We start from the raw sequence: 144,179 nt of genomic DNA on the forward strand, positions 1-144,179 counted from the left end.
GTAGGTTATGTGACAGCTGATTTAGTTACCTTTCTCTTATTCCCTTCTGCCACAGAAAAGGAGTCGGGCACAGTGGTGTAGGGAATTTTCCATGGATACGCAGAAAGCCATTGTCTAATCAGGAGTGTTAAAGGCTTTCCTGCCTCCCAGGTCTGTCTGCTCCCAAGGAAAGTCTGTAGCTCCCCAAGCCTAGACTTTTGCAAACGGCGCAGGACACACAGATTAGAGGAGAAGCTTGTGTTTTGGTCATAAACAATTTATTTTATTTCAAATATGTGCCCTTGTTGATGCAACAATGATGTCTGGAGAATCATGTCCTCCACCAACCAAAGAGAGAACTGATTTGGAAATCTTCCACCTGACTTATTTGCTGATGATACCTTGACACCTCCTCCCTCTTCCTCCTCGGCAGCTGAAAGTATGGCTCAGAGTGAGCATAAACTCGCACCTTATTCTGAAATGGCTAAAAATACAGTGAACAAAGAATTAGTAAATCAACCATTCAGGGAGGCAGAGGGCTATGAATATATAGACAAATATGAAATATCTTATTGGGATTTTTAGCGATTTTTTTTTTTCCTGCAAGTAAGATTAAAAACCACTTTAGTGTCCTGCTGTTCCTTCCTCCTCATTCCCTCCTCATCCCCTGACAGAAATAAACAATTTAAAAAATGCTTGATGTTCCTGATGTTTTTTATAAACATTTAAAATCCTGTCCCTCTCCTTCCAAAAAAGCAGATAATGTGGTATGGAGTGAACAAGACTGGACAAAGCATGAGTTTCAGATGGATGAATTGCTGATTATCTCTTCTTACTATTTGGTACGGGTCTGTGCTTTGCATTTCCATTGACTTAGATCATAAGACATGAAGCAAGTTATTTTGGATGCTGATGCCAATCTGAGCATTAAGGAAAAACTAACAGTGCCTGGGTCCTGGTACAGGTGGTCATGGACTCATGGAAGTTTCTTGGTTTAATATTTACACGGATGTTTTAAAATTATGGTCTGTGAAATATTTTCTCCAAAGATGCTCCTATATTTGAGGAAAAAAAAAATAATAAAAGAACCCTTGATCCAAATCCCACCTCTTTTTAAAAGTCTTGTTAAAAATTTTGATTCATCAATTTATCTTAGCACACTTAAAAGCAGAATAGAGAATAATGACATTTTTAAAAAAAGAAAAAGATGCTGATCTCTACGGAGACCGTCGCTCTTTTTTCATAAGTAAATGACACTGAATGGTGCGGATTCGATTCTTTGCTGGGGCAAACTCTGGCTGAAGTTTTAGTGTTGACTCATACCATTTCATTGCCTTTTCAAACTCTTCCTATAAAGAAAGAAAGAAGATTGCAAAGAGTCAGATTCTAAAAAACAGTAAACATTTGTATTTTCTATGCCTTTCCCGCCCTAAGTAGTTGAGTAGTATGGTACGCACAAAAGTAACTGAACCAATCCTTGTGGTTTAAGATTCCACCCCCCTCCCCAATAACTCTGTTATTTTCTTGGGCTAATGACCCAATTCTGCATACTCCATGGAAGGGAGTCAAAATCACTGCTGAGCATTACTGACCAATGCTCTTGCCTTCTCCTATTAATAGCAGATCTTAGCATTCTTCCTGTAAAAGTAACTTTTAAAAACAGATTTCAGTCAGAATTTACATACATCAAAGCTTTATAATCTTGGACAATGCAAAAACATCAACTCTGCCAAGAAGCTAACATTTTTAGGAAGAACTTGAAATTATTTTTAAAAGATTACTCAAAGTAAAGAAAGTAAAAAAAACCCCCAAAACCCTGAACAAACAAAAAAGCCCCAAACTTCAAGAGCATACAGTAGCTACACAATTTCAATTGATAAGCTGGACTCCAGAATGGTAGTAAGAAGCGTTTGTGCTGAAATAACATCTATTTTTATATAGCTGAAATCTAATTACCTATGCCACTCTGCTTTTTTATTAACTAGGAAAGCACACCAACATCCAATAGTGTATTAGAAGAAAAATGAAAGGGGAAAAGACCCAAAACATTCCCGTTTTTTCAGTCACTTTTAACACTGTTTTTGTTCTCTTAAGTTCCTTTTCTCAGTAACTTTATTTGTACAGTAAAGATAATATTCATTTCTAGCCACATTATAAACACTAATTAGATCAATGTGAGTTGTAAAGTCTTGATTTTTTAAAAAGTGTATTTTAATACCGTTTCAACAGGAATTACACAGAAAATCCCACATTAGGCTGTGGAAGCACTGACAAACAGCAATGAAAACAAGAATCAGATTTTTCCATTTTTAGATGTAATCATTTACATTTGCTGTGATCTGATACTAATTTTGATGTTCCTTTAGGTTCCCACATCAATAGTTTCTACAGCATTCATCCAAAGCTCTCAGTCCTTAACATGGCCAACTGTTTCCCCTTTGTAAGGCAACTTACTGAAAAGTTTTGCAAATAAAGGAATACTGGCCTCTATAATGCTCTACTATTAATCAGCGCGACATCTTCTACAGCCTGTTGGTCAGTCAGATCTCAAATACAGCAGGTTAAATATGACATAAATAAACTAACTTGTCTTTACGTTAGTATAATTTGATCCAGAAGATAAATTTTGTCCTGTGGCTACAGTCGATATGGGGCTTCACTGAGAGACCTCTTGGATCCAGGGAGAATGAAGTTATCCTTAGGCACAGCGCTAACTTTAAAAAGACACTGGCAACTCGAGCATCAAACTTAATTTCTTTCAAACAACTGTCAGAAATAATACCTTAATAGAACAAAGTTATGCCTTTCTTCAGTTTGTTTCCATTGTGTGTTTGACAGTACTGTGCATTTTGACTCTTCTCAACCCTGATAGCCATAATACATGATTACCTGCTCAACTTGCCCTGTTATCTCTGTGATCCCCTCAACCACAGGAGCAAAACGTTAAGGACAAATCTATGACAAGTGCTGAAAACTGGCAGGAATACATAGGAATATGTGTAATTGAAAATACTTTCGACACAGGCATATATATCTGCCGTGTCTCAGTTTAATGGTGCCTTTTTTACCCTTCAAATAAACTGGCCCTGCTAAAGATAAGGATGAAACACACAAGAACCAATCCAGCATTAGTAAGATAAAAGGAATGAACAGTTTGTGTTCAGGGTAAGCACTGAAAGCTAAATTGCAGATTAGAATATATAGACAGTATGAAGAAATTTGAGTTCCATCTGTGAATTATTTTGGGTGTTGATAATCCAGATATTGAAATTAGACTTCCTTTGTGTTTGTTCATCACAGCTGTGAACGGGGTTTTACTTATTATGCTAAACTCAGCTCTTCAGGACAGAGACCCAATTTATCATTATTTTTCCAGCATTATAAAAATATCCTGTGTTTAGATGGGCAGTCAACCAAAATTATCAATTGTCTGCTACTGTCTTAACAAACCTTTGCAGACAGCATTCTGAAGCCAGCTTATAAAAATATTGGCCTTCAAGTGCTAAATGAGTAATAAGAATAAAATGAGTAATAAGAGTTTTGGCATTCAAAAAAAATATTCTTTCTTGTTGATCCTACCCCAATTTCTTGAGTGCTGCTCCTCCAAAATTATTCAAGAGAGTAAGGATATTTTTTTTTAGAGAGAGAGAGAGAGAGAAAGAGATACACACAACATACACACACACATATACACTATACCAAAGACAAGCCATAACTAGGTGGCAGCATACTCACCATTGCTACGTAGACATTTGCCAGTGTGAAATGATTCACCACAAAGTGTGGGGCTATCTCCACGGCCATGGTAGCCACAATGATGGCATCATTCCAGAGTTTTGCGTTGTGGAAGATGTTTGCTAGGCTTATTAGTGGTACATCCTGGAAGAGAAGAGCAAGCGATAAACAGTGAGATTCTTTCCATTGAAACTGTCTCGGGATCAGCAAGACAAACAGAAGACTCCACCACCTGGCTGCTCTCACTTGGCTACTGCCCACTCTGCTATCTGGTGACTTTGACAAGGATAAGTCAGACCTATTTTAATATAAAAGGGCATTTGGACCTGAGTTATAAACAACAAAACCTCACATACACACATCTCTTCACAGTAGTAACAAACACTACTGTTGCACAAACAACTAAAAAATTAACTCACTTAAGTGTCCTAGTATGTACCTTTAGATGCTTTTACACTACTTTTCTCCCCAAAGATGAGATGCCTTCTCAGAGACAAGAAAAGCTGTTTGACCACACTCCTTCAGCTCTTGCATAACAGGGGAAGGAATACGAATAAAAGGGGACAGCAGGGAAGTGAAAAAAGGGTCTAACCATTAGTGCAACTGACACACTGCTTTTTATCCTGCCTCTGCCACAGAATTCCTATATGATGCTGGATAATAGCTATAAATAAGTTTTTTTCAGCTAGTCACTGATGGTATGTTTTTTATTTCCTGGATTTCCCGACTGTGACCTTGTCTGACTGATAAAACTGTTGAGCCCTGACAGCCATAACAGACTCTTTGGGAGCTGAGCTTCACACCTTCAAAGGACAAAATACTGTTTAGTAGCAAGTCTTAGGTGCCCTCAACAGGACACTAAAAAAATTTTGAATGTATTTGATTCTTGCCTCTTTGACCTCTACAAAGCAGGGAGTACCTTTGGTGGATAAGTCATTCATGTTTGCAAAGCAGATATTACAGAAGTCAGAATCACAAAAGAAGCCCACAGGAAAATTAATTACCTTTTATTTACATGAGAAAGGCAAGAGAAAGTAGCAAGAGTGCATAAAACCAATGAGGAGGATAAACCAAAACATTAAATAGCTGTTTATTCAGCGCTAACTCTCACTGAGTTCAAGTTGCAGATGTATCTTTACAAGACCCACAGTTTTCTCTGGAGGCTGCTTCAGCATGGAGGATAAAAACAAGGCACAAATTCAGAAAGTCACCCAGTCCCAAGCAACTTTCTATCACATTTCTAGAAAATAGCGCTACTAGACCATAAACTTTCCAATCCATACTCTGACCCTTACAAGTCACACAGTTAAGGATGCCATTTCTGAGGAACCATTTCCAGTTACATAGAAAGCCAGGAAAATAAGCAAGAGCTTGTTGCATTAGATCTTGATTCCAACCTTGTTTTGAAAGGACAAGTGCAAAAAGACACAGATATAGGGGACATAAGATACATAGGATGTGCATTTCTGAGTTGAGGCATTTCTACTGTTAATGGCTAAATCCTCCTAATAATATCCTGAGAGCGTAAACTGCTTTGTCTCTCGATTTCCAGAGAAGGATTTAAGACCAAGATTCAAAATGGAGTACATATTTTGCAGTGCTGCACAATTTGTTGCTCAGGTCCCAAAGCAAAACCTGCAATGTTGAGTGAGGAGCCTCCATTGCATTTATCAGTTTGCAAGGGGGATCTTGGTGTATAAGAATAGGCATTATAATGCTCAGCATACCATGTGGCAAGGTGAAGGATACAAACTTCTGAAACTGAAACTCTAATCAGAAGATTGCGTCCAAAGTACTGCCTTTTTTGGAGTAAAGCACAGAACTGCTGCACAAAGTCAAGCAGTAGTGTGCGGCTGAGATTCAGAGCCCAAACACTTAAGATTTAAGCATTTAAGTTCTTGGTTTAAATATCACCTCTTACCCCTCTTTCAAAGGACAACCAGAAGATATACTCCCCACATCTTAGGTTAGAAAACTTGTCCAGACAAAGGCTGATGAAGATTCAAAGTCCTATATAAGAGGGTTCAAACCCGTGTTGCCCAGAGAGGTGTCAAACCCACTGAACTGCAGGGAGTTCCACTGAACCTCTTTCGCAGTTGTCTGTCTTCAATATTATTTTTTAAAAAGAGACAGTCCACACTAAACAGGCGGTGAAAGTCTTGAGGTTTCACCACAACTAGCTAATATCTAATACATTATAGACACTTAGTACACACAGGGTTGGCCTTAATAGTCCATGAAAGCTCTACTGTGACAAGCAAAACATTATTTCATCTTAGTGGGCACATGTGTACGCACCTTCATGTGATGGGGTGCATAGTGCAATGCTTGCCGTAAGCAATCAATTGCCTTCTTTCCTTGGCCTTTCACCCTCCAGTAAAGAGCTGCCATGCTAGAGAGGACCCATGAAGTCTGATTCTGGCAAAAGAAGAACAAAAACCAGTCACGTAAACACCTGTAGTGAACAGCCTTCCTGCCTTTCACTCTTCCAATTTATTTGATATATTGAGTTAGAGGGTGTTACACTAAAAAATAGCATTAAACTATTTCAAAGCAGCAAAAAGTTTCTCATCTACCAACATATATGCAATTAGCCAGGTAAATGAAATTGCCAAATGAAACAAATTCCAAATGCAACATCATTTTCTTAAGAAAGGAATAGCAGCTAAATAGCTTTAAGCCCAACATAAAGCAGAAAATTTAGCTAAGGTAGCTGATTGGACTCATAGGCTCTCTGTAGTCACTGGAAAGAGAAAGGATGCTCTGGGATGCAGCTCAGAGCAGAAGCCTGAAAAGCCTGGCTGATTAAGTTTGGTGTCTTTAGCTGTCTGACTCCCATGTCACATGTTAGAAAGGAAAATACTATGTGCTTGAATTCTGTGGACTCAGATACAGTAAATGAATGTTTATGCTCACACATGCAATTAGATAAGTAGCCATCTTTATTTGTTTGATTAGCTCTTGTGAATACTGAATGAGACTGGTAGACAGAAGAACTGCACTTTATTTCTAACACAGCTAGCCTGACTGAGAATTCTGTTTCTGGTCTCGGCTTATTTGGATAAAGCTTGCTGTCTGCAGGGGGAACTGTAGCATGTAAGAGAAAAACTTAGTTTCTTTTCACTTTAGATGTATATCAAGTCTTGTAGCATAAACATAAGAGTAACATCTTTACTTTCTGGGAATGACAAAGCTATATTGGCTTTAGTTTCACAGCCTAGTAAATTCCTCAGATGGCTTTTGGTAGAATAGGCTAGAAGCACTGTTTTGGTTGAGCCCTCTTTTCTCTAGTAGTTTGGAACATCCTGCCCACTAGCTGTAAACATATAACAACAATCCCTGCATTCTTATCTACCTTGTAGATCCGGGGAAAATTATGCCCCTAATCACCTCCTCCTAAGGACCTCAGCTGAGGTCATCATGTGCTGTCCTTGGTGGCCTTTATCTAGCTAGAAAGCTTGGCTTTCCTCGGGGAGACCAGGTACCACGTGCAAGGCTGGACTTCAGTTCTCCCCAGAGAAAGCCAAGCTTTCTACCTAGATGAAGGCCGCTAAGGACCTCAGCTGAAGTCATCACACGCTATCTGAGCACATCTGACGCTTCAGTCCAACGCTGCATAAGGTAAGAGGCAGTAGGCAGAGAAGAGACAAAGCCCCTGCCTGTCAGCTGTCTGGCTGCTGCATGCCAGGAGCACAACTGGAGAGTTGAGCCATGGCTTAACTCACTTTCTATAAGCTCCAAGTCAATGCAGCACAAAAAGAAAGACTGAGAACTGTTGAAATAGTTTAATATATATCAACAACCAGCAACACTGCTTACTACAGGGCTGGAAACATTGGGAAATTTGACAAGCTTAGGTTTTAGGAGAGAGATATGCAAGACACTTGACAGTGTAAGCACAGGATACAGCTCAGCAAAATACCTGGGAGGGCATTACTGAATAGACACAAATCCCTGCTCCAAGTACCAATATGTTCCTTGACTGGGATTTCAGACAAGCGGTTCGAGACTGAACTGACCATTACATGAGTCATGAGCACGAAGCCCAGGCTTCTCATTTTTCTCATTTACACGTACCTTTTCCAAAGCTTTGGCTATTCGAGTACCAACTTGTTCTAATGACTGTGGTGAGTACTGGTCTTTGCCCAGATTCTGTAGCACCTGCGGAAGAGGAAGAACAAGTGCTTAGATGCTGGAACCTAGTAAGAGATGTCCCTCACTTGGTTGCTTTCCCCCCCCGCTTTTACAAACACTGTAACCTGTTCCAACCTGAACATCACTGTCTATCTTGAGTTAATACTATCTGTATCATCACACAGTGTTATAACTCCATGGCACCAAATACTAAGAATGGTAGAAGTTTATGTATGCTCAGTTGGACTTTTCTTTCACCAATTCATCCATCAAGAGCTATATATACAAAGACACTAACAGTGTTTTAGGATTTCCCTCAGGCCAGATCGTAGATGGCTGGGAAAACATTCTGGCAAAATATTGCTTTCAGCTTGCATTGTTCTTGCAGTTTTATCCAGCCATTCACTCACTGAAAGTCACTGAACTAAATGTGCCTTGAATTTGCCATAGTACGCCCATTTTTGTGTGACAGCCTTCCAACTCTGGCATACCTCTTTCAGTTGACTTTCTCCAGTGTAATGCAAGCTGGCCCGGCTAGAGACACCTTGCAGGTGGTCCAAAGTATGCATACTGGCTGGTAGATTTGGGTTACAAAGGGGTTCCACGGCTGGTTCTTGCAGCTGTGTGGCAAAATCAATGTGTTCTGTAATGCTACAAAGGTCATAAAACAAGTTGAATCATTCAGGAGAAGAAAACAGAAGAGTCATTACAAAGTTCTCTAGTGAGCGTAAACTGCCCAGAAGCTGGCAGAATCTCATTTGAGTAGCTCAAGAAGCAAAAGAAACTGGATCTTCCATCTGCACTTGCACTTTTCTTTGCAAGTCCATTGATAAAATATCACCTAATGTTTTCAAACTACTCTGAAATCCTGGCAGTTCTTTCTTACTTTAAAGAACACTTAAATCTTCAGTTTATGCACAGAGGGCCATGTAACTGTCTTGCTTTGTGTGAGTAACTTATTTAAGGTTCATATACAAGATACTTACTCAATGTTTTTAGCAGAAACAGCAAGCCATGTGCTGGCTACAGTTGTAAGCTCTACCCTGCGGAGTTTCAGGCATTCATCAGGACTTGGCCAGCCAAGACTACGATAATCACGTCTTTTTCCTTCAGGGGAAGAAAAAAAAAAAAAAAAAAGAAAAGAAAAAGAGGAAACTGTCTGTAAGCAGAAAAACATGCTACTTCAGTACAATGATGTACAAAATACTTTAGACCAGTGGACACATTCCCTATATTATAAAAGTCACGGTCCTGCAGCCAGATTTCTTTAAGAACATTCCTGAACCTAAATGGACTGAATAGAACTTGTGGGATCCGAAGACAGAACTGGATCCTACGCAAGACAGATAAGGAGGTGGAGTTTTAAAATGTTTCATTACACTTTTTCAATAGCTACACATTAAGAACAATCGCCACTCTTGTTTACAGGTAATGCTTCTACTTAAATGTCCTTAAAGAAAGTTCACAAGTGAGTCATCATTTATGTTCTACAGCTACAGTAAAAACTAATAAAAGTTGATTGCTCCATCTTCTGACAATCCCAGGTGAAAAATACTGCTGTTTCTTTGCCATGAATATTGTTTCAGACAGACAAGGGCTTTTACTGCATTCTTATACTCAAGATAGCAACATTTCTGAAACTATTAAGCAATTACACTTCAGCCCTCCCATTTTGGAGAGGAGTAAACTGAGGCAGGGAAAGGTTAACTAACTTCCTTTTTGTTAACAAATAGATCATTAGGAGAAACAAGAACCAGATCTTCACATTTGAACCAAAGCCTACTGAAATCTTTCCCTTACATTTGGTGGATACTGTATCAAGTCCTAGGAACCTAGCTTGAGTTAACTGTTATATCCTCTCGTATCAGAAACATCTGAACTGTTTGGAACATAAGAAAAATTCATTGTAGCCATAAGTTTGCACAGTGGGAAGCCACGTTTAACAACATGCCAGTCTATCGCACCAGTTATGTAGGCAGTATTTCAGTATTTATTTCTAGTTACCTGAAATGTTGCCCATTTGGATGCAAATCCTATTTCCCATCCAAGGTATAGTATAATGCTTCACCGTAATTTTGCAAAATAATGATGAAATCTGTAATACCATGTCTTTTGTAAAGTATTCTGATTAAAGGAAAATTAACTTCAAGAAATACTGGGAAACTTCAGAGGGGAATGATCAGTTCTCATCACCACCACTGTGAGCTACCTGACTGTGAGTTCTTATTTGCATGAATGGCGAAAGATAGCGAGAGGTATGGAAACACTACACAGAGACGGTTCAGTTATCTGAGAGGCAGTCAAACACAGGACAGCTAGCGTCATTACCCTGTTCTACCAGGAACTCCCCAGGTGACCTCCAATATGTTACTTAAACTTTTGATTATTTAGTTCTTGTAAAGAGGATGTCAGCGGACTCTGCCTCACAGGAGTGTTAGGAAGATAACTGCTTTACAACTGAGGGATGCTATGTAATAAAGCCACAAAAGTAGCTCAGGGGAGAGAAGATACATCAAGGAAAGGACAGGTGTGTACTCATAAACGATAGTCTGTTTTCATGTAATCCTCCCCCCCTATTTAAATATTTAATTCAGTAACTTACATTTGTCAGATGTTAAAAAAGAAGCTTGTTAAAGATTTAATGTAAAAGCCTTGAAAACTTGGTATCACTTTCTAGGTCATCAAATTGTCAATGACTAAGATGTACGGGAGAACCCATCTTCGCTTACACATCAGCCCTATGACATAGAGATTTTACCTCCATTGAAGTCAAGGTAAGACAAAAAGCATGCGGGTCAATTACTTTGGTTCTCTTCCTTGGCATTATTAAGTTCCAGCAGCTCTAAACTTCATCCCAAGTAACCATGTGCTGATGATTTCTGTCCACCTAAACACACCAGTGGAACTAGCTTGCACCATAATAATAGACCACTCTCCAATTCTGTCCCTCAACTAGCAAAAACTCCACCTCTCTCTCCATACCACCTCATCTATGTTGGTGTAAAACTCTACTCTTCTGTAACTCCAGGCTTCTGGAAAACAATCTCCAAGTTTTCTCTTATAATATCACCAAACCAATTACAGCACAACACTTAATTTTTTTAAAATTTTATTTTTATTAGACCAAGTTTTCTGCCTCTTGTTTTTGAGTTGTGTCTGATGTTTAGTAAGCAAGCAATTCAAGCTCTCATCCTGTGTTTGTCCCTGAAGGGGTGTGTCTCATCTGATTAAAACTGAAGGAGCAGAGAAGTTAGTTTAAGAAAAAGATCATTAAACTCCCCCTCTCTCTTCTACTACTTCTACTCACAACTGCTGCCTCTTTCATTCTCCACTCTTACCACCTCATCCCCAGAAGTTCTGGGAATTAACTAGAAAGTTTTCATTCAGCAGATAAAGTTATGCTGCACTCTTCATGAAGAAGGTGCAGATGGAAGAGATTTCTAATTTTTCCACATACTCATCTAGAAGGCATATTTCACTACATAATCTTTGTGATGCATATTCCTAGTAATAAATCAGTGTAATATAAAAGCTGCAAAGGAAAAACCAGAGTAATACAAAAGCTGCAAATGACTTGCTTTCTCTAGAAGCAGCAGGTTACCTATTGGTCCAGGAGAAGGTATCTTTGGTCCACTGATCTCCAGGGCAGTTTGGTAAAAGTTTTCATTTTCTCCACTAGTAGCTTCTTCCCCGTTTCTCCCAGCTGGCTCCTGGAGATCCAAGCTTTCAGCTTTTGGCTTCTTTAAACGTTTGACCTGAAAAGTGATCTACCAAAAGAACAGTATTGGCAAGGTTAACAGTAAGAAACACCATGAATGTTATCAGCTCCAATACACTACTTGTTTTAGCCCAAAGATTCAGTTTCAAAGACGATACAGATGAGATCTTTCTCCCTCCCTTCCCATCTCAACCCATTCTCTGAGCCTGCTCACTTTCAACTGCATCACACCATGCAAACAAAGTACACAACTTCAATCTCCAACATAGGAGAAAAGCAGTTTAACTGCTGGAGAACTAGCATTTTTCATTATTTTATTAGTAACATGATGACAACAGGTACTTCATTGTTTTCATGCTAACTGGAACTTTTATTTAGAAACTTCTCTCCTTTGTAACTGTGAGCAAGAAGTTTGAAGGCACACAGCATCGTTCAATACCTAAGCTCTTGCTGCTGATAATCAAGACTTACGATCATAGAATCATTTAGGTTGGAGAAGACCTTTTAAGATCGAGTCCAACGGTAAACGTAACACTGCCAAGTCCGCCACTAAACCATGTCCCTAAGTGCCATGTCTACCTCCAGGGATGGTGACTCAACCACTTCCCTGGGCAGCCTGTTCCAATGCTTGATAACCCTTTCAGTGAAGAAATTTTCCCTAACGTCCAATCTAAACCTCCCCTGGCGCAACTTGAGGCTGTTTCCTCTCATCCAACCACTTGTTACTTAAGAGACCAAAACCCACCTCGCTACACCCTCCTTTCATGTAGTTGTAGACAGCAACAAGGTCTCCCCCCAGCCTCCTTTTCTCCAGACTAAATGATGTCACTTTTAGCGACACAGAGGCCTTTCCTTTAGAAAATGGATTAAAGCTCCTTGTTCATTTCACACAAGCCATGAACCAGCTCTTTTAGGCCCACAGGGGAAGTTTCTATATATATTCCAATGTTAAACCCCCTGAACTGTCCTCATCTTTCCCTCCTCCACAATAGTAAGTTGGTACAAGACTTAAGTAAACTCATCCAAACTTACCCATTCAGCTTCATCATCATCACCACAGTCCCCAAAACAGGAGCTAGCCAGTCCATCCTGAGATCCCTTCTTTAGGACCCGGATTCCCTGCAAGTCCATCCGACGGCCTTTTACCTCCAGCGCCCCTTCAAAAGCTTCCTGAGGCCAAGAGTTTTCAAACTCATCCACCAGAGCCAGCATCTCTTCAGACATCTGATCATCTTCTAACCCCTCCATTCCTTCTGAACCATTGCTTTCTGCAGTGACTGCGTCTAAGAGAGAATACCATAAAATCTTCAAAAATTCCCTTCCTGCTGCTTCCACAAATCGTATAAAAAGGATCTTTCTTCTGTGACCTGACTTTTCCACTTGCACAAACCAAATATCACTGACTACACACTGCACTCTGCAAATGGAGAGGGGGACTGAAGAATGCAGACTTCTGCACTGCAAAGAAGCATCAACTGTTGCTTCAAAAATCAACACCTCTAGACCACTTTCATCAGTTGCCTTTCCAAACCAGAATTCTGCCTGTTTGAGGGAGTTAACAGGTGGTGTCTTCTCTACATATGTGCATTAAACACTGAATAAAGCTCTCTGTACCTTAACCATAGACACTGTTCTTCTTCCCTTCTGTCTGGCACAGCTGATACAGAATTCACTGAGGTACAACCAACATGCGTTTGTAGAGCCTTGCAAAAAACTACATCCTTTAGCTTGGAAAGCATCTAAACCTCAATCTCACTTTTTGATTTAAGGCATTTTGACTTTAGACTTGGAGAAGAAGAACAGCGAACAGAAGGAAACCAGTTTTAAGGGTTACTTGCCACTTTATAGACAGAGGGGGAGAAAATGTAGTTTCTTTGAGGAAAGACGACAGCTCTTCTGAAAAATCTAGAAACTGATTCATTTGCCAGCACTGATTTCGTAAGGCTGACTTACTTTCCAGTCTCAAGAAGGAGGGATCCCTTGCTGAACTCTGAGTAAGGACTTCTGGATCTTCTGTACCTCCCTCAGAGTGTCCTTCTGCTACTGCTGTAACTGACTCATGGTGGTCATCAAAGTATTTCTCCTTGTCATGGCTGCCATCTGGATTTTTCTCATGACAGTGGCCTGAAAGAGAAAAGTTTACTGATACACCATGTAAGACTGCTTCTCCTGGATACAAGCACAGAAGCTGCAGTGAGGAAGCTACAGCCTTCTAGTATTCTACATATGATTTAACAGAATAATTCTACAAGGTATCAAAGACTTCATTCAGTGATTAAAAAAGCTGATCTGCCTCTTGACAAGGCAGATCACCTAAAACAGTTAAAGGAAACAACGCTATTAGGTATACACTGTGAACTACTAATGAAAGAAAAAGCAGGTCTCTCTTGAGGGAAGGTTGCACAGTTGGTAGAAAACTACTGTGTGCTGATAGCCACTCCAATGAGCATTCCCAAGATATATTTTTAGTGACGCTGCACTATACGTGGGAGTTGCCTGCCATATGAACTTACACTTAGACACCATAATGCTCACCGTGCTTACATGCAAGTGAAAAAGGGCCAAGGTAGACTGATACAGGATTGCCAGGCTCTGACCTTCTGTGCCAGCAATAGACAGTACATAGGTAAGGTGAGCTCATTAAACAGACAGACAAAAGCTATAGGTATTAATCTGCCAAAAATCAGAAGTTTATTCAGCTGAAAATTTAACATCTATGATTCTGTGGTCAGGTTACAGGCTCAGATTCCACCAAATACAATGATCTAGGAATAACATTGGAAAAATACAAACATAGAGCCAGTAATGAGCAGACAAAAAAAAAAGTGCAAACTTGCAACACTAGCCTTTGAGCATCCTTCAGTGAGACACTGTTAAGCTTTCGGAGAGCTAGCCACCTACAACTTTATAGCATTATTTTTGATCTCAAAATACATTTTGACTGAAGATCTCACATTTTCTAATAATTACTTGCCAGACTTCCAGGGCAAGAAGCATTTGGAGAGCTGCTCCCCCTGCCAACCCCCAGAGCTGCACAGGCAGGGACAGGATTCCCCTCACGTGCCAGAGGCTGGGAGCTGCCCCAAATCCCACTGCACAGCTATGGGACCGAGACACGGACCGCAGCACCTATCGTCACATGGGAAGCCTGGCACCACAGAGAAAAACATACACCATGTACAAAGCTGCTGCTCTCAAATCCCTCCTTCCTGTATTTCAATCACATGTGAGTGAAAATAGTGTACATACACAAATGAGTTAAGAAGTAGGTAGTGAATCAAAGAAAGCTTAAATGAAATGCAAGATTCTCAAGTATGTTCCCCATTCTATCCTCATGAATACAAATTGTATTGCTCCACACATATAGAAAGTATTATTTTTTTCAACTGGCAGCATAAAATATGAGGAATGTGAGTAAAGTAGATCAGTGACTCCCTTCTTCTCCATGCAACAATCCCATGTTACAGAAGAAAAGTTTTAGGTCTCACTCTTTTATCAGGCCAGCATGATGAGTGGATGGTTGTAACTCTTGTGTAAGGGTAACCTGTCCCACCGCTTCTCAGCAACGCAAAACTATAGCTTTTTGCTGTATGCTCTCTGCTTTTGCATCTGTGAACACTCAGGTGGCATCTCTGGAGGAGAAACAGACCAGTATTTTTGGGGTGCGTGTGGGTGCGTCACCAAAATCAAATAGAACTACATTCAGAAACCCTCTGTAAAAACTATTTCTTGCCCTACCTTTTCTGCTCTATATAAAAGTAAAACTTATGAGTAAATATACAAACCAGAAGCAGTTAACTTAATAAACTCTTCTAAAATCTGCCACACGGTTATACTCTGCCTTTCCTACTCTATCAGTCATTGACTCTTTCTTTAATCCCCCTTCTTTAAAGCCACTTCCCCCCACTGTCAATAAAAAAATTAATTGGCGTCATTAAAAAAAATAATTAAAAAATCACTTCAATATATGGAGATCCTCATGTTTAATTTATGAGTAATGTGCGCACAGAAGCCTAAAGCTGAAATGAGTCCCCCTGCCTGACATCAAGCCAGCCTGATTTTGATGCAAGTCAGGTGCTTCTCAGTAATGTGATGACCACAATTCCCTTTGTTGAAGGTCAACTCATTATTAGGATAAAGAAGAAAGCAAAGGGCCTGAAAAATAGACAATTATTTTAAATTGAAATAAAAACACCAAAAAGAGAAAAAAGTGCTGGAAATAGCAGGCAGAAGGAAAAAAACATGATAGCACTTAAAATTCTACTTAAGACCAACTCTGTTAATATTAATTTACAAACACTGACATCTAAAAACAGACTAGAAGAGAGTACTAGCTTTCTTGGGATCCGAAAGCTGCTATATATAGAAACCCAAGTGCCCTAATTTTTTTCAAATTGCTGCTTTCAGTTATCTGACATTGCAAGAGAAAAAAAAAAAATGCTGTTTGAAAAACCCAATGGAAGCTCAAAATCTCTGACGAGTGTACCACGAAGCAGGTAGTACTGAAACACTGCAAGTCAGAACTTTACAGTTTGTATCAGCCAGGTGCCTGAAGACCAACGGGGAACACCACCAGGTAAGTGTGAGACTGACAAGGGAATAACGTAGCCCCAAACTCCAGGGACATTCACTGGCTGCAGAACATTAGTTTTATCATTGCAATACTTACAGCACCTTAGCCGCGTGAAGGACAAAAGTGGCTGCCACCCTACAATTTCACATTTCACATATATTCTCGTTGTCTAAATATGCACACGTGAATCTTAGGTGTAAAGTCCTGACACAGTGATATTGCAGCTACAAAACTTGGAAGCATAGTACTTGATCAGTTCAGGTTATTCCGTTCTGAAAACTTACTAGAGAAGGATCACTTTCTTGCTCATTTATTTTCTGAGAGCAGCTGTTGCCACTTTTCCTATTGATTCTGCAGAGCCAAGAAAGCTCAGAGGAAAGTGGATCAGAGTCTGTCCTACTTTGTGTATTATGAGACCTGGTTACCACATTCCACGCAGTGAAACAAAGACGCTATAGAGATGACACAAAATAAGTGTCTGGGCCTTTACTTAAGTGATAGAAATAACACAAATAAATAGTCTGATTGTGCCAGGTCAATGTAGAAATTGGGAGATAAAAAAAGAGAATAGCTCTTAAGGTATAAAACAAATCCATTGGATAGAAAAAGCAAATACAAACACTAAACTGAAGCATCGAGACCCTAGAGATTAAAAGCAGGACACAGTATTATATATTAAAGGTCTCTATTTCTCATATTGTTCTAGTTTGTAATTTTTTGGGGGCACTTGTACAACATTAGCACAATACATTTTAAATATAGAAAAGATCCGCTAGATCATCCATCCCATCTAATAGCAGCCACCATCTTGATTTTCAGGACCCGACTCAAATGTCCACCAAAGATGTGGTACCTAGTGCAGCTGGTTGGGCTAAAAAACCCCAAACAAAAAGTCAGACTTAAGTTCTTGCTTAGGAATTGGATGATTCTGAACTCTTAAGCTGAAAGCCACTTAGTGTAAGGAAAGAAATACCCAAAGTGTTGACATCTGTAGCAAGGAAGGAGGAATAGTAGGAAGGAGAAGTGATGCAGTAACTGATGAAGACTTGTTCCATCTCTAAAGGGATAACAAATATTTGTTCTGAACCATACTTCATATTGCCACATTTCTCAGAGAAGTCACACTGGGAAACAGTTATGAACTTCCCTTATTATATATAAACTTTTCTGGTACTACATGGGGATTTTTTGTTTGTTTAAGGGCAAACTTCTGTCAATTTAGGTGGCTCCACACCCTCAGACTGAAAGCCGCTTACCTAAAGCAGGGAAAGAAACATGAAAAGTATGGAAAAGAGGAAAGACGGAACAAACAACACCCCCAGTGTATCACACGGAAGTGCTGCACCTTGAGGAAGATCTTGAAAGTAATCAAACTTCACCATTAAAGCAGGTATTGATTGTTTTAAATATCTAAATTAATTGCCACTGCAGCAGTTTGTGTCTCGTGGTACATCTGGCAGAGAGAATGAGGCCTCACTAAATATTTTCACTGTTTGATTCCTATATAACCAACTTAAAATAGATGATTTGGTGCCATCAACAGCATTGGAAATAAAAAAAAGTAAAATTATCTCCAAGCGTCTTTGGTCAGCACAGAGTTTTTACTGACCTTTTATTCTTTCTTTCTCAGTGCAGAGCTTGCGAAATACAGCGTTCATAACTCCACCATCTATGTTCCAACATACTAGGTTTAAGAAAATTATTAGCTCCTAACTTCTTATGATGAGACAAACTAATTTCCTTAAATTTTCTGATACATATTTAGAAATTACAATGGCAGAATAATGCTTCAAAGCTAAAAATCAAGTCATTTAAAATGTAGGTACTGATTTTTTTCCTACCACTTGGAATAAGCAGAGCTGGATTATTTCTTGAATGATTACAAGAGTCAAGTGACTGTTGCTGTAGCCAGTGACTCGTATTAGGTTATGCAAAATGCAAGTTATCTGGAGATAAGTGTCACTTAAATGATATGCCCCTTTACAGCTAAACAATGCAAAGAGAGAACTCTACTTAATACGGATGTAAGTCAGCCTAATACCTGAGTTGTCAGAGTACAGAACAAACTGAAACCAAGCTGCCAAGAGGAGTTATTAGCTCCATACTTGTTTTTTGATGCATGCTCAAAACTAGCATCCTCCACAGTGAAACTCAGTAAAGGTAGTTCTCTTTTTTTACAGCAGGAATGGCATATCACTGAGCTTAATGGAAACAGGTTTTAATGCCTGCACGCAGATGAATAGTCTCATCTACAGACATTTCAGGAGCAGTGCATCAGTAAGCAGTTTTCTTTTTACCTTTGCTAGTCACTGCTTACACGGATGCAGAGAGACACTAGTCAAAGAGGGTCTCTCTTTACGCATGAAAATGCGTAACAATTAATGCTGCTATTAGGTCACGTGAAAACTTTAGGGGTGCTCACTGCTTGGGTGACACTATGTATTTAGAATTAGGCTAAAACATATCCACTATAGAAATTAAACTGAAAACCAGCATATTGTCACCCATTGCTTTTATAACAAGTCTTGTTCAGTGCTCCATGTCACAGGCAATATAAATTTACCAGGTTTACAAAACTAATCTGGAATGAATGAATTCACCTACCAGAACACTTTTGTGCATCTAAAACTACTAGGATCTCACGTCATCAAAATTTGGGCCAAAATAGCACCTGAAGAACTGTTTTGCTTTCAACACCATAGTGACTATACTGCAATATGACATTAACAAACTAGGGGAAGTGCTGTTTGAGAGACCATGCTTCAGACAACATATGAACCATGAGCTTTGACTTTCACGGCCATGTTAACACTAGTGATTAACACACTGCATACCCAAATTACCTTGATGTTTCAAGGTGAACATGATAATTTCCTAAAGATCTTGTGAGCCATTAAGAGCAGACATGTTATACCAATCACATATGAACAGATATCTGATTGCAAAACATTTGTTAAGGGAAAAAAAAAAAATCCATGCCAGTTATTTTGAGATGAGTTTTAAAGCAATAAGATGAGCAGTAACTAGAGAAGAGACCTATCTTTAGCAGCTATTGCTGCTCTGCTCACCTCATTTAAAAATTAACATGGTTCTATTAAGATTTTGCTCTAACATTCATGCATTCCTTTTCTTACTGTTTTCCTGGAAAAAATACATATTTATGCTTCAAAATGAATCCCATGATTGAGCTCTGAAAGCAGAAACTGCAAATCACTTATGACGGAACAGGATTGTCATCAGAAACATTACAGAAAGGTCACAAGCCATAACTGCTGAACTGCAAGACAGCACCGTGCTCCAGAAGCAATACCAAAGAAAATTTGGTGCTTTCCACACACACACGCATAAAAAAAAGAATTATAACCAAAGAGTTCTCAGTTTATTTAGTGAAAAATCATCAACAAAGTGACAAACGGACCAGGGAAGTAAAGGGAGAAGAGAATTTGAAGTTTTTAATTACAATCACCTGGCCATGCAATACTGACCTGAGAATGTCCGATAGGTCTATATTTAACTGAAGAGAAATACACAAGTCCTACTACATATTCACTGTGCGCTATAGGACCCAGGGAAAACACAAAGCAGACAGGCAACCTGTATCTGCAGAGGCCTAAAATTGTTCGAAGCCTAGTTGCAGACTTGAAAACCCAAACTGCCCACCCAGCAGTCAGTCTTGCTCTCTCTGAACCCAACAGTATCACTGCTAGTTTCAACAAGACACGACTAGGCTTCGTACAAGTAAGCGAGCGTACCTCCAGTACCTTTTGCAGTTGTAACATACTGGATAAATCACTAAAAAAACCCACCCCAAAACCACAACCAAAAGCAGTATCTACTACCTACATATCATCATAACTACTATTCTGGAATAATGAGGGACAGACTGTAGTAAGTTCCCCCTCTAGTCAAGTATTTCAAGGTAAGTATCATTATGGGTACTAGCAAAGAATGGTGAGCATATTGCCCAAAATTTAGACTAACCTTTTGGTGTGTTTTCTCTCTACACAGAAACACTGTTCATTTTCAGCTTTTTCCTTTAATATAAACCCTCCTTTGAAAAACTGGAAGTTACAGGACAAAAATAAACATTTTCAAAGGACAGAACATACTGCTAACTGAAAAGTAAAAGCTAAGTATAGAGAACAAATAATGAAAAGCAATATGTAGTATTTTAAAAGTTAATTTTCATAAACTCCTACCTCTTCTCTAAATTCCTCCCTTAGATGAGCAGTCAGTGGCCCTTCTTCAAAGATGATGAGAAGCATGCTTAAAATTGAGTAGTCAGAAGAATGTGCTACATAACAAGCTTTGGTTTGATGCATAGCAAACAACAGGATGATGTTTTATGTGGCCAAAATTTAGACTCAAGCACACAAAATGAAGCATACAAAAGTTCTTTCTTTTTTATTATTTATTCCAACAAGTTTTCAATTAAGAGGATTATATAGTAAAACAACTGTTCTCACTCATAGGGAAATAGTTTTAAAATTTGATTTGTAGCCAAAAGATGCCTCTAAATTGGCTTAGCTATAGATTTAAAGATTAGCTATTTGTCTCATTACAGCAGTCCTGATTAAACCTTTCAAAACATACAAATGCCAACAATACGTAACTAGATTTCTTGTCCATATTGAGAGAAATACCTCACCATTGCGTAACAGACCAGTCCCTGATGAACAGACACAAATTCTCCTTATGAAATACAAAGAAGTGATAAATAAAACATGGACAAAAATTTAAAGAGGAAGACAAACCTATTTAAAATAGAACACAATGCAGTTTAATAAGCGACATGCATGCAAAACATCTTGAAGAATTCAGTAGGCTACTTTATAACAGAGTACAAAATGTCGACCCCTCTCCCCAACACCTCTTCCATAGTTAAAAACAGTGAGGAGAAAATCAAAGAGGTCGACTACCTAAAGCCTTCACTCTTCCTTCCTTACCACCCACTAAGATAGGCGCTTTTTTTTTTAAATTTTTTTTTTTTTTTTTTTTTTGATGATGCACATCTAGAAGCAATAACTTGTTCTATGATGCCTGGGAATAGGCACCAAACATAGAAATATCTAAACATCTAAATTTAAACTCTCCAATCCTGTCAGTGGATAAAAGAGACTAGAAAACTTCTCTTTCAGGGGACCCTGGCTCTACATATAGACTAGGAACGTAAGTAGCACTCCAGTCTGAATTTCAGCCTGTGCCTCAGGAATAGCTTGATTTTTTTGTTTGTTTGTTTTGCGGAAAGAGGGAAAGAAAGCAAGAAAACCAAGGGCATGCAAGTTCTGAAGACAAAGGCTTGTCCTCAGTGACTTCTCCTATGTGCCAGATTTTTTTTCCCCTACTGTCAGATAAGAAAATAGTTACTTATTAATTCCTTAACTATAAACACTCACCCACAGCAGATCACAGTATAATGTATGCTATGAATATTGAATGACTAATATTTAGTTCCCTGCACACAACACACTTCTGAAGTCTGTTTCTGATTAAGCCATGGAAATTCTTAGTTTAAGGATCACTAGCATAAGCAAAGGCAACAATGGCCTGCATTTGTTTTGCTCTGTTTCTAATCTTTCCTCCATCATAAGCCACATACCTCTTTTTATGCTAAACATTAAATATTTTGTTAGATCCTACGGTACCTATGAACTCAAGTGTAAAAGGGACTTTAAGTACAAGAGTAACCCACTCATGAGAAATGGCATCATGTAGTTGAACTCTACAACAGTTAACTAACCCCATTACGTGTTACTGCTGGCTTTCCACTTCTCTCAACGTATAGAGTTGACAATATAAAGCCAAGTAATGAGCTTATGTGTGTGTTTTTTGACTACCACTCCATCTGTAAGGTTTGTACCATATATTGGAATTTAAATAGTATTCCACAGGGACCTGATTTCATATTTTTTATTTTAAGAAAATATTTTTGATAGGCTGTATTTATGCTTATCTGCGTATCTCTTCACCAGGTTATAGTGCTCAACAAGAGCAGATTATTAGTCACACTTGATAAGTGACATTTTATACAGTTGTTTGGGATAGATATCCCTGCAATCTTCTCCCTAACTGGAGATCAAAGCAGAAACACTGACACACTCAAATAGCAATGTGTTAACTGTCAGGTAGGTATGCCCCTAATTAATCTAAGATAGCTTTTAAGTGCTTAGCGGTTTGTCTAACAGGTATGTCTTACACAGTTCCATGAAGAAGCAGAGTTGTTGCTGTAAATAAGATTAAAAAAAAAAATCAAACCTGTTTTTGAGGGAGTGATGAACAAGAATTGGATTAGCCTTTTCTTGAGTCCAGGTAAAGAATATCTGCAGAAGTATCCAACCATCCTAGTTTAGGGTTCAACAGGGACATACACTCCTCACACTGCCAGAATAGTACAAAGCTACAGAACAGTGCCTGCAGAAAGACTAGGAAATTTTGGAAGAATGTCCTTTCTCCCCAAAACTGCTGCATTCAAGAAGCATCAATCTCTTCCTCTAGGGAAACTCTGAATTGTCCTAGTTTCAGTCACTAGTAGCCAGAACAGATGAAAGATTTACAGCTTTGAGGACAGCCAGAGCACAACACAAACTCACATGAACCAGGCAACCAACCTTAAAAGGAAAAAACAAATCAATAAAGTAGACAGATCAGGGGTAGTTAAGTGTCTGGAACTCCATGGCTCAGCATGGAGTGCTCATTTTAATCTGAGCACATGGCATTGCATGCTGCTTTGAGACAATCTCAACATGACTCATTACAGGCTGAGGCTACACATCACCACTTCACAAGTTCTCAGATTTAAGCCAAGAGAATACTGTCTTCAAGGTCTTGGCAAGTTGTTAATGACACTAAACTATGCATCGTGAGTTCTCTCATACGTGGGGACCACATGTTCCTTCTCTTCCAAACATGCTTTAACCAACTCACTAATTCAGTCTGTACAGCTTTACTATGAAGTTATTCGTGCAACCACATCTTCCTGGAGATGTAGCTGGGGAATTACTATTCCTCCTAAAAAGGTTGTTGAACATATGCAGTTGTTGGACCTTTTTAAAAAGGTCCAGCTCTAGGCACTGCACACTATTCAGGTTCAATAAGAATTTTTAGCAGCTACGTGCAAGAAACCGCCACTGGCAAAAGCAGCCTCCTAAAAAGAGATGAAGACACAGACAGTAGCAAACATATCTTATTTTCTCTACATTCCTATCACAAAAAAAGCACCAAAAACATTGCAGAGAAATGTTACTATGTCTGATAACTGAAGGTATAGGGTTTTGAAAAATTTAGTTGGAAAGAGAGCCTTCTCCCTTCCACTCTAACCCCTGACAATCCTCCTCCTACTACATGAGCATGTAGTTATGCTGAAATAACTGAAGGATGCAGGTAACATATCATGAAGAGTCATTTGCACTATAAAGGCAGATAAAACTGGGAAGTGTCATATTATATTGAGTTTAATACTTGTACGGCTTTTCCTTCCTACATTAATAGTTTTGCATCAGTAAACTCTTCACTGAACTCTTCTACAATTCTAAATTCCCTTCCACCGTGCTATCTCCATTTCCTCAGTCACTCCTGCAGCTGAGGCCATGACTTTCTTCTCCCCCCTCTGCTAGCTTATGGCCTTCTGATTCTGGGAAAAGACAGAATGCATACAGAACACTAAATATTGCAGGCATACCATTCTTAACAGAGCATGATGCAAAGTGAGACTGATGACTGTTGGGAGAAGTTGTAGGTACACTGTCATGCTGTAAATAAGCAGAGTAAGGATATAAGCTAGCAAGACAGACTTCACATGATGTAAAGAAATCAACTAATGTTAGCATAAGAAGCAGCTGCAGACCAAATTCACCCATTACCACGTTTAACAAATGCAAAAGCAGTAGCTTGGAAGCAATGGGCATGAGCAGTGGGTGCACAGCCTTTGGATGATGGTGTAGCTAAAAATGCCATGTTTAACATAGTACTACATTCTTTGATTTTTAAATTTAAGAATCTCAATCTATACATCTCTGCATATTTTTGAGAAGAAAAAATACCTGGAGCTTGGAAAGGAGAGACAGGTTTCAAAGTGAGCTTGGTGTGGCACTATCAGGGTGAGGTACTTCACTTTCCACTTCCTTCAGCCACTTGAGACACTAGACAAAGACTTTTCAGGGAAAGATCTGATTTATACAGCAGGCACCAAATCAAATAGTAAAAATACCAAAAAGCCTGTGTCTGGTCAACTATCTTCGGGATCACAGCACAAAAATTCTAGAAATGCCACGATTATTGCAGCAAAGGTAAATGTTAAGAACTGCTTCTTTCCTTGCTGGGCTAGTAGTGCAGAAACAGTAGCGCAAACCTAAAAGAATAATTGGGTCACATTATTCCTACAGAGCACATTCTCACTTAAGATTTCTCCAGGATCTCCCAGTCGAGGCACGAGGCACGGCTGACATTTCCTGACACCCCCACCCCCCTAGGGATGTCTGCCTCCAACAGGACAAAAAGCAGTCCTCATTCTCCTTATCTCCCACCTGCCTGCATTCAGTAAGATGTTTTCATTCTACACAAGTACAATTTAACCTCCCCTTACTCCTTTAGCACTGCAGAGCCCAAATACAGTGACTTAGATTCCACTTGTGCAGCACCAACAGATCTTTCAGATGGACCAACACTGGATGATTTCTGTTGCCAGAGATGCTTGAGAAAGAATCCAGCTTGATATCAGACCCCAGGTGGAACTTGCAGGGTGAACAACAGGCATTGCGGGTGCACGCAGGTCCATGTAGGGGGTAGAAATAAGCAACTGAGTATTTAACTTCAAATGATAACATTGATTTTAGAACTGCTACTGTTTAAGACAGAACCCACTTTCTCTATGCTACTGTTAAACGACAATGCAAACGTTTGCCATGATGTGTTTGAGAGCTCTGACAAGCTGTGTGCATGCTTCATAGAATTCTGCTTGTTTAAAAACCCTAGTGGGGCTGACTGTTCTGTTTATACAGATGAACTTTCCCATAAGGCAATGGAGAGAGAGTAAAAGCAACAGAGAAATGAATGGTCACAGATCCCTTCCCTTTCATTAATATAATCAGATAAATATGAATACTAACATTTGTGGTAGTCTAAATAAGGTTCGGAAGCACTCAAGAATTCTGCCTTTATATGATACACAAGTCAGAGAAAGAAAAAGCTGAATTTTAGACATATAGTAGTATTCGGTTCAGAATCCCATACAACTGGTATGGAGTCTGGCGTTTTGCTTCAACTAAAACAAAATTAAATTCTGAGCTAAGCTCAACACCCTTCTCACCAGAGTAAATATCCCCTCTTTACACCTATTAACACTGTAAGTGATGAGCATTCCTTGGAGAAACAAGATAGAGCAGCTTGAGAAGGAGGAAACTAAAATGCTGTTATGATAAAAATGTCTAAAAGGACCTCATGCTATAGCAAATGGAAACAAAATTTAGCAGCCCCTTCCTGGGACTGTCAAGCCAGTCATAGCTTGTAGGGTATCACCAAGTGAAAGATGCATTTAAAAATGCAAAGTATTTCACACAAAGTGTTTTAACACACTATTGTAAAGAAAATGCATGTCATGCTTTTGCTTGGTGTTTGTGTAATCTGAAATCGCTATAGGGAACTCAAAGTGATTGTAGCCGTCAAGTTAGAGTCAGAGACTTAAACTGTGATGTTGATTTAAGCAAGTTATTTAATCTGACCATAAGCTTACTATATTAAGAGTTTCAAGCAGAGATTCTCCTTTCAGGTCAACCTCTCCAGGGCAATTTGCTTAAATGTCTAAGCTTATTAACTTTGTAAGAACATAAGTGCTGGGGGACAAAGGAAAAGCCATACACTTAAAAGATCAAATACCTTTTCCCCATGTTTTATTTTAAGAGGAAGTAGATGAAATAAAACATGTTTTTTGATTTCATGTGGTATAGAGTATTTGTACCACAAGAGGGCACTGAAACCATACTTAAAGTGGATCATTAAGCTATTGCTGTGTACATTACAGAACTAAGTCCTAAAGTAAGGAAGTATGCATTGCTTTCACAAACATACACACTCACTACACAAAAGCATTTGGATATCTTGACGGCATGCACATGTATTCATAATGTACTCACACTGCCTCTACTTCCAACAGAGCAGCACAGAGCTTTTTGTAAAACCGCCATCCTGCCAAGTGATGAAAGACAGTGAGACTGAAGAAATTTGAAGCTTGAAACAAGTTGTGCTTCATGTTTTGAATACCATCAGTCTATTAATAAAGTTTAAGATTTTGAATTTGGATCTTGTCTAAAAGAATGTGAAGTGCATAAGCTCATAAAAAATTGTAACTGTCAGTCAGAGGTATATGCTTACAGTCAGATACAAGTACTTTGAGTACAAATGACTTCTGCTTGTCCAAGCAGCAACTCTTGTTTACAGAAATAAGGAAAAGTCCTATGCAACAGCAATTAACAAATCAGCACATTTCAATGGCCACTTGACCGTCACACTAAAAATATGCTTCTAGTGTATTGTAACCTTTTTAATAAGGCTTGACAACATCTGCATGTTCCCATCAGCTAATGAAGTGCTCACAAGAACAATCCCTTAGACGTTAGTTGGATATTCCTCTACAGGCCTTATCACATGATAAAAGCTAATTGCAATTTTTTAAGCCATAAAAGTCTGCAAAACAAATCCTGGCAATGCACCATTTCAATAGCAGACAAAAATAATACTGGCTTTCTCTACTAGCTTTATGAACAGCACAAAGCCAAAGTATCTCATTTCTGCAGCTCTGATACTTGACCATGTTTTTCACATTAAGTTTTCTACACTTGTTATGCAAGTCGCTTGGTCCTGTTATTTGTGGGTCAGATATGGCTGCTTAGGTATCTGTCAAGCAACATAAAGTTTCTGCTACTTAACATGCTTCTGGACCTGACTTGCCAGCAACATAACAGTGGATCGCTCAGTAGAAACACCCTTAACACTGCCAAGTCACCTCTAGAAGGACCACCACAGGATAATCCTGTAACAATGAAGTCTTCTGACCATTTTCTCAGTTATTTGGGAATAAGGCAGTATGTGGGCTGTTGGTCCAAGTAGTGGAGGCATATGTAGCACTGCAGCACTGCTGCTGTATAGTATCCATATTGGTTGCAACTGACTGAACCCCTGCATTGCCTAACAAACACGTCACAGGCGACATAGTTGTACTGAATTCTGGACACTTCACACACCTCCAGAAGACAAAAACCCACCAAAAACCTTTGCAGATTTAGAAATCCTTTTACAAGGAAAACAAATGTTTATATAAACTTCAATATAGGAGGCAGAAGTTAAATAGAAAAGTGTTGGCTTGAGGTTTTTGATTCCTCTTCTGACATGCATGAAGTGACTTGTGTTTGAAATATAAATGTCTATCTAGAACAGAGGTAAGTTAGGAAAAAAAAAAAGTACCAGGCAGCAGTACAGACAGGAGCATATAAGCAAGCATCCAACAAATCAGCATTAGCATATCACACTTCCAAAGTCCTGTGCTAACAGCAAATGTCCCAATATGCTTGACAAAATTCCTATTCCACCTATTTGAAATATACACCAGGCACATACTGTAATCAAAAATCAGACTATAAATTCAGATTTTTGATCCCATATTCCATCCCATGCCAGCATATAACTCCCACTGACCATTTGCTGGATTCTGCCGATGGCTCACGGCAGCAGAGCAAGGAACTCCGTGTCTCACTAGTTAGTTCAGTTCTCGTGAATAGAGGCTTTTGACAGGCGAAGCAAAAACACAGCTATCAACCACATGGGCCTACAACCCAAAGCACAGGCAGCCCTACTGCTGTTACTTTCAGAAATACTGAATGAATACTTATCAAAACAAGGTATTAAACCAGAGACAACATTTGACACTCCAATTTCTTGGTAAATTTTTCAGCATAACATACCCATCTCAAAGGATATAAATAATTATGATGTGCCATCAAGTGCATAACAGCAAGAGGACGAACTAAATTCAGTTTTAGATGTCCTGAAGCAGCAACTCATGATCTGAAAGGCTCTGAAAATCTCCTGAAGTAACAATCCAGCAATACTGGGATTGTCAAGCATACATTTGACCCATGTACTTACAAATGTGCTGCATTAGCTCTATACCTAAAGTCCCATTCAGAAAAGTGTGTGAAAAGTAGTGTTCAGTTTGCATCTTGTCATCAAAACGTGCCTTCCAGTCTGTCATGGAGCCAAACAAGAGCAGATTATATTGCTTTATGTATTTTGTAAATCTACATGACATTAACATTTTAACAAATGCTGTAAGTGCAACAGGTAAAATTAAATATTAGCATCTAAATACAGTTTGCATTTTTTAGGTTCTACATAGTGTTGAATAATTGTATATACTACTGCATTACGTATGTAAGGTCAAAATTCAAACTTACAATCTCTTTTCAATTGTTTTCTTTGGACTGAAGGATGAACAGAAGACTCCCCAAATGTCAGGATACTTGTAAGTGCGAAGTGTGATTTCTGGGTAGGCATTCTTGAAATAATTCTGGTTTTGGAGACTTAACCACACTTTCATACAGCCTGTCAAGGTTCCTCTCGAGTCAGTTGAAGTTTATAGTGGGGAAAAAAAAATATTTCCCCAAACCTTATGAAAATCAGATAGGCAAATCTACCTTTCCATTTCTGAATTCTGAGTTTTGACTTAAACCACAAATCATCCTCAAGGTTGAATTAACCAGTATGTTTATTTTACACTCTGCGCAAGAATGTACAAAGAACATTTACACTATTTGTCAGGTTCATACTTTCAGGTTTCTTGCACTCAGACAAAAGACGACCTAAAGGATATTATAAATAGAAATGAAAAAGAAAGAAATATTAAGACAGGAAGAGTCCCAGAAAAAGGCAAAAATATAAATATAGGGTAAAATACTTAAATACTAGAATACTGAAATTTAATGAGCAAATTAACATGCTAAGGCATATTCAGCTCTCTTGATTTAGCAGCTTCACAGATTCCTTAACAAACAAACCCAAGCCCAACATACCAGATGAATGCATTCACGCTCACTTTGTTAACCTGTGGCCAAGCTAGCAAAAAAGGAAAGAACACTTTTCTCATAAGCACTTTTGGTATGGGTTTCTCCTCATATTCCAGAAACACAAACTTCCTAAACAGCATATGCAGTAATAGCTGATCTCAAAATGAACATCCTGGATCAGGAATCAATGCAAACAGCAGCCAAGAATCAGCCAAACTAGAGGACTATATTTTTAAGTATTACGACAATTTTAAGGAAGAAAAGCATACAAAAGAAAACAAAGATGTAAAAGATCACTTTGGGGTTCACATACAGCCATTGCCCATTACTATCTCAGTTCTGTGATTACACTTTTGTATTACTTTCTGCTTAATTTCAAAATAGAGTGGCTATCATTAAGGTTTGACTGGACAACTTCAACCTTTTGAGTTACAGCCATTTTTGAAGATGATCTTAATAAAAAGTAAACAAACATTGTATTTTGTTTCCAGAACAGTGAAAGTGTCTCTTGTGATGAAATGTGCAAGTTCCACTACTGCTTACGGTATCTGTTGGGATTTTTAAAAGAAGAGTGACCTGATGTTAAGAGATTCAATGAAAGGTACCAGTGTAAGAGTTGACATTATGTAAGTCAGTAAGAGACCCATCAGCTGGGCCATAATACCACTTACTATAGTACATTTAGCTAAACAGCATTCATTTCTCTGCACAGCTGATGTGCTGTCAATCAGAGCAAAAATGCATAGGGCCATAAAAGATAGTATTATTCTAACGGCATACTGGAATTTCAGTCCTGGAATTTCACCTACAATGGCATCATCCATATTTTACCAGGAAATATGTTGGCCTCTAGTCTATGTTTAGACAGCGTCATTCTCGATGCTAAATCAGAGGAGGTTTCTCCATGTCTTTCCACTGGAAAGGGAATTAAAAAAATTATTTCAGAGGAAGTCCTAGCAATACTAAAAATCAAAAGCATTTATCTCATCTAAGGTTTTCATTTAAAAACAAGGGAAAGATTAGATGGAAAGATACCTTAGTAATGATTCGAGAGAGAAGGGATTACAAAATATATTCATAAACGTTTTTCAAGATTGCCCATGAGCAGCATATTAGCCATATGCAAGTACAGACAAAACACTTCAATTATTCAGTGGGATTCACTGAAATGAAAGAATCCATCTCCAAAAGCTATTATTGGGGTTTTTTTTTTTATACAAGTAGTCACTAAGGACAATAAAGCAGTCTATCTCAAATATTCTAAAATATTTTTGGGGGAGAGATTGGGTTCAAAGTCATTCTTCTTACAGATTTTTGGAGTGTTAAGAGCAGTGACCACAGACCCCATATAAACAAAATAATGTTGACACAATATAGTCTATTCTGTAGAGACTGAACACTAGAAAATGACATCCAGAGTACTGAACACACTGAAAGAATATGAATTAAAACTGAACTGCTCTTCAGCAAATTCTTCAGCTTTAAGAAAACATATCCATCTGACTGTAAAATTTGAAGGGATGTACAAAGGGGCTGTTGAGTAGCCTAGCCATAGTAGCTGTGAACTTCCATTAATACTAAATCCAACATTCCTCATTTACCAGGAAGAGATATCAGTGAGGCTATTAAGGTATTACTAGACACACTCAGGAAGTAATCTGCAGTCAATGGCAGCCTTCTAGATATTTAATAAGTCATCCTCAAGCACTTCTTAACCGACTGTAACTTTTCCATTAAAAGCAGTGCCTCAACCTTGGTCCTTACAGGGAGAAAGCACTATAAAGCAAAAGAGAGGATCCTTGGAAAAAAAAGTAGAGTAATCATGAATTTCAGGTGCAACACCCAAGGCAAATAGACCCTATTTCACTTGTGGTCCATCTTTCAGCAGTTGCTTACCACTGCACCCAGAAGAGGTGATGTTGTACAGAAAAGGATAAAACTGCAAACAGCGGATCATCTTCAGGCTGCTTTCACACTCCAAGCACTTGGTCGTCAAATCCAGCGCATGTCTGAAAGCCTGCAGGGCTCCACTAATGTTGTTCAGAGCCAGATACGCATTTCCTAGGCTCAAAAAAGTCAGGGGCTGCAAAGAGAAAAGCAATATACCCTACCATAAGTATGTTCAGTATGGAAAACTGAAGCCAACTAGGAAAAACCCCTATCAATCCACACCCTCCCAAATTTGGCTGCAAAGAATTTAGAAAACTTCTTAAATAGGGACTGCCTATTCTTAGAATGGAGAACTAACAGCTTGATGCATTGGTGCTAAATGAAAGCTGTTTTGACATAAGGTTGTGTTCAGGATTCCATCTTCCTATGATGAAAAACAGCTATTAAATACACACAAGCTGAAATGAAGAATTAAATACTTAGAACCCATCATAAACATAATGCTTACTGCACAGAGTAGCAAAGAACTAAACTGAAATGCTTGAGGACATTTTAGAATGATTAAAAGTCAACAAAACCACAAAAATATTACTAGTATTCTAGCAGGACAGATGCATTTCATTTGTCAAGGGTGTTCAGGATTTACTTGAGCAGAACTAGGTTACTGAAAACACCGATGTCACACTAGCTTAGCACATACAATTATGTTTGCTTTCAATTCTTTATAAAACTTAGTATTTTTTGTCCACTGCTTTTGGCTAGTCTCCCTAAAATATGTTTTTTTTTTTAAAGTACAAATTATAAACACCTTTTTCACTGGGTAGAATTTAATTAGCACTTTAATACAGGTGCATTACATTTTGTTTGTTGACTGAAAAGTCTTTCACTTACACAAAATAATTTGCTGCAATTAACAGTATAATGCTAGAATAATGACTGTAATGTTGTAATTTAGCAGTCATTTTTTCCACTGAATTAATTTTACATTCATTATCTGAAAATGTGGAGACTGATCAGTAGCTTAAGATTTTTCAAACTCATCTTAGCTTGTATTATTAAACACCTTTCAGAAAAAGGTGCAAGCTGAGCAACAGGATTATCTTTTTTTTAAAGCTTTTGCTAATATAGGACATCCTTCACTCCCTGTAGTTGTAATTCATTTCAGTTTGTATCTACTTCCCATTATATTCCAGGAAAAACTATTCAAGTACAAGTTCTCCTGCCAGATTTTTTGATACAATAGGTATTAAAGGACTGAAAATGCCTGAAAAAACCAGCAGCAGGCATTACTGTAACGAGGTAGGACTCAACAATACTTTTGAAGAAAAGCCCTACTCACAGCACAGTCCTAAGGATCCCTAGTCTCCTCCCCTCCAACGTTGTGCTTTCAAGTGTTCTTCTTAAGGCACATCATTCAAGCATAGTTCTTTCTATAGTTCCTTTTTGCACTCTTACCTGCCACCCAAAATGGACTAGATTCTTTTCCAACAATTGCAAAATTGCTCCTGAATGCTATATTGAAAAAGCTTATTCTGTTTTTAGCTTTTTTATGTGCTAGATGACTGGTGGCCCGGCAGGTTTAAGCTCTCTGTTTATCTAATTAGAGGTAGAAGCACAGGAAAAAGTCACTTGAACTTCTTACTGAAGCATTTCAAATATAAGACAAAAATTACTTGCTAAAGAAAAGCGGTCACCCATCACCCCCCCCCCTTCCTTTTTACAATTGTGCTGGCCAGTCCAGTAATTTAAACAGTTTATACAGAAACTTTCTATGTGACATAGGTGACAACCTACAAAATGTTTATTATGTTACCATTCAGAAACACAAAAACCTGTTTCGAATGTAGGGTTGGAAGTAACATCACCAAACAACTAGAACATAGCTTTTTGACTAGGTATGTAGATGCAATCTAAGGAAAAATAAAACTACAGATAAAAAGTCAAGTGGCACAAAAAGACGTCTATACAGCCAAAGATCTTGGTGATATACGTGCTACGTTAAGGGTTTTAAAAATCAAGATACGATGCTGACAGCATTTCTGTTTTAGGGGAAAATGTTGCCAAAACACCAGGATTAGATTCCTTGGAACCACTGCTGATAATACAGGCTTTGGGAAGCAAAAAGTGTGTCATTTATTTTAAAAGAACTTCTGCTCTAGATGTTTATATTCTAAGCAACCGGCATCACCCCCAGTGCGATCAAGAATTTAAATGAAAATTAACATCTGTTGTAAATCACAAACTGGAAGTTGAACTGCATGCACAGGTAAGTGAGCACTAGTAAATAACATGTCTTTAGAAAATAATGAAGGAAAAGATGTTCACTGCTGGCTGAACAAAAACAAAACCCACCATCTTACCTCGGAGGCATTGATGGCCAAAGCCTTCAGCAGGAGCCTGCTGGCATCCAAATGAAGACCATAATGAATCAAGAGGTTAGCAAGATTGACCAGAGGGATGTCCTGATACTCATGTGGAGCCAAATTAAATGCTTTTTGCAAACAGGTGATAGCAAAGGTGCTATTTCCAACTGCACGCCAGTACAATCCAGCTTCATTAAGCACAAGCCATAGAGGATCTTCTGGCTACAGGAGAGGCAGGGAAAAGGATGAAAACATCCACAAAGAAGCGTCTCAGGAAGACAGAATTGCCTGCCCTTTGGTAAGAAACAAACAAACAAACCTCACCCTTGCATACTACCTTATTAACTAAATACAAATTACACTTTGCTGTGACAGCTAGCAGATTATTCAATGTGCTCTGCTCAAATTGACACGATTTACAGTGAACTGTAATTTAGTAGCAGCTGTTGCTCACACTCTACTCATATGACTGCCTTATATCATGACCATAAAATCCCTTAAAATATACAAGTGATCATGGTTAGCTTGCTTCAGGAAGCAACATTTGTGAGCCACTTCAGAGTCTTAAAATTACATTAATACAGATCTGTGTAGAAATGTTAGATTCTGAAGGTCAGGCAGTTCTGAAATTGTAATTAGATGTGCTTCCAGGTCCTATATCCAACATCAAGACTTCCTGCCAATTTAAGGTTTCAGAGTTGCTTTTTCTTAGTTTTAGTTATCTATTTGTCTTATGAAAGTTGACAAGTGACATACATTAGATACTGTTTAAAGATTATAAAATAGCAAGCAACATGAGAGGGCAGGTGGAAGAATGAAGGAAGTGTCAAATACACCTCAAACATTCCTTCCTCCTCTTTCACCTATAACAGAAAAAACAAACACTCATCCTAGAGGAGAAAGAACAAAACTTTAATACACTGACAGGTGGACAGAGCTATGTAAAACACCCACTTTCAGATGGAGCAGTTTGAAACTGTTTAGAAACACTTACATTCTAGTTTTCAATATTTTCAGCATTCCGTGTTAACCAATTCTACAAAGAGTTTAAAGTATAAAAGCAATAACTGAAATTAACGTCCAATCCAACCTACACGTCTGAAGCCTGAATGCATGCATGGGTAGGAAACATGCAGCTAGGATTAAAGCAGCAAAACAGATAAGGATCTTTACAGTAGTATTGTATTAACATAATACAGCTGGCATCACAGTAATACGGTGTTGAAAAAGTTAATTGGTACAAAGATTTTCTTCCAGACTTTAAAAGCAACCTCACACAGTAGGGTTCTACCTATGGTTCAAGATGAACTGGAAGATATCAATAGGATATATTACCTCTTTGTTTGGAGTACCTTACATAATCTATAATTGCAAGCGTATTTATCACCCCTATTTTGCAATGGCACATACACAACATTACTTGCATGTTATTCATGGCAAACTCCTCACTGAATTACACTCCATACACAGGTCTGAATGACCTTTCTTTAACTAATCCTCAGCAAGTTATTAGCACTTTTTCTTTCCCAATACAAAGATACCAACAGTGGCACTCCTGCTCTAGAAAGTTTATCATTAGCAGAACAGGCATGACGCAACAACAGTGTTCTTACACCAGCATCTAAATGCCCGAGAAGTTCAGACTTTTAGCATGAAGGCAACAGAACACTACAGTTCTGTTTGTGGCCAGCAGGAGCAGGGAGGCGATCGTCCCCCCTGTACTGGGCACTGGTGAGGCCGCACCTCGAGTCCTGTGTTCAGTTTTGAGCCCCTCACTACAGGAAAGACACTGAGGTGCTGGAACATGTCCAGAGAAGGGCAACGAAGTTGGTGAAGCCTCTAGAGCACAAGTCCTATGAGGAGTGGCTGAGGGAACTGGGGTTGTTTAGTCTGGAGAAAAGGAGGCTGAGGGGAGACCTTATCGCTCTCTACAGCTACCTGAAAGGAGGGTGTAGTGAGGTGGGTGCTGGTCTCTTCCATCAGGTGGCTGGAGATAGGACGAGAGGGAATGGCCTCAAGTTGCAGCAAGGGAGATTTAGGTTGGATATTAGGAAAAATTTCTTTACTGAGAGGATTGTCAGACATTGGAATAGACTGCCCAGGGAAGTGGTTGAGTCACCATCCTGGAGGTATTCAAAAAGCGCATAGACAAGGTACTCCAGAACGTGGTTTAGTGGGCATGGATGATGTTGGGCTCAATGATCTTGAAGGTCTTTTCCAACCTAAACATTTCTATGATTCTACAGTTAAAACCAAAATACCTATGCACTGCAACAGTAAGACATTACACACGTATAGCACTGCTCTCAACAGCATAATAATAGGAACCAGCTCCTACTGTTAATTTTTCTTCTGGGTAAGACAGATGTGCATAGTAAATGGTACTGATTTTAGACTAAAAACAATACATACACACACTGCCTTGACACAACTTGTACAAGACAGTTAATTTGAGAAATATCAGCTTGACACATCAAAAAGAGGCAACCTCTATCTCAATGCTTCCTGTCATTTGACTTGTGATGACTCTCAAAGGCCCCACGCAAGATGGAGGTGGCATTCCGCAGGGTGTTACACAGATGTACATTCTTTGCCCAAGAGTGCTAATTATCCTGACAGAAGATTGACAGAAGCTTCATTTCTTTGGAGGAGGGGGTGGGGGAGAAGACAGGGTAGTGGGGAGGAGGAGGAGGAAGAGCAAAAGGCAGGCATGTAGGGAGGGGTGAAGGATGGAGGAGTAGTTCCAAGCTATTTCTCTCAGTTAAGCAACAGGCTGCCAGGATTAGCTAATATATTGCTACTCTATGTCCTGCAGTCACAACAAGAACAAGTAACTACAGGGCTGCTTGGTCCTCACAAAGCTACATTAGAGGGATACTTTTCTATATGTTTGTGCTTTACTTGTAAACATGGATTTTTAAATTAGTTTCATCTCAGTTACAGGCAGCAAATAAGCTTATTTCTTGTGCATCACTGACTGACTTCTTCAGAAGTATAGAAACAAGCCTCAAGTAAGAATTCTGAATTTATCTCATGCTACAGTTTTTGACATACCTTTTTCATGGCATGATCTAGAAACGCTCCTATCTTCGCCTGTGTAATAGTTTGATTGTTGATACGAGACTGCAAAACCTGGACAACAAAGATTTCAATTTTTTTTTTTTTTTTTTAAAATGAATGAATTTTACAGTATATATCTACACAGGTCATACAAGTCTCACTTCCTGAAGTCTTCCCTTTATTAAAGCGGAAAAAAAGTAAAAATAAAAGAACAATTGTTCTAAACAGATGATGTGAACATGTAGTGATTAAAGCAGCCCACCTCCAGAAAGCAATATGAAGGACTAATCTCGGCCTAAAGCTACCAACTTGGCAGAATGCAGTAAGTTATTGGAAAACTCAAGAAGATGAATCATGTCAAGTGACTGTTAGAGTTTGAAAAGAAAGCAATAATTTCAAATAGTAAATTAAATTTCCTATTCTGTGTGCTTTTGGTCAGCATTTGAAAGTCAGACAACAAGTCTTATACTGAGTGACAAGTTCTCCCTTTCTCCAGCCCTATTAGAAAGCACTTACTCCCCCTTTTGGAAGTACTGATTGGCTTATGATATCAAGTAATCTTTTAAATATCAGTCTTTCATGTTCTGAGTAAGAATTTTAAGGCAACAAAGAGGAGAACTTTAAATCAGAAGAGAACCAACGAGAAAATGTCTCTTACTTGTCTTGCCTGATCATCCGGCATCTTGAATTTCAAATCTAGATTACTGTCTAGTTGCTTGACCAGTATGTTTAGAGATTCATTGTTACGAGCATCAGTAATGGAAGAACAGTCTGGTGCCTGGGTTTCTCCATGCCCGACAGCATCTCTTGGGATATTCAGGATTGGCTGGACTCTAGCACCACGGAGAACCAAGACAAATTAGTAACATGTGCTGCGTGTCACTGATCCATAAACACAAGAATCAGCTATGTATCAACCAACAAGTCTCATCCTGTAGACTGCCAAAAGACATGAGCTGCAAATCAGGAGAGTTCAAGGACCACCCTTCCCTTGAAAAGTTGTTAACAAATACGGTCTTTACTTTCCATTTTTAAGCACAGAATACCTGTAAATAATGGACAATGCAGCAGAGATATGACACAGAAGGTTCTTAAATTATGCTAATAAGGATTGTATGAAGTTTAGGACTAAAGAGGTAAGTGAAAAAGAAAATGCTGAAGTTTTTTAAAGTTCAATTTAAAAAATATCAAGAGGTAGCCAAATTATTTGGGAAGAACATTCTAGGTTGAACACTGTTTTTTCGTCAAACAAAGCTTCAGGACATTTGTGGATGGGAACCTTTGCTTTAACACATGCTCAACACTAGAATTATACTGACTAGGAGAAGAAAGCTTTCTTACTATCACTATTATAATGTTAAGTGAGTAGGATATTATGAAATTGCATTGATCTATGTAAGGTAGCTATTGCAACATAGACACATTTATTTTATCCTATGTAATAACAAATACTACTGACTTATCCACAACTAAGCTGGTTTTCTACATCGGTCCAAAAGGAACAAGCGAAGGCTTTCCACTCCTAATCCTTTTTTAGTACTTTCTGGTCTCCACAATTTTCTGTTGTAACAACTAAAGCTAAGAGGATGTATGCAATGTACAACAGTTAATTGTAGTTATTAAACAGATACCCACCTCATTCTCTCTTGACGTGTTTATTTTTTTTTAAATATACTCTACAAGACATTCAGACTTGTGCTTAAATTCTCATTCTTTTAGTAATACTGTAGATATTCCATGTATTCACCTTGTACTAACAGTCAGGGAAGAATCACCATGAAATTGGATCTGACTGTTACAGTTACAGCAAAGACGACAATAAAGTCAAACACCCTCCTGTGGAATGGCCAGAGAAAGAGGTCCGAACACATCTGTGCTGTTGATTACTAATTACGCCCATTCTCTCCAGAAAGAAGAAATGCATTAAGACATTAGTGTGAAAATTCACAAATATCATTTTTAAACATCAACACTTGCCTGAATCCCCTATTTTCTGGAGGCAGGAAATAAGTTGGCAGTTCTTCTGGATCAGGAATTTTGGGGAAAGATTTCATGCACTCTGATCGCTGAGGCCAAAGAATATGCTGTTTGTCCTAAGGGGGAAAGGAATTATTTTTTAATATTTTCTCAATATTTTTAATTCTCTAATTAACAAGCTAATAAGAACATAAGGAATAGTCTGGAGGAAAAAAAAAGAGCAGAGATCTTTAAAACTATTATTTTTCCATCTTTTCTGGAATATCAGCAGTTTAGTTTTCTATCTTTACTCAGCTGTACTGCTTTATTTGCAGCAGATATTTACAAAGGTAGCTAAGAACAACCCCCTCTGCTGTAGTAGAGTTTCAAATGATGGGAAACTGGTACAGAGAAACTACAGAGATGCTTGTATGTTGAAGAAATTCAGAATGCTTCATTCTCCAGTGCTCCCACACATCAAAACTGTAGCCCAAATGGTAAGAAGTTTCACATAAACAAGGACAAGATTCACAACTCCTCTTTGAAAAGGCAAAGCTTATCCTCTCCACTCACTCTATTGGATTCTACGCTCCACACTGAAACAATAGAACGAGCAACAGGGGAAGACTGCAAGGACTGGCTGTGGTCGCTTTGGTTTGCATGAAGATCCAAATTCACAGATGTCATACTAGAAGTTGAAGAGTCTTCACCAAACTAGAAACAACAGAAAAACATTATTTAATGAAGAGATGGTATATTACTGGCTGAATTTCTGTGCATTATTTTTTTTCCCCCCACCATTTCTGTAGTTAAGCCTCACTGATGAGCTGAAATTTGGGTAGCAGAAAAAAAGTGGAAATTTAAGCCTCTTGATCCACTGACATCATGGAAAAGTAATATTCGTGTTGTAAATAAACAATGAAAACAAGTGCAAATCAACAAAAAAATGCTAGGAGGTACCAAGCAAACATTTCTAATAGACCGCAAACAAAATCAACTTATCTAGACTGCATAGTAACTACGACCTGAACTAGAGCGAAGACTCATGGCTTGCAAAATTATCTTGATAAACTGAATTTATATAATTATGTATAATAAATAGGAAGAACATCCAAGGAAAAAACATAGCATAATTAAAAATAATTATTCCTGTTTCTTAAACTAGTTAAGGGGAAACTCCGGAACACATTCCACATTGCAAAATAAATGAAACCATAATCTTTATCTGTAGTTCTAGCACAGCAGTGGTGTTGCTTGGTTGGCTGTCATTCTGGATTTTCAGTATTAGTATGTAACTTGCTTCCAAAACTTCTCAATACTCCTGTATCAGATTTCCTCGGTGAACTGTGTAATTCAAGATATACAATCAGCAAATACTCACAAAACTGTACTAAGCTGTTATGTTGGAATATTCTTTCTGCTAAAGAATAATTCTTGTTCCATATACATTAGAAAACTAACTCCTTAGAAAACCTTTGCCTCTTCATTAACATTAGCTGCCTAATGCTTTTTCCTATCCTCTTTGAAGGAAATTAAACTGGAAAATTAAACATGTTATGCCCCTGTTAGCATGCCTGAAATGTAGTATATTTATGTGAGAGAAAGCTGTAATTCCTCAGGTGAGGATTCTTGTACTTCCTAGAAAGAAGTACTTGGCTGTTCTATGCAGGTTTAAAAAGCAAAGGAGTCAATATAGAAGTGGCTGGTAACTCACAGGAAACTAAGACTTTGGACTAAAGTAAAGTTTTTCAATTCAAATAATTCTAATAGTTCTCTTTTCTAAGTAAAACAAAGTCTTATACAATAAACCCTCTAAATTTATGTAATCCACAGTCAATCTCAGCTTGTATTACTAGCAAAAGAAACTAGCATTAAATACACTCTGGAAGAGACTAAATGATTTCTCACTATAATCACCAAAATGTCCCCCCTTTGTCAAGCCTCCAAAAAATGGAACTATTTTGCTAATAAGGCAAACGGGACGCAACTTAGAGCAGTGTATCAATTCACAGACAAACCTGAACATATTCCACATTTTCAAAAATGTCTCCACGGTGGTAACGAACAGGCTGGTCCCACTGGCAGTGCAAGCTATGCTGCTGGTTGCCCAGTCTACAAATCTGATGGTTCCCTGCAGAGCACAAAACATTTTTTCTACTATAGAAGTGAGCTTTCCAAGGAGACAAAGACAGCATACAGCCAACCCCTCTACCCCCAATTCCTTCAATCCTTTTTATTTATTTAATCAGCACAGAGGAAACTCTGTCTTCAAAAGACTTGGAAAAAACCCTCTTCAAGAACATACCGCAATCCCTTGTTTTAATAAGCAAAATGCAATAGTCACTCAGGGCTATCTTAATATATAAAGTAGTTATGTCCTGACATTAATCTGAGTATGTGCAATTCTTCATTGCTATAATGAGCATGAACTCTAAAAATTTGTACCTAATTGAGCTTCTTTTGCCATCTGTGTCTCGTGAATGATGTTCCTCAAAATTTGTTCCTCCTGGATGAGCTTGTACTTGTCTAAAACATCTTGTTGCCTAAGGTAATGGTCATGCTGCTTCTGATACTCCTTCAATTCATTTAATGTTCGCTGAAGTGATCTTGAAAATTCAACAGTAGAAAAGATTTACTTTGAATGCTTTTTAAAATCAGCTTTTCCTACAGCGTTGCACATTTTCAACCGGGTTCCTCACTATGAATAATTTTATTGCATAGTCAAAGAAAATAATTATTCTATTTGAAATGTAAATAATTGCTGCAACAGAACAACAAAAGTGAGATTGTACGAATTGCCACTAGGATGCTTCTTTAGTTACCTATGCTGGGCTTCCAATTTTTGCTCAAGTTTTTGCTGACATAGGACAGCATGCTTCCTCTTTACAGCTTGCTCAAACCCTGGTTTGGCCTGTAGAGCATGATCGTAACACAGGACTGAGTGGTTGTACTCTCCAAGCATCTGAAAAATGACCAAGAGAGAGAGTTAGCCATTGTTCGGTAATATTTAATAAAAAATATTCCACTTTTAAAGTCATTAACTCAAATTTTAATTTGTGGTAACAAGCAGCCTATCATTTCTGAAACTTAAGCCACTATATCTGCTAAAGAAAGGCTGCAAGAGAATGGCCCTGGGCTTTATTTCCAAGTGCAGATAAAAAACTTCACTAAAAGACAGACTTTTGAATGAAAATACCTTGACAAAATCTTCAACATTAAGCGTGAAATGCATGTGGAACACAAGACACATTGTAAAAGAGTAAAGCATTACAAGTCAAGCCAGAAAGATTAAATAATATTCAGTTTTCTACAAGTCTTGGAAAATAAAGATAGTATTTACTGCATATATATTTCCCAAAGTGTAATAGCTGGTAAAGAAGTCACTGTAATCCAGAGCTGCATGGACCACAATAGCTGCATCTGCAGAGAAATGAGCCCGGTGCAGGATATTTGCCAAATTTACCAGTGCAATATCTTTATTTTGCCTAAAAGAAAAGAAAATTAAAAGAAAAAAAGAAAAAACAGACATTAAAAGAAGCTCAGACTGTGTAAGAATCATGCATAAGGATACCTTCATTCGTCAGTCACATATTAAATATATAATTCGATAGAAAAATATCTAAACTATATATATGCCTAGTATAGCACATAAAGACTAAGAACAAGTAATATGGATTATTCCTTAGGATACAGTCTTAGGAACCAAAACCTGTTTACTAACTAGGATAACTAGAAAAGCAATCTGAGAAGAAACCTTTATTAGCAATTCTTACCTTGAAGAAAAATGAAGGGCACGCATAGCACATTCTACTACTTGGTATGGCTCGTTCTTTATTCGCCAGTAAAAAGAAGCCATATTATAGAGTACCCAGGAGGATGAGTTCTGCAGTAAAAAGAAACACATGAACTGTACTAAGACATGAACTAATTAGGGCTTTAATTACTGTGGGATGGAAAGCTGAGCTCCAAACCTGCCCTAAGTTATCCTCTTCCTCTAGAAAGCTGCCATTTGGCAATAGTTGTGAATGTTCAGGAAGAATGAACTAGCACATAAATGTATTAAAGAAACAAAACTGCCTTTCACATAGGTAAAAATTCAAAATGAGACAAAATGAGAAGTGGCAGTAGTTCAAGCATCAGCAGCTTAGTTGGAGTTCAATGAGAATTCCTGTATTTTGCAGGAAGGCATTTAGTAAAAACATACACAATTCAGTACTATTGTTTCTTTGTTCTTTAAGTATCTGCATTTTTGTTTAAAAGCTCTTATTACCTTGACAGAGCAACGAATGTGGCTTTCCAGACCACCCAAATACATGAGTCATTGAAGATGACAGTAAGTGTCTATTTACTGGCTTTGCATGATGCCTTCTGCTTGCCTAGCAGAAAATGTTTTTAGTCTGCCTCTCGTAACTGAAATGTAAAGCAAAAATATAGGAGCAAAACTAGTACTGGATCTGATTGCATGTACCAGGCATATCTAATCTTGTGAGACCTTTCTAGCACTCTTTGTGCGTACAGTAAGATTATGGTTTCATACCTTCATTAGCCCGTCATATATACGATGACCTATTTCCTCTATACTTCTTCCCAGCCTCCGTGATAAGTATGTGAAGATTGGATCTTCTTTGGGTAACAAAGGCGCGGAAAGATTAACTCTTTCTTGGACACCCTAAAATAAAAATTGAATATAGGTATTTTCTGACACTTTAACTAAAAGTAGAGAAATATATGCAACAGCATGACTCCCAAGGAAATTTACAGCTTGGTTATTTTACATTCCTATCATTCTTTCATATCAAGATCTTAGGGACTTGACAGGATAATGTCACCTTTGACAGATGAATAACATATATTACTATAGACACACAAACACTAGAAGCAGCCAAAAGCAGCCTCTGCTTGTGAATGCTATACGAGTGTCCTGGTTTCAGCTGGGATAGAGTTAATTGTCTTCCTAGTAGCTGGTACAATGCTATGTTTTGAGTTCAGTATGAGAAGAACATTGATAACACTGATGTTTTCAGTTGTTGCTAAGTAATGTTTAGTCTAAAGTCAAGGATTTTTCAGGTTCTCATGCCCAGCCATGTGCTGGAGGGGCACAAGGAGTTGGGAGGGGACACAGCCAGGGCAGCTGACGCAAACTGGCCAAAGGGATATTCCATACCATGTGATGTTATGTCCAGTATATAAACTGGGGATAGCTGGCCTGGGGGGGAAGCAGATTCCTGCTCGGGAACTAACTGGGCATTGGTCAGCAAGTGATGAGCAATTGCATTGTGCATCACTTGTTTTGTATATTCCAATTCTTTTATTATTATTATTATTGTCATTTTATTATTATTATAATCATCATTATTATTTTCTTCCTTTCTGTCCTATTAAACTGTTCTTATCTCAATCCATGAGTTTTACTTTTTTTACCCCAATTCTCTCCCCCACCCCACTGGGTGTGGGGGGACCGGGGGGGAGGGAAGTGAGCGAGTGGCTGCAGGGTGCTTAGCTGCTGGCTGGGGTTAAACCACAACATACATCCAGACCCAGGAACAGAGCTAAAAAACTACAGTTCCTATTTTGTCCGTAACAAAATCCTTATTTGTAGATGAAAAGTTATTTTAAAGACTTGTAATAAAATAGTTAGACACATAAGCACTGAAGCTGCACCTGCGTTAGAAAATTTGCTTATATAATACTGTTGACAAAACCAATTTTGCACCACACTTCCACTGTAACCTTTCTAAAGCAGATGAACTTTGTACTAGTAAAGAACAATTATCTCATCCTCTGGGTTAGGGCTTGGCATTCAGATACCAAAGAGACAGTCAAGTTTGTCAGGGGCTACCAACAAGCCTGCAAACAATTTCCTGACCCTGATCTTCATACAGTTTAACAACCCTGTTTAGTGCTCTCCAATTTTCAACTGAAACAATTCACCAGCATTTCCAATGAAAGCTACCATTTTACTAATGAAATGTGTGTTATGAAAACAAAATACTCCATGTTCCTAAAAATGCCCTCTAGAATGAGGCAAACAGTAAAAAAAAAAAAGAGAAACAGGATCTGTATACCTGATAGAACTGTCCTCCTATAAGCAGGTACTTTAACTGGGGCACAATTGTGGTTTAAAAAAAGTCTGAAGCTCTGGAGCAGTCTTGGAAGATTGCAATACTTTTCAACCTTGACTGAGAACTGTCAGTAAGGGTTTTCTATGCCTCTTCCTGACAGGGGAAAAAAACCATACTTGCATTTGCTTGCTTACCCGTAAGTGCTGAAAAGCATGAATACTGTATGGAAGATCTAGAACTTTTGTACAGTCTGGCTGCTGCAGGTCTGGAGGCACTGGAGACTTTGTGTCTATATAGTCTTCAGGGCTGAGGACATAACAACATAACACAGCAGACTCCAGATTAAAATACTCCTAAAGTTCATAAGAGACAGTATTGTAGTTGACAGACATAGTATTCTGATTTGACCATTACAAAAATCTTGTGTTTGAGTGCATTAGACCATTTCTGATGTCTTCCCAGATTTCAGTTGTATCAGGATGTCATCACTATAGGATAAAGTAAATAAATTTGTCTGCTTTAGAGAAAACATCAACATTTGGATAGCCTCCAAAATGTATCAGCATCAACCTAGTGTATCACTACTATGATTAATGATCTATCTGCCAGGCAAATGGCAACACATGCAGATTACAAGACCCAACTGAAACAAACAAACCAACCAACCCCAAGTATTAATGAGAAGCCTAAATGAAGGTATCTGAGGATAAAATTAATCTTTTCTCACTTCAAGTACTCATCTGATATGTTAAAAAAATATAACTAAAAAACCAAAAGTCAGCCCTGAAGATGAATTACCAATGAAGCTGAATGTCAAGTAGACTGTCCACACATCCTTTACTTGCTAAACACAGGGGCTGAAATATGACCAGAAGGTTCAACAGCTTGGTAATCAACAGAATTTCATTCAAATTTAGGTCAAGACAGTTCCCACTAAAAGAAGTGTATCTAACTCAAAACACCCAAAGCACACTCAAGCAAATTCAACCCCTTTCTACATGATGCACTTCATTTTAATTGATGTCTGGTCATATCAGTACAGAGTTACAGCAGTAGACCTGACTGGGAGCCCAGGAATAGAATGGAGAAGTTTCAGGGTAGGGCTAACATGGACAGTTTGGGGGAGACAGCCTGTGTTGTACCCTTTCATAATTAGTGACAGAGGTTGTTTCAATCTTATTCTACACTAACACAAAATAAAACAACTATCATCTAAAGAACAGTCACTGATACATTTTTCTTTTTACTTGCATTTAGAAGTTTTGTTGATTTTTTTCATTCAGTAAAAATCTTAAAATGTAAAGCATCTTATTACCGGATATCTTTACTCTCTAAGGTGATGTACGTGCCGTCGTATAGATCTAGGTCCCCCAAGGGCACCTTTGCTTTAATGCAGTCTGGATCCTCTTTATTATGCCTTTGTTCCAGCCCTGTGTCTCTGTCCTCATTTTCCTCTATATGAATCTTTTGAGCAACTAACTGTTTCTGTAGGAACAAAAAAAAGGAAACAGAAGAATGTATACTGATGAAAGCAAACTATAGTTGTTAGGAGTTGAACAGTGCAACTTCTTCCTAAAAACAAAGTCCATCTGAAGAAAATCTAAAACACTGTCTTCAAATTCTGGGAATATTTCCCTATATTTTATAACATCTGTAGGACATTTTTTCATTTAGATAGAATATAGATACTTTCATTAGGGATAATATGACTTGAACAGGCCCTTATTTCTCCTGCTGTACCTAAAAAGAGGGCTAATAGCATTCCAAATTCATGGCAGGCCATTCAGAAAAAGAAGAAATAGTTGTTAATAGTATTTCAACTTTTCCATATTTGGACCCTTTTCCTCCACTGTAAGACCTCATGGAAATAGTATTAGAGATTACAAACAAGATGAACTTCTTAACCATTCAGGGTGCTACGTACAACTGGGGTGGCAGGCTAGCACAAGAATGGAGACTAATTTCTATAGATCATCTTATAATGTGCCGTAGGAGCTACCTTTCGCCCCATAAAGCCCATGGATATTGATTACTATGAACAGTGAATGGACTAACGATCTGTCCCAGCACAGTAAGCTGTATTTAATTCTCACCTAGATCTGCAAACTGAAAACCCATTAACTATCATAAGGATTTGTATATGTAAAATGAGAAGAAAAACTGCATTTTTAAAGCCACACACATTTGATTACATGCTAAAATGCAATATTAGAGATGTATACAGTAGTAGCAACTTGTACAAGATCTTACAATAGATAATTTCTGCTGAAAGTCATTTGTATGCCATAAATGGTACATTTATGATTTCCAAACCCACAACCCATGTCCTGAAAATCTTACAACTATTGTTCCATCCATAGCTAAAATGCCCATTACCACAAAAATGAGTATACCTCAACGAGAAAGACTGGATGAATACAGTCAAACAAGGGGCAGTCCTGCTTTTTTTCCCTCCCTTCCACTTCTCCCATTCACCTGAAGCTACCTCTGGTGCTCGTCTAACTTCCCAGTTAGCTAGTTACGCTAATCTGACAAAACCAAAGCTGGCACAAGAGAAAGGAGTACATGGCCAGAAGAAAGGCTGTGAGCTTGCCCAGTCTGTATTATATTTAAACTTTAGTTTAAGTTATCAGTTCGAAGTTCATTAAAGCCCTTTTCAGAAGGGTGTTCTCAGATCCTTTTTCAATAATAAATGGGTTTGAAGAAAAACAGAGGTGACCTGCTCTGTATTCTTCTGGAATATAGCAACAGAATCCAGTACCTAAATGACTTGACTTTAAAACGTTAGGATTTATGGATAACAACAGGGAATGATGCAACTGGGGACAATGATTACCAGTTGAGCAAACTTGAGGCACAAAATTCTTGAAGTCTGAAGAATTCTTCATCCTTTCACCGAAGCAGAATTATGCCAATAATGACTTCTGTTCCCCATCTAAATCTATCACTAAAAAGTCTGTGAAAAAAAAATCTGTATTTTCAGAAATTAGTACTTAACATCATGCTTTACCTCCAGTTCTTTGAGGTAGTTAACTGTTGTTTCTTGTCTCATTAGTATTACCAAATCATGTGGGTTCCTCAAGTTCATTGGTGAATCCACCTGCAAGACATTTCAACAGTCCATCATGTAAGACATTCTCCTAATTAGAGCGATTTTAAAAGGTAAGATGTTCATTCAACTACAGTTTGTCTGTTCAGGGGTTTTCTGTCCACTCAGCATTCATGGTATGTCCATAATTTCAATCTGTACTTCAAACAACATGCATAAGTGGCAAGTAAATTTCTCACAACAAACGTTACTAAGAGCATCTACTGCTGAAATACTAGATACCTTAAATTGCAATCGCAAACCCCTGTTTTCTTTTATAGCTTTAAAATTCCTCCATCACGTCCCTCAACAGGCATAAAGTACTTCAGCTTCAAGTCAATCCCTCCATGCAACTAATTTAACACAACAGCCTAGCATTAAGATCTATTGCCTTCAGGATTAAGACATAAATGAACAAAATCAAGAGGTAAGCAGGCGAAGACTGAAAACTCTGTTACAGAAGACTGTGCTACAGCTTCCATAGCTATGCACAGGAGTTGGCAGCTCAATGAAGAGTGACATTACAGGTAAGTCGCAGACAATAGTGGTTACATGCCAGACCTTTACTGGTCCCTAACTGGGCTCAGTAAGCTATGGCACTTCACAGCTGAAACACCCCAGCCTTGTCCTCATGCCAAATCAATTCTGCTGCCTGACCGGGTCAGGGAAAGTCGCTACAGCTGAGAAAGTGGTGTATGAGCAGCTGAGCTGATCCAAAGGCTCACCACAGCTGAAAGGCTCACCTCCAGGCTTCCAGCCCCGTTCCCTCCAATCTGTCAGTGCGGTATCAGTCAGTCCTGCACGCCAGCTCTGCTGCCCACCAGGCTCTCTTGTGAGCTAACCCAAACTCAGCAGCTGAACAGGATGCAATCCCCTACCAGTTGCTTTATCTGAACTAGTAAATTAAATTAACTCATGGAGGATTCAATGACTATGAGAACAGAAGGAAATGGACAGGAGTATGTGCTGAACAGGATGAAAGGACAAAGGGTGACAAGGACAGCAAGGTCTTGCATTTTTAACATAATGACTGTTACGGTAGATGGTCTACACCAAGACATTCCTGGATCTGCTCAGTTTCCATTCAAGCTTTCAGGATGCGGAACTAGCTACTGCATAAAGATGCAATCACTACCTGTGCGTTAGTGCTAATACCGCTACATGGGCTGTCCACCCCCATGGCAAGTGTCCAAACTAGGTGACATTACAATTTAATGGAAAAGTTTGCCATATACACATGTGCAGGAGAACCTCTGAGCTCCACCTCTTCATTTTTTCCCAGCTTTGCAAACAACTTGACACGTTTCTGGGACTCTCTTATTGCAGAGAACTGCATCTCCAGCAGGACCACAGCAAATTTCCTGGTCATTTTAATGTGTTCTGTCAACAGATTAGGCCTTAGGTCATGTTTTCTTGGCTGTGAGTCAGATAAGAACCTCCAATCTACTTTCTTTGGACTAGTAGCTGCGAAGTCTACATTCCTTGCAAGCCTCCCTACTAAGGATCCTACCCTCTAAGATGAAAACATTTGTTCCTTTTACGCTCCCCCCGCCCCCTCCCAACCCAAAACAACCCTAAGGGTGGTTTTGGCTAAATTTCTCTAAGTATTCCTTTCCAAATCAAAAGCTGAACTGCTTCTTTTAATATGGAGCCATTTTGGCAGGTGGCTACCTACACCAGTCCAGATACTTACATGTAATTCATTTTCTGCCTTAGCAAAATTAATTCTCTTATATTACCAGATGAATAGAAAATAATAGGTGCTACTGACACCAGTTAATTTTTACACTATGAATTAGGGGATTATGGATTTAACTGTTGCCAATAAAGGGTGACCAAGTATCTGCAATGATCCAGAGAAGCACAGAAAATACCATATTAAAAAAACCTAACAATGTTGTTAGTTGAAGTATTAAAAGTCTACAGTGTTTTACTTGCAGTCATATTTCCTCCTATGGGCCCCACCTCACTGAGCTGGTTGCACACAAAACCAGAGTTATGCACTGAATGTAGCACTTGTTTCATGCCCCATTTGCTAGAGAAACTACTGTGGTATGTGCAAGCAAATGTGATGAATTTGCAAAGAAAATAAGGGAAAGTTTTACTGTGTTTAAAGCACTTAATCGCCCATTCCAAAATAGCACTGTTCCTCTGACATCTAAAGCCTGCTTGCATGACACTACACAGTCACTGAGGGCAAAGTCAACTATCAGCTCCACTTTCAGCGACAAACTGCATCTGGGGAGTGATTTTTTGCAGGGAGTTATGCATTTAGAAAGCCTTATTCTGAAAGATGAAGGATCTCAGTTTTTCATTCAGAAACAGAATGATATTAAGGGACAGCTTCTGTTTTTAACTTTCGACAAAACAGTCACATAAGAGTTAGGTCTGAATTTAGCGTTTGGGAATTTGGAGTGGTATGTTACCAATCCAGCATGCACAGGTTGACAGAAAAGCAACGCAACAAGTACTGAAATCCTATCAACTATTACCTAGCAGCAGAAATCAAAATAAAAACAACAACAAATAGCAATGTCAATGAATTCATTCATAAAGTTATGACAATCCACCAGGAAATAATCTCAAGTTAAGCAGCATGCATGATATGTTTCTTTAGCCTTCAGATTTTCACTTCCAAATCTGACCTCAGTTTGCCACCAGCAAATGAGCACTTTCTAATAAAAGCAAACCCCTTCAACCTAGTAGAAAGTTAATATTATTAAATAACCTTAGCAGTCATTATCTCTTTAAGACCAACGCAGTGTGTAAACAAAAGGCTCTAAACCCAAAACTTTTAGTGGTTAATCCAACCTTATATTTATTTACATTTGATCATTTCTGACTCTGAAAGTTCAAGACTTCCACTGCAAGAAATTATCAAAGACTATTATTAGCTCCTAAAAATAAAAATCCATTTTAGGTGCAATAATTTCTGAAAAAGAATTTGAATGGAAAAATTAAACAGCTACACTGGACAATCATACAAGGTTTGCAGAGGAAACTTGAGCCAGCACATCCACTGCATTCGGAGCACTTTGGCAGCTTGTAAAAGTGGGCCAAATATACTGTATCAGTTTATATATTTACAGTATGAAGGCATTACAAAACGATAACTGAGGAAATAAAAAGCATTTAGAGCTACAAAAAAATGCTATATGACACAAAAGAAAACACATTCTTAATTGAAAACCACAGGTCTTATTGTATCATGCCTGCAAATGAAGAAAATAATGCCAACTTGGCCTTCAACAGGCATCAGTTTGGAGGACAATGGTGCTCAAACTTAAGAATTTCATAGAGTTTGAATTGCAATTTCCTGATCTGCTTAGATTGATCAAAAAAAAAAAAAATCACCCTGCTGTCAAGTACAGGAATTCTCCCTTTTCTTACTACCTGTAATCTTATAGCTCTACTGAGAAACAGGCCAGCCAATTCAGCTGAAAAATAACTTAAAAGATTAAACAATTAGTTTTCCGTCAGATCAGCAGGCTAGTCTGAATTGGCCTCAGGTGAGCGCTTCATCAGCCCCCTCTCCAGAGCGACAGCCACGTGGATACTGCAACATGCTCCTCTCAGATCCAGCCAGCAACACTGTCAAGACTTCTGGTTCGTTATCCAACCTTTTTACAACATCCCTCCCCAGCTCAAATACTTTTCCTTTACAGTCCCAGCCACTTCTACAGCTGGAAAAAGACAAAGCTGACCTACTCAGCTGTGAAGAGCATCAATACTGCATTGCCATTGAGGGCAGTAATGCCACCTCATGAAGAATTTAGCACAGCAAGTAGGTAGCAAACAAAGATGTAGTAACTGCATAATCTACACAGCAGAAGTAACAATAGCAGCAGTGGTAAAGATAAGCAGGCAGCAACATGTGCTGAAATCCAGAATGCCCACTCTGAGCCCTGCAGTGCTTACCACCTGGGTGCTCACGCTTTGCCCCGTCCTTGCTGCTGGTGCTCAAGTGCCAGCTGGCATCTTCCTGCCTTCCAGTGCAGCCATATCCCAAACCCCAGAAAATTATACTCTGAATAAAAACGTAAGACTTGCCAGAACTTCTCTGGGGGCTGTTGCTTAGAAAGAGATGACAACATACCCTGAAGATCTGGAAAAGTCCTCAGAGCTTCACTTGCCTGTCAAATAATTCTTTAGTCAGAAATACAACAGTCCAAACAAAATGTATTTGATGGAAACCTGAAGACTGTTCTGGATTACACCCCTTCCTTCCCACAAGAAAAATACTCTAGGTAGATTTTGGAAGATGCTGGTTTCATTCAGTCTCACATCGTGCTTGTGCTCTTACAGACACACTGCCTCTAATAGTCACCCAGAGACTGATCTGGTTGTGGAAATACCTCCAGTTTCAAGAGAGTATTTAAAACAAAACAAGAAGAGGTTGGTTCCACAAGAGAAGTTCTGTATAAAATATCAACTGATTTTTCTTTCCTTTATGTCTGTTTGCCTGTGCACAGTTGGACTACATCTTTCATGGCATCCATTAGAGAAAATATTTCTTTAGACAGGTAACAGTAAGCAACGTGAATGGTACTGGATCGTTTTGAGGAAAGAGCACATTACATCCACAACCGCATATGATCTTACAGTACAAATGGTATGTATTTACTAGCTCATAGCCATAGCTCCCCTCTTTTATGACAGCTCAAGTATTTGCAAATAATTGTGTATTGAAAGCCTCCTGCTGTGAAATAAAGGGCCTATGTGGCCCCAATCTTACTAAGCCTCACCAGACGTGCTGATGATAGAGTCCTGGGACCACTGGAACGAACAAAAGTTTGTATTTGTTCTGAGCATTGCTGGTCATGTGTGTGGTACAGTGTTTGCATTTAATGTCAGTTTTTAAACAATTAACTAGTAAGGAAAACGGAACAAAACTTTGCTCTGGAAACTAGCATAGGTCTGACTTCAACAGTTAAAACCTTATTAGGGTGTTATTTCAAAGTTGTCATGTTTCATTTCAACACTTTAACAGCTGCAATCAAATACCCAGGTGTTCTCAGATGCTTCTTTTTATGTTAGGACTGAATCTACGGCCACGGAGGATGTGGTCTCACTTTAGTGTGTTACAACCTCTTCCCTGCCACACAGAAAGTTGCAGATACACCATCTCCCTCTCCCCCGCCCTGCCACCGTGTTAAAAACCAATGCAAGGATCTGACTTCAATTCAAACACAGTGAACAGGAAAAGAACAGTGCTGAAAAGCTTTGCTTGAACTTCTGATGGCTACTATAGCTACACTGCAGAAAGCCTGCCAGTAAACCACTTTTAGAATGAGTGTTCTCTGTTCAACTTTGCCCAAAGGTGAAAGTTTCTTTATAAAGCACAGTTCAAATTTATTCACTGTCGCAAAGTACACCAAGTACCTGATTCAGCAAGAAACACACAGAATTTGTGTAACAAAAAAAAAAGATGTCAGAGTTGAATCAAACACTGAAGTTTTAGAGTCTCCTGTGCTACCTGCATAAACCAAAGTCTCTGAATAATTAGACTTGTAAGTTTTGCCAAACATGCCGGTGTATTTTTCCCCATGATCCAGTTATATTGCACCAGGAAGTAAATTTTTAAAACGAGGGTCAATAAATGCCTCAGTCAACTATTTTTAGGTAAGGCTTTTTTTTTAAAGCACTGTGGAAAACCTACTGTTAACTGAGGCACAGGAACACCAAAATCAGAACAGCTGTTAGTGTCTCTGCACATCCTAAACCCATTCTACTACATGCAGAAGGCAGATTATGACAGAAAGAAGCTGGAAAAGATACTACATCAAATGATGGCATACAGGAAAATGGGCTCCTCATACTCGTTTTATAGATAGTGGATCTTTTGTCCCTGTACTTGCAAAATGAGGACAATTCCCACTCAAATAGGCAGGAACTCCTTGCAGTCTCAAGTGGGAGCGAAGTATCTAAAAACTGATGCTTGCCTTTTGGTATATTCTTGCTGTCTTGGGATACTCTACACTCCAACATGAACTACTGCAGCATTTCTGAAAAAGCCACAAAAAGTTCTGTAAAGGTTTCTGTGCAAAACAAGCTACAAAACTGGAAAATATATACTTTGGCTTACCCAAATGATGAGCAGGCAGTGACAGAAGACATGTGTTTCAAGGGATATCACCGAAAAATTCACACAGGAAAATGATGTTGAATTGAGTTTTTATAATAAGTACTGAGCCATTACTGAGCTGCAGAATGTGTTAACTAACAGCATTAGGTATTTGGATATTATTAAGAGCAGCCTACAGGGAAAATAGAAATTTGAAACACTTGTAGCACTTCAAACATAAAACCTAACAAAGTTGCAGTATTACTGAATAGGTCTGCTCAACTGAGATCACTTCCAGAGAGCACACCAGCTATGAGTATCACAGATAACGGATCGAAATACATCAAAGGAAAACAAGACTTTATTTGTAACACCACTCGTCTGCAGTGTGTTGTTGGTCATACTTAAGGGTACAAAACAAACTTCCAGTGTTTATATTCTAGCTGAGGTTTATATTCTCCAGTAGCAAAACAGATGCCAGCCATACACTCAGCTGAATCAAAACAAGAGATGGAGAAATCACTCATACACATCTGTAACGAACAAATACTTGTTTTCATAAAGGCAGACTGGTTCCCGCTGCCTGCTCACTGCCAAATCCTAAACATATCAGGTGTTCTAATGTTGAAAGTACAGAAAAGGAAAAATACTAATTAGACTTACAAGATACCTAAAAAAGGTTAATCCTGAGCAGTAAATTCTTCAGCAAATGAACAGCAGACAACCCATTGTTTTTTTCTGGTTAAACTTTAAGGGAAATTTCTTTATCCAGTGATGTATTTTTAGGGCAGGCACTTTATACCATGGTTCTCATTTCCTAACTGGTTAGTAACAGGTAGGGATTCAGCTTTAAATGGTAATAAAAAAAAAGAAAAAGAATTCAGCTACATGAAATAACACTGGATTTCACAGTCTCGCTGACTTTGCTCTTTTGGGTTTTGATGGGGCCTTCAGGCAAACATGTGCTTGGGCCACTTCCAGGCTATCCTTTTGCTGCAAAGCTCACAATATGGGGACGGCATGCCAGGCACCGAGCACAGCTTTCACCACAGAAAAATCAGTTTTAAACAGTTGATTTTGAACAGCTGATCATCTTGCCAGTTGAAAGGCCAGGAATCGAAGTGTGAAGATGCTAAGACAAATGGGACCTGGGAGCCACGCTGTGCCCGGAGGGAGGACAAAGGCCGTATGGGAACACCGGGAGCGGAGGAGTGACCAGGACACAGTGCCTACGCATGGTCAGAGCCACCACTGCGGCCTTCCTCGGCGTACATCACCACGCTGGGCTAAATCCAGACATTTTTACATTAAAGCTTTGCTGTCAGCAGTCAAAACCTGGCATAAGGTTACCTGCTAGGCTGCAGTAAGCGTGAGGGGCATCGCGCTGACAGCTGTACTTCAGCGGCCCTTCAGATCTGCCTCTTAGCTCCTCCACCCCAGATGCAAATCTTTCCCTGCTGAATTGAGAATAGTGAAAGCTACTTCAGCACCACCGCTGCCCCAAAGAACAAAATATTTGCATTTCTGACTGCATACAGGCTACCACAAGGACTATTTTTATCAAATTCGGATCTAGCCATGACCTTCACAGCAATACAGCGAGACGGAGGCTGCGTTCCCCTGCGAGCAGGCAGCGCTGGTGAAGTGTGGTTCCAGGTCAGCAGGACCCCGTCAGGGACAAGGACATTACACCTCTCAGCCATTCACTACACAAAATGTTCAGGTTCAAACTTTTTGAAAATACTCGTGAAAAGGCAGAAAATTTAAAGTGAAGCTTTTTTTTTTTTTAAATTACTGTTTTTCACACTAGAGGAAGGCCTAAATCCCACAGTCTTTTGGTGATTAAGAGAGTTTTAAAACTGAACAAGTTTCCCTTTTCCTGAGAATAAGCTGACCTATGCTTCAAAACCATCATGCTTCAGCTCATCACCCTGGGGTTGGATGACAACTAACGAACTGCAGTAGACTCACACCAACCTTCAGCCTATGCCTCTTTGCACACACTCATAAAGAAGCACTGGCAACTGTTTTGGGGAAGGCATGCTATGTTACACACTTCAGTAAGAACAATTTTTTTTTTGTTTTGTTTAGCACACAACAGCCTTGGAAGGATAAGAAATTCAGTCAAGAAAGAGGTCATACAGCCAAGCAAACCAACCTTTAGAGAAAGAGCAAAGCAAACATCTAGCTGTCATTTTCAAGATAGGACTGAGAGACTGCTTAATATATTGCAGAAAACGTTTTTGTAAGCAGCAAATAGCTTTTTATTTGGCTGCACTAGATTTTCAGCTTTCCTTGGTTTTTGGATGGCTGCTTTTCCTCTAGTCTTGAGCATATGGACCACTGTTCTCATCTCAACCTGTTAGCATACGCATGCAGTCAGATGACAGACATCAGTAATGCATTAACCAACTCTAAAGCCATCCATGAATTACCTTGCTGCAACTTGAGGCACACTTGTGTTCAAATCCGCAACCAAATGAACAACTGTTAGGTAACGTCTCCCTTCTTTACTTGTACTAAGCCAGAATTAAGCACGCTTCTGCACTGCATGAAATTCATATGTCACGTTTATTGAGCGGCTAGTCATCTTAGTCCCAAGCAGGCTAACCAGCATTGCTCATTCACACTCTTCTCCAGATCACCTCTAACAAACTTCAAAACACATGACAGCACATGAAAAACAAAACAACTCTTTGCCAACTCAGATTCCTTGCCAGAGGCTCTCTGCTCCTGCCAACACTTCCCCAGTCCTGCTTTGGACCATCTGCCTGGGAGGTTTCTTTGCTTCTTTTAGTTTAGTTAGTCAGAACTAACTTTTTCAGCGTTTATAGTAGTCTGTACAAAGGCAGTCCTTTGAGTCTCCACCAGCTTGCTTGGCTTTAATCGCCTCCATCAAGGGATCTTTAGAAAGACCCTACCTCAGCTCTGATACATCAAGTCTCTCAGAGATCATAGCAGTTGGTCCTCACCAGTAAGCCATGAATGACTACTGAAACTGTTTCCTGCATTGCATTTAATCTGTCAGGTGTTTGTCCTCTCCTTATTCCAAGTTTCTCTCTTCTCTTGAAGTAACAGTAGTACTTCTGTGGAGTGGCTAGTTTCCCTACTGGCAGACAAGTACTGTCTAAAATCAGTTATATATTACCCTGAACTTTATACTGAGAGTTGTGAAATGAAAAGGCTTATAAACATGTGCCCTGAGCAGATATAATCTCATTAAAAAGAGATGATTACTCAGTCCCTGGCTTTGTAGGAACACACATTTGAAGGTGGACTTAGACTAAAAGAATATGAACTGATCCAGAGAATGATGTATCTGACCTGAAAACAGGCTACTAGAGCAACAGATACAGTTTGATGGCTTTTTTCTTGATGGCTGAGACAATGAAACGTTACATGCACTGCTGGGAATTTATTTGCTTCATCATTCAGAAATGCTCACTAGAAACCAGAACAGCAAGGCCTACTTAGCAAGCACTCCCATTTACTAGATGAGATCTCACTGACATACAGAAAATTGTTCAGTTTGCATTCATTTTGCCACCCCTGCCAGGTTGTTATACCACTAGGAACTCCAGCTCAAGTCCCAGTCAGGGTACTGCCAGCGGTTTTATGCCACAGGAAAATGAATCTCACGTGAATGTAGTCTCATACTAAAGGCTGACACCCTTGCTGCACTATAAGGAGAAACAGCTAATAGAGATTTTAGGGCAATAATATAAAATATTCTCACCCTTCTTCCCTCAGACAGATTCCAGCTATAGTATTTTGTATATGGGCCAGGATCTGTAGCTTCTGCTTTCACCTCCTCATCCATAGTGCACTTTGGTAACAACAAAAACAACGCTCACAGGAGCAAACTAGAAGCTATGGGGAAGACACTTGTCACTAGTGCTTATCTGGACATCCACAGCTAGTGGCTCATTTAGCAGGGGGAATGTCTGGGTCTTGGCCACATCTTAATTATATGGGCTTCATTCAGATAAACTGAAGTAGTCCAAGTGAAGATTAAGCCTGTCCCTCTGCAAAAAGGTGACAATCTTTAAAAATCTGTTTCAGACTGTTTGAGAATGCTAATATTTCTAAAATAAAATAATATAAATGTTAATTAATACCACCGCTCTTAGCCACCAGACAGTATTAGCCACTTCCAGTTAGAGACTGCTGCGCTGGAAGTGTTGTGATCAGCAGTGCAAAGTCCAGCAGCGGCTGATTACCAGCAGCATCCCTCGGGGATCAATATTGGGGCCAACACTGTTTAATGTCTTTACTAATGACAAGGAAAAGAGGAACCCCAGCAAGCTTGATGTCCTCTGCAAACGCAGGGCAGGGGTGGCCCCGGTGGAAGGCATGGCTGTGGTTAGCTGGAGAAACAGGCTGACAGGGACCTCATGAAGTCAACAACAGCAAGTGCAAACCCAGCACCTGGGATGCAGTAACCCCGTGCAGCAGGGAAGGCTGGGGTTAAACAGAAAACAGCTTTTCAGAAAAAGATCTTTGGGCTGCGGTGGGGAAAAAGTTGGTGATGAGCCAGCAGCGTGCCCTTGCAGCTGAGGTGGACAACTGCATCCTGGGCTGCAGCAGCAAGGCTGGAGCCAGCAGGGCAATGGGAGCAATTATCCTCTTCCAGCAGGCACCCATGAGATTGCACCTGCTTCAGCTTTCTGTCCCCAGTTTCAAGGTCAGCAAAGCCCGTTCAAGGTGATGAGGAGCCTGGAGCACATAACGCGCCAAGCACCCGAGAGATGCATGCTGGCTCAGTTGCAGGGGGATATTGCTGCTGGTTCCAGCTTCCTAAAGGTAGTGTACGGAGAAAACAGAGCCAGATGCTTCTCGAGGTGCAATAGTGAGAGGCATCGTACATCTGTTGCTACATGGGAAATTCTAATTAGAAAAGATGAAAAAAAATTTCACACTGAAGGCAGTTGACCACTGGACCAGGTGCCCAGCAAGAATGTCAAATCCCCATCCCTGGACACAAAATTCAGCTTGGCAGGGCCCTCAGCAACCAGATCCAGTTGGCCCTGCTTTGAGCTGTAGGGCAGGCAGCGTTACTCTATGACCATATTCAGGTTATTGTGTTCAAACCAGCAGCAGCTGAGTTTTATTCCAAACGCGAGTCTTGACTTACACAGCTGTCTTCTGGTAGAAGGCGCTTCAAAATTCAAACTTGGGCTGCTGTGCAAGCAGCAAGAACTAGCACAATGGATCGATACTTGGATGTTCAAAGGAGGAGCCTAGAGTACTACAGAAAAACCTGATGCGACAACTTTTTTCCACAAAACGTGAGTAGATTACCTAGAACTAGTAGAGAAGCTGATGACAGGTAATGCTCTACATACACTGAGAAGCTGAAATGCTGGACACTGCAGAGAAACGCAAGAAGCTGCAAAGCCAACGAGTTTATGAGACGAATGTGGACAAAAGCACACAAAGTAAAAATAGCTGGAAAGGAGGATTGAATGGCTAAGCCTACTGGTGAAAATACAAGTTCTCATGACAAAAATCAACTTAACGAAGAACAGTCTGAAAAATTAAAGCAAAGGGATGCTCTGCAGGGAATTTTTAGGCTTATGTCCTGTTAATAAGTGGTTCTACCGATAAATTGGTAAATCTGTTAATGAACCACCCCATTGCCAATGAATCATAGAATATCTCAAGTTGGAAGGGACCCGTAAGGATCATAGAGTCCAACTCCCTGCTCCTTGCAGGAGTACCTAAAACTAAACCATATGACTAAGAGCCTTTTCCAGACTCTCCTTGAACTCTGACAGGCTTGGTGCCATCACCACTTCCCCGAGAAGCCTGCTCCAGTGGCTGACCACCCTCTCAGTGAAGAACCTTTTCCTAATGTCCAATCTGAACTTCCCCTGGCACAGTCTCATTCTGTTTCCTTGTGTCCTCTCGCTGGTCACCAGAGAGAGGAGATCAGCACCTCCCCTTCCACTGCTCCCCTTGAGGAAGTCATAGACTGTGATGGGGTCACCCCTCAGCCTTCTCTTCTCTAAGCTGAACAAACTAAATGACCTCAGCTGCTCCTTGTAAGTCCTACCCTCGAGACCTTTCACCATCTCGGTCACCCTCCTTTGGACACACTCTGATAGTTTGATGTCCTTCTTATATTGAGGCGCCCAAAACTGCACGTAGTACTCAAGGTGCGGCTGCACCAGTGCAGAGTGGAGTGGGACAATGACAATTCCTTCCTATTGCTGGACAATGGAGATCATCTGTTGGCTTTGCTGCTAACTATTGAACCACAATTACATTTTGACATTTAAAACTCTAGAAAACACCTGCTCTTCGCATTCCCCAAAATATGAATAAGTGGAAAAAATGAAATTCAGAGGTGCTCTGCAGGGATGGCAATGGCAATAACCACAAATTTAACTATCATTTTCACAAGAGCCAGGGAGATGACAGAAACAGATGCTGAAATACATCTTAGTAAAAAAACTCACTGGACAATTAGCAGCACTACCCAGCTACTGAAGAATCCGGCTCCTCACATTCCAAGTAATACCCTATTTATAATTTGATTTTCCTTGCTGGAAACGGATGGATTAATTTTGACCATGCAGGTAAGAGAAGTTATTCCACAGATATTATTTCATCACCTCAGCTACAGACCTTGAGAACAGTACACAGGGAACATGGGAATGCCCCTGCTTTGAAAACACTGGTAACTGTAATAGAATAGCTGACTGCATAGCAATGGTACAGTGGAAGCTTCTACCTGTACCATCAGTTAACTGACATCATAAAAAGCCATTTCTTAAAATCAGTGCTGAATGTAGCTAATTAGATTTTCAAGTCATTTTAGCTAACTAGATTTTTTCAAGTCACAGCTGCTTTTCCTGCAATAATCAAAATAACACTTGACCCAAACTTGATAATATACAATTAATGTACACACACAGATGCTTCCAGAACATTATCATACACTCTCACCACTTCCCCACTACATAAAGTCTGAAAAGGAGGTGAGACAGCACTGCAAGTGTTGTCATTCGTTAATTTATGACTAACTAGGGTGAGAGAGCGCCTAGATCCACACAGACAGCTGGAGTGCCCGAGAACCATATAGACAGCAGGGGCTTCCTGCAGAGAAAGCCAGTTCCACCTGTCTGAGAACCCTAATGCTTTCTGACAGGAGGCTGGGCCAAAAATTCTCACCAAAGGAAGGTGATGTTAACAGACGCTCGTCACTCCGCACTCTTTTTTATGAGGGAGAAGGCCACACTGCTTGCTACAGCGATTAACTCTCCCACTCCAGAGGGAAACCGATCCGGCAGTTCTGCTTAAAAGCAAAGCGGATCCGACACAAAAGTCGATTTCTGGTGCTGTTTGCCTTGCAACAAAGAGGGAGCAAAGCAAGTAAGAAAAAGCCCAAACATAAAAAACCCACGTCGACTCTTCCAGCCGCTTAGCGAACGTGAGGCGCAGCCCGCTATCAAAGCAAGACGTTTTGATTAAACCCATGAAATTACTGCAGGGCAGGGCAGGGCAGGCGCCTGCTTCTGCCCCAAGCAGACACCCCCACCGCTTTTCCTTCTTACTTCCAGAAGGCACGAAAAAAAGCAGCCGGGGCGGGGATGTGAAAAAATGGCAAACTCATTCATCGCTCGGGTTGCGCCAGTCCGCGGCGAAGGCGCCGGCGGGGCGCTCCGGGGACGGCGGCACCGGGGACGGCACCGGGGACCCGCCGCCGGCGGCGGGAGGGCTCCTCACGCCACGGGCAGGTCGCGGCGCGCCTTGCAGGCCCAGGGTCCGGGTCCTGCCAGCCTTCGCCACCGAAGCGGGACCCCGCCGGCTTCGCCGCTTACTCAGCAGCACGGCCTACGGAGCTGAAGGCTTTCGGCGAGGCTGCAGGTGAAGCGCGAACCGCCGCTGACTGGAAACGCGGTTCCAGTCACAAATCTATCCTCGGGCTGGCATAGACCCACCGACCCTTCCTCCCCGCCGCCTCGCCCCGGGGCTCCGGCGACTTCCAAAGCCACGTTTCGCCAGCGACGCCAGCTCGCCGCGGCAGACCCCCGTGCCGGGGCCGCCCGGGACGACGGGCCCCGTTCCCCGCCACACAGCTCGGGGCAGGGGCTCTCCCTGCCGCCGCCGCCGCCGCCGGGGCAGAGCGGCGGTGGGCAGCTCCCCGCGCCGCTCACCTGCTGCTGGATCTTCCCGTCCTCCGTGACCACCCAGTGGGTGGTGGCAGCGGCGGGCCGCGTCCCCGAGGCCAGCAGCGAGCACAGGCCCAGGGCCCAGCCGGAGAAGACCCACGCCCGCCCCAGCCCGCCCCGCCCGGACGCTGCTGCCGCCGCCATCTTCCCCAATCCCGGCCTGCCCGCACCACCCGGAAACGGAATAGCCGCCGCCGCCATTTTGGGAAGGGGAGAGCCGGGCGGGCGGCACCGCCTCTCCGGAGGGGCGGGAAGGGGGGCGGCCCCGAGTCGTTACCTCAGGCGGCGGCGGGAGCCCGAGGCTGACGTGAAAGGCCGACAAGCAGCGCCCGGCTCCGCGCTGAAGACTTTCGTTTTAAAATAAATTGGTTTCTGCCTAGCGCACGCTGAAACGTTTGCCGCGACCCCTCAGGGAAACGGCCTATCTGCCCGAATCCAGCCGACCTGTACGCGCAGTTATCCACAGTTAATGCCAGTTCACTGAAGGGCCGGGTGAAGGTAGCTCCGGAAAACACATCACTCCTTTTCTCCTTCTAACGCTTTTCAGTTGCACGGGAAAAATCGAAACTTCTCCTTTCCGTGAACAGTAGTCGCCTGTGTCCCCAGGCCTGAGCTAGATCTAGAAGCTGCCAAGTTCAAGCTTTGGTCTGTTCCACTTTTCTAAGTTTGCAAGCAAGCTGCCAACAGTTCTGCTTCTTGGGGACGCTAGACTTCCCAGAGCCTGTTACACAGTAAAATGTGTCTGTAACTCAAACCCATTAGGCAGAAACGAGAAAAACAAATGTTTACAAATGGCAGCATAGTGGTTAAACTGATGGCAAGGGATTCAGTTTCTCTCAGGAGAAGAGAACATACTCCCACAAGTATGACAGTTTTACTGCTGCCAGAGTTTTCACATCTGGCACGTTACAGATTTCACCAAAAAAACCTACGCTGCTACTCCAAGCCACTCGTGCTCTATCATAAGACACTAACAAATTTTATTGCACTGTCAACATCCAGGAGGTTGACTAAGACAATGACTCCTTTTCACGTGATAATTCCCAAATAAGATGTATGACATGCAGCGTTTGCTGAATATTTAAATTCCTATCCAAAATTTTACATTTAGAAGTTGAATTACTTAAAAGTTGAAACGGCTAATGCAGTCTTGCTAAGATCTATTTATTAGCAGCAAATAGCTCAACACATCTATAGCAATCTAAGGAGTAAGTCACTAAAACAAAAAGGTACCACAGTACCCTTTTACTAAGACAACACAAAATGTTGCAGAGTAACTGTGAAACAATGAGCCAAACAAAATTACAAAATGAATTTATTCCAAAAGCATAAGGGAACATTTACAATTCAACAAGATGGTAAACAGGTGTCTCCACAGGAACTCACTGCATTAAAATTAAATATGAAACTGTGTGTGTGTGAAATCTAACTACTTCCGAGGCCACAAGAACTTGCACATCACCTCTGAAAAACAGGAGTCCCGTAAAGAAAACTCACTCAAAATTCAGTGAGAAAATAAGCTGCTAGTTCCTAATTATTAGTCTAAATGCAAGCTATGTTTAGGCTTTGAGATTATTATTTTAAAATTCCTTCAAAACACAAATTATAGCCACAAGTGCAAAATGACTATTCCCTGCCCCCCCCCCCCCCCCCCCATGGAAGCTTATTACCCATCTAGTGCCTATTTTCAGGGTGACATTTTGATCTCACAAATTTGTCCTTGAAAGCTCTTTGCCAAGTTTGTTGGTTTTAGTGACAAGTCTGAGTTTAGCAGCTGGCATGCAATCAGAAATACAAGTCAGCTCACGTGTCCTGGAATGTCCAAAGTTTGCTGCCTACTGCTCCAGAGTTGAGCAAAACCAGACTTCAAATTCAGCATCAACAATGTCTCTAACTTTGACACAGTTTCGGTATTCTGGCCTTCTGATTGTAGTGATAAATACCAAAAGAGTGTTAATGAAGACACCCGAGTCAGATTCACAAGCAAATACAAATGGAACTAGGTGGGCAAACATCACTTTCAGGCATTTGTCTGTGTCTGGATATCAAATGGCTGAACAAAAAAAAGGAGGATAAGAAATAATCTTCATTCTTCTAAAGCCTAAGCTATTTTACATCAACACACCCTGGAACACATTAGAATTCTTTTACTCTGTCCCAACTTCTTTTTTACTATCTGCTAATTCCTTTACAAGGTTGAAAGACCTGAGAAGTAAAAATTTTGAATGGTGAGAATAAAAAAAAAAAAGAAAAAAAAAAGCATTGTGCTCTTACATTGTATTTTCTGGGTGTACACCAGTAAATGAGAATCCCAAGTTGCTATGGAAAAAAATAGCATGGAATTGTTAACTTTTCCACCTGAATTGAACTACATAGCTGGAATTTTTCCATGTTACCCAAAATACATTTTTATTTATATATTTTTAAATGCAACTGTATTGGTAAAAAAACCGCAAAACAAAAAAACAAAACAAAAAACCCCCAACCCTCAAGTGCCAACTAATCCAGAAATCTGCAAAACATAGAAAAGAGCCAGATACTGCTACGGTCTAGCTCCAGCCTATGAAGCTTAATCACTGCATCAGTCTTCACCCATTCCTGGAATAATTCTAGTCATTTATTGTTTTGTTTTTCCTGTTCATTTACTGAAATTTCACGGCATAACTATATGCACATATTCATATTAAACATTAAAAATCCATTTGCAAAACATCACTTTTGCATTACAATGCACGGAGAAGAGTAAGATGTGCAAACCAAAAAACACCACATTCTCTACATCTCTAAGTAAAAGGACTGCTTCATGCTACAAGCAAAATGAATCTCCATCCCTGTTGCAAACTTTAAAAAACCAGCATGTATCTCATTCAATTTCATTTAAAAAAAGTAAATCAAAGCAAATTTAACAATGGTACTCTTCTCCACATATTGCAAAATATGCTTACAGATGAGGAAAGGATTACTTCAGCTGCTAAGCTTATCTGACATGAATCTCTGTTGTCATGCCTTTCTTGTCCATTACTTAATACATAAACTCAATTATATAGTTTCAGTTATGCAGTAGCTGATTTTTAGGTTAATATACAAACTGTCAAGATGTAGCTTTTGATATAACATCTATGCTCTTTTCCAATTTTGAATAAATCCTGAAGACACTTCAAAAATAAGAACCCAAAACTGCTGACTGTAAGCATCCAAAAATACAGTTGTAGTTTCACTATGGACAAGTTGTAGTCCGTTAGAAAAGTAGATCATACATACAAAGGTATAAAGAACATTTAAGTCAGTCTTAGTGGAAGGCAGTCCTTGAAGGAAACGATACTCCAAGCAAACTTGCTGAGTAACACTTTCACTTTAGCCCTTCAGGGGCATGGAAGGTGTAGCTGTCTACTCAGTAGATTCTTCCTCGGCTACGATTGCCACGTCCTCCCCAGCCTCTTCCTCGTCCACCCCGGAAACCACCTCTTTGCTCTGAAATAAAAGTCAAAACTTTTCATACAGCTTTTACGTTGTATACAGATTAAAATTAAATAGCAATAACTGGAGGTACTGAAGGCTGACTTAAGTCTCTGAGGCTACCTAGCTCATCCTTCTGTCCAGTAACACCATGTTGATCTTGAGGCGTTAGTCTGACTTGCTCCTAGCGATTTTATAAAATGATGGAAAACCACAACTTTGTCAGTCTATCTGTCCTTTTTTATCCTTAACGTTATCACCAGCATACTTAAGTTTTTTTGCTGGGCTGGTATCTTAACGATATCCAGTTAAAAAAATCTCAGACATAAGACTGATACCACACAAACTATTTGTACACTGTAGAAATTTTTTCCTTTCCCTTTGTTAAGAACAAGTCTGATCACAGCAAAAAAAACCCCACAAAACATTTTGTTAAAGTTTCTTTGGATTTGTTTGTAAATACATCAAACTCTCATTCCCCTTCCATGCCTTCTCTTCATGTATAGTCTTACAATACAGGTCATATTAATCTACAAAGACAACTGCGTGCTTATTTTAAAAAGTACAGAAATCAAAAGCTGATCAGAGGCCTAAGCATCTCACTAACAAGAAACAGTAGTAAGCAACAAAAAATTTTTGGTTGAATACTGCCTAATTTTTAGAACTGTAGGACTACAAGCTTATCTTGAAAGACACAGGTGTATCACCTGAAGTCTGTAGTAAGAAATTTGCAGAAGATTTTACCTTTTCTCTTTGTTTTATATATAAAACAGAGCTTTGTATCAGTTTTTCAACCTACAGGCACAGGTAATAATTTGTCATAGCAGGCTGTTTACTTGACAGAGGTAAGACCAATGGGCCTACAGGGAACAGAACAAGAACGGGTTGCTGCCATTGTTGAGCCTGTTCATCCAGTCTGCAACTGTTCTCAGGTTTTGCCCAGAAATATGACTCGCACAGAGAGAGAATCACTCTGGCTGGGAACATGAGGACATAACTGTGTGTATGCACAGTGAACCTGGCAATTCCCCGAAGTTTTGGATCAGGTCTGCAACATCAGCAGTGGCTGTAATAGGAATTCAGCACAGGTCCAGTCGTTCGACAGGTGGCCCAGCTCTGCCATTTGCAGCAACTGGTCTGTCCAATGGGACATTTGGGGTGCGAGTGCTGTGTGTCATAATAGAGAATACAATAGTTCAATTACTAACTCTGTGTATTAAAACACTACTAAAACTAACTTGCAAATGATGTATAGTTTATAGGCTGGTAACAGACACTGTAACAGACCAACAGCTAGAAAGAGACCATTACACACAAAAATTGGTGACAGTACAGTTTGATCTTCCAAGAACGTGACAGTAAGTTGGCTTAATGTCCTGGTTTCAGCTGGGATAGAGTTAACTGTCTTCCTAGTAGCTGGTACAGTGCTATGTTTTGAGTTCAGTATGAGAAGAATGTTGATAACACATTGATGTTTTCAGATGTTGCTAAGTAATGTTTAGCCTAATGTCAAGGATTTTTCAGCTTCTCATGCCCAGCCAACAAGAAGGCTGGAGGGGCACAAGAAGTTGGGAGGGGACACAGCCAGGACAGCTGACCCAAACTGGCCAAAGGGGTATTCCAAACCATGAGACATCATGTCCAGTATACAAACTGGGGGGAGTGGGGGTGGGGGGATCGCCACTCGGGAACTAACTGGGCATCAGTCGGCAGGTGGAGAGTAATTGCATTGTGCATCACTTGCATATTCCAATCCTTTTGTTATCACTATTGTCATTTTATTAGTGTTACCATTATCATTATTAGTTTCTTATCTCAACCCACAAATTTTACACCCCCCCCCCCCCCCCCCCCCCGATTCCCTCCCCCATCCCACTGGGTGAGGGAGAAGTGAGTGAGTTGCTGCATGGTGCTTAGTTGCTGGCTGGGGTTAAACCATGACACTTCATTTGTTTGCTCCCCCTGCCCCAAGGCACAACTGTCACTAGACGAAGTTCTTCCAAGCTGCCTAACTTACCGTAAGAAAAACTACCCAGGTTACTGCTGTACTTTCCACTGGGAGGATTATATATTTGCCTGGCATCCCTTTTTGGTCCTGCCGAAGCTTTCTTTGGGGGTGAACTTGAGGTTGTATCTTCACTTGCTCTTTTTTGACTGACAGAAGAAAACAAACAGAGACCATTATACCTCTGTGGTGACAAGTACAGGAATAGCAGTTCAGCCTCAAAGATTAACCACTGGAAGCTAGCAGCAACTAATGAAGATGCCCTGAATAATACTTCAAAAGAGGAAGTAAGCTAGTCTCCAGTTGATTTGGTCTATTGCATCCCTAAAGCAAGACTATCACTCCACAGCCTTAATTCCTTCCAGGAGGGTGTTATTTTTGATGGCACACCTTTTAGCTCATGTGCTGTGTATATCATATATATGCAGCTTTGGATCTTTATTTTGTAAACAGCAAAAATTACCACCACCATTTTCTTTTTTATGAACAACTCTTACCTTGCATCTGCCTTCTGTACTGGTTTCCAGGACAGTGTAACTGTACTTTTGTAAGAAGGAGGAATGTGGAAGAGATCCTATGGAGGCAAAATCAGACCGTTTATTCTACAGTTAAATTCATGTAGACTGCACTTCAAAATTTTAGCTAGCTACTGAGACTTCAGAATAACAGTTCCTTTCCAACAATTTAAAATCCTTTTTGAAGTCCCATGGCACAGGGAGAAGGCAGCACTAGCTAACTGCCTTATCCGGCTGCCTTAGCCCATACACTTTACTAGGAAATTCAAATGAGATTTATATTAACAGAATAGCCTCTTATACTGACATAATATTCTTTCTCTCTCTCCCTGCGCACATCAAGCATCTTATAATGAACTACAACAGCTCCTGCAGGGAAACATCCGATATCTGTATCATGGTATAAAAGGTAGGTTTCTTAATACTGTGGGCAAAGCTTTTGGTTTATTGTGGTTATTGAGAGTAAGAGATGGTAAGTGAAAGAAGAGAGGAAAAGGTGGTTAAAAGAAATCAGAATAGTTTCAAGGGCTCTGGATGGAAGTCTCTTTCTGCAGCCCATCTCTCCTAGACTCTTTGGAGAAAAAAGGTTCTGTATAGCAGCTTGCTTTGCCTCCTTCCTCCTTTACATCTCCTTGCACCTCTTCAAACTATTCTTTACTGCTCCCTGCCACGGTAGGAAAGGGAAACGACAGGGAAAAAGGCTTGGCCAGAGTACAGAGACCCCTAAAGCAAGGCATCCTGCTCCTGCAGGCAACTAGTGCTGCAAAAAATGGGCCTCAACACCCTATCCCAACAGCAGCAAAGGCTAAGCAGCATGCATAAACAGCAGATCCATGTCTCTTCAGAAACAGTAAAGTGGCAGCAACCCTGAGCTGGCTAACACTGACTAACTTAATAACACAATACAACTTAGTTCAAATATATTCCTTTTTTCTGCATAGCTTACTCTACTGTATGAATTTACTCTTTTGTAACGTGAGGACTTACCTTGATTAAAACATTGATGTTATTGGTTATTTTCAAGGCAACCACCTTAATCTTGTTCTGTAAAAAAAAAAAAAAAAAAGAAACACCACTGAACACCTATTCTAGTAGCTTTAAATTATGCCAACTGCATTTGATGAAGTTTTAACATTAAACTGACTGCTCTTCCTAGTGAATTGCTATAGCAATAGTAATAGTGAAAGGTGTGTACACTTCTGAGTTTCCATTACAACTATTTTTAGGCTTCTTGCAGTTTTACACTAACTAGTTGCTTTTAATGTTCCAGTGTACTTCCCACAAAATTTTTCCCCCAATGTATGAAAATCTCCCCTTCAAAACAAAATGCAGAGCACAGACAGTTAAGCCAAATACATGTGGATGCAGACAGCAGCTAACATTAGAAACTAAAAGATCATCTTAGCTTGCAAAATAAAGCATCAGGTGAGATGCAGTTGCAATAGATGTTAGCAGTATTATTCCCTTAATCTATTTGCATGCTTGCAGCAGACTGCAGCCCATTAGTGTGTGCCAGTGGTTATTTCGGTAGGCTTGATTAGAAAAATTGGAATTCCTGAACAATACTTACCTCCTCTGTTTTCAAGGCTTCTCCTGTTTTCCCTTGAAGTGCTAGACGAAGCTGTCGAATATACACCTGCAACCCTCGAGCAAAATACTGTAGCCTAAAAAATTCAAAAGCGATCTGTCAATTTTTAAATATTCCCATAAAATAAAAGCATAAGCACAGGGAAGCTGTAATCTCATTTTTTCCCCATTTAGGAAAAATGCTCAAAATAAGTCCTCTACAAATCTGATTTGTGCTTCTTTAGCACCCAGACAATAATAATTCACACCTTCTAACAGAACTCTAACACTTGCCTCTAAATGATTACCTGATTTTAAAGTCTTTCAATTTCTCTGCATTCAGCTTGGCTGTGAGGAAGTCCGGAAGTTTACGACCCAGCTGGTGGAAGCTATACAATAAACACTCCACATAACTGAATTGCAACTTGGGCTCTTCATTGCCAGCATTTTCCCCATTCTCTGCTTCCTCCGGAGGAAGAGGCATATACTCCTAATGAACAGAAAGGAAAGACAAATGCATGAGACGCGTTTACACAGACTGACCTTCTTTTGCAGTGTTTGAACTGGAGGGTTTATTTATGCTGAGAATTTAAGGAGTATACCCGATCACTATACTAACATGATGAACCACTGCATGAAGTCCTGGTGCAGATGGTTTGCCTCCACGTATGTGACTTGACACCTCTGGCTCAGAGGAAGTATTATGGTAGCACTGCTACCACAGGAAGCAACAACGTGCTGCACCAATCCTTCTGAAACAGCTCTGAATATGCTTACAGTTGTCTGGGCAGATACTGCCTTTAACAAGATCAACATTAATCACTCATGACTATAAAATTTAAAAAGAACAAAGCCACATGAGTTTACTGGATTAAAAACATTACGCAGGTAACAGCTCTTTATATCTACAAAGGCTATGAATGGTAAAATGATGTTTGACCTTGTGTCATGGACAGAGCTATCTTTGAAATAGCCACTTCAGAAAAAGGATAGATTAAGAGATAAAAATAACTTGTTTTGATGAAACCTTTTTTTTAAAAAAAGCATTTTACATGAGTAAAAATTGAATTAGTCTTACCAGTAATTTATCAAACAGCTTCTTCAAATTTGATTCAAGCTTTTCCATATCGCCACAAAATGAACTCATTTCAGCAAGAAGCTTCAAAACCTACACATAAGGATAGCTGGGTTTTTGTGTGTTAACTGAAAAGTACAAAGGCTTAACTTTCAACCTAAAAGCAATTATCACATCATTATGGCTGGCACAGTAGAGGTCAGCTATTACAATTAAACCTCTCCCAAACATCAGGAAAGAATACAAGGAGGAACATGCCTAGTCTGTTTTTCATGTCATTCACACAGGTTTGTGTATCTAATCCCAACAAGCTTCATTAGTCAACAAGTAAACAGAACTTCAACTCCCACATCTGCAGAACAGCTTGCCTTCAAAGTGAGATTCACAGAGATCTAACTGAAGCTGCAGCACTGATTAACGTAAGCAAAATTACAGATATTAAGCCACTCCCTTAGGAGGCTAAATTAGCACAAGCCATGCAACAATCATTTCAGTAAATGCTATGTGCTTAAAAAAATTTACAGTAATGCAAAAATGATTACACCTATCTACTTATTCTAGCCTTGTCTCAAAAGCTAGGGACAAATGACACGTGCTTTAAAAGGCAATGCTCAGTCATGCCTCAATACAGCAAACTATTTTTTTTCCTAGCATAGCCAGTTCTCCTTCAAGCCAAGAACTGAAAACCACTTAAAAGTAGTTTACAAATAGCTGTCTTCATCGAAGATGCTTATTTTTAACAATTTGAAAGACATTTTAGCTTTGCTTACCTCTAACTGGATATCAAGACCCTCCACTGGAGTAGTCAAAGAACTGAGGTTTGGCAGAACATGCTCACAGAAGTAAGTAACAAATTTTGTGGAATGAACATTTTTCTGCAAAAAACACCGCACATTATTCAAGCTACTTTTTAAGTTTGAAGGAGTTAAATGTTTTTCCCCCCATCACTCCACCCTTATAAATGTCTACCACACAGCTATACCTTAAAGCTTTATTAAACTTCCCTCTAACTCCTAAAACGCAGAGACCTTTCCAGGTAGCTTGAACTCAAGAAACTGTCTGTAACAGGGGCTGAAAAGACTGCCTGTAACCCAAGAATAGGCCTTTTTAAGTGCTGCAATTGCCTGGTACTAGACTTGAAATAAACGCATACATGTATGAACCTAATATAAGAATCTTGTCATAACTCACCGTAACATCTTAAATTTGAAAGAAAATGTTGAAAAGCAGAGAATAACACAAAAGCTCTTTGTATTTGGATGCTTTAAGGATGTTTTCCAACATTTTAATACATTAGAAGCGTAAGGTGGACAAGTACTGATATGCTGTCATTCTAACAGAATCATTGAGAAGAGAAGCTACACCCATTAACTTTCCACAATACTCCTCATGCAAAGCAAATAAATACATACTGAGAACAGCGGCACTGCCTGCCGAGTACACTGTAGAAGTCTGTCCACACAATCTGGATCAGATGGATTGAACGTTTGTTCCAGGTCGGCTTGTTCGGCTACCAGCTCCACTAGTTGCTGCCTCCCACTTACTGTCTGTAAGCTTTTTAATCCAGATAATATTTTCATGAACAGAACAAATTCCTCGCCTGTCACATCTTCTAGTACCTTAACAGAACACCAGAAAACATATTTCTATGGTGGTAATTTGCAAAGCTCCAAGTCAAACCTACTTGATTTGAAAAGGTAAACTATGCAAGTATTTAGCATTTAAATTTAAATTCTAGTTATTTAAAAACACAAGTTTAAAAGAACACATGAAAAACATGCAGTATAATTGTATGCACCTCCAAATTAAAGTAACTGCCATCAAGTTGTGCACAGGAAACATTGCTTTTCTTGAACTCTAACCTTAAGAACAAATTTCTTATCCAACAAAATAGTATGCTTCAGGCAGAATAAACGTTAAATTAGTATCTACTCATTATTGTTTTAATACTTTTTGTGTCTTTCTCAGCTTGGGGAATACACAGGAATCTCATGAAATTCAACAAATACAAACGCTAAGTCCTGCACCTGGGATGAACGAACCTCCCTGCATCAGCACATGTTGGGGACTGATGGGCTGGGGAACTGCTCTGCTGAAAAGACCCTCAGGGTTCTGGGGGACAGCAGGCTAAAGGTAAGTGTCAGCAGCATTCCTTGGGTGATGAACAGCATCCTGGGCTCTGACAAGAGCATAGCCAGAAGACTGAGGGAAGCAAAGGGATTAAGGATTCTCCTTTGCTATACCCTCACTAGATCAAATCTGGAATACTGCACCTAGTGTCTGGCTGTCCTTTAAGAGGAAGTTGTTGATAAACTTTAGAAAGCTCAGCCAACAGGGTGGTAAGTGTCTAGAGCACATGACCTGTGAGGAGAACCTAAGGAAAATGGGCTTTTTCAGCCTAAAGGAAAAAAAGTCTTAAGGGAGTGAGGTGACCTAACTTCCTATACTTAATACCTGACCTAATCTTCCAATACTTCAGAGCAAGTCACCAAGAGTAGGAGCCAGGTTCTTTACTAAGGTGGAGAGGGTGAGAATGAGGTAATGACACAAAACTGAAATGGGAGGTTCCAACTGGATAAAAAAAAAAAAAAAAAAATCACGTTGAGGGCAATTAAACATTGGAGCTGGTTGCCCAGACAGTATGGGAAATTTCCATCTGTAGCGGTTTTCAAAACCCAAATGGACAAAGCAGAGAAATCTGACCTGAATTCAGCTGAGCACGATTCACTGAGGTGATTGATCTTCCAAAATGCCTTTCCAACATGAATGATTCTGTGATTCTAATAAAAGTCGCTCTTACAAAATGAGAAGAACCTAACATTATTTTAACATTCCCACAAAAAAATTCTGCAAAGTTTGGATTGTAGCAGAATAGGACAACTAGAAGACCACATCTGTACAATGCTTAACTCTACATGTGGTGTAAACAAACATACCTCCAGAGGAACTCCAGTGATAAGGGATGGCTTAATAATACTTAAGTTCATCCTGAAATAAGACTCTCACCTTCTTTGATTCAGTCAATATGAACTCTTCTACCTCCTTTGTCATCACCTCCTCAGGCAGAGTTTTCAGTTTTGTAGAAAGGAACTTGATGGCTCGCTCTCTCACAATATCCTCTCCCTGAAGAATCTGACTGAATAAGCCTCCCAAAGTCCCTGAATGAAGAATACATCAGGTAACACAAATTAGTTTAAAGACCTGAACCTTCTATACAGAAGAAAGAAGTTTCCTCCTGTAAGACTCCACGACATATTTTAAAATAACTGCTGTACTAACTTTTAAGAAAACCCACAATTTTCACATAGTTTGGCACAAGAATCCACATCATTTTATTGGTCTGTATAATTCAGTTCCACAATTATTGAGAAGTTTAGTATCGTTTGTAAAACCAAACAATGAGTGTGTGTGTGTCTAACTTTTGCCTTGTACTAAGAAAATACAAAATTGAGCCTTGTTCTCATTCTACAAGAGACTGGGAAGTTTATTAATAAAGACATTTATAAAAAAAAGTGTCCTTTACCTTTAGCATCCATCTTAAATATACTGAGCAAAGCATTGTTCACCAAATTGAATTCTGCAGAATCATCTGAAGAGAGAAAAAACACTACTATGCATATTCTTGAAATGCAAACGTAAGACCAGAAATGCAAACATAAGACCAGAAATACAAAAAGATTTTTGATATCACACAAGAAGGATTCTATCCTCACCATTTAATTATAAACAACATAACTTGTACTTTTTAACGACTACTAGACTGAGGAAGTAGAAAGCCACGATTATGAAAGATGGAAACAAACCAAAAAGCTATTTGCTACTTCAGCCTTCCTGACGAAACTTTAACATTACAAACTTGATAGCACTGAAAACCTGAAGGGAAGTTATTAATCAATATATTTAGTCATATTAAGGAACAGCTGAATAAACGAGCTGACCTCTACTAAATTCAGGTAAAATGAATAGTTACTTCTTTTTAAATGCTTAAGTAATCTACAGTATTTCTAGGTGGGAGAAACAGTTTTCCTCTTGAACTAAATGGAGAAATGTCTAAGTTTCAAAAAAAAAAAAAAAAGCCTCTTCTGAGAAGCCTAGAGACTTAATCATGCATTTTTAATACAAATTCGAGTATATAATATTTAGCACTCTATAACTTACTAAAATTAAAAAAATACATATTCTATATTAAATTCTGATTTAAATATTTTGTACCAAAAATGCACTGTATGGAAGAAAATGCCTTCAGGATTTTTAAAGTTCCCAAGTACCTGGATTAGAAATCCAGTAACTCTTTTTCAGAAGGCAATTTGCTGCAGTCCATATCTGGAAGGGCTTTTGTTTTTGTCCCATCCTGTGTCCCGCCCCCTCCCCACCTTTTTCTACAGATGAAAAAAAATTTGTTATATTTAAAAGAAAGATTTTCAGTTTAGCTTAAGATAATTAGCGACCTTTCAGCAGAAGTAGCAGCATAACTGTACAGCAAATATAAAGGGGGGGGGGAGGGGAAGGGCAGAAGCAGGATATGAGTGGCACTGGGACAGACCGCTATGTAACAAAATATGAACCAACAAAAAATGTTTTATGGAACAAAATTATATCCATTTTTAGGTGTGCCACAAGAAGATCAGCCAGGAAACTACCAATGTCTCCTACCTGACTGTAGAAGCTGGGTCAGTATGTCTGCTACCCGAGGAAGATTATCTCCAGTGGCAAACTGAGGCAATTCCTTGATTGCTTGTCGCCGGATCTGTGAAAATTGTCAGTATCGTGGAAATAAAAAAAAATTAAAATTAAAGCAATTACAAAAAACAATATCGGGCAATTCAACTACCAAATTTTGGCAGAAATATCAGCCCAATTTGAGAAAATGAACACATATTCTTTTAACATGAGTATCATATTCAGAAAGCGACGTTCAAGTTTCAGACTTTAGTGGCAGTCCAAACTTCTTACTTGCTATGAAACTATTATGATGTACCTATGAAGAAAATAATATATTTTTCTTAGATCTAAGCAGCACTGGAGGAAACCTAAATTCAAACACCACCCCTGTTCACAAAATCATTCATTTGATCAACAAAATAAAGAGCTAGAATCTGTGTTATTACAAAGACCTATTTGCTAACAGGAACAGGAAGGATAGTTTTACAGCTGTGCATATGGCAGAGACAAACTCTAGGTTTTGCTCCCAGCACTGACAAAAATCCTTGAATCATCTGCCTAAATCATTTAGGATCTGATAACCAAAGGTGCATCAAAGGTACAGCTTCTATCAACATCACAGAAGCAGCATAAAGCATCTCAAGACTTCTGCAAGAATAATACGTTCAGAATCACATTCCCATGGTTCTCAGGTGCGAATAGATTTTCTTGCCTCCCAGCAGGATGTATTAGAACCAGTTACCACAAAGTGCTTTTTGAAAGGAAAAAAATGTAATAGATATTCAAATAAACTGCATCTAAGTTTCTTTCTACAGAGCTATTCCTTTGATGGGAGTGAAAAAGACAAATGAAAACTGATGTATCTTCCCATACCATCACAAAATAGATTCTTCTTTGCAGGAATACCACTAAGTATTCTTAAATTTTCTAAAGACCAACACTGCCCTCCCAAAAGACATAGCCTACGAAAAACAAAGAGAAAGGAATAACAAAATACAAACTCAATGTATCAACTTGCTACAAGGTTCTTATTCTTACAGAAACATCTTCATCCTCACAGAGGTCCAACTGGGCATTGATAGCTGAGTCAGCTAGCTCGGGAAAATGCTTGAAGAACTTCGGAATAAATTGGGCTGCAAGTCTCTTCTCCTTGGCACCTCCTTTCACACCATCCAAGATTGCCTGGTACGCATCCTTATGCTGCAAGAGGAAAAACAGACTACATAAGTAGAAAAATCTTGGGGTCGTCTTAAGACAAGGAAAGGATTTTTTCTCTCCCATTCACTTCAGCTATTTAAGTGAACTATATTATACAAGCTTCATACAAAGAAATAAATTTCTCTTAGACCAATGTAACTGTGCCAACGTAGTAAAATTTGCCTCTATCGACTGTTTTTTACTGTTACTCTGATTCCTCTGTCTGTTCCAAGTGCTTACAGTTCAAACTACCAGCCCTAAGGCTAACAGCTCTTGCATACCAGTTGCGATTAGATTAGCGCAGACTCAAGGAATTACATGATCACCTTCACCGCACTCAGGCAGTTTTTCAAGCAGCTTCTGCCTTCTGCCTGCTTGTTTATTGTCTCTCAAGCAGACGTTACCCCTCCCAACAACCCTGCCACTGGAATGGATCACGAATGATTTTTAATGTATATCACGCTAAAGCATCTCTGGCACCTATTCAAGCAGTTAACTTAATCTAAGATAAAACATAGTTCTTAAAAGATCTGTTAACAGAGACTAGGTAAAAAAAAAAAAAAAAAGAAATTTCCAGTTGAAATATAGAAATAAACACTTCAGCAACAGAGTAGAATATTCTCTAGCTGCTCCAACTAGAATCACACAGGCGCTTCTGATTTTGTGCCTGCAGGACTGAAACTTTGGAATAAATGGAAGTCTTTGTTGTGGTTAGCTATGTGAAATAGAAGTCAGCATTATTAGGATGCTAGCAGAAATCAGAACCTTCTATCATTAATTTTCTTCATGGTTGTGAGGAGAATGTTTTAGACAACTTATCCTACTTTGAACAGCAACATCAATTTTTTGCTCTATTAGATTTCCCAGAGCCATGCGTATCAGCAGCTCTACTCCACATAAAAGTTCACCCATAGCAAATAAAGATATTAATTTACAAAGCAGTACGCTGCATTAATTCCTTCTCAAGTAAGCTGTATTTTAACATTCAGTACCAGTGCTCCTTAAACACTCCCTACACCTCGTTGATAGTTCTCTGTGTTGCCAGATTCTGAACCGGATTGGGACAATGATCTGGAATAAAAATAACCAAGGAAAAAAAATGGTTACTTTTCAGCCAATCCACATCCCCATCCAGTTTGCTCTGTAGCTGTTCCAACACAGTGCGTTCAACAGCAAAGGCAGGAATGAGCCAGCACAAACTAACAATGAAACACACATTATTATAGTCACAGGTTCTCAGACTGCACAGTAAGAACAACTTTTTTGTGGAACAAATTACTTAAACTTAATACATATTTAAAAGGCATTCACACAGCAATGAAATTGAGTAGCTTGTGTTCCCTGAATTTGTATTACTGCATGCCAACTACCCCTGTCATTTAGGCAAACTACAGTTCAGGCAGGAGTTTGTTTTACCCTATACCTGGCAGCACTGAATGCTCAACAAAAAAGTAGGCAACTGCAGAAGCAGCATCATCCTTCAGTTTTGCACATTTCCTCCCAATCTGTAACACAGGAATGTTCTAAGCCAGAGCAAGTGTCCATACCTTTATTTTTAATAACTGTTAATTGACCAATCATCCATTAATTTCTCTAGATTAGTTCTCCAACCAATTAATACTCTATGATGTCCTGTGACACGTTTCAGAATGCATTATGGAGAAAAGTTCATCTTCCTCTATATTTAAAGCCCGTGTCCTAATAGTTTTTGTCAAATTCTCACCTTCATTCCACTCAAGAGGTAGACTCATCATACCTGAGCCCCTTTCTCAACTGAAACACTCTTTTACAAGCTCAATACTTCTGGTCTTTTAAATTACTCCTCTTAATGTCATACTTCTGGTTGTCCCCTTGCACTTCTCCACATGTTCAAGGTTTCTTTTTTTGAGACAGGGTGACTATGACTTTTTGTAGCAACGGATCACATTCATACAGTTGTTAAGAGATAATAAAGTAGCAAGTGGGATAAAACCGATGAATAAGGAACAATTACTCATGGCTTCTCAGAATGCAAAAATTGGAGGCATCAAATAAGATTATGAAATGACAAGTTCAAAGGAGATAGCTCCTTCACAAAGGTTAATGAAGTAATGGAACGTTTTGCCACAGAACATTTGTATGCCAGAAATATAATCTAATCAGTTAAAAAAAGCATCAGAAAAGTTCACTGAAGAACAATCTAGCAAGATATACTAATTACAAAGACACTATCTCTGGCTCTGGAAGTCCACAAGTTGGAGAGGCGCAAAGCTGGGAGACTATATCAGGGATCATCATTCTATACTTACCCACAGAGGTTCTTACACGTCGGCTACTGATCCCTGTCACAGGCTGCTTTTCTTAACTACGCTGGAGTTTGCTCTACCTAAAATTGCCATTCTAATCTTACAAAAGCTACCCACAATAGTCAAACTGATGATGGACTACGTATTTGTAAAACGGCACAGCAACAGCATCTGTTTTATTCTGTGTCTCTCCCCATAGTTCCCAACATTTTAGTTGCATTTTTTGATTGGCTCCAAGCTCCAAGATGATGTTTGTGTTGGACTGCTTACAAGGATGCTTTGTTTCACTAGGGCATAATTACACAAGCAAAGTGAATGGACTTGAATTACACCCCCCCCCCCCCCCCCAAACCAACAACTTTAAAAAAACAAACAAACAAACACCAAAAGACCACCATATTATTTGTCCTCTTAAGGAACTTTACAAATGACCTTGCATAGTAGTATCTAGTTTAAAATCCACTGCTAGGTATGTGCAAAGCCACTTTCCTACTTACGTACAGTATGACCAAAAAAAAAATAATAAATAATTTGCTGCTTTTTCAGGTAGCCATTGAGTAAAATGAGAGCCTGATACAATTCAAAAACTAGTTTTAACTAACCATAATATTTTGTATTGGTAATATACCAAGTCATCCTCTTTGAATAATTCAGTAACAGTATAAGCAAACGGCAGATCTTGGCAGGAGTTAGAGGTAAAAGTCTCCTTTAGCCATGAGGATCGACCTTCCACTCTTTCCTTATGGAAAAGAAAACCAAAGGGCTACAGGCAGTTACCAAACCATAACAGACTTCACCTTCCTCCAACAAACATTGAGCAAGAGAGCCTGCCAGAAGCTCTCCGGAACTGCAACTTGTGCTGGATCAGATCTGAGTGACTACCGGTGTCTTCTTTAAGGCCTGAATTCACCAGGCGAAACTCCTCTAGCTAATAACTAGTTAATATCCGCGACGCCACATTTAAAAGGAGAGCTACGGACAGGACGGGAAGAGGATGCAAAAGCGACGAGAGCTGCTGCCGTCCCTGCAGAACCGTAAGCACGAAGCTTATCTCTGCCCCCCCACCCCGGCGCCGTAAGGAAACCTACACCGAGAACAGCCCCGGGGGCTAGCCGGTTGTCCGGCGGGGCGAGCAGGCCCCTGCGGCAGCATCCCATCCCCTCCCGCTCCCCCACCGCCCGCCCAGCCCTAAACTCCCCGCTGGGGCGGCGCCGCCACCTCTACTCAAGCCCGAGGCCTAACGAGGCCTTACAGGCCGCAGCCACGCCGCACACCTGGCCCGCCGTCTCCGTGGCGTCCGCCAGGATCCCGTAGTTACGGTAAAGCTCCTCCACAGTCGGCATGGTGCGGCGGGGAAGGGGCGAAAACCGCCGCTTAAAGCAACCGAAGCCGCCGCTTCAGCAACCGCAGCCGCTCGGCCCGCCGCTACCGCTCAGGCCGCCGCCGTCAGCACCAACGAGGCGGAGGGATTGCAGAGCGGCCGTGGGGAGGCGACTGCAACAGCGCCCCCAGCTGGCTGGCGGTGGAACTGCAGGGTCAAAGGCGGGGGGGCCCAAAAAAATTCATCCTATATCAGTGGAGTTTAGATGATATTAAACGCCTATTCAACGTAAACAAGACTGCCCCGGCTCCTGCGTGGCCCCTCGTGTCCAGGTTTCTGTCGCCGAGGCGCGTGGTCGTTAAAATTAATTTCAGAATTAGGTGTTTCGTTTTGGGTTTTTTTTGTTTTTTTTTTTACTTGCCTGGCCCTCAGTCTCGAGCTGCAGCAGCCAGGGGCTTTTTCTGCTGTCGGGGGAGAGAGGGTGTTTGCTCAGGGGTGTGGCGTGTCCTTCACCTTTTGCAGCCTTGCGTTTTTTTAAAATTTTTTTTTCTGGGCTTTTCTTCACACTCCTCCTTTCCCTGAATGCGGTCTTCCCCCGGCTACTCCTTTCTGGACCCCTTTTTGTCTCTCATATACAAATATTGTGAAAGACTGTTGTGCACTGAGCTCCTAGGGCAAGGAGGAGACCGTTTTCCTGTGATTTGATGACTTCCATCTTTTCCTGCAGAGGAAAATACCCCCAAATAAATTCCAGCATATAGAATCCAAAATATCTGCAACGAATGTCAATAGAGGCAGCATGCACAAAGTAGGCTCAGATGACCTAAATATAAATCGTGGCAAAAGTTAAAAGGCTGTAAGCAGCGTCTTCCCCTCATTTGGAGATGCTTTAACATCCTGCCGATTTCACAGGCACTTAAAATCAAAGAGGAGTCCCCTCACGTCAGCCTGAGGCTGAGCTAAGCAAGACGCTGGACCTTTCTCTCATACCCTTTCCAGCAGGATGAAGGGCTCTCTCAGAGGCATTCGAAGCCACGGTCTTTCTCCAGAGCCCGTGCAGGGATGTGTAGCGGCATCAATTAATTACCTTCCTTTTGTTGTTCCTCTGCTCTCGCGGTGTTTCAGCAAGCGGCCGCGGTGATGGCAGCGTTCACCTTTCTCGGTGCCTTCACCTGTCCGCAGGTGGATGGAGTCGCATGATTCTGGCACGCTCTGACCGGGTCTGTGGGTGTGGAAACTTGCGGCTGCTGTCGGATCCAGGAGAGCACTAACCGTGGCCTGTCCCTTGGTGTGGTTGCGACCATCACATTTACCCAAAGTAATCTTCTTAAAAGAATGTGCTGGTAAATCCTAGTAGCGGGAACAAAATGTAACACGAGAGAAAAAATATTTTGAATGCATCAGAAGAGCTACGTGCATGACTAGCTTACTTGAAGCTCTCATTTTCTAGGAAGGGACAGCTTCCTCGGGCAGGCTGGTGGATATTAAGAGATGTCAATCTCTTGCCCTCCAGCATCTCCCAGGCAGCATCACAGCTGAATGCAGACTTTAAAATTCTTTATAATCATCTTTATCATCACTGCCATGGCAAGCTTTTACAACCTGGCCAGAAAGGAGGAAAGGTGAACCTCCCATTTAATTGCTTTTTAACCCCCCTGAAACGTTTACATAGATGGAGGTGCCTCGTTATCTCCTATTCTTGCTCGGTTCCTCAACAGCACGCTATTAAACTGTGATTACATTCTAAAGCAAACATTGATAATCAGATAAATATGTAGCATTTATACAGTACCGTACATAGGAGAGCTGTGGAGAAAAAAGAGAAGAAGTAGGCATGAATGAAAACGGGTGTGAGAGGGGTTGTGTGCCTTCCGCGGAAGACTGGCGCTCCATGGCGGAGCAGAACGGGTGCTGGAGATACTGGGGAGCGATGGGAGAGGAAGGTGAACTCAACTGCTGGACTTTGGCTGTGCTACAGGGAGATTAACGGGTGGGGTGGGATGGTAAGCAATTTCAAAATACTGTAATAACATTATACATTCTGTTATGTGTAAGTCTGTATTATTTTAATCACATTCATGTATGTTGTTTCATAACATGTATTATATGCCTTGGAATTATACTTTTTTACCTTCTCTGGCAATGGTACATTCAGATGTGTGCCTCATCTTTCTACCAGAGAACATGCAAAATGAAAAGGGGTTTTCAGAGCCACATTAAAAAATGTTCTCTCTGAGGTTTGTTCTATTTCCGCCCTTTGATCTTCCATGTGTCGTCTTTTGGTTTTTTTCCTCACCTACTTCCTCGTTGCTTTACATCATTCTTCTCTTCGTTTTTTCTCTCCTTGCAACAATTTCCATTTTCCAGTCTCTAGTTTTTACTTATATATGAAATATATATGAAAATATATGAAACATTTTTTACAATGAAACTGTTTAAAATTAATCGCCATTAGTCTTTAGCATTAATACGGAAGGATCATGAATGAAGAGCTGGAGGTGTTACAAGTTTAGGAGACATTGTCTGACATTATTTTTCAAAGTTAGTCAGGGGTCTCTTGGTTTGTTAAAGTTGGGATATTTTTGGAAATGTATCTTTAGAAACTCAAAAGCTTGAAATGCACATTTGAGAATAACATATAACATTTTAAGGCTCTGCAGTGCAAGCCTCCTAGTTTCAAGAAATATGATTAATCTGGCCATGAGTCAGGATTTTCCTCTCTTCTTTCTTCTAAATGTCCTCACGCCAGTGCATGTGGAGATAACCTTATGGTAAGTTATTGTATTGGTTTTGTGTGGCAAGGTTTTGGTGGCGGGGGGGGGGTGGGGGTTACAGGGGTGGCTTCTGTAAGAAGCTGCTGGAAGCTTCCCCTGTGGTCGAGAGAGAGCGAGCCCATACCAGCTGGCTCTAAGATGGACCCGCCGCCGGCCAAGGCCGAGCCAATCAACGATAGTGGTAACACCTCTGTGATAACGTTTTTAAGAAGGAAAAAAGTTGGGACGGGGAGAAACAGCCACCAGAGTGAGGAGTGAGAACATGTAAGAGAAAGAACCCTGCAGAGCCCCAGGTCAGTGCAGAAGGAGGGGAGGAGATGCTCCAGGCGCCGGAGCAGAGATTCCCCTGCAGCCCGTGGTGATGAAGACCACGGTGAGGCAGGCTGTCCCCCTGCAGCCCAGGGAGCTCCACGGGGGAGCAGATCTCCACCTGCAGCCTGGGGAGGACCCCACGCTGGAGCAGGTGGGTTCCCGAAGGAGGCTGTGACCCCGTGGGAACCCCGCGCTGGAGCAGGCTCCTGGCAGGACCTGCGGATCTGTGGAGAGAGGAGCCCACGGAGCAGGTTTTCTGGCAGGACTTGTGACCCCGTGGGGGACCCACGCTGGAGCAGTGTGCTCCTGAAGGACTGCACGCCGTGGAATGGACCCATGCTGGAGCAGTTCGTGAAGAACTGCAGCCCGTGGGAATGGCCCACGTTGGAGGAGTTCGTGGAGGACTGTCTCCCGTGGGTGGGACCCCACGCTGGAGCAGGGGAAGAGTGTGATCAGCCCTCGTCCTGAGGAGGTGAAGCGGCAGAAAATAACGTGTGATGACCGTAAACCCCATCCCTGTCCCCCTGTGCTGCTGGGGGGGCTTGGTGGAGAAATCCGGGAGTGAAGTTGTGCCCGGGAAGAAGGGAGGGGTGGAGGGAAGGTGTTCTGGGATTTGGTTTTATTTCTCATTACCTTACTCTGGTTGATTTGCAATAATTTGAGTTAATTTTCCCCAAGCTGAGTCTGTTCTGCCTGTGACGGTAATTGGTGAATGATCTCTCCTGTCCTTATCTTGACCTGCAAGCTCTTCGTTATATTTTTCTTTCCCCTGTCCAGCTGAGGAGGGGGAGTGATAGAACGGCTTTGGTGGGCACCTGGAGTCCAGCCAGGGTCAACCCATCACAGTTATGGACTCATTTGGTAACGAAGTGTTATCATTATACCTTTGAATTCCATTCTCGCACACCACACCGCCCACTAATCCATGTATGCTGGAATCACTGCCGATCTCTGAACAGTTTACAGCAAGTTCTCCAGAGGAAAAATAATGTACTTGTGAAATCAATGAAATGTGCTTTTTTCCTCAGAGGAAAAAAAAATAAATTACTATTCTTGTCCCACAACTGCCCTGGTCTTTGGTGGAGGACAGAGGCAATCATAGACTTCTATTATGCCCATGACAGAAGGACGGGGCACGCTTAATGAAAATTTCACAATGGAACAGTGATTTAATCGCATGGACCCTCAGGTACCAAACCTGGGAGGTTTCTGTGGGCCAGATACCCAGTGGATAATAAAGTGTCTGAAATCGAGTCCATTTGTTGGTTTATGCCAGGTAAGCAATTGATCCTGGGTTTTCTGTTTCTCGCTCTGTAGAACCGGGCTTGAGGCACTAACAGACCTTAGTTTTACAGCAACTAGCCCCCACCCAGCTTAAAAAATTCTCAGCTTTTTTCAGAAAAAGGTCTCCAGATACCCCAGGGGAACACAGTGAAGGCCTACACACGTTCCGAGCGGTAGCGCCTTTTATCGGCAGGCATTAAAGCGCTACCTAGCAGGCTTATAAACACCTAACCGCTGCCTCCAGCCGTGCACAGCTTTCCCCCTCAAGGTTCAGCCCAGTGTAATCTGATTTTCTCGCCAAATTCCTCCCTGGAAAACCCGCTTTTTTCCCCAGAAAAACGGCAGCCCCCGCGCCTGCTCCGTGGACGAGCTGCCCGAGCCCCGCAGCTCCTCCGCGCCAGCAGGGGGCGCTGCGCCCCCGCAGATGCGGCCGGGCGCCCCCGCAGATGCGGCCGGGCGCCCCCGTGGCGGCGGTTGCCGAGTTCTGTGAGGAGAGGCGGCGGGGACGACCCGGTGGCGGCGGCGGCGGCGGCGGTCCCTGTTCTCGCCAACAGCACCGTGCTCTGCCTTTATTAAACGGTTCCCGTGCGGTGTCGAGAACCGTGTTGGGCTGCCGTCTGGGGAAAAAAAAAAAAAAAAAAAAGTTACACGTGGGCTGTTCCAAGCGACGCCGGCCGGAAAATGAGAGGAGAGTAATAAAATTGGTTACCACTACCCCCCCCCCCCCCCCCGCCATTTTTTTGAGGTTGCTGCCTTTGTATGTGTAATAGCAGCCCCCCCCCCCCCCCCCCCCCCCCCCCCCGGACTGTTCACCCTGCTACGGTGTGTAGGAACTTCAGAGGATCCTTTTAAATGGTTTGTGAACCTGTTAGTAAGGTTCGCTCTGTTCTGTAGTTGAGAAGCTACCATAGCCCTGACAAAGCATTTGTGCCTCGCATGTTAACTACAGTTAATTGGTGTGATTATTTGGAGCCCAAAATGCTTGCGTGCCTTTCCACACAGGCAAGGCTGTGTAATGACAGAAGACTCGGCCCTTGCCAGAGTCCGTTTGATTCTCTTGTTTGTGTGGAACACTCACGCAGCAGTAATAGAGAGGAAATATCTCAAAGGGTGGAAAAATGTGACCATGAGATATAATATTTGGCAAGAAGACTTAAAAATGGACGTAACATCTACAAATTGTTCGGCTCAAAGAGCGTCTGTGGAAGGGGGACAGATAACTGTGTTATACCGAGTTTATTCTACTTTTGTTGAAAAGTTCCACACGTATACGATGCTGGTGAGGGCAAATTAATGGGACAGATAATGAGTACTCTATCCTTCTTGTGAAAAGATATAAAATGATTGGGATGTTTATTTTTGACAGGCTGAAGTTTGGATACATTGTGCCTCTCTGCTAGCGTGGTCATCATCGACTTGCCATGCTTGTGATCCCTTCTACCTCCTGGGACATTTCAACATGAGCCTGCTGCTTCTGTGGGCTCACTCAGGACAGGTTTCATCTCCGAATTCTGACTCCAAGCATCTGTATTTCCATGCTGCCAGTTCAGGATCAGTGTACTGGAGCAGGACAGCAGTAGCCCAGCTGCACCCACTGTTTGCTTTCAGACAGTTTCTAAACCCCTGGCAAGGAGGAGGTTCCCTTGGGAAGGCGGACTGGGAGGAGGATGTTTAGAAAGTTGTAATGAAATGGGCAAGAGGAGGTTGAAGAGTTAGGATATGGAAACTGCAACAGGAATTTATAGGAAACCCCCTGGAAGGGCAATGAAATACCAGCAGCTCTAGCACTGACTGTCACACTGATAAGGAGGAGGTCTTGGTCATCCAGGTACAAGAACTAGAGATGAAGTGGTAGTGTGCTGCCACGCTGAAGTGCTCCCTTACAAGCACCAGGGAGGGAACCCCTTTCTGTACTTGTCTTTCTTTTAATTGTTGCTATTCATGTGATTATGCATCAGTGCCATTAATTACTGTGATTCACTATGGGATAGTCTGTCCTGTCATTCTAGCCTGTATGTCACTAAAGGAATGACTGGGTTTGCTTTTCATACTTGTTGAAAAACCCTTTCACTTCTACACAATCATTAAAAAAGAAAGTTGCTGGTTTTGAAAATGTTTTGAGTTAAACATGAGCATAAATGAAAAGCAGTAGTAATATTTTCAAGAAACTTTCCAAAGGAAAATACCGTAAAACACGCTTTCCAAACGTTGGAGTGTGGCTAGACACGAAACTTTTAATGCAATTTCATATGAATATTCATGGCATATTTCATGAAATATTTCCTGCCATTCCAATGAAGTACTTCTACAACTTGAATAAGATATAACTCTGGAATCACATGAAGCAGACCATACAAAATACTCGTCTAATATTTTGTGAAATATTTCAAATTACTACATAAAATACTGGTGCTACCATCCATGAAGTATTCACTCCCAATACCTTGTTAAAGTTTTGAAATTCATAGCAATAGTCATGGAATGTTACACAAAGAAAGCAGCACAGCCACAAGTTTAATCAAATGTAAGTATAAAATCACCAAAAGTGGGAACATAAGGCACCCTTGAGTACATGTCCCAAGCAACTGTCACTTTGGAGAAGGAATTGTGCACTGCTACCTCCCAGCACTCATGCAGTATTTCCACCTTGTTCTCACAAGCATTGGGGAAAACTCGGCACTTTGAGCAACAGCAGGTAGCTCTCCGTGGCATTTCCACTTACTATGAGGCAGCAGTATTTCCCCTTTTGACACTTGGATGCTTTCTAATGTTGTCCTTTGGCTACAAATAATTAAACAACTTCTTTCTAGCATGCATGTTATCAAGTAAAAGATTTAACAGGAACAGGTGACAGGAACAAATCAGCAGTTTTGTTGAATATGAGTTTGAGAGTCCCTGGCATTATCGGTCAGGACCGTTTCTAGACCATCTGCATTCATATTAGTAAGTCTGCCATTGTGCTCATCCAGGTATTGCAGCCCTAGGCAATGGTACCCATTTCTACGAACAACCTCTGACACCTTGTGCAGGAGAAAGTGAGAACAGAGATCCAACATTTCTTTTTTCAGACTCCCAACTGTGTGTGTACAAAGCGCTCAACAAGCTCTGAACGTTGGCCAACCTTGTAACATCCACTGACACTACCTTTTGAATGCCACTGCCCACCTCCAGCACAGAAGTCTGATCTGCCTGCACCACACCGAGCTGGGGAAAACAGGGATGGCACGCTTACCCGCAGGAACTCTCGTGCTTGGGCAGGTGGCAGTGACTTTGAGCTGAACTGTGCACAGACATCCAAAAATTTGGTCTGTCTCACCCGGAAACTCGGTAGATGCTGGTGGTTGTCCCAGGACCTTCCCCACTGCTTGCCTCTTGCTTGATAAATTCAGAACCAGCATTTCAGCCATGGATGCTGACCCAGCTCCCACACTGAGCAGCCTGGCGTCCTGTGCCTTCCAGTGCTCCCGAGGCTGCTGCTGCTGAGACAGCTGTTGCCACCGCTTCCAAAAACATGTGGGAGCTGTTCCGCAGCACAGTGGCAGATTGGCAGTGCTAAAGCCACATGGCAGCAAGCTGTGAAAACTTCTCTGCAGCTTCTGTGTATTTGCAGTGGCATTTGCAATGGCATGGAGCACTGTTTTCCTCTATGCTGGCTGATAAGAGTGCGAAAATGGCAGTGGCTGTGCAGAAGGAGCTAGACGGTGACAAAAGAGACAAGAACCGTGAGGATCTGAGGTTTGTGTTTTAGCTGGTTTTGCAGGCACTTCAGAAAAATCCCAGCAGTGGAGGTGGAATACCTGGAATACTTGGAATTTATGTTCAAAGTAGCACTTAATAATAAAAGGTCCGTGGCACCTAGATGAAATACTGTAGGCTGTAGCAGTGGCTCCATGGCTGTGGAGACCACAGTCTGCAGTACTTGCTGTGCCCCAAATCATATTTTGAAACAGGATCTCTGAGTAGCTCATCCCTTTCTGCTTGGAACTTGACTAGGTTTGAATTAAATAGTATCCCTCTAACACTTTGAGCCACTCTAATGAAAAAAATCATCCTAAGTAGATTCAGGCCTTTATTAATGCTGGAAAAAGTGTGATGGTAATTTCTATCTCCAATTACCCTAAAAAAGAAGCAAAATATTCTTTTCCCTTCTCTAATTTATTGAACTAGAGAAATTAGACTGCCAGAGAGGTTTTTTTCTGGCATAGCTCTAAGACTTTTGTTGTCATGGGGATGTCAATTAATGGGGTAGTTTGTTATGTTCTTAACCCAGCTGTGCCAGCTAAACTTTTGCATGCAGACCAGGTCTTACACTAATCTGAAAACTCACAAAAGTAGGAACTGGGCTTTCTGTTTAATAAATTGTCTTCTGAAGACTACACTGTACGCCTTAATATTTTTCTCCTCCATACCATGCTGTTTTAAGTAAATGAATGTTCAGGCATGTATTGTGTACATACAGATTGGAAGATGTAGTTGTATTGGTTTTGTTTGGCAAGGTTTTGGTAGCGGGGGGGTGCGGGGGTTACAGGGGTGGCTTCTGTAAGAAACTGCTGGAAGCTTCCCCTGTGGTCGAGAGAGAGCGAGCCCATATTAGCCGGCTCTGAGACAGACCCGCCGCCGGCCAAGGCCGAGCCAATCAGTGATAGTGGTAACGCCTCTGTGATAACATTTTTAAGAAGGAAAAAAAGTTAGGACGGAGGAAAACTGCCGCCGGAGTGAGGAGTGAGAACATGTAAGAGAAACAAGCCTGCGGACACCAAGGTCAGTGAAGAAGGAGGGGGAGGAGATGCTCCAGGCGCCGGAGCAGAGATTCCCCTGCAGCCCGTGGTGATGAAGACCACGGTGAGGCAGGCTGTCCCCCTGCAGCCCAGGGAGCTCCACGGGGGAGCAGATCTCCACCTGCAGCCTGGGGAGGACCCCACGCTGGAGCAGGTGGGTTCCCGAAGGAGGCTGTGACCCCGTGGGAACCCCGCGCTGGAGCAGGCTCCTGGCAGGACCTGCGGATCTGTGGAGAGAGGAGCCCACGGAGCAGGTTTTCTGGCAGGACTTGTGACCCCGTGGGGGACCCACGCTGGAGCAGTGTGCTCCTGAAGGACTGCACGCCGTGGAATGGACCCATGCTGGAGCAGTTCGTGAAGAACTGCAGCCCGTGGGAATGGCCCACGTTGGAGGAGTTCGTGGAGGACTGTCTCCCGTGGGTGGGACCCCACGCTGGAGCAGGGGAAGAGTGTGATCAGCCCTCGTCCTGAGGAGGTGAAGCGGCAGAAAATAACGTGTGATGACCATAAACCCCATCCCTGTCCCCCTGTGCCGCTGGGGGGGCTTGGTGGTGAAATCCGGGAGGGTAGTTGTGCCTGGGAAGAACGGAGGGGTGGTGGGAAGGTGTTCTGAGATTTCATTTTACTTCTCATTACCTTGCTCTGGTTGATTTGTAATAAATTGAGTATGTTTTGCAAATTGAGTCTGTTTTGCCCGTGACGGTAATAGTGAATGATGTCTCCTGTCCTTATCTCGACCCGCGAGCCTTTTGTTATATTTTCTCTCCCCTATCCAGCTGAGGATGGGGGAGTGATAGAACGGCTTTGGTGGGCACCTGGTGTTCAGCCAGGGTTAACCCATCACAGTAGTAAACCACACAGGTTTTCTAAATGCACACAGGGATGAACAATCTGAACTTTATTGGCATCGCTGGCTGTGTGCAGGTCCTGCAGGTGCATGTTGTAAGGTGCAGGCTGTTCCTGTGCTTTGTATGATCTGTAAAGATACTCATGTATAACATAATGCACACATAGGTACGCATACAAAATGTCTGGCATCATGCATGTGCCAAATATATAGGCGTGTGTGTAATGCATGTCTGAGTGCATGATTACATATTTTGTGGGGTAAATACAAAATGTTTTATACTTTGTATATTCATTTGTCATAAATGTGTGGAAGTGTATAGAATTCTACAAAAAGATTTTAGAGTATGCAATGTGATACGTACATGTGACTTAAAGCCCTGAAAGCATCTTTGTGAGCGCATCTAACTATACTGCATTGGCAATTCTACCTTTCCCACTAAAAATATTTTTTAAATACTTGATAGAGTTCTCTCATGCCTACCAGGGAAGTCAGGATTGCTAAAGGATTGCAAAAAACCCTGGAGAGGAAGAGATATTACAGCATTTTCCTAGATGTTTTGCACTGGAGCTCTGCAGCTGTCTCCTCTACCCCAAGAACCTGTGCTCCTTGGAGCACATGAATATTCTGTGCTGAGTAGAAACCCTTGCTGTCTGCCAGCAAAATGTTGACAGTGCCCTTTGTTGGCTTCCCCGGGGAGTTCATGCAAATCACTTTGAAATACAACAAACCATAGGATCCCTAAATGCTTCTAAACAAGACCAAATTAGAAAAAGGCTTCACATTGAAAACATAATTTTCAATTAGTGTCTATTCAGTGGGAATGGGAATGGGGCGGGGGAGAGCTGGCATGTAAGATAAGCTGGGTTTGTTAACATGCTTTGAAAATGCTTGCTGGCTAGCATGCCTTTTTTCCCTTGCAAATGCTCACCTTGCTGTAATTTGGTGACATTTCCACAGTTGCAATATGCTCTGCTCTTGTATTTCAGATAGAAATGAACTCTGCCCAGCAGCAGGTAGTCTTGAGACAACCATCAGCAGACTGCGTTTATGTGTCATGTACACAGCCATGCGTTGCTGCACAGGCTGAAAGCTGGGAAAGAAACAAGTTGTTTCTCTCCTCAGTCCATCCCTATTAGTATCAACCAGTGCATTTATGAGAGCACTGAACAGGGAAGCTGATGACTGAATGGCCAGAGACCAAGGTGACATCTCATTCCCTCCAGAACAGCACCGCGTGTCTTTGGTGTAAGTGCTGTGGGAGGCGGTTTTTCCTCGGATAGACAGTGCTAGTCTGAAGGAAAGGCACAGGCGACCCTTCACTACCTGACTGCATTGTGTACGTATTCCTCTCTCCTAACAGAAGAAGAGGAGCAAGTTAGTTTCTGCTGCAGCTATAACTGCTAGAAGGAGAGACATGGAGTACATTATAATTAGCTACTGTTTCTTTTACCCCTTATTCTTTTATTTTCTCTACTCTCCAACATGTGGCAGCATTGAGTGTTTTTCCTAGTTTTACAAATAAGGGTGAATGTTCCTTGTCCTTTTCTCCCTGCTTTGGTTTGCTTACTTACGTTACATTGGCTTGGACCTCCTTTAGAAGACCTCCTTGTCTCATCTCATTTTCTCTTTCCCTTCTCACCTTGTTTTGTTTTGTTACTTGTTGTTGCTCTTGTTAGAAATTATCCCTTCCCTGCCTTTAATCTCAGGAAATATGAGCCTTTCAGCGTGGCTGTGCCGTGGTACTTGCCCAGTGTACGGCGTGGGCCATCCCCTGTCCATTTGTACGTGCCGTGTACATTATCTGCCTTCTCTCTTACACTTCAGGGCACTATGCTTGAGATGCTTTTTCACATCTGTGTATCCCTGGGACCACAGGAACTCACTGGACCAGTGCCTCTCAGCTCATCACCTGGCCAGCTGCGTGGTCCCCGCTCACCACACCACAGCCTGTCCCCGAGATGAGGAGTGCTGCCTCAGGTCCATAGCACGCACATCCTCACCTTCATTTTCTGTTCTGGCATCAGGGAGTGAAATGTTGATGGTATTTGTAATGATCAGGAGGATCAGCACAGCACCTGTTAGAATAAGCAGTCTAAAATTTCCTTTATCAAAGCGAAGGCCAGCTAGCATCTGGTATTTCTAGGGGTTTTCTGTCAAGACATGGAAGTTATAGGACACTCACTTATTAGTTACACCCACCGTGGTGGAAGTGTGAAGATTTTGTGACACTGTTATGAACACTGTACATGGTTGAGTTTCCCTGCTTTTTTTTCAAAGGGAAAGAACTAATTAAAATATGTCACTGAGCAAGTGATGGGGAAATGTAGGGAATATACATATAATATTTGTCAGGGAGTGAAAGAACTTTGTGGGATGTGATGAATACACTTCAGTGAAGACAAGGGGATGCCTTAATTTTTAATAGTGGAAGTGAGAACAAAAGAGCCTTACAATGAGAAGTTTTTAAGAAAGTACTTTTAACTTTTTAAAACTTTTAAAAGCTTTTGAAGAAGGACATAAAGATATATTTTAAGGATTTCTTAAAGAAATGTGAGTATTTAATAGGCTTGCCTAAGTTTGCCAAGTGCATTTGCACTCAGGTATTCTTTCTGCAGTCAGTTTGACAAAAATGAGGCTATTTTGCTTTAGAAATACTTGCCTGTGTGCTTTTCGCCTCTACATTTCTTGACCTACCTTAAAAGCGTACGCTCCCTGTGCATGACTGGTTTGGGTCAATTTTGTGTGGGCCATAGAAACATGCAAGGGAATGGTTACCTATCTGTCCAGTTCATTCCTATGAGAAAATACACTAAAAATTAACTTTCAGAAGTAGACAGGAATGTTGCAGAAAGGTTGGTCTACTGAGTGTAAATATCAAGAAATTATTGTCATACACATACACAGAAATATCAACATTGTATTTTGAGCAGACTAAGTATAACAGGAATTTCCAGGCCATTACTGGAACACTCCAGATAAATTTAGCACTAAACTTCACTTTTCTCACTTCTTTTATTCCCCTAGATTTTCAGTTCCATCATTTTCCTTGGCATATCCACCCTGTAAAAGGTGCTGAAACCAGGCTAGAAGTTGGTCACTTATTATTTTCTGCCAATGCTTTAACTCTTAATTTACTTCTCAGGTTCCTTCTTTGTTTCTCTCACCTATTCTCCAAAGCTCAGAGGCCAGAGGAACTCATTGTGTACACCCTCTTGTTATCTTTAACATCTCTGACAGAATGCTACCTCAACTCTATAAACTGGCCATTGTCCTCTCTCCCTCAACATCTCCTCTGTAACACTCCAAATGAGCACCAGCTCTCTGTTGTAGTGCCTCTTTTGTCTCTGCATCCTCTAGAGAATCCCAAGCAACTAGTTCTGTAGAAAAATTATATCCTTTCATAAGGGAAATCTGCAATTACAATACAATCTTACACATACTATGGAAAACTGAGTATAATACACAGTAAAAGTGTAATATTCAATTCAGAACAATGTTACAGGCATCATGTTATCTCATGGCAGTTTGGGAGAGGCACAGTGGCTTGGCCTTAATTCCCACTTTGTCTTTTTCAAAAGGTATGAACCAATGACTAGTGAAGGTATCTGAGGGTGAGCAAAGTTTGTGGCAAAGTTTGTGGACTGGCTAAACTTTTTCCCTTACCAACTCACTCCTCTTGTCACTCCGAGTTTGTGACAACAGGGAGCTACTGAAACGCCTTCTCAGCTTTTACCTAGTGCTGTCCAAACCAACCATTTCTCAGTCCAGACTGAACAAGCTTGATGAGAAGATCTGCTGCAGCTGTGGATCTCTTCCTCATTTGTTCGAAGCGGCACTAAGAATTGCCTCATGTAGGGAACAAGAAGGGAGCAGCCCTCTTTAGCTTAGGAAACAGTCTGAGCTTCTGCTTCTGGCATGGGTTCAAATATCTTGATTATTTACTGCTTATAGTTTGGCTAATAATACAGTCTGGAGCATGAAGAGCTCTGGAAGAGAGACCTATGCTTCCACTATTAAGATAGAGACAGAAATATCAGCCACGGGCAAGGAAATAGCAAAAGGTTAAACTGCTTGACATGCACTCTATAGAAGTTTACAATACAGACTATTTCCTCATTAGTCTTACCAGTCCCAGCAGCTATTCCAGCTAATCCCTTTCTCTTGCCATTGAAGTTGGCCCTTCCGGCAGCCAACGCAACTAGCAATGGGTTATTTATACGTAACTTGCAAAGGAGCAAGACAAAACTAAATGTCTGAATCATGAATTGAATGGAGACTTCCAAGTTTCTGGGAAACCTTTGTGGTTTTCTCAGAACTCTCCATGTCATAGATGAATGCCTCTGATATCCCATGCAAATCAGGAATTAAATGGTCTGTTCTCTCTTCTGGATTCTTTTAGCCTTTCCTGGACCCAACAGGCAGCCTAGTCAAATGTCATCTTGAATACACCTCAAGTGATATACAAAGGGGAATTTTTAACCAGTCTTGATTATTCAAGATCCATGGGCACTTTTTGACCATGCTGGTGCTCAAATCAAATCTAATTTCTCATAGTCCCTCTTTATATGTGGAAGAGGAATGCGAATCTCTTTCAGCAGATATTCACATGTAACACTTTCCCACCTGGATGCCAGAAAAGTTTGGAGTCAGAGATGAACTAAACCAAACTTTTGGGTTCATCCCTATTAAAAGCCTGTATAACTTCAATTGCATTTTTAATTGTAAACAGGCTGTGGGTTTTTCTGTGCTCTTCTGAACAGCTGCAGTGTTCTCCCCTGTGTTCGCTGCATTTCATTGGCAAGTCAAAGGATTTATGAAAGGGATTATATGATACTGTTGCCTGCGATAGCAGAGGACTGGACTCAATGACCTAGGCAGTGCCTGCCAATCCTATGTCCCTATTTTCCTGTGATTCCTGTAGAGTATGTAAATTATATTAGGATTGCTGGCATGAAAGCCACAATGCTAATCTTTTTTATTATTGCTCTATCCATTTTGAGCTGGCATATCCATATCACAGCGCTTGATTTTCTGTTGTCTTGCTGCTTATGCTGTCATTTAAACTAACCCATGAAGGGTGTCAGAACTCAGCTGAATCAGAATGGAAAAGCTTGAAGTTCATTTTGCACAGATGTAAAATGATTACCTAGGCAGGGAGAGATCAGTCCCCCATGTATATATTTTGATACACCAAAGCTCCAAAGCCATTTTTTGGCTGTTGGTCTGTGAAGTGTCCTCTTTCAGTAATTTAACACTTCAAAGTATAGACACCCCTGTGCAAACAGGGGATTAGGATGTTCTAGGCAGAGGATTATAAATGCAGAAGAACTTTCACGCAATGAAGAGCTTCTTTGCAAGAGAATTACCATCGTAAATAAACATGCAGTTCTGAGAGCAAATGAACTAATGAAGTCTGGTTTCCTATGGTTTTGTATATTGTGGTTGGATTTTCTAGTGTCTGGTAATGTACAAACTGCAGGTAACGCATTTCAGACAGCTTTCTTCATGTGGACTATCTAATGTTGAGTGAGGATGATCATATCTCAAAAATCCTCATTTTTCTCAGATAGGAAAAATACCAGGTAAGAGCAAAATTTACTTCCCAGCATTGCCACTGGGGCATACTAACCATGAGAAAGAAGCCGTAGCCTTTCCTCCCATCTGTCTGTTTATATGACCTGGGACAGTGCACTGCCATTTGATTCAGGAAGAAATGTGCTGCTATGTAGCCCATCTGTATCACAGCCCACAACCAGTTCTGCAGCTGTTTAGCTGGGAGAAGCTAATAATTTAGAGACAGGACTGCACATACTTTCTATGAGATGTTGGCTGCTCTTACAATGCTTTTATAAAGTGTGCTCTGCCTGCTTTCTGTCACCCTGGAACTCATCACAGAATAAACATTTTTTTGTAATGATGAGGGTGTAATAAAGCACCCGTGACCCACTCAGACATGTGAATCTTCAGCATGGCTCTAAATAACTCTTCAGCTCTTTCATTATACTAAGGTCCCAAAGTGGGCATTTTGTTGGCCTCTGTGGAGTAGGGAAAATTAGATTGCTTTACACTGTGTGGCTATTTTATTATAATAAATACATTGAAGATTGAGCTCTTTAATTAATATCTGGAGAAGAAAGGGAAGGATCTATTATTGAAGCCCTTGGGCCATTTCAAGGAGAGGGTGAGAGTTAGAATGAGCTGGAGAAAAAGAAATAAAGCAGCTTCCTGAAAGACTTCCTCCTTAATACTCATTTTATGTCCAAACACCATGGGAAGCAGGCTGTTTTTTTGGTGGAGGACACATCCCAGGACCGTCACAGAGAGAAAATGATGGTGTCATTGGGGGTCAGCATCACCTTTTGTCTTTCCTGAGTCACTTTCTCTGAAGGTTCCTGAGAAAAAAAGCAATTGAACAATCACAGTTTGGCCTTCTGCCCTTTGGAAATCTATGTGTAAATGTTGTGGTCTCCTTTTTCTACCTGGCAAAGAGAAGCACTGCAAGGTGACAGAGCAAGGTGACAGCAAGGAGGCCCTCCCTGCTTCTGTCTGTGGTGTGAATGCAGCTAGCCAGTTATTTATATTTGCAAGTTTAGAAAAAAATTACCCTGTTTTTGCTGGAGAACCAGAAAGGTTGACTGGCAACTTTCTTGGTTTCAAATGGAGAGGCTGGGAGGTGTTACACTTCTGACACATAGAACCTTTCTCCCAGGCTGGTTGCCCAGTACCAGTGCAGGCCTCTTAGGGATGTAACACACACAGCTCAAACACACAGAAAATTGGGAAGATTAAATACCTCCCAATGGTAACTTTGACAGGCAATACTTCCCTCATACACATTGAGTTTGCATGTAAAGGAAGAAAGGACATCATAGCTAGTCTTTGGTAAAATATAACAAATCTAGTCAAGAACATGTGAATGATAAGTACAACACAAACTTCTCAGTCTCTTTGGCAGCTGTGGTTCGTTCAGCCTCCCAGCTTGCCGGCATAAATGCTCAACATTCAAGAAGCCTTTTTATACTACTTTTCGCCTTCCTGCTGCTGTGTCCACTTACAGCTCTATGTCAGATATTATAATGTAAGGTCCAGGGATGCACCTGGGCTAGTCCACCTTGAGCTCAGATGAAGAATGCTGCCTGACTTTTATAAGGAGATATTTTGGTGTCACCAGTGTGTAGTTTCTTGTTGATCTCACCACCAAAAGGTCCCCAAAGCCACCCACCATTTCATTACTACCTCTAGTCTTGGAGCTGTTACCATGTAGAGCATCTCTTCCCACTGTTTGTCTTGCTGTGCTGTGTGTCAGCAGCACTACCTTCTAGCCAGCTTCTGCACATCACAGTCCTAAGACAGTGGTGGGTTATATCCCCCTGTTGCTGCTACTGCTGCCTCAGCATTAATGAATTTAGCTATTATTGATTCAATGGACTGGAAGAATCCACCTCCTCGTCACCGACTCTAGAAGCATCCCCACACCAGTTTGAGAGATATTTCACTTAACCTCATTCATAGTGGCTTCAGCTCCAGTCACTGTTGGATGGTACTGTGAAAATCGGTGGTGGGGACGAGGTTCTTACAGGCTTTTCATTTTTGTGTATGTTTCATTTTTAGCTTATGCCTATTAGACAGAACAGCTATAGTGCCTCTGGTTTTGGTGCCAGCTGGGTGGGCATTAATGGGGGTCAACGCACAAAACAGCATTGGGCAGTGAAGACAGAATTAAGATCAGACTGGCTGAATGACTCTGATGAATTTCTGAAGCACTGAACTGAAGGACCAGGAGCACATTCTCTTTTGGCATGCTAATACAAGCCTGTGCTGTGAGCAGCTCCAAAGAACCATGTAAATGCAAATGAAGTCAGAAGATGAGTTTATGGAACAAATACCAAGTTTGTCTCTCATTCTCTTTGCTTTGATCTCTGCTACCAATTAAAAGATAAAAAACTCTTAGAGCACATATAAGTCCAATTAGATCTTGTAATGAAATCCTCAAGTGCTACCGAGGTGGAACTTGCAATAATTAGTTTTGATACATAAATAAAATTTCCAGATGCAATTTGTTCTTTTAAGCTCATGTTCCTCTTTCAGTTCATAGTGTTTTATTATTTCACTGATGTGTGTGAAGTAGCTTCCAGTGTTTCTGTTCCCTTGGTTCTTACAGCCTCTATGCTAATGCATTAAAAAGAACTAGAATTAATGACAAATCTAATAAGTGATTATTCTAGTGGCAATGCTATGAACTGGAATTCTAACTTTAAGAACAGGTGAAAAACATTTGTAGCCCCTTAGTTTCAAACCTTCATCCATCTAGAGAAGGGCAAAGAAACTACTGATCATCAAGGCACTGAAGGCATGACATAGATTTTGCAAGTGAACAATCAGAAGCCATGGCTGGCTAAGATGCTGTGCTTGGAGTTACAATGAGTGTTGAGAGCAGCTAATAATTTCACAGGCTGGAGTAAGGAGCCTTTGCTTGGTGAGGTTATTTGTATAAAACCCCAAATATCTGTCCCACATCCCCCTTTTTTTGGAAAAGATTTAATGAAGTTATGCAGGTAGAGCTCTAACCATACACATTGAGTAGGACTTTTTCACTTGCTACTTCACTATACTCCTTTAACACTTAATTCCATTTAAACAAAGTAATTACAGTCTCGTAGTTTATGCTGGAACAGTACACAGAAAGGATGGTCTTCTGGCTAAGAAATGGCACAAGAAGTTAAGATCATGCAAGCCCCTTTCTTCATACTGCACATGTTTCTGAGTTGATGTAGACCATCATTTAGGGTGAGATTTTGGGGCATTAGTCTGTCCCTTCAGAGGACTAATACTTTGTGCTGGCAGTTTAGGTCATTCGCGTGCTTAGATCCCTGTTTTGAAAGAGCAGTAAGGGTGTTGTGAAACTAAATAAATTAATATTTGTAAGGAACATATGGAAATCCAGATAAAAGTTGATTTAGTCATTCTTAAACAGTAATGTTTTAGGGTGTATGTGCCATGGTACTGGGAACTGAGTGACTTCATACAAAAGATAGGGAGGTGCTAATTACCATTGCTCATGTCCTGCTTATCTTCAACAGCCATAGACACTCAAAGGGCAGGGGCTCTCAGACTCTTGCAGCATTCAAGGCATAGTATTGCAGGTGCTACCAGGTCTGTGTCTTCTAAAAAGCTCTGTGCCCAGGTTGCTGCATTTCCACCTCAAAAGATGCTTCTCTAGACTCCAGCCTAGGCTGCCTTATCAGTGAACTTCTCATGCTGTCTTCTTGCTTTCTCCTGACTGACACTCTGGGCAAGTAATCTTAGCTCTGTCAAAATAATTTAATGCTACATCCTTGCTGCATGTCTCAGGTTTTATCTTTGCTGCCACAAAGGGAAACTCAGGTAAGGTTTGGGCATGTACCTTTCAGATCTAAGTCAGTGCAGACACCAGGAGAGGGAACGACCAGGCTTATCACCCCACAACACAGCCTGTGGCCCCAAGAAACCTCTCTAAGCAGCAATCTGTCAACCTGCAAGGGGCTGGGAGTTGGGGGAGATGATACAACAATGTGGCTTATACTCCATGATAGCCGCTGTTGATTAAAACACCTTCCTGTCCCCAAATACCACAGAAGTCCATACAAAGGACGGCTCACCTGATTTGTTCCCTATATGTGTTTAAAGTTAACACAGGAGGGCCAAGCTACCTCTGACCCAGCAATAATGTTTGTTCTAATGGGAATAATTTCAGCATCCCAAATTGTAGATCCAGCCCAATGTATCCTGCCTGCTTTAGCAATCTCGCTAAAAATTGCAGTCTTAATCTCTCTGACCACATCAGGATTGCATCAATTTTCGCGGCTCTCAGTGGGGATGCACACAACTGGCTTAATTCCATCTAGTCTGAGATGTTTAAGTCAAGTACTTCCACTGGGGATCAAGATATACCAAGATACCTATAATCAAGGGAAAGAAAGAGAGGCACCTCCAGAGGATAACTCACATTTAGCTAGTGAGAGGCAGTTTTGTAGGAACATCCTTTAGATTAACAGAACATGACAGATAACTGAAGTAACAACTGTAGTCCGGAAGCCATATAGATGCACAAACATGGCTCTGTATCCCAAATTTACAACAAAAGCACATCTCTGAATTGTGGTGGGTTTGAATGATATACACTGTTTATGCACTCCTTCCAAAGTACAGCTGGAGCCAGGCCAATTTACAATGTTGTTTCAGTACCTTGCAAATAACTGTCAGTGAACTCCCAGCTCAGAATACAGCTAATAGCAACATGACAAAAGTCTGCTTTTCTCCCAGCCAGCAGACAACAGGCATTTTTCATCCCAGGACCGTTTAGGTCGTGAAGGTATCGGCCATTCAATGGGATGCTCCTTAGTGTAATTTGTAATAGATTAGTGAAAGCAAAAGAAAAAACTTGCTTCTGATCACTCTCAGCAGTCATGACCATAATAAAAGGCCATTTATAAAATGAATCCATCAAAATCTCATTTCTTAGAGGGCAAAAGAAATATCCAAGTACCAAAGATACTGAATCCCATAATAAACATGTGCTAAGGACATGTTACAGGCTACCATTTATAGGATAAGCAAGTTTAGTTATCTTAAGAATTGCAGGGAATCTGAAGATTCATTGCACGTCATCCTCAATGAGGCATTTTCATTCAGCAAAAAAAGGTGAAATGTCTTTTTCAAAACCACTCTCAGGAGCCAGGCTCTCTTTTGCAGCAGAGAAATCCAAGGTGTCTGGTCTCAGTGCTTATTAGAAAGTCTGGAAAAACAAAACGGCGTGCGTGTGAAGCCCCAGCACTCAGAAGCAGCGTGGCAGGGTTGGCTTAGCCCACGCACGTGGCCCCGGCAGGTTGTGACCCCAGATCTGCCAAACCAAAGCAGGGCATTCCTCAGCTCAGAAGAGGAGGTATGTACGCCAGCAGTGGGCATTTCCAGTGTTCTCGAGAAGAAAAAGGGAACTGGATGATAAGGTCCCAGAGCAGAAATAATATTTTTTTTTTTTCCACTTTTTTAAAATTCTCAGACCTGTAGTGACACATAGCTTTCCTGATGTTATCCCTCCCTAGCCAGGCCCTTAGAGAATGGTAAAATGGGTGACAGAAGGCACCGAGAACAACAGTCCCTTCAGCCCTTGTGTGATGACGGCACCCAGTCTTGATCAGCAATGGCAGAACTCCCAGCTCACGCTCCCTTTCCCCATGTCCTTGGCAAGGTGGTGCGGACACTGTGCTGGAGAGGAGCTGGGTATCACACTTCCAGCCAACAGCAGTGTGCTCCGTGCCTTATCCCCTTGGTCAAATAGTGACAGAATTAAAACAGGATACCCAAAATAAAGACTTTCTTCCTCTTACACACACAGAGCTCGCCCTTCTCCCTCATCACAGAGATTTCCTCAAACCTGCAAACATGCTTTTAATTGAAGAGTCTAAACCATCAATCATACAAAAGAGCTTGCCACATTCTGCACTGCCTACCACCTGCTTATGAGGAAAAAATAGAAAGTACCAAAGGAGCATATGAATTGAATTGTATTGAAAATTTACTCTGTCAATCTTTTGGGACCAACTCTTGTCTCTCAGAACTGATTTCGCTGCACTATTTGTCTTGGTAATACAACCAGAAGTGCTTTCTTCCTTCTGGGAATTGAAATGCCTCTTGCTGTAACCTCTCCTGCACAGCAGCTGAAAACATAGGGGCTGTATTACCCACTGGGAAAATTCTCAGCCATTAAAAACTTTGTAATCTCCACCACAGCCCACTTTAAGGTACTCTCTGTTCTTAACAGAAAAGACAGCAGTTGGGCCCATTAAACCATTCCTTCAGAGATGCTCAATCCAGTGATGCCAGAACTAGCGTGTCCTACTGTCCAGCAGTGGAAAGAGATAAGATTGTGACGAGCCATGAAATAGCAACCTTTGCACAGAGTTTGACAGCCACTGATGTTTTACTGTTCTTGAAGAACACCTGATTTATTTGTAGCTAAAGCCTCTAGTAAGAAACATAGTTCTGAAAGTGCAGATTTTTGGTTGCTGTTAACAAAGAACCAGGAGCAGGATGGGAGCTTCTGGCTTGCTGTCAAATTTCAGTGCGATGCCTTAGCCAGACTGAACTCAGCTCTGCAGGCTCAGACAGCAGTAATCTGAAGATTACATTCCTATATCTAAGCAGTATGGGCGCCTTGCATTTTGGGGCCACTCTCACGGGCTGTTCTAAATTATACTTGTAGCAACTGCTTTGCCAGTTCAAGAGTGCAGAAGGGAGGCTGGGTCGGCTTATAGCACTCAGGAATTTTCCTGTATAAGAAGAATAACTTTTTGCTGATGAATACAGCCCCAGTGTGACAAAGAGAGGTTTGATGGAGAGAGGAGAAAGGGGCAAAGGCAGTCAGGTCAAAGAAGCAATACGGAGAAATATGGCCTGTGAGGACCGGAGGATGCAGGTGTTTGAGATACCAGCGAGAATGAGGCATTAAGACAAGGAGGGCCTGGTGTGCAGGCAGGTGACACTTTTCAGTTAGCTCTCAGCTACCAGTATTTTTGCAAAGAAATATCTTCTAACATATTTCTATTGATCTTTGAAGTACAAGAAAACCCTTATGACAAGAACCAGACTTTCTTCCTGTCTTAAATATTCCCCCAACAGGTCTGTTCCCAAACATCCTTGGTATCATCTCTTGCCCTTTCCTGATACTTCTTTCGAGCCTTATTCTAGAAGATTGATTTGTCTGTAGTGTGCATGGGAAATCCTCACATGTCCACTCTACACAAGCCTCTAGTCCAAGCAATTTCTCACCTGCCGCTACTTTGATCTATGGGAACAATATATATTGATTAGTGGCTGGACATGAAACTGTGCAAGGCTGAAGGACGCTTCTTTTATTGAGAACCAATTCCCTGCTTGCTCCATTTTCCTGTTATGAGCTCCAGAAGCAAAGATTAATGACAGCCGTTCCACTTGTTTAAACAGCTGATGTCTCAGGCCTAGATCCCACCTGGGGCTCCCTTCTGGACAATAACAACAGACCATTACTGAGCTAAGCAAAAAACCACCATAAAAAATAGCAAAGTTTTAGCTTCCAAGTTGGCAAAGAAAATAATTTCTTCAGGAGCAGAACACCCATTGAAGGACAGAAAATGAGAACCGCTACGGGTAGCAACAGAATTTTTACTGTAGTCCATTACTATTGTATTTTCATAGATACAGATTGCAAAATGCAGACATTGCTGGGGTGAGATGCAGCTGTTGGATATGAAGAGACACAATTGACATAACTGTATGATGGATGCATTCACAGTGAACGAAATGCAGAAAATGACAGGGTCAATGATAATAGATGTGTAGATACAGAGGAAGAAGCTGGAAGAATGTAACAACCAAGAAGAATAGGAAAAAAGGCATATGGAGCTATTTCAGGCACCTACAGCAAGTGTGTTTGACACAGAGAATAAAGAGGATATAGACAGCAGGTCAGCAGAGCTGGACTATGGATTAAAACCAGCAAGCCTGGCATTTCTTGCTCTACACCCAGAGATCTGGCTGAAGATCTATATGGCCCAAAGAAAGGACACAGGTTGCTTTGCTCCTTTGGCACCAAGAGAAAGAGCATGGCAGTAATAATGAAAGGTGGAGAGATTGTGCTGCTGCTGCTGCATGTGCTACAGTTATTCCTTGGTTAGAGGACTTTACGTACCAAGATTCTTGCTCTGTTATTTTTTACCAGTACAAAATTAATGTATAACACAACGGGTTTTTTTAATGCAGAATTTCACACTTAACTCTCAGGTACAATCAGAGAAATAAGAAATAGGCATTATGCAGCCACCAAGCCCTCCAATTATATTTTCTTGCCTCATTCCACATGAAAAATACAAGCTGAGCCTTGAGTTACATTGCAAGCCACTGAACTAATGAATGTTACATCTTGTAGCTCCCATTAACTTGCAGAATGAGGGAGCTTGGAAGGTGTTATTTGACTGCCATTTGTTTGACTAAGGAACAAAAAAGGAAAGAAAATACTGCACCCTCCACCCCTGCCATCACCACTTTGCCTATCTCCATCTGTCATCCACGTAGGCTCTGAGTGATGAAATTTATAAGCACTTTCAGGCACATTGAGTGAGTACTGCTGAATCAGGAGAATCACAGCCTGGTCTCAGCAATGAGTTAATCTTTTGAGCCTCATGTTAGTTAAAAAGATTTTTACAGGTCCTTGTTAAAACCCCAGCTGTTACTTTCAGAGAACTTGTAAGCACCAGAGCAGAGGACTCAGGTCTTAGATCTTAGTTTCTGCACTCTGAGGCTTTGGGGAAGAGGGATGAAGAAAATGTTATTTATTAGTGGTGACCTTGTTTGTCTCCTTTTCCTTGTTTTGAGCTAAGGAGAGCTGCTGAACCTCACCAATGAGGTGAGGAGGCTGGACTGCCTTGGCATAGCCAGTCTGAGGTGTTCAAAAGGACAAACAGTCTGGAGAGGGCTTATTCTGCGAGGCACTTCGACCTCAGGGAGCTGCAGGGCAGCCTGGTTGAGCTGCTGCCGCGGTGTCTGAACCAGACGCTCCTGTCTGCTGACCTGATTGCACTACTCTCCAGGGACGGTCCAAAATGGGAGAGTGTTATCCCCAGTATTGGCGACTTGATAAAGGCTGCCGTTGTCTGGACTGCTTGGGAGGCAAATAAAGATGTGAACTTCTCCCTGGAAATGTTGTAGTTTTTATTTATATGTCAAAGAAAACCCTGGCTTTTGTGCTTAATACTGTTGCTTTGGGCCTTTTTGCAACTATCAGGCTTCTGTGTGCACCCTGATGCATCAAAGAGGTTGCCTTGTAAAAGTCAAATAACGTATCCTCAAAGGCTGAAATTCTGAGACGTCAGATAAAGGGGTTTAAGGAGAGAAGATGGTGGCAAGTTGCATAAAATCCACATGTATTCTGCTGAGAAACAGCTCGAGAGCAATTTCAGGTAAAGGAATCCTGCTTCTCAAGTTGGGACTATATGAAATAAAGCTCCGTTGATCCCTCCTGAACTGTCCCGCTAAATCTAGTCTGACTCTTCAAATAGCACTCTTCAAATAGCTCCTGATAAAATGGAGACTCAGCCTTCAGTGTAAGTCTTTACCCACCCCTTTCCTTCTGCAAACAACACATAAATGTCAGAGAGGTTTTACTGACCTCAATAAACGCTTGCAGGCAGGCAAGGATGATTCCAGATACTGCCAATAGGAGGCCATTAAGATTGATGTTACGTTTCCACAGCCCCTGTCAGCTGGGAGGACCTTTAAGGTTTTACAGTCTAAAGGTAAGCTTCGGTCTGGTGGTGTTCAGGCAAGCGACTGGGGCTGGCGGAAGCGTTGGCGGTGGGAAGAACAGGAGATTGCCTTCCTGTATTCCATGTCTGGGAAAGGCAAAGCAGCACTTGGCAGGCAGGTCCCCTACTGTCAGGTGGGATGGCGATGGGAAAAAAAGCAAGGTGAGAGGGAGAAGACACAGAGATATTGTTCCGCTTCCTATTCTCTACCAGCTAGTGGAGCTTGCTAGTTGCGTGGGTGAGAAGAAGAATATACTCTACCCCAGGAAGGATTTTAGGAGCAGGCACCGTTCTTTGCATGCCAGAATACTCTGACTGCTTACTTTTTAGTCCTGAGGGGCAAATTTATGTCTCACGACTCAATGGATTTTCACGAGGTCTGAATAAGCTCCACTCTCTTTTGTAAGAGGAATAAGAATGTTTTCAGCAGCTAGGCAAAAAAAAAAAAACATAAAAAAAAAAATCACATGCTAGCTCTGAAATCAAGCAAGCACCTGGTAAATTGTTTACGAGTGGCAGATACAACAAGCATCTTTCCCCTGCTCTCTCCAACAGCTTCCTTCCCAGAGGATGCTCCAGGTATCCAGCTCCCATATGTTACAGGAATCCTCTTGTTGTAGACAATGGGGTAGCAGAGCAGCACATACACACTGACAGGGCGAGAGCTGTGCTATGGGACATCTGGCTGGGGAGCATCACGGCCACTGTGCAACTGCAAATTCTGTCAGGCATTTTAGAGTGAATCAGGCTCTGCAGCAAGGTATCCAGTGCATCCTGGCCACGTTCCTTCTCTTGCTAGAGACAGAACCTTGTAGCATTTATTACTTGCCCAGTTTCCTGGTGCTTACTTTGAAAGCCTCCACAGGAGAACTTTGCTTTGTTAGTCTGTTTCTAGCATTGCTCTCTCATTTTGGGTTTCCTACTGTATTTTACACAGATTAGCAGAAGGAAGGTTGAGCAGAAGGTGAGAAAACAGGTTGCTGGCTCACATTTATTTGTGAAAGAGAAAGTCTGACTTCAGCTGGAGAGCAATGACTCCTGTAGAGGGATAGCATATGAACACTGATGCCTCAGAAACCTCAGATTATTTTTAGTTTTCTGTCCCAAGAACAGGAATCTAATGGTGCAGGTACAGACTCTCTCTGAAGATGCTGGACCACCCAGAATTGGCACACACATTTACGATGAAGAAATTTTGACCAGCGCTAAATAAAGCTGGATTCTGCTCTCAGTTACAGCAGCAAAAAACTGGAATAGGCATTCTGATGCCAATGACATAATTTTGGATTTGTTCCTGAACACTGAGACAGTCTCTGGCCCTCAGTCCTCCCTCCTTTATGCTCACAGGAACCTTCGACTAAGCATATACATTAGTTTGCATCTCTCTTTTCGTCTTCCTTTCAGCATGTGAAACACCAGCCTCGAAGTAGAACTTCGAAGTAGTAGTCAAGAAGCAGATGGACCCAAAGGAGATACAGAACTCAAAGGTTGATTTTTGTCTATACAGATCTCAGCACACAAATGCTACCAAACTTAGTGAATGTCCTTTCCAAGTTTATTTCAAAGGCTTCCAGTACTCCGTGAAAAGCTGGCTTTGGCCATCCCTTCCTTCTTACATTGTCTTCCATTGCTATCCTTTGAAATCCTTCACTGTTTCACAGCGGCTTTTCTCAGTCTAAGACATTGTCTTTTCATTTTTGAACAGAGCATGGACAAAGCAGAAACAACTGCCACTTCTTTCAGTATCAGAGTGAAACTTTCTTTCCAAGCAACTGCACTTTGCTAGCCAGGCTGTGGGTTTGACAGTCCTGAGGAGCAGAGTTTCCTGGGGAGCAGAGTTCTGTGTTAAAAAGCAGTGACTCTTCAGAAACCTGGAAAGAAAGCTTTCCCAGAAAGGCTTTCTCTTGCTGCATCTCATCTTTCAGGAAACGCCAGCTATTTTATGTTTTATCCTTTCTCAATCTTTTTTTTTTTTTTTTTTTTTTTTTTTTTTTGTTTCAGAGAACAACTGCTTTGGAGGAAGCATCTACTTCTTTATGTTTTAACCTAGTTTAAGTAAGTCAACTCCCTGATCACAACACACCAATGATACCATGTTTGGTGCATGCTCATTTCAGACTGTTTTCAAGGACTTCTAATATTTTGAGAAACTTCTGGTTTAGCCATATCGTCTTTCCTATTCTTTTCCTTTACACTTTATTTCTGTTGTTTCTCTACCACCCCAAAATGCCATGTTTGAATCTCCTTTGCGTTGTCCCTTTCTGAAGTAGTGCCCTGAAGACTGCTGTTGTCAAATCCCACATTCACCTTGGTTTTATTTTTAACTTCTCTGGAGATTTTGAACCTCTGCAACTCTGGTCCAATTTAAATGACTTTAATAAATCCATTCGCATATGGAGATGTGCTAAATGATTTATCTTAGTAGTGTTACGCAGCTGCAGCAGTTCCTCCTTTCCCCCAGACAGAGTCCCCAGCCAACAATCCCAAGAGGGCTACAACCAGCCAAAAAAATAAACCCAGATCCTGGGGAATGTGAATGGATGGAATTTTATGAGTGTGTTCCTCATGGGGAATGTTGTTGAGACTTTGGGTACTATCTGCATTTTAATTAATATGGTTGTCCTACATTCTCTTCTGGGAGAAGGGCAAAATAAAACAATTTTAATGAGATCCCATAGGTTTTTGCCAGGTAAGTGATAATATCCAAAGACAAAACTCAATGAATTAAGTCAAGGGAATCATAAGAAAATGTCTGGTTAATGGATCTGCTTTTGTGTAACAGGGAGCACAGTTATAGCTGATACAATTGGAGAAACTGTGGTAGAGCCTTAAAGCTAGAACATTGCTTTTTGTCTGGATTGAAGGGCACTCTGGCAGTGGTGGGAAACAGGAAAGAGGTATCAATATGAGATTAGGAGATGCATGTGAATGGAAAGGTAAGAGAGTTTTCAGTGATGAGGCCAAGAAGGTAAGAAGTCATGGAAGGAGAATGGTCATGCACCTTGAACGAACATGCACTAAGCTCTGAAGATGAGGAAAACAGGAGTGAAGTTGATGTAAAGAAGGAGAATTAAGGTTGATGAAAAGCACCATCTGTTTTTTCATGTATCAGTTTATTTGAAACACATGTTTTCCCATAGTTTTTGGTTTATGTTTTCCTAAGGTAAAATATTTTTCAACAGAAATTGGAACAGAATGATATTCTTTAAAAAATATGCTCCTTTTTAGCTGAAAAAAGAACTTTTTTGTAAACATTGTCACTGAAAACAATATGGACATAGTTTCCCAATGGAGAAAAAGGGTTTTAAATCCAGAAATAATCAAACCTTCTCAAGGAGTAGACAAGAATGCCTTAGCTATACAAGGGAAGAGAAGAATTGGAGCATTAGGAATGGGACTTTGGACTGGATATTCAGCATACGTATATGGTTCTCTTGCTGTCTGGAATCAGGCTTTCAAAAGTCCTTGTTCCTCAGTGGCAAGAGGACAGAGGTGTTTTTGTTGGAGTGCTAGTAAATGGAGACTTATTCTGTAGTTCACTTTGGAGAAACTTTCAATTTTGAACCAAATATCTGTCTGTGCATGCTTTAGTTACCAAAGGGGTTAACCTGCCTGACCAACAGGATCGGTACACCTAAAGACAGACCGCAGCACTTGCAATTTCCAATGTCAACTTCAAAACTGGCATGCATAAAGTGTTATTACCAAGCAGCTGCTTGCTGATGTGGCTAATTGTTTGGCTTACTGAGTTCTTGTAGTCTAACAGCAAAGCACAGATAACAGAAGTAGGAGATGGGAGGATCACAGTGGCAAAGTAATAAGCTATTCAAATCAGTCAGTTGGGACTACATGAAGAATCAAGGTCATAATTCATGTTGGGTCTCTTTCAAAAACTGTCGTATTTTAATATATGTTTCTGTATAAAATATGTGATAGATTTTGAAGTCAGCTTTGCTTTACTTTTTATTCCTGTTTGTTACTTGTGAATAAAGCCAAAAATGTCCATGAATGATTCTAGTTCAGCAAAAATCTTAGACCTATTAATCTAAACAAAGAAGTTTAGCTTACACACAGGAGTGAGACTTGACAAAGTTGTGGCTAGAAAACAAGGTGTTAACATTTTCCACCTGCTGAGAAGCTCTGGCAAAAGGTGCAAAATAGGTTTGACCTTAGTCCTCCTTGTTTTGGATAACCTTACCGCATCTGGAGTATCTCTATTCCCTTCAAAAATGGAAAGGAATGGCTGCAAAATGCAAGGTGTTCAGAGCCTTGGGAGTGAAGCTGAGGGTCTGTTGTTCCAGAGACCAACCAAGGAACATGGAGGTCTCCATTAGCATCTTCTTCCCTTCCCCTTTACCTCCCTTCCTAATGTTTAACCAGAGTTTCAGGATTTTACAAAAATTAAATGGTCTGGCACGATGTTTCTGAAGCAAACTGTGGTTGACTGGAAGATTCACAGTGCCACCAATTCAAACCCATTACATATGATTTGTATTCTTATGAAGCTTTTTCCACAAATGACATAAAGCATTTGAAAGGTCAAAAATCTTCAGAACTTAAATGTTGTTGCTCATTCCTTGCTTTGCTTCTGAATAGACTGATTTTTTTTATTTCCCCTTTCTGACCTTCATTCCTCCATCTGCTTCTATAATTTCTACAGCTGTTGTGATTTGTTTTATAAACTGCCTCTGTCTGGGCTGCTTCTGTCCCGAGTGCATTTTGTTTGGGGCTGATGTGTTGCCTAAACCATTCCCTGTTCTTTGATGATATTAACAAATCGAGTTGCCTCACTGGATTGACTTTTCCCCTCATTTATTTCAGAGCGCCTTTTGGATTGAAATCTCCAAACCCATCACAACTGCCATTGTAAATCAAGCTGACAGTCAATTACAAGATGGACTATGTATTTGAACAAGCCCAGCTTTGAAAACCCAGCCATTTCTAATATACTTACAGACCTGCAAATGCTCTTCGTTTGCAGGACACAGGGGTGCCCACTGCATGTGAGCAGCTGGTGCTGGGGTGTAGTGTCAAAAATCAGCAGAACTGTAAGAGAACTCAGAGGAGTTTAGATAAAACGATAAGAAAAGCATTATCTGCCTCCCAATGAATAAGCCTTAGTTGGTGGGGGTGCTATTTTTTGTGAAGCTTAATTGTATCTGACGCATTAACACTTTCACTGCTGACAGATAGCAGCCAGGTTCTGACGTACCAACATGCGTTTCAGAAACAGCAGGACACGTATTACCAATACAAAGGCGTTAGAGTACATAGGAAGCTTGCAATCCATGAAGAAATGCATGATAATGCATCTTGCACCACTTTTAGTTTTAGTGGAAAAATATTGCAGCGAGACAGTTTGTGATATGGGCGTATGTGTCTGTGAGTAAACTCCAGATAGCACTTGGCACAGTTTAATTCCTCTCCATTTGGCAAATCATCTGGTGTTCTCCCTTCTGTTGCATATCCCAGAATAAAATAGAAGAAGCTGTCTTCAAGTATACAAAAAGAGTGAGCTTAGGCTGCGCAATGACCATGTTTCTAATGCATCAGAAATGAAGGTAGTTCTGTTTGATTTACCATTCTGTCAGTGTCATCAAAAATCTGCAGAGATGTGGAAACAGCACCAGCTGGGTAATTGCTGTAGAAAACGTGCCATGGTATTCAGTATGGGCTTTCCTTATGAGAGCTGCTCCAACAGGGTGGTGTCTATAACTTTGTATAACCTTGCACTGAAAAAGGTCTGACAAAAGCAAGAAAAACAGTTCTTACTTTGGGAAGGATGAAGTCAGCCCAGCCCAGGCATGGTGGAACATATGAAATACATACTCTGTGTGATTCTCTCTGTCAGTCTTCCAGTTTATGGTGCCAGTAAATCTGTTGTCTTGATTTGAACAATAATAAGAATAATGCAAAAATCTAAAGAGAGACTGAATTTGTGAGCTGGTGGGAGAAACAGACTTGTTTTTTAAAAATGCGACTGTTGGAGCAGTTGAGGAATATCTTCTTGCTTTGAGAATTAACACATATTCTGTGACTCAGGGACCTGGATTAGAAATGAAGACAAAAGTCACAGCTCACATGCTGTGCTCGTGTTACAAGCCATCCTCTCTCCCCTGCCTGCAGGAATTCCAACAGCACGAGGCAAAGCACAGGAAAGGATGTTGTGAAGAGCGTACCAGGACTTAGCGAGGAACAGGCCGGCTCCCATCTGCTTCTTTGGCCCCTGCTGCTTTGCAGGAACATCCTGTCTCTGCATCGGTTTAGTCTGGGGCAAAACAAAAAGGAAGGAAAACCACAATGTCAAAACTTGATTAACTGCAGTAGTTGCAGATAGTGAAATGGCCAAGTTATCTCTCTTGTTTCTTCACGACCGTTACGACATTACGTTCGGTTGATCAGTTTGAGTATGTTATGTTATGTGGCAATGGACTTAAGAGAGCTCAGTTGTACTTTCTTGTTCTGTTTAATGTCTTCTGTTTCTCCCTTCGTGCTCCGTCTTGCTCCTAAACCCATCACTTCTGTTCTTATGTTAGGTTGGTAAGTGGCTTCCTTCATGGACCAGAATAATGTGACATTTTGTGGGGTAAGTAGTTCCTTTCCTACCTGAATCTTGTTTCATGTGGCAGCCGAACTACTCTGTCTTCAGCTATATCTTTAAGAGAAACTTAGAGAATGCCTTCTGTTACTTGATTGTTTTAAGGGGACCTAAGTCTTTAACTGCTCCAGGGCTAGGCAGACAGCAAAGGAACGGGCTGAGAATTGCCCATGTGCAACCTGTACACATTTGCTCCTGCATACTTCAACTGGTTTTTCTCCCAGGGAGCGTGAGGCTGGGAAACAGAGTGCTTCTGCCTCCACCTTCGTGGCAGCTGGCTGCTACTCTGCTGATGAGATCAGACTGAAGTGAGAATGACCTGTTTGCTGCTACTGGAGTCCCAAAAGGCACGATGACAAACTGTCCTTGCCAGCTACTCAGCATAAGCCACCTATTGTTCGTAGTTCTTCCTCTTTCGCTCAGCTGTAACTTGGATTTAGGACATACCTTCTGCCACGTGAATGAAAGGAAGGCTCGCTTTTCTTGGACCAACTGTGGTTATTCCAAACTTGCCACAGGTAGAAGCGGCGCATCGCCCGTTTTATTCTGACAAGGTTATCGCAGGCAGTGCAGTCTGGCTGTCAAAGTCAGTTCTGAGGACAGGTGTCTACTCCGTGCTTGGATCGTGTCAGCAGCTCACCTAAAACCTCACAGTGAGTGGTGGCAGGGCTAAGGAGAGCACCCATAAATCCTCCCACAGCAGGAGGCAAAGTCTCCTGCTACTGCTGTGGGAGCAAATGCTGCAAAGGGCAGTAGCGGTCCTACGTCTCTGTCTGGTGTTAAAATATTTCTAGTGAAGAAATGCCCATCACTCCAGAGGCTATGCAATATGCTTTAAGCAGCTGCAAGGACCTATTGACTCTTCTTTTGACACCTTTTAAAAAAAGAAACATGTTTTGACCTGCAAACAAAGCCCTCTGGCCTATGTGCTGCAAACTACTTAGGTGCTTGTTATGAGACTCGCACAGCAAACAGCAGCTCTCCAAGTAGATCAGAAGGCACAATTTTTGAAGAAGGTGTGCACAGAAGGAACTCTGGAAATATTTCTTTTACTGTTTGGCATCCCAGAAAGAAAGGATGCTGATAAACTAGAATGAGACCAGATAATAAAGGGATGAAGAAAATGACTTATTTATGAAGAAGGAAGTAAATATATACAGATTCATTGTAGAATCTTTCTGCAGTGGTAGGTTATTGTAATTAGAAATAAGGAATGTAAGAAATACATGTGTCTTTATGTGGAGTTCAGGGTATTTGGACCTATCGCCTCATATTTTTCTTGCCCCCGTATAGGTTTTAGGTAAAACTCAGGAACTTCACTTTTTCCTTATCTGAGTATTTTATGGCAATGTTCTCCACCTTCACCTTATGTTTAAGTGAGTTTTTTCTTCCTTTCTTTGGTCATTTGCATAAAATCACAGATATGGTCTTCCATAGCAATTAACACCCACCAGTCCTTTGACCCCTGTTCTGACATTTTTTTCCTGGTGCTTTCATATACCCACATTTCCATTCATATCTCATTCAGGCCAATATTAATATTTCCAGTATTAATGTTTCTGTTACAGATTTCTCAGATGAATGGTGAAATCAGTCACTGTAAAACTATACACTACCAAAGAGTGAAATTTATTCTTTTGCAGAGAGTCACTGCAAGCTTTATATACCACTCAAGTCCCAATAGACACAACTGAAGTATTAGCTGAGACTTAAGCAGAGAGAAAAATAAAATTCATCCAATTGCCCTTTTTTGGCTGGCAGATCTCAGCCTGCAGGAGTGAGAGCTACCCAGTAACTGGAAGCGTGACTGAGAACTGAGAGAGAAAAGAGCTTTCACATTTAGCTGACAGCACTCCTGGTGCTGCAGCATGGCTGTGACCAGACTGCCGCAAACTGCATTGTCAGGTGGGATACGAGGATGGTCCATTCGTGCTTTACACCAGCTTCTGAACTATTTGAGTCCTCCTTTTGAACTGCCTCTGCATTATTCCCTTTACTTTATTCCCTTTACTCCAACTGCATCACCGGTTTTAATGAATATCACTTAATATCATGCTGGTGAGGAGTAGTCCGTGAAAACAGTGATATGTTTGCAAATTTGATCTAAGGTTTCAGTCAGTTTATAACGTGGACCATCTGACATCCACAGGGGATCACCTTATGTGCTCTTGATTTATAGGCCTCTTAGGTGTCTAAATATTGTGTTAGTTAAGCTCCCTTAAACACAAGGGGACATTTACAGGTACCTAGAGCTTAAAATGGGCTAGTATAAAACAGCACCCGATATTGGCATTTCATTTCTCAGAAAATCCAAACACACCTAGAGTTTTTAAAGACCTTTTTTAAAGGAATAGTGAAGTTACATGCTCAGACATCTTTCCCTGTCATGGGTCATTTTCTCTACATCCCACTATCTTTTCCACATTAGTAATAATAATCAAGACACAAAGCAGCATCCTTCCATAAATCATGACATTTTTGAGCAATCTTTATGGAACAGTGACCCCAAATTCATACTAATTTCTATTTTCTCCCTTCTGTTTATATGCACCACCTTGTTTTGTGGGAGAAGCGTGTCTGGTGGGTAAAGCACTGGTGCTGCCCATGATGCTGGGCTGGGGGAGCACATGGTAAATCCTGTGGTGAGGAGAAGGTGGACTCAGAAATCTGTCCCTTCCACTGTAGTGGAATACTTCTTTTGGAGAGAAGATGAGATGTAGGCCTTCTTCCATGATCTTTTGATCTTTCCCTGTTCTTGAAGAGATATTCCAATACTGCTGCCACTATTTTGCAGCAGGCATTTTTCTTTCCACACTCAGCAAATAGAAATGGATTGTGACTCCTGATAGCGTACCTACTATTCCCCCACTGTCTTTCAAAAATATTAGATGCAGGACCTGGTAAGAATTACTTTCCAATCTACATTTAAATGTTATATTGATTTTTAATCCCTTAATCTTTATCAATCTCATCTGAATTTGCCGTAAGTCTAATGGATCATTTGGTTTCAGGCAAGGCTCGCTACTTAGAATGATCAACTGTACGCTTGGCCAACTCAAAGCCTCCACACCATTTAAATACTTTTTGTAGGACTTAAGGAATACAAAGACATTGAGCTCAATTTCTGAAAAAGAAGAATCCCACTCTAAATAATTACGCACAAGTTGTGAACGATGTATCCTGCAATCTATTCCACTCATTTTCTCCTAGAGAACCCCATATCCATTTATTCCTGAGGCTTTTCTGGCTAGTAGGTCCATTTTCATCACTGTTAACTTCATCTGAAACACCAGAATGAATGTATAGAGAAGGAAGCAGAAAAAAGGGAAAACAAAAATCTTATTCCAAGTGAAAACTCATGAACAATTTCTTGATGAAGTTGTTCTCCTTCTGCATAATTATTCTATTTCAGAGGTATGGGAGGATCAAAAATTTCTGTTGTAGTCTTCAGCTTTCATGTTTAATAGAAGTAAGGCCTGTTTTTCTTTTATACTTTGTACAAAGCCATTTCAGCTGAAAGAAGTGAGATATGCTATGCTTTGATATTAAGTATCCCTTGAAGGACTTGGCTGTCTAAAGATCAGGAAGTTAATGATATTTTGTCTCGCAGCAGGATGACTTTTTAATGTATATTTTAGATAATACAGCAGTTCAGTGATAATATTGTAGATTATTGCATTTCCTTCCTGAGGCTTTATATTAAATGGGTAAACGTTTCTGGGCAAGCAAATCCTTCTTCAGTTTCAAAGTTTTTTTCTCCTTGTCCTTTATGGCAGTGTATTGCTATTAGAAGGGCTTTTGTGATTGTGGTTTTTTTCTCCTGGCTTTTGTTGGGAATGATTCTTCCCTGCGGGGATAGCTAGCGTAAAGCCTCTGTGCCCCATACTGGAAAATGAAGACATAGACCTTGAGTTCTGCAGGTGGAGCCATGGAAGCATGAACTCACCCCCCTGTTCACCAGAACAGCAACATCTCAGCTTCATCAACTGAGTCAAAGAGCCTTGTAAGCCTCAACATGGTAGTTGCTTGTGCAAAGTGCTTTTACACCGCTGTGCATCCATTACTCAATATGCAGTTTCTTCCCTATGGATGTGGAAGGTCGTGTCCCAAAGGGTGAACACACAGTATTCCTATTTTGAACCCAGCTCATCTTTTCTGTAACAATGCTTTTAAGATTCAGCCCCTTACAGTGACAAGCAGCTAGGGCAGTAGTTGTACTGTGTATGAACTAGGAAAGTTTGAATGTGAAGTGACAGATGGGCTTCATCTGGAGAGGCAAAAGAGAGATGGACTAAACCCAGTCTATGCTTCCAGAGTTCACTCTGGGCAAAACCTGTGACTCACGTACCATACTTAAAAATGCTTTTCACTGAGCTCATAAGCAACAGAAGGCTCACGTACACTCCACTGAAGCACGGGACCGAGGTTTTTACATGACCACTAAGTAGGCTGGTACATAGAGTAGGGCAGTAGGTACATAGAGTAGGACATGCTGAAAGCAGCATCGTCAGCTTAGCGAGAAGCTCTGTATAAATTGTAGCTAATTCTCTCTGGACCCGTGCGGGACTGTACTGCCCGGGGAGCTCTTTGCACGTGTGTGCTCTAATGTATGGTGCAATGCAGTCATGATGACAAGCCGTTGTATAAATGAATAAAATCTTTCGCCCTGTGCTCAGAGGTAATGTGAGCTGTTGTAGAGACAGTCTGCTTGTGAAATTCCTGATCATTCTTTCTGAACTTCTGAAGTGTTGTACCAGGTGTCTTACTCATGGACATGACAGAGAAGTTAGGTGCTACCTGGTGTTTGGACACCAAAGCTCCTGAGGAGCAGGAGACGTTAGAGATGGGGATCCTGTGCTGTCGTCTTGGGTCCTGAACCTGCACACACATACCTCCAACCCTAGAGCAGTCAGGGAGCCGAGGAGAAACAAGGGTGCTCTCGCTGTATTACATACCTGGCATACTTCCTCATGAAAGACCACAGAGATTATCCTCTGCTTTGAAAGGATACATGCTGACAGTCTGCACTAAAGAAAATGATTCACCTATCTGAGCAGATAACAGTAAATGCCTGGCACAGAGCCATACAGCTCCAGGTCTAAAGATACTGCAGCTGTAATCGAGGCATGAAAATGCATGAGGTATGTTAATTGAGTAATAACTGAAATGTATGATTAAATGAAGAGGTAACCTTTCTAAGGTAGTCCCTCTTAATACATGTTACTTTGCATTATGTCTTTGGGCTTTTCTATGCTAGAAAAATGAACAGAAGTAAGGTCACGTAGGGTTCAGTTAACTCTGACCTGAAGATGACTGCTTCCCTGCAACATTTTTTACCTCAAATGAGCAGGTCAAGAGGTAGCCCCGACTCCCTGCAGACTCAGAGTGATCACAGCAACGGTGTTTTCTACCACCCATGCTTCTGCCTGACCCCCTGCCTGCACGTACCACCGTAGCCTGTCAGATCACGACGGGCGTCAGGCGCTTGGGTGAAGAACGTCCCTGTGAGCAAGAACAGCAGGTGGTTAATTCACACTCTTGGGATTCCTCCCACGAGAATTGGGGCATGGCTAGGAAATCTGTAGGGAAATCCCCAGCCTGTTTCACCCTGCTGCAGGTCCGAAAAAGTTTGTGAAAATTGGCAACTGTAAAGCTATTCACACGTCCTGAATATACAGTACTGAAGAACAGGAGGTTGCCTAAGCACATTGTTCCCATTCTCAAGGATGGTCTGATGTTACAGGTATCATGAGGGTGTGTATTTTTGGCAGACAGTTGTCTCATGGCTTTTTGAGTCCACCTTTTGTGGCTTTCTGGCTCCGTAAAGGAATTTTTGTCATTTGCTGTTCAGGCTTAATTAGGGTAATGCAATGCCCTTGCATGGACCACTGACAGCATGTGCTGTTCTCCCTAGTTTGGAAGGGATTTTTCTTCTTTCTGCTGGTGAGCTCCTCTCTGGCACTTTGGATCATGTGTGCTTCCCTGTGCTTGAATGGGTAACAACTGCTGGGATCCCTTGAATATTGCTGGTATAAGTTCAGGCTACCCTGCTCTTCTCTGATCAGCTATCTATAGGTACTGCTGGACCTATTCCCACCAAGAGTCCACCGTTGGCCTTGGTGCATGGGTAACTCAGTGACTTCCAGCTGTTTCTTCACCCACTTTTGCCTGCTGTAGCTCACCTTACGTCTGGCATTTCTGGTTCTTCCTAAGTGTCTGTGCTGACATGTTACCTAGGTGCCCCATGGTTAAGTCTGAGGAGGATTAAGGTAATTCAATCTGCAAATCCAGTTGCGATGCTGAGGAGGAGCCAAGCCAGATAAGCCCACCGGTGTCTCCGTTGCTCCGTGGGATGAGGCACGCACCCCTTGTAGCACGCTTAAAAAGGCATTGGTTGGGCTGAGGTGGCAGGGCCACTGTTTCATGCAGATAAAATACTCATCTCTTGCAACTGTATGAGGACTTATACATGATCTCTCTGCTTCACGAATCGCGGCTGCACTCACCCTACCTTGCCTTTGCCGTGTTCCGTATCCAGGTCTGCCCTTTTGCCTTGCCAGGCGTGGACCCGCTCGGCAGCAGTTAGGTAGCCGAGGGGAGCTCGGAGCACCACGAATACGGGGAACGGTGGTGTGGCCACTCATGTGGACCTCGCCGACTTCTCCTGACTGCCGTGCCTCTGATTTATGCTGCACCAAGGTCAGTCAGGGTAGCTCTGCTGGACGGTAAGGGAGATCAGACTGAAGGCAGTAAAAATTATTTGAGAGCTGTCCTTTCAGTATATAGAAGGACTTTAATTTACAGCCAGTAAGTGGAGCTATAGCTCCATGACAGGTTATTTCTTTTAAAAACATGGTTAAAAATTGCTGATGGAACTTTTTTCTCCCCATTTCCTTGTATTTATTTAGTCCTTTTGTTGCACATAAACAGTCACGCTGCTGGGAGCTCATGGTGTGAGCTCTTAACTTTTCTATTTCATTCCTTGAGTCATAGACAGAACACAGGATCTTTGCCGCATTGACTGTGCAGTTAGCACTTTCCCATGCTACTTGTTTGTTTTGCAATAGTTCTTCTCCTTGCTAATTTCTCACACAAATTTCTCTTGTCAGTTAAAGACAAAATAATTGCATCGTGTGTATGTGAGCAGTTATGTTTGCAAAAAGGACTTTCATATTCTTATTAATCTAATTCAATTAATTTCCTCAGTGGCAATATTGTGTCCAAGCGTTTGGGGAAAGCTGTTCTTTTGCTGCATTGTTACTCAGTATTGCAATTCTTGTATAACATCTAATGTCTACATCTAGTGCTTCATCTTGCATCCCTTTAGTCTCTCTCCACTTTCTCCCTGAATTGGAAACACTTTGCAATCGCATTTACTGGTCTCCATTTTTGCCTGGTCTGGATCACTTTCTGCTTTTATTCAGCTTGTCACCCGTTTATAAATATTAGTTCTTCATCTGAAGGATTTAGACAGGAAAGTCCTTAGAGATATGTCTACCTTTAAGCATTTGAGCTGTGCAATAGATTCCAATGGGACTAGTTATAGTACCGAAGTTAGGGATGTGATTGAATGCTTCCTTGGACCAAGATCATTCATACTTTGCCTTGACTTATATGGCTAAGAACCCAGCTCAACAGTGGATAATGGGAGAGGCTCAGGCAATTCTTTGACAATGTTTATTTTTTCAAAATCCACTAGCAATAATACAACTACAAGTCCTTTGCTGAATAAATACAGGCTTTTTTTTTTCTAAACTGGGCTACTGCTTGCAACCATAAAATGTATATTATTCAGCTCAGCTCACCAGTGTGGCATCTTCACTATTGATTTTGACAAACTCTTATTTCCCTACTGCCATGGCTGACCTTTAACTTGAATTCTTGGCCTGTAGTGTGGGAAAACGAAGATCACAGAACAGCCCAGATCTAGCATGTGCTTTTGGAGTAATTCATGTCTGGCACTAGCAGACCCATAGCCCACTGAATCTGGCCTTTAATTTATTAAATCTGTAAAATGAGCAGCTGCTGTTCTGCAAAGGTTCAGTATGATCCATTAAGCACACTTTGCTGACATGGGATGGGAAGGAGACGTCTGTGGACTGTTAAAGAAGAGAATTTCTGGCGGGTACTTTTTTCTTTAAAGGTGCCTAATTCACCAGTTCTTGCAGACATTCTGGATCCTTCCCTTCCTGGTGCCTTTCCACTGACAGCGAGGGAGATATTCCAAAAATCATTACACACACACACACACACACACACACACGCTTGTATCCCTAAAATCTCTGTGATAGGAGCAAACATTTTGGCATTAGAGTAACACTGGAGAGCGTACCACAGCCGTTTGAGATGTGGGGGGATGGAAGGGAGGATCAACACTGCAGGGTGAGGTTCTGCCAAAGACATTTTTACACTGAGATATTTTTCTGCCCAGCAAAATGCAGTATTAAATCAAGTCAGAACATGCCCATGCCTGCTGTGTGCTCTATCCACAGCTGTGCTTATAGCAGCATAACTCTTCCCTTGGACAGATGAAGGATGCGTGTGGGCATCTATTCCTTTGCCATACGCTGGAGAGGGCCCCACAGTGACAACTGGACGAGCTCGGTGGAGATGGCAGCAGTTCCAGGAACATCTTGCCAGAGTCAACAGAAGACATGAAATAGTTTTAGAAGGCCCTTGTTTGATGAGACTATCTCAAGAAATAGTCTTTTGGGATAAACAATTCAAATTATGAATTGTTCTAGAAAAATTAAAATGGTAGCATTCAGAACATTAGGATCGGAAAGTTTTGTAGGCTGATTAAAAAGCATCGTTTTAGTTTGAGAATTAAAATTCTTTCTTTCTCATCCATTTCTGGAGACCAGGATAACCAAAATGATTTAAGGGTTGGATTTCATGAAAAGATGGAATTATATCAAGTATGAAACTCTTTAAATGTTTGTTTTATTCTCCCAATAGAGGTTTAAACTCGTGTCTATGCTTTTAATGCCTTCTGCCTTCCTGATATGCTTCATTTTCCCCTAGAAATTTCTAATACAAGCACTGGTTATGAACAATTTCTTTAAAATATGTTTTGGCTTGTTCAGTACCTCCCTCAAGCCCTCCAACAAAACCTTTTTCCCTAGAATAGTTTTATCTCCTAGACGATGACTGTGCACTTAAGCTTTTTCCAGTGAGAAAAGATGATTGGGGCATCATCTGATTGTCACTTCCATCATGCAGTTGTGTGCACTCAAAGCACTTGAAACTCTCTGCCAGCTCCAGATTGGCATTTCTTCTGCCTCTAATGGCTGTTTGGGCAGACATCAAAACCACTTCTTAAGCTGCTGCTCCCATGCCATGAACCTTTGTCCCTTTTCGGACCATTTCACCTAAATCCAGGCAAAGGGCTGATTGCTACGAAGCGTGAGACAAGCGCAACATGTACTTGTAACAAGCGAGCATCTGTACATAGTGGCAGGCAAAATGTCACTAGCCTCCAACGACTGGTGTCTACTCTGCCAAGACACACCACTTACAGCCAAAGTTACTTGCGATGTTACAAGCAAAGGTTGTGCTTTTGCAAGTGCTGGGCATACACTGGATCACTTGCTCTCAGCCTGACATTGGACGTTAGTAGCTTAGGACTGGGGAATTACAGCACCCTTGCACTTATCTAGTGAGGAAATAATATGCAGTAGCAGAGTTAAGAAGCTGCTAGGATCTGGCAGAGCCTGGTCAGAATGGCTGGCCATCACGTGAAAGGTTCTGAGGACGAGACCCAGGGCACAAGGCTTGCTATGTGTCACCTGCAGCAAGCTGAAAGGTAGCTCAACCCCCAGGCCCGCACTGCTGGATGGAAAGATGCTCATGATAAATTACAATTTTTGTACAAACAGCCACTCCTAAATATTTTTGAAGTGCTGTCACCATAACACAAAACTCTTTACATTGCCAGGCAAAGTACTACCTTTTTCCTCTATGGATAAATCCCCCTGAACTCAGTTGCCCCAGGGAGTGCAGAGGCATAATTATTACCTGCTATTTCTGTGATAAGAATCTGTAGACCCCCAAGCCCCTAGGCCATTTTCTGCTCTCTGCTCTATGAACGCACTAACATACCCCAGAGCAGGTACAAAGGAAAACATAGGGAATGGAGGACAGGAGGAACAGGAGCCTCTAATCCTGCCCACGAGCGGCATGCAGAATTTGTATGCTCAAAGATAATTTTTAAACAATTTGAACAAGCAGGGTTTTTACAGCTCTCTATCCTGTGCAAAGTGATGCTTGAAGAGGTACCTCTTCAAGCAGGAGAAGAGAATAATGATTTTATGGATTGGGTCAAAGTCCTTAGGAGCAGATTGGCAGGCTTGATGGATCATCACTCTCACATAGGATCTGGCTTTGCCCCCACAGAAATCAGTGAGCACTTGCTTTTCAGCTCACAGTCTTGGGTAACATTTTTGAGAAAGGCTTGAGACTTTACACAAAACAGGAAGAACATTAAGCCTGTGAATTCCACTAGCCAAAAAACAGTAAAGGATGTATTAAGAAAGGTTATGTTTCCATATTAGCTCAGAGGCCCAGGTGGCACTCACGCCCAAACAGGTTGATTTCCATGTTGTGTTGTGTTTGCTTACCTTTTCACTCTAAGTCAATACACCAACTGGCAATATAAGTAGGACAGCTTGGATAATGGGGTCTTAGTCCCAGTAAGAAATGTAGATGTGACCAAACTTGCCCTTGAAATCTTAGCTGTCCTTTTATACATCACAGTGTACTCTTTGATGATGCAATGGCATACCTTTTCTCGTGGAGTCTCATTCACAGCACAGCATGGGCCCTGCTTGTGGACTGAATCTGGTTTACACAGGGCATGAAATCATTTCATGTGAGATGCCTTTGTTGTATGTTGGGGTGTTAAACAATGTGCAGTCAATAAGACAAAGAGTGTCAGGAAGAAAAGGAAGTTCTTATGAATTGGCAGCTGCCTGACACATTACAGATGTAGATGTTATGCTTGCTTCTCCATTTCTTCATCTATTGTGAAAAAAACCTTCGTAGGAGATTTCTATTAGGAAGTTGGCAAGTCATTTAAATAAGTTTTTTTTCAAACACAGCATGTGCCTGTTTCTCATTTTCTGGGTGCCTAGCTTCTAGCTTATTTTGGCCTCAAGCCATTGAACATGTTGAGAATAGAGACCGAGACTAAGAACTTAATTCCATGTCCTCTGGGAAGCTCGTGTACAGAGCTGAAGGCTGGTAGGTGCATTTGCCGTAGCCCCTGTAGCTGAGCTAAAGTACTGTAGCTTTCTTCACTAGCTGGATTTTCCTACAAGTTTGCCATCAGAGACTGAGGAGCTCTCTATCTATGCACAGCATTGACCAAATGGGCTTTTATATCAGTAGCCTAAGGTGCCTGCACCATAACCGCAAACTCCATGAGCAGCGCACTCTGCCAGTTGGCCTAACTCACTTGAATTCAACTTCAAGCACCTGTTTTTCATCCATGAACTTTGGTTGAACAAGGCAAAGAGAAACAGAGCCGCTCCTCTGATTATTACTGACAGCGACTGATCTTTATGTGTAGTCTAAACTCCCCTTGAAGCACTTGAGTGAATGAATAAACATGCTGAATACTTCCAAAAAGGTACTGGAGCACTTATTAGAGCTATATGCAGCTTTTCCTTATCTTTGCAGAGAAGAGGAAGAAACCTGACAGTTCATTTTAGCGTGAGTGGATGTGGGAGGAACTAATTATTCTGATTGAAGCAATGGAGGTGGCTTCTCTTTGAGACTGAAGGGGAGCTTTCAGCCTGCTTGCGCTATATGGCTGGAGATGTTCTGTCTTTCCTTGAGTCAAAGACACAAAATAGATGGACCCCACTCTGAGCCGACTTTGCCCAGGCTGACTCTGATTTCACCTCTAAATTTGCAGCCCCAGATTATATTCACAAGACATATACTCCACACTGTTGCTCGCTGTTAATGCTAAGTAAACATCTATAAATATTAATTTAGTATTTCAACACTGTACAGTAGTTTCTCATTTAAATGAAATCGAATGTGAACTAAGCATAGATGTCTATGAATGATGTGAAGTATTTGCCGTGGGCGTGATTAAACTGCTCTGGTCAGCTTTTTGGCCACCTAGTCAAATACACCTCTTTAGTAAGAAGGCAAGTACCATCATCTTCCCCAGTCAGTTAATATTCCTGTGGTTAAGTCCTCTGCATCCCCAGGACTGAGCAGCTTTGTGTAGCACAATGAATGTGCCTTTTATAATCTTCGATACTGCCGGTGATAAGCTGGGCTTTATTTGCCTGGTCTTTCACTTGAGATTCTGTTCACAACCAGCAGCTGGGTGCTTTTCTGTGTATCATATTATTGCTCTAGGCTGTTCAGAGGCCAGTATTTCAACACCATAAATGCTGATCCCACTCTAGTCTTTCCCTTATGAGCAGCTGAAGCAACTCTTTTGCTGTTAGTGATACATAATCTGAGCTATTGGTTTTGAACATCATATTAGCAGAGGCAGCTGGTACACAGAAAGCTCCTGTGTTAACTAACTGGGAAGTTCAAGTCAACACCAAGTTTTGCTTAAATTGGGAAGAGAAGTGGAGTCAAGATACAGAATTGCTTTTGATTTTTTTTTTCCCTCTGAATTACTGTAGAACATAAAGGGAAAAAGCAATGAGGTAAAAGGATTTTGTGCGTGCATGTGTGTGCGTGGCAATCCTGACTTTACTGTAGTAAGAGCTCCCAGTTGAGCTAAATGGTGCTGCTGTTGTAGCATCAAGCTTTTTCTTGGCTTCTTCTTGGCTGTAACGTGAGGCTGGAGCTGGTCTCTGACGACTGATGTGCTGCATTTGGCCACAGATTTCTCTGACGCCCCAAAGGACGGCAAATCCTCTCGGCGAGCTCTTGGCAAGACCCCTGGGCCAGGAGTGACTGTGGATGTGCTGCTAGAGATGCACAAGTACAGAGACCGCAGCCCTGCCCTGGGACTAAGAGCGGATTTGGGGTGGGCAGGACTGGGCACCGTGCCGGTCGACTGCTGACGCGCTATCGGGAAAGGGATCATTTGGGGACAAAGGCCTACCGTCACAGAGATGGGAGATATCAGTTACCTTTTAGGTAGGCTGTGGAGGGTGACTTAATACAAGTTAGTGATGTCCTTTGAGATCTTCTGAGGAAGGGTGCGGTGCATGCAAAAAGTGCGTGCCCTATCCTGATCTGCAGTGGTTGGCACCTAGGCCAGTGCTGCATCATGCAGGTGCTCGTGGCTCTGGCTTATTTGTCTATCCTTGCTCTTAAGAATCACCTTGTAGGCTCTGACAAGCGTTGAAGGTCCTAGTGAGCCGCTTTTTGCAGTTCTGTCAAAAATACGGGAGCTTGAAGGTTCATCACGTTGGGGAAGCAAAAGGGCACTAAATATTTAATATCAAAAAGTTAAATATTATCATAAAAGTAATTTAATATAAATGGCTTTCAGCAAATCCTTATTCATATTTCATGACTGAAATGGGTGGCTGGTTTCTAATGTTTGCATGCAATTAATTTTAATGGGTGCAGCACATTATTTCCAATCCTTTGTCCCTCAGAGACCCTGGCCCTATCAAGAAAAGCAAATAGCAGGACATCAAATGTCAGTGACACAGAGGGTGATGCAGCACCCTGTGTATAGATCTGGAAATGACAAGTTAATAGGCTATTGATAGTTCCTGAAGTGTATCGAGAGTAATTATTCTGTGTATCTGGGGGTAAATGAGGAATGGCAGGAACTCCATAAGGTAAAGATATCTGAAAATATGAATATACATTAAGGACGTATAAAACTTCAATTTTTCATGTCTTTGTAAGGTGTGATCTGATGTCCATGGAAATAGGTGGCAGTCTTCCCACTGCTTTTACAGGGTTTAGAAGAGGTCTTCAGTGAGCTTTGTACATGTATCAAGCGTATCATGAACAGCTTTGCTTGGGTGAGGCCAAAGAAAAGTTCTCTGATCCTCCAAACTCATTTGTGGGCAATAAGATATCCTGTGAAGGATGAAGCTGCAAGAGGAAGCAGACTGTGTGTGTTGAAAATGCTTTAATATGTGGAGTTTCCTGGATGTTCACAAATGTCCCTCCAGATTGCATGAAGAAAAAGAAGTGTAAGGTGTCTGATGACCTTTGAAATAGTAGCAGAGATTTTTAAAGCTAACCAAATGTGACTCACACCAGTAAACTGGACAGAGAAAAAAGTCTGGCACGTTTGATTCCAGAAGAAATTTCTGAAATGGTAAAAGGGGGAAAAAATAGGCGGTGCAAAACACATTCTAGCACTAAAACTGACTTCATTGTGGGCTTCTGGGGATGAAAGTCTCCGTCTTTAATTAGCATCAAGCTTAACTGTCTTCTGTTTCAACACTGAATATTAATTAGTGATGCCCTTGGGGTAATCAACCCTTGTGGATCTCTGAGAAAAATGAACTGATTAGTAGATTGACCTTGACAGTTCCCAGGGAAGAAGATGAAAATACAGACTGTTCAACTATGCTGCACTGTAAGCTTAATTTAGCGTAATCTAGTGAACTGGGAAGCCCAAAGGAAGAATGAGGAAAACTTAATGAGGAGGTTAGTTACAAAGGGTGCCATTCATTTTTCCACTTAAAAATGCAGTATTTTTTTTTTTTGCATTCGAGCCATGAATGGAGGTTTAAGGGCTGGATACCTAAAGTTGTTCAGGACTTAAATATCCATTTTATTTAACCAACACTCATCATCTATTATCTGAGCTTTGACAACTCGCACTTAGAATATCTGGAAATATTTTCAGGAGAATTCCACTCTAATTGTATGAACCCCACAAAATGTTCCTTTGAAACACATCTCAATCATCTTAAGTTCTCTTTTCGCTGCTTCCCAAAAAGCAGCTGATGTTTTCAGGAAACAGAAGGTTTTGGAACAAATGGAGAGAGACCTAGTGAAGTACAACACCAGATTTGGAGTCAGGAAATTTTGTGCCTAGCTCCCTCACACTTCATGACTTTGCTATGGATTATTTGCTGGGTTTTTCTTCTGCTTTTGTCATTAGTTGTGCAATCCTGGACAAATGAAATGTGTCTGCTTGCCTCTTCTGAGTATGAATGAGGAATAAAAATCCCCATTGTCTGAGATACCTTGTGATCTGTTGATCTGAGGGGCTCATAATGCAAAGAAAAACTTAAAAAAATTTCTATCCCTTCATAACCTTTGTATTAAACATTGCTGCTTCTCCTTCCCACAGCCTCTTTCTTATCAAACAATTTACCCTTGAATAAGTGTGTTATGCCATTTCCTACTTTCTTGTACTCCAAGTACATCTTACAACGTGGAGCAGCTCCTCTGTCTTTCCTGTGCCATTCATACCTCCTGAAGCCCCAGCTAAGAATTCCACTGCGTGGGCACATGACACAAGGTTGCCATTCAAATACGCTTTTCAGTTTTGATTTCCCAAAAGTGATCAGAAGATGTAAAAGAGTCATTATTGCGAAACCGTAGGTTTGTATTTCAAAGCACATTTGAAGCTAGATAAGCTGCAAAAAGCACTTTAGGCAATGAAAGAATCTCAGTCTTACACTGAAAAATAGAAAAGATAAGTAATGATGTGCTCTTGGCACACAGTTAGGTGGTCTGGATTTTTGTTTTATTGTTATTGTGGGGTAAAAATCAGATAACATCATGATGTGCATTCCCTAATAGAAATTTCTAATACAGGACATACAGTGATACTGAAGGGTAGATAAGAGAATTCTAAGCTGTGTAAAACTCATTGATGTCATCTGAGCCCTAAGAGCAAGTCAAACAAAAGGCATCTATATATAGTACTTTGAGAAAATTTGATGCTAATTGAAGGTGCTAGCTTTTTTGATGTCCCCGAAGACTCAGATTCTCAGTTTATCAGTGTAGGTACAGCAGAGCTTGAAGCAGTCGGAGGAAGTAGCCGGCCAGGGTGCCTAGAAGGGCCCCTGCTAAAGGGAAGGGGCTTTTCATGCCATATGGCCCCCTCAGAAGTAGAAACCTCCAATGTAACTGCCAGCCAGGGAATTGGCTAGTGTCAGCTTGTTTCGATGACTCAATGCAAACATCATATATGTTCTGAGTGTGGCTCGTTGACGGTAACAACAGGAATGCCTGGTGCTGAATGAGCCAGAAGCAAACCAAGTCAAACTTTGGATAAGACGACACAATGGTCAGACTGGGGTGTGGTACAAAGAACCTGGAGTGCTTTTAAATAGTTGCAGGAGGTGGATCAGGAACCAGAAGGTAAGGCGAGCAAGAGGGCCAGTGGCACAGGCCATGTCCCATTAGTGCCTTATTTTGCAAAGACGGAGAGCCCCAGAAAGCAGGCAGGCTGCTGCTGCTGGAGCTGGGCTGTAGGTGGGGGGTCCTCTTCTTGAGGCTAAGAGCCAGGGACCCCCCAGCAGTAGCCTGTGCCTCCATCACTTGGGAGGCAAATTCCTGCCTAGTCAGGACTCTTCAATATGCACTTTATTCTAGAGCTCCCCGGCGCTATTTTTGTCATGCCCGGGACTGCAAATTTCAAGGTGGGTTTTTTTTTTCTGTAAGTGCTTAACCAGAAAAACTGATCCTATTGCAGCAAGGATTGCCTGGGTAAAGTGTAAATTAACCTAAATGGAGACCTGTGTTGCCATAGCTAATCTATTTTTGGTACCTAAGGTAGTTTTCTTAAAGCCAGCTCAGGTTTCTGGATGCTACACTGAATTCTGCAGACTACAAATATCCCTGCCATGTAATTAGAACTAGATTCAGCATATCAAAATGTATTGAACATTCTGGGACGGTGATTTCAGTCCTCTGTACCACTGAATGTCTGCCAAATTTAAACTTAATGTTCGTCCATTCCATTGCATAGTGTTAGCAAGTTAGAAATAATCTAAACAAGCCAGTTGAGAGACTGTAATTAACATTATAGACTGCATTTTAAATTTTCTTTGCTCCTCAATGTTATAGATCTTCCTGCTTGTAAGTGGTTCTGCAGACAAGTTGCATTTTTTGTGTGACATGAACACAGGGATTCCAAAACCACTGGAATACCTTTCAGAAGCGCTGAAGGACTATTGGCATATAAAGAAACACAAGACTTTCAGACAGAGACGCTCAGACTGCTAAAGCTGGCAGCGGTCTGGGAGGGATGTAGTGCCCAGAGCACCGGCGGCTGCTGTGAAGAGATTAGTAGAACAGTGGGGGTGGCTGTGGACTAAAAAGCCGAGTTGTGGAGGAGCACAGTTCTGCTCATTGATTGACTTGTGTGTGCCTGAGTAAAATTTGAGGAAGAAATGCTTAGGGACTGCAGAGAAATGAGTAAGTATTAAATTCTAGCTAATATTACTGTGTTTCCTTATTTCAACCAACATTTTATGGTTTATTCGTTCGGAAATAAATCTGCGTTTTGCTGAAAATCTGAAGGAAGTAAGGTGGAAGCCCCAGTGATTTTCTTATAAAGTGCTGTTTCCTTTAATTCCTTCATGGCAAAGGTCCAGATTACTACATATTATGGCAGTTGCTAGTGTGAAATTTGCTTGTGCTTATGTTGTGGTTTAACCCAGCAGGCAGCTAAACACTACACAGCTTTTCGCTCACTCCCCCCACAGTGGGATGGGGGAGAGAATCGGAAAAAAGGTAAAATTCAGGGCTTGAGATAAAGACAGTTGAATAGGACAGAAAAGGAAGGGAAAAATAATAATAAATATAAGACAATATGCAAAACAACTAATGCACAATGCAATTGCTCTCCACCCACTGACCGATGCCCAGCCAGTCCCCAAGCAGCAGGCCGCTACCCCCAGGCCAACTCCCCCCAGTTTTATTGTTTGGCGTGATGTTATATGGTCTGGAATACCCCTTTGGCCAGTTTGGATCAGCTGTCCTGGCTGTGTCCCCTCCAACTTCTTGTGCCCCTCCAGCCTTCTCGCTGGCTGGGCGTGAGAAGCTGAAAAATCCTTGACTTAATGTAAGCATGGCTCAGCAACCACTAAAACATCAGTGTGTTATCAACATTGTTCTCATCCTAAATCCAAACCGTAACACTATACCAGCTACTAGGAAGAAAATTAACTCTGTCACAGCTGAAACCAGGACAGCTTAGCTGTAAACTCATCTGTTGTAAGAGTGCTGTCAAGCGTTAACATTTACAATGCATTTAGAAAATCTGGACTTTGGTCTAAGAAGCAACATAGACCAGAGGGCCTAGGAGGTTCCCCTGGACCCAAGGGGCTGCAGTGGGCGCTCAGCACCATCCTGCAGTTAGTCTGTTCCTGGAGGAGTCAGAGATGGCAGGCTCTTCCACGGGTGATCTGTGGCTCAGCGCTTCCTCCTGTGCACCTAGGGCAGGATTATAATTGCATACGAGCTGGTTTCATGGTCTGGAACTGTCTTTCATTCTGTTGCTCCTAAAAGACATCATCACTTTTAGGGTACAGGACTTCTCCGAACCTCCACCCGGACTGGTCTTTCTAAAATTTCCTCCCCATCTAAAGCTTTGACCTATAGGATTTCAGTTTCCTCCAAGTTTTGGTTTGGTTTGGTTTTTTTTCCCCAGGAAAGTAGGAGGTAGGAAGAAAAAACTACCTGGTTCAGAAGTGTCATCAGGGTGGGCAAACTGCTAATTTCTGATTGCTATGTTGGAAATTTTTCAAGGCAGTGCTTGTACTCCATTTAAAATAGATATATTAGGAAAATTACCAAGCCACCAGTTTCACACTGTGAAGTACAGGAGCCTTAATATGCTGCAAGTCTCCCCAGCTTTAAAACAGCATTCGGGACAACATGGGCAGGCAGGCTGGCTGCTTCTGCACTATCTCCTGACAGGTTAACAATTAGTTAATTGGTGCTGCTAATTACAGTGTTCATTAAGCAATCCCAGGTGGCAGGTTTACCCTTCCTATCCGTATCACTGAAACATTCTGAATAGGATTTCATGCACAAGTGGAGGTAATGGCACTTTCTGTCTCTCTTGCACACAGACAGAGCATGGTAGCATAAGCGATATTCAGCCTCCCATGTCATGTACTTCAGCTCCATCTGGGATTACTTCCTGGCCTCATTTCAAAGAGAAGAAGAACTGTGTTGTTCTGTTACAGAAATGCTACTCTATTTTGGTTATTAATTTCTACACACTTTGCCCAGTAGAATAAAGATGTTTAGTTTCATGAGGATGATACCATTAATAATGCATGGGACTTATAAAGCAACAGTGATTTACATTGCCCAAGTACTGTACAAACAGTAATTCATAATAATTTGTACCACCATCATCTCAGAAATAAAATCCAGGAAGAATGCATTAGGCTCCATGTAATCAGTCCTTTCCACCCTGCTTTCTGGGTGGCTGTAACTACTGGTTCAAAGCAAATCACCCGAGTTACAGGTTGTTGCAGGCATGCCCCACTGACTCCTGTGCCTCGAGACACCGATAAACATTTCTGGAGTTCTGGGAATCTGGTACACTGTTTTCTTATCTTCTCCCCATGAAAGCCAGATACAACAGGCTTTTTCTCCCAAGATTCTGCTTTGTGCCTCTCTACCTAATTGATTCAATATCTTTGTTCATATTTCAGGTGAAAATCCCCTGCTTTTTCTATGCTTTTATCTCTTCAGCTCTCGTTTGCTCCTCTCTTCTGCTTTAACTTCAAGGCAGTGCAATACATTGGTTAGAAGCACTGGCTGTAACACGTAGTGGATTGTATTTCTGACTGAATTGTTTTGGAGTGAAAGGAATAAGGCATCCTTGCCTCAGTTTCCCAGTCCATGCAAAGTTGCAATTGTCAGGTAAAAGACACTGGGTACATACAGAGTAGCATTATTGTTAAATCACGACAATTATCCACTCATACAGCCCCCCTATAGGGCTCCATAAATATTCGATTGACTTGCTTCTGTTACTGTTAGCATGATTTGTTTAATCCTCTAGTTGTTCTTCAGTCTGTAAAGCTTTTTGTGTACATTAGCAGGAGTGATGCTACATGAAGTTTATGACAATGATTTCAATAAAAGTGTGGCAATGCACTACATGGTCCAGTCTGCGGGACACAGATACTACTTTTTGTTTCCTTTCTTTTGCAGAGGAAAAGAGCACATGTTTTCCAAACACTCTGTGCAACCTCCACTACTTCTGAAGCCCAGGTTACTTACCTCAATGAAATATTTGTGCCATAAAGGTGAACACTGTGCAGCCAAATTTCCTTTTGAACACACTGCAGAAAGAACTTTTAACAAAGCCTCTGAGGTGTTGCCTAAAAGAAACCGTGCACAAAGCTATTCCATTCAGAAAGCGTTGTGCAAATTCTGTGGCAAGTGTATCATGTGAATGCTAATATAGATAATTTCGGAAGGGTAACCAAAATGCAATCCTACCTAAAATTAGGAGGCTAATCAAAACCCTGAAGTCTCCTTTCTCTTTGATTCCTTACAGCACACTCCCACGATGTTTTTGCTCTTTTTCAGGCTTTTCTGGAAGCTGGTGAAAAGCCCTTGAGAAAATCTCATCAGGAATGGATGATGTCTCCTGCCAACTGATTTTAATATATTCTTCATGAGGCATTAACTAGAAAGGTTATTTTAGTATTTTAGTGTACTCCTTGGACAGTTACAGAGAGCTATATGCAGAGGCAGCTGGAATCAATTGCTATATGGTCTAAGTGTATAACGGTGTGTGGTTCAGCTAGACAGCCCTGAACACTTTGAGTTCAGCTGGTGAATGGACCAGACCCTGCTCTGTGCTGGGCTCTGAACCCCATGAGACACAGCGCGTTGACCTCCAGAGGAGACTCTTGGGGTCTGGCCAGGACATATTGTCTTGATGAAAGGAATTTTTTCCCAGAGTTTCAAAGTCCTTTCCCCCACAGCAATTTTCCTTTTAACTGTTTTTTTTTTGTTGGTGGTTTTTTTTTTTTTCTTTAGTGTTTCAGATGAACTTTCATGTCTTTTTTAGCAGATTTTTAATTATCCTAGTGCCATACTGAGATGTAGCTGAGATGGAGACTCCAGCCGTTTTTGAGTTACATCTGCAGATCACGTAGGTATAATCTCTATGGTAACTGACCCATGTTGGGTAGAAGGAAAAAATGCTTGGAACTAAAGGTTAATTGCTGTTTCATTTATACATGTTTTGTGCAACTCCAGTGTTGCAAATCGAGTATCCAATTAGAATGAGATTATTAACAGATTGAGCATCTTTTTTGTTCCTTGGATGCCTGAAGAACTACTTGAAATATTTTAGAAATAGTGACTCCTTTTTTATACAGCCTCATGCATGGGAAATCCCGGCCAACTCTTTTTTTAAAAGGGGGAAGGAGGGTACTTGCCACTGCAGAGGGAAACCATTTTCTTCTTATACGATAGAAAAGACCTACCTGTCATTCTTCCCCTGTCCAGGACAGGAATAGCTTTATGTGATCATTCTCCTAGCAGGCCATCTAGAAAAAAGCACGAGGAAAAAGCAGCTAACGAAACAAATCAACAGACGAAATTTCTCTCACTTCATCCACGACAAGTTACATTTCTGTACAAGGCTTTGGAAATTCTTTTGCTGCTCAACCTGTACCCTATGCACGGGAGATCTGATTATTTGCAACACACTGGTCTTCATATGAAATAGCTCAGGTCTAAAAATGTGCTGTCAAAGTGTCCGATTTCTTTTTCACAGGATTTCCCAGATTCATTTAAGAAAGAAAACCACTTAGTTTAAGAAATGAAATATGTGTTGACTAGTTTTCTCTCCTTCCAATATTTTCTGGCTCTGTGGAAATGCTTAAAAATTACACTGGAGGTTAATTGTGTAACTGGAAAAAAAATATTTTTTTAAACATTCTTCTGTTTTCATGGTCAAATGTTATGGACTTCACTGCTAGAGATAGATGTATCTACAATGAAATATTTATTCTAATTTACTGAAATACTGAGACAACTGGTAATTATGGATTATAGTCAATATAAAAAAGGGACTACATAATCTGGACTATCATTTTAACTTCTCAAGCATGCACATTTGGGCTGTACTGCTCATGAAAACAGATTCTTTTTTTCCAGTATGTCTGACTTGTTTATTAGGATATTTGAGACTGGTATTTTTGGCTTTCTATGCATGCAGTACAACGTGCTTAGAAAAACTTGTATGTTTTTTGCATTTATACCCACCAAAGTGACTCTCCTGGGGCAAACATTTGATATCCTTCTAAACAAGCATGGAAATTTCTAGTAACTTTTCATTATTTTATTTATTCTGCAAGAAGAAACATCTCCACATGATCTTTTGCAATTAAAATTCTTCCAACAGTTCTTAAGGAACTCCAGGGATCTCTCTTTTCTCATGAATCTCAGCAGAGTGAATTAATCTACATTCAAACAAAATTAGAGATGTAATTACTTTGTAACCTTTGAAAGAATAATTATGTTCCTAACACAATCACCCATGTTTTGGGGACCCTATTGCAAAGACTTCTGGCCTCTCTTGCAGACTTACTCCTTTTCTTCATACTCCCTAACAGAACAGAAAAATTAGACTTTTGAGTGCCTTGGGTGAAAAATGATGACCTGTGGGTTTACAGTGTAACATTTGGTATTTCTGGCTCTGCTTTGCTTATTGTTGAGGGAATCGCAACTCAGAAGCTATGAGTGATGTTCTGAGTGTACAGACTTTGCTTAAATCGAATTAAGAAAAAGTTTCTAGGGATGCTCAGGACTAACACTTTTCTAGACAGTAAAATATTTGTCATTTGTCTATACGTCAGTAAAATGAGAAATATGATACATCAGGTGCTTAGAATATATTCCCTTTCAGCATACAATCATGAAAAAATGTCATAAAATGCCTTGGAATTCTATATTTATTGCCTTTCTGTATTTCCAAATTAAATATGCTCATCTGACAAATACAAAAGTGCTTTGCTTTAAAACTAAGTCTTTGATCTGATAGGCTGGTGCTTGCCTGCATGCTACTAGCCAGAAAAACTCTACTTTTTTAGTACAGCAGTATTATTGATGATCTCTGCACTAGCTTCCTCACAAACTTTTTAGTCCTGCGTGGTTACCAAGAATGAAATGTAACAAGTGGTTTCAGTTTGCGTAATCAGCAAACCGATACATATCCATGTTAGAAGTGCAGAAATGTAGAACTCCAATGCAAATGATCTGTCCTAATTTCCATACCAATGAATATTCACAATAGTATTTACATAATGATAGAAAATGTTCTGATTATCAGAATTTAAGCAAAAAAAAATGCAATGTGGAATAAGTTTTCGGAACACCGTTAAATCCTTTCTACCTGGTTTTCGTATCTCAGTGTGCTGGTATCCAGAAGTTTAAATGGTTTTAGTTAACTAAAGATGTACAGGAGGGCTAGCTGGGATTTTTAGAAACAGCACAATCTTTCAATATGATTTTAACGGACACGTAACATACATACGTACATACAACCAGAAAATATTATATAGGTAAAATGCTTGATTACTGAGATACTAGAAGAAGACACTACATCCCAAGCAGGAATACAGAGCTTGATAACATAGGTATCAACTGGGTAAATAATATGGTATGAGACACCCAGCTGACTTATCTCACAGGTACTGTCTATTAGCTATTGTTTGGGCACTCTGAGCTGTCTGATCCACCCAGCTGGAGGGTCGTTGAAGTCCCTGAATTGAGATCCAGACAGAAACTGGGTTCTCCTACAAGAGAAGCCTGTATAGTTTCATAAATACTGAACATGATGCCTTTTGGTCTGACCAGCTGTTTAAATGGGTTAAAGAAATCTACATTAGTAAAAAGACTTAAATCCATGTTTACTGTCCGTCTGGGACTTATTTCAAACCTGTTAAAGTCAAAGTCAGGAGTTTGGTAGGTTACTCTGCTAATAAGGCCACAGTCGAAAGCTCCTTTTGAAGACACTGGAAAGAGAATATCTAAGTTTTGAAGAAAAATTAAACTGCCTGATCAAATTCTGGTAGTAATTATTACAGGATACCACTTCCTGCCTTGAGCAGTCACATCATTTGTACATATAATTTAATAGTTGCAGAACCTCATACCAAGCAAAGATGAAGGTATTTGTGCAGCTGCAGGTGCCTTTGAAGATCTTTTGGGATGAAAGACATGATAAAAACTAAAACACTGATACCTGAAAATGTCCAGCAGGACCACCGAAAAGAAAGAAATGAAGCATCTTCTCAAAGGTAGAATTTCCTGACAAAAGTAGGTGATTTCACCTCTGCACTCTAAGGCTAGTTGAATCCTCTAAACACTCACTGCTGCCCAGTTGTTTTTATGTGGCACACATCAGGCTGGTACCTGACTACTTGCCTAATGGTCTGAACACAGAAAGAAGAGAAAGAAAGGTTTTTGTTCTGTATACCCTGGCTGTTTCTCTCTTGTGGTGGAAAAGCGTGGCATGTTTCAAATGTGCCAGCTGCCTCCCAATTGTCTATTTGTAATCTTCATAAGTATCCAGTGAGAAATGCTAAAGAAATTAGGGGAAAGCCATATGGCCCTTTTCTACTTTGTTAAGAGCTGCAGGAGGGAGCCTTGAAGTTATTAGAAAGATGAAAGACAAAGGTGTTGGGTATCCTGGTCACATAATCTCTGAGCTGATGGTTTATGTTATTGAAACATTTTGTAGAGAACTATAAATCCTCATCATTTAATAAAGAAAATTATTTTGTTGCTGGTGCAGATCCTATAAAGTGGCGTCAAATACATGCCTTCTACATTATGTGACTTGTAAATAAAGACAGGCCAGGCCACCAAGGTAGAAGAATGTGTCTGTTTCCCTCTCTGCTTTCTTTCAGTTTTTTTCTTGATATTATGGCTAAGTTTTTGTTTTATAATGAAAGAAGTTAGTCTTTGCCTCCAAGTGTATCAGTAGTACTGCATTTCTCTGATGCTTTCATTTAAGGCTCTGAACACAGTAAGCGTTTGTTATGGCTTAAGATGTGAAGCAGTAAAGTGTCAGGCTGATGATACAGTGGAGGCAAGTGAGGCTGAGGGAGGTTGTGAGGCCATGCACTGATAGTTCCTGGTCGTAAGGTTCCCAGTTCCTTCAATTTTCCTGCTCTGAAGAACAAGAATATGCTGTGTTCCTGGCTGCACCCATTACAATCACTGTCCCACCTTGTGACAAGATTCAGGATTGGAAGAATAATGTTCTACCTCTACTGATTGCTACTCTCTGTTTCTTTGGCTATAGATCTTTGCCACGTGCTGTCAATATGCAGCCTCATAGTAATAGCAGAATTGCATAGCAATATAATATGGGAAAATTTCTTGAGGTTTTCAAGACTTGACTGAGCAGTCTGGTCCAGCCCCGTAGCCAACCCTCCTTTGAGTAGGTGGCTGGACTAGAGACCTCCGGAGGTCCCTTCTAACCTGAACTACCCTATCAGCCGATAGTTCTATGACATAGATTCACAATTTACAGGAGCTTGTAAGCTTTTCTCCCGAAACTATCGACATGCATGCCTAAGCCTGAAGGGAACGTGAAGTACTTTGAAGCTGCTTACCCTTTAGTGTATTAGTAACGGTAGGTTGTGGCTGTGCCATACCCTGTCATGTGCCAACTGCTTCATTTGCTCATGTCCTTTGGTTTAAAACTGAGCAGAATGGCTAAGGTAAATTCGGGAAACATGGACAAGAAAGCTCACATTTTAATTTGTTGATCCCAAGGACCTGGCATTTGCAACAAAAAACATCACTGTAATCACAAAGAAATTGAACACAGGTGGTTTCACTGGTGGCTTCCTGGGTCCATCAGTCTCTGTTTGTGGGGTAATCATCAGCAGTGAAAATATAGTCCACCAAGAGGTATGGGAAGCACAGCCCTAAGGAGACTAATGGTAACTGTCTCCCTTGTGTCACAGTGCAACCTTAGACGTCAGGGAAAGACTTGTCCTTGGGCCTAGACTACAACTGATGGCATGAGATGAAGGACCTCTTGGAAGAGGCTTCATCTTCATAGCTTACTCATATGATATGACTTACTCCATTTAATTTTGGTGCTGGGTAACCCCAAATGCTTCTTAGTTGGACGGGGGCTGGCACTGTGCTTGGTGCCCTGAGACTTCTTTTCAGAGAAGATGGAGGAGGGAGTGGTATGAACATGGGTGATTTACTTCTCACAGAGTGCTATGGTCTCCTCGCATAAATACAACCACATAAGCATTTATCTGGCAATAAAACACTTTCTGCTGCAAGTGTGCAGGTTGGCAGTGGCAGCTCTGGGTAGTTCAGCCGTTCTGTAATTTATTAAGGGTTGCTGTTAGCGCGGACATTTTAAAATACTGGTCTGTTCATCACTGTGAAGGATTTACAGTGAGATTTTCATGTGAAAATCGTTCCAGATGCATTCACCAATATTTAGAGTCCCCTTGATTTTTAGGTCAAATACAAAATTATTGTTTCTCCAGGGAGCCAAGTGTGGAAGGCAGACATCCACTGACATCCCAGTCCTGCAGAGCTGGGCACAGGTGTAAATAGGGCCATAAACTAAGGAGATTATCACTATGGACTTTGCTTGACTGGATAAAGCTAGTACAGTGTAGTCCTAATCCATGGCTGAAGCTCCTAAAAGCGATGGTGATATAAATAAATAGCAGTTTGTTTAATAATAATGATATTGCTGCTAACAGTGATAACAATGATAATGATGATGATGATAATAGTAATAATAATGCTTGTTTATTTGCATATATTGTGTAGATGCTTTCTGCTTAGCTGCAGCCCAGATCAGCAAGTCAAGGCTCAAGGAATGAAGTCCATTAGCTACGTTTTGAACAGGCTCTGACTGGCAGAATGTGGAACTCAGGGAAGATCAGCTTGCCTAGGAAGGAAGTGGAGAAGCGAGATGCTAGTTTTGTTCTTTCTTTATTTTTTTTAAAATGCAGATAGACAGATGGTTTTTCTTCACTGATTGGCTTTTGGGTTTTTTTCAGCTGTTCTTTTTGAGGAGGAGTTGTCTTAATGGACATAATTCAGCTGGTGATCTGCTTAGGTTGTTCATAACAAGCATTCCTTAGAGTAATCACTACAGAGAGAGCTCACAATTTCCATTGCCTGACTGGTCAGCTGAGTTATTTGAGATGGTTTCTATTTTCTATGAGTTGTCCAGAACAATATTTTTTATGCATCTGCAGCTTTTCACAGATTTTCATTCATGAAAATTTTTCTATATTTGGAGAAATATAAACTCCTAACAAAGCAAACAAAATCCAGCTGTTCAAATCTTCACAGAAGTGAAGCTGAAAACATGATCAGAGCAACTCACATGTCCTCACAGCTCGCTCGCTTGGACGTGCATTTGCAGGACTGAACGTGCGGTGAGAGGACTGTGACAGAAAAGGGACAGCAAAGCCATGGAGAGATGCTTTGTAAGGTGCCCACAGGAGGTACGTGTACCAGGAAAGACTGAGCTACTTCTGAGGCGTGCAGGGAGTTGAATATAAGCCCTGATGGTAGAGGAGGAAGTTACGATGCTCTCTGCAGCACGGCCCTGATCTGGTCCCTAGCGTGCACTGCAATTGTAGCCCACCTGCCCGCTGGGAGGGGACATGGGTGCACTCCAGCTTACCATGGGCCCTTGTTTCCTTGCAGGGAAACTCACACACAAAAGCTGGGAAGGCTCTTCAATGTACACCAACAAGATCCTTTGTCTGGACACGGAGACCGCACAGCAACCTCTACTAGAACATCAATGCAACCATTAGGATGAAGATGCAATGGAGAAGAGCAGTGGCAGAAACAGCTGGAATCTAGGGACGTGACAGACTGTTTGCGCAAGTACTCAGAAGTGGCCTACTATAAAGTGATACAACACAGCAACGTGAGGAGTCAGTCAAGGTACCAATATCATGCTGGACGTACCCATAATAGCTAAAGATAGGTTCAGTGCTGGAAGTAGGAACAACATCACAGTCGTAAGTATGTGGGCGACAACGTGACAAAAGACAGATGAGTTTTGGCAGTGGTAGTTAAATATCCAATGTGGACAGTGGAAGCATCAGTGTGCCTTTCATTACCTTTGCACTAGATGTGCAGTGCTTGGCACTTTCTGACTGTAAAGTTAATTCTGTGTTTACTGAAACAGATGGATAGATAAGCTTCCAGCTGCAGAGCACTCATCTAGGGGAAAAGATGAAAGCGACGCAAATTCATCTGCAGATCAAATAAGACTACAGAAGATTTCTAATCATAGAATCCTTGGGACTGCAAGGTAGATCTCATGGGTCTGTTCCCACACACAAGAACAATTGATTTGAAGCTTTAATATTATCCTTGTATATAGATATTTCCCTGAAGAATCTTCATTAGGATTTTCGTAATAAGGGCACATATTGGTGCTAACTAGTTTCTCAAGAGATTCTGTACTAAAAGAGGTTGAACTAGGACAGACTTTACCTTGTCCATTCAGGCTTCTGCCCATCATGTTTTCTTCTTAACACACACAGCTCTGATTTAAGTAGAGGACTACAGAGCTGAGACCGCATCATGCAACAAGTGAGCGTCTGCTGTACTGCTGTTTACGAATGTATAGTCTATACTCCTGGGTGAACCGGTGCCTGGCAAAATCCAACACTGGGTGCTTCAAAGGAAGGGGATATTCATTCAATCACTAAGCCATGAACAATGCACCTTTGGGTTTCTATTCTGACCCTCACATTTCCCTAGCCCCACCTTTGTGGTAATGGCAGAGCCTCAGCTTTGTACGACTCTGCAGTACGTGATGCAATGCACACTCACACGTATGATGTGCTTATTTCTAATAGTGTGGCATCAAGATACAAAGACATAACACCGGTTTGTTACCCTGACATGAATGCCTCAGAATGGGGATAGCATTTTTTCACTCAAGGTGGGCAAAACCAGATGAACAATGAGATCTCCATTGCCTGCTTTATTCTGTGCTGCAGCTCCCGTATTGATCTCCCTATAAAATACCACTGCCTTTGTTCATGAGAGTTGTGTGCATAAGGAAGCACCTGCTATCCTCTCTCACCATTTGAAAGCAGCTCTTTAATGCAATACCACTCTTTCCATCACCCTGACAAATTCATAGAGAAATTCGTCACTGGTTCTCTTAGTGAATGCCTTGTTCCGTGATGAGGCTGACAGAGAATCTGTTAATAGGGCAAATTCAAACCTAAACAAACAAATCAATGAGGAAGAGTTTTAATGCTTTCACAGTGAAGTGCAGGTCAGCACTGTCAGAGAGATACATAAAACTGGCATGCATTGACTCGCTGGATTGGTGCATATTTGGTCACATCAACACCTAGTAGAAAACCCTTGGTTTTTTTTTTTTTTTTTTTTGTGAACTCTAATGAGTACAAATGCTTATATTTGGAACATGGGGTGACACTCAGACAGGTGCATTTGTATGATTACAGCTGCTAAAAAATGTAGCTCGTTTTTAAAGATGAGAGATGTTTTAGAACATATCAGCCCAATCCAGACAAGGCGTTGCCAAACTGGGTTATAAATATTGTATCTATATGTACAGGCATATGCAGCCACTGGTGCTAGGTGATTATAGGAGAGTATCAGAGTCCTCCTCCTCTGCCTCTGCATTTCCAATTCCATCAGGAAAATTCAGTTTATCTGAGCGAGAAAACAGTTCTAGTAGAGTGAAGTTTACTGGTATTCCTCTCAATGTGGGGCTCTCTTCAGACTGACTCTGTAGCTCTACTCCCTTGGCCTGAGAAGGCATATTTTCAAAAAGAATTGTGCACGTGTTAAAAATATGACTCCTTCATTTTAACAGTTCTAGGCAGCATGTGAGGTTTGAGAAGAACAGACCATTCCTCCTGCCTGGCTCTCTTTTCATGTTGTCTGTGGTAAGAATTGATTGAACTAAAGAGTGTGATGTCTGAGATGGCAGCACCATACATTGCGTGTATGCAATGTGTTAACAGGTTTAGAATGTAAAATCTGTATAGGTCCAGCACTTTTCGTCCTGTTCAAATTCAAGTGTGTATAAAAATGTGAAGGAAGTCACTAGTTTTAAATCACTCTGCATGGTCAAGGCCTTAAATACCAGTTGGTCCAAAACAGAAAGCCCTGCACAGTGATTTATGATACATAGGGGAATAAAGATTTCTTTCTTATGCTTCAATTTTTACAGGGAATAAAGTTACATAATTAAGTCTGGGTGTCTTAAACAGAGTGCAATACAACAGAGTGCTCCTCCTCATTATTGCTGTTTTAGCCTCATCCAAGGCTAATAGTAATAAAGTGTGTTATTGTATTATGGCTCTTTGGTACCATCTGGAATTATTTTTATGGGCACTCGCATTTCTTAAAATGAAGCAAAACTGTACCTTACTTACTAGGTTCAGCTTTTGAGTCAAGAACTGAATGTACACAGAGACTGAATTTCCTTCTCATGTCTCAAGTAAGACCTGCCATGCCCTGGAGGTGATAGTATGAGAAGGAATCCTGTTTTGCTGCTGATAAAACTTAGAGGCTTCCTACTTGAATGTTGGTAATGTACGTTTTGTTTTTTTTCATATAGAAACCCAATTTCAGAAGACATCTTTTTGGTTTGAACAGTCCCTGGATTCCTGTAATGATGACAGTGGCTCATAAAATAAAGGGACTGGGTGATGGAGTTAGGGGAGCTTTTGGGCTCCCCTTGTAGCTGAGCAGGTTGTTTCCTCTTAGTACAGCCCCTGATCATAACCCATGGACACACTTGCTCATGAGACTTTCCTTCTCATTTTTTTCTCACACATTTTTTCTCATTTATAGGGAAATGTTCTGACTTGTTTGAAAATCAGATGAACATGACACAGAACATGAATCTGTGTTTCCCTATCTGAATGTTCATGACTTGAATACTTCTTAAATTGTGCCGAGAAGAGTGCATCCAGAGTCTGCTGAGTAAAACTGTATGAACAATGCTTCTATCAGTCCCTCGAAGCAGATAAGCCCATGAATAATTCAGCTCAGGAGAGTGCCTGGCTCTTCTCTGGTAGCTTCACAATAGGTCACAAGTGACTAAGCTCAGAAGAGGATGTGTCCTCAGTATAATTAGTCTTCCTTTAACACTACTGAATTAGCACTTCTGTTTTATTGTACCCTGAAGCTAAAATGGTTATTAGGTTATAGAACAAGCAAATTATTGCTAAATGCCTTGGGCAGATTACTCACTATCACTTTATTAACTACATTTTACGTCATCAGAAAAGCTTAAGCTGGGAAAATTGGTAAAAGGACAAATGTTACCTTAAAAATAGAAAAGAAGGCTGCAGAGGTAAGAAAGAAAAGTAGTGTTAAGGAATTGTCTGAGTTTCGAACTTGTGTGTATGGGCATGTCCATTATGTGGCATGAGCATAACACATCAGCCACTGTTCCTATGTCATAGCTGTTCAAACTCTTTATGTAAGATTGCCTTTTTATTATGACATGATTAAAAAAGGTACAATTTGAACATTTATCTTGAGTATAGTTTGAAAAATTGTAAAAAAATTCCCCATTCTGAGGCTCAGTGTTGCTCCAAAAAAGTCCTTTCAATTGCACTAAGCTTATTCTGTACAGAAACCCAAGGAGAGGGCAACCAAGGGACTATTTTCCTGGACCAATTTCACAGCTAAATTACCCTTTCTAACCTTGCTTAGAAATTTTAGAAGGCGCTCTTGCTGCTTGATTAGTTCTTCCTGATTCTACCTTCCAGGTACAGGGCCCCGAGCAGAGGTGCCTTGGCTGGAATCACTACCCACAGGCTTTTAGGAGCCTTCCAGGAGCTCCATCACAAGAAGCCTTAGGACGCTGTCCCAGAGGATTATTTTACAGGTTAGTTTTACTGATCTGGTTTATAGTGCAGGCACCCCAGCAAGTGTGTCAGGGTAACGGAGTGGCCCAACGGGATGTTGGCGTAAGGAGGAGAATGAGCAGCAGTTCTTAGAAGTGAAATTGCAGCCAGAGCTATCACATTGGGAAACTGGAGTCTATGTCATTTTGGCACAAAGCTTTTTGGCCTGAACACTTGCAGGTACCTCTCCCGGGCATTTAAGCCTGCTCTCAAGCTCCTCTGAGCCACTGCTACCTCACACTCCCTCCGCTCTCTCCTTGCTCTTCCACCACTTGGACGGGGGTGAGCAGAGTCCTGATGTGCAGGATGGAGGTGGGACACGCTGGCCCAAGTGCAGAAGTGGAGGGACAGTGCCTGAAGACAGCCCAGCACCAGCCTGTCACGGATGGATGGACCCACAGTCCATCTGTTTGGACGACTACAGTAGCAGCTACAATGGCAGCTGTCTGAGTTTTGGGGTTTATTTGCCTATCTATCTGATGCTTTGTCTTTGGTAGCCCTGCACCTGTA

General features: G+C 41.1%; 2 protein-coding genes across 5 annotated transcripts; both read right to left on the reverse strand.

Moving 5' to 3' along the window:
• Positions 1 to 246: 246 nt before the first annotated feature.
• TTC17 (tetratricopeptide repeat domain 17) lies at positions 247 to 62,052 on the reverse strand. Of its 2 annotated transcripts, XM_049825792.1 has the most exons (26): positions 61,837 to 62,003; positions 47,533 to 47,622; positions 45,838 to 46,007; positions 44,717 to 44,828; positions 42,998 to 43,129; positions 42,234 to 42,343; positions 41,801 to 41,945; positions 41,283 to 41,422; positions 40,906 to 41,066; positions 40,479 to 40,591; positions 39,034 to 39,174; positions 38,482 to 38,597; positions 37,163 to 37,337; positions 36,499 to 36,576; positions 33,442 to 33,666; positions 31,088 to 31,274; positions 30,023 to 30,106; positions 13,520 to 13,690; positions 12,599 to 12,849; positions 11,450 to 11,615; positions 8,835 to 8,955; positions 8,340 to 8,499; positions 7,792 to 7,875; positions 6,013 to 6,132; positions 3,715 to 3,858; positions 247 to 1,328 (listed from the first exon to the last, which is right to left on the reverse strand). In XM_049825792.1, the coding sequence occupies exons 1-26, from the start codon at positions 61,993 to 61,995 to the stop codon at positions 1,197 to 1,199; spliced, it is 3,687 nt and encodes a 1,228-aa protein (XP_049681749.1). In that variant the 5' UTR covers positions 61,996 to 62,003; the 3' UTR covers positions 247 to 1,196. The 2 variants fall into 2 exon arrangements, with proteins under 2 accessions (XP_049681749.1, XP_049681750.1); XM_049825793.1 differs by lacking the exon at positions 30,023 to 30,106 and having other exon boundaries at positions 61,837 to 62,052.
• Positions 62,053 to 63,149: 1,097 nt separating this feature from the next.
• API5 (apoptosis inhibitor 5) lies at positions 63,150 to 80,092 on the reverse strand. 3 transcript variants are annotated; one of them, XM_049825798.1, is made up of 15 exons: positions 79,887 to 80,092; positions 76,169 to 76,330; positions 75,122 to 75,215; positions 73,992 to 74,057; positions 73,475 to 73,626; positions 71,881 to 72,087; positions 71,239 to 71,343; positions 70,472 to 70,561; positions 69,702 to 69,883; positions 69,398 to 69,491; positions 68,815 to 68,871; positions 67,810 to 67,886; positions 67,325 to 67,461; positions 66,319 to 66,474; positions 65,252 to 65,322 (listed from the first exon to the last, which is right to left on the reverse strand). In XM_049825798.1, exons 1-14 carry the CDS (start codon positions 79,953 to 79,955, stop codon positions 66,350 to 66,352), a joined length of 1,617 nt encoding a protein of 538 aa, XP_049681755.1. In that variant the 5' UTR covers positions 79,956 to 80,092; the 3' UTR covers positions 65,252 to 65,322; positions 66,319 to 66,349. The 3 variants fall into 3 exon arrangements, with proteins under 3 accessions (XP_049681757.1, XP_049681755.1, XP_049681756.1); XM_049825799.1 differs by lacking the exon at positions 79,887 to 80,092 and adding an exon at positions 77,751 to 78,961; XM_049825800.1 differs by lacking the exon at positions 66,319 to 66,474 and having other exon boundaries at positions 63,150 to 65,322; positions 79,887 to 80,091.
• Between the last annotated feature and the right edge of the window lie 64,087 nt (positions 80,093 to 144,179).

The sequence above is a fragment of the Accipiter gentilis genome, chromosome 22, assembly GCF_929443795.1.
Source record: "Accipiter gentilis chromosome 22, bAccGen1.1, whole genome shotgun sequence".
Taxonomy (NCBI): Eukaryota; Metazoa; Chordata; class Aves; order Accipitriformes; family Accipitridae; genus Astur; species Astur gentilis.

Bases quoted from the DNA above. Each gene is read 5' to 3' on its own strand.
- API5 (XM_049825798.1), bottom strand. From the start codon at position 79,955: ATGCCGACTGTGGAGGAGCTTTACCGTAACTACGGGATCCTGGCGGAC. The intron at 76,331-79,886 runs GTGTGCGGCGTG...TTCCTCTTGCAG, and splicing joins CCACGGAGACGGCGGGCCAG to CATAAGGATGCGTACCAGGC. The intron at 72,088-73,474 runs GTGAGAGTCTTA...TGTTCTGTTAAG, and splicing joins TATTGACTGAATCAAAGAAG to GTACTAGAAGATGTGACAGG.
- TTC17 (XM_049825792.1), bottom strand. From the start codon at position 61,995: ATGGCGGCGGCAGCAGCGTCCGGGCGGGGCGGGCTGGGGCGGGCGTGG. The intron at 40,592-40,905 runs GTACAAATTTTT...TGTGCTCTGCAG, and splicing joins GGCAAAAGAAGCTCAATTAG to GGAACCATCAGATTTGTAGA. The intron at 33,667-36,498 runs GTATGTCAAAAA...CCTCTCCTGTAG, and splicing joins TAGATCATGCCATGAAAAAG to CCAGAAGATCCTCTATGGCT.